Below are 121,645 nucleotides of genomic sequence, written 5' to 3'. Positions count from 1 at the left end.
TTCTTTGGCATTCGTGGATTGAGGAGTCTGGAAGTCACCACAGCTACCCGTGATTCAGTTCTCTGAGTCCTGCTCCAGGTTCGCTGCGGCCTGCGTGCCCACACCGCACTGTGCTCCACTTCCAGCCCAGCACGAAACACCTTTCTGATCGATCATCCAGGTTGTCTTGGGCTGGAAATTTGTTTCACTCTGTCTTTTTGTGGGTTCTGCTGCCTTAGAATGTGTTATCCTCATCTCACCCATCCAGTCACCCCATTCAACACTACCATAACTATCATTCAAGTCCCTACTACCTCTTTCCTGGATTGTTGTAAAGGAATCCTGTGTTCTCCCTTTCCTTCCATCATCTCTTTTCTTCCTCACAGCTGTTGAAGTAATTTTTCTGATGCATAGACAGTGGCTCCTTACCAACTCCAGGACAAAATAACAATAGCTGATATTTATAATAATGCTTTATGATTTTACAAACTACTTTACATACACATCTTGTCTGGTATAAATTCTTTACTCTATTAATTAAGGAATCGATTTCAAGCTGATCCTTCCAGTATTAGTTCATATTGTTCTTCAAAACCTCTATTCCTGCTAAGCTGGAATATTAGCTACTCTCCCATAACATCCTGATGTCTTTTTACTCCTCTGTGTATTTTATATTCTAAGGAGCTATTTCCATGGTTAAAACACATTCCCTCCACCTGTTAAAATCTTTTTCTTCCTCGAAAGGCCCATTGAAGTAACAACTTTCCCATGTTTATTTAGTTGTGTCTGACTCTTCATGATCCCATTTGGGATTTTCTTGGCAAAGATACTGGTGTGGTTTGCCATTTTCTTCTCCAGCTTATTTTACAGCTAAGGAAACTGAGGCACCTTTCCCAAGAAACTTTTTATAACATCCCAGATGAATGTTCTTATTCAAATTATCTTAGAGTACTTGAGTGGAAACTTCTTTGTCCTTGTCATATCTTAACATTGTATCATACTAATCTATTTATGTGCCTCATCCTACCTCATTCCCATTAGACTGTAAGCTCCTTGAGGGCAAGCACTTGGGTTTTTTTTTTAATCTTTATGTGTACTGGGTCCAGCACAGTGTTTTGTGTGTAGTAAGCACTTATTAAATATTTATTGAATCAAATGAATATATTATTCCATTTTATACTGCCATAAAACTCTTAGTATTTAAGTACTAAATAATAAATTATTTCACTGAACAATTGAACATAAATTAATTTATATTTACTATACATCTACTTCAGTTTGGCATGATCAAAGAAACAGTTATGAGATGTTCTACTTTTATTGAAGTGTAAGGGGGTCTTTTTGCAGCTTAATCTTATTTGCAACATCTGAATAGCATGGTAGATCTTGTGCTAGACCAGAGACAGGAATACTTGGATTCAGATCATGCTTCAGACATTTACTATCCATTTGTCATCATTATTCTTTCTCAACCTCAGTTTCTTTATCTGTAAAATAGTGCTATTTACCTAATTCACCAAGTGGTTATGGTTGTATCCTTCCTCAGTCCTTATTAATATTTGTGGTTCAAAGGACTGGCTTTTCCCCCCAAATATGAAGCTAACTCTGCAAGATATTTCTACTATCAAATCAGTTCTTCCTTTTATTTACTAACAAGGAATGATCTGTGTCAGTAGAACTTCTAACATTACTGTTGTGCAAAGACAAATTTAGATTTCAATGAGCCAAATCACCAGTTTTGCATGAATTGATTATAATGGAACTTTCACATAAAAGTTATTCCAATATTTAAAACTGGCATTTCTACATTGGAATCCAAAATCTTTTATACTAAAAACAAAGCAAATTTCTTTTCATGTCTATTGTAGTGGGGGAGGGGGAAGTTTGGAAGAGATCTGTTGATGTGTGGGGGAGAAAAAAAAGGTGAAATTGGTTTTAATATTCAAGAAAAGAAGTAGAAGAGAAAAAAGAAAAAGGAGCAAAGAACAGTGGGAGACTAGAGGATACTGAGTTCAGTTTAGAGATTTGTTGTTCGGATTGAGAACATATGTTGTGGCTTCCTTGTTAAATTTCACAGGGAAGAAATGTTTTCCTAAAATACCCTGTAATTCTCAGTCAGTTTAGTGTATCACATTCTAGCCTGAATAGTTTTAACGTGGTTGTATCCAGTCTTTCTACTTAGAAGCTGTAAAGCCTTTTTATCACACATTTTCTTTTTTCACTGTATCTGAATTTACTAAACACAGACTTGGGCTGTGGGCAGCCCAAGGCTGCCTTCTCCCTGCGAGGGAGGGCCAGGTGAGAGTGAATTTTCCTCAGGAGAGGAAGCAAAGAGAGAGAGACAGAAAGACGACAGGGCAGAGACACAGATACAGGGCTGGAGAGAGAGAAATAGAGGTAGAGACAGAGACACCTGTGGTCTGACTCATAGCAATTCCTTAGCTAGGTTCTTCCTCAGCTTTTCCTGGAGACAGAGACTGGTTACAGAGACAGAAAGATAAGCTCGATTTCTTCCACCTACGGACTCCTTTGCTAATGGTGTGGTGGTGTGGTGGCGGTGGTGGTGCGCGCGCGCATATGTGTTGTTGGAGGCAAGGATTAGAAATGAGACAACTGTACACACACAGAGCACAGTGTGCACAGAGTGTGAGCTTCCGAGGTCGAGGTCAATTAATTTCACTGCAGCCCGATACTCCAGACTAAATCGCCGTGAGCCAGTAGCAGTGGGGGCGCGGTACAGCAGGTGCATGTTGCGGTGACCGGTGGGGGTCTCCTCGCCCCCGCTCCGCCTCTGTCCAGTCTCCGTGTTGGTGCGCAGCCCAAACTCCTCTGCCTGCTGTGGAGGCGCAGCGCTGGCTCCCCGCCCCTTCTCTCTCTCCGCCGCTCCCTCCTCCCCCACCCTACCCCCCTTTCTGACCGCTGGAGATACTGGCAAGGGTAGCGAATGACTTGATCTGAACGTAGCCCAGAATCCGCTGAGTAGAAGGCATGGGTCTTGCACCGAGAGGGCGGCGACTGGAGGTAGAGGGCGGGTGAGAAATTTTCCTTCATCCCTCAGTCTGTGCTCCCAGGGTACGCGGAGGCAAGATCGTCTCAGTTGCTCAGCCCCAAGCGGGGATTTTTTCAGGCACGGTGGGCCAAGGAAGAACGGCCAGTGGAGGTGGCCACCTCCAAGGTGGCAGCAGCGCCCGGCGGCAGCAGCAGGTGGCTTCCCCTGGAACTCAGCGTTAGGAGTCCTTGGGGCCTCATGCACACAGGCTGCCCGGCTGCGGTGCGCTAAGACGCACAGCTGAGAGAGCGGCGAGCCTCCCTGCTGTCACACGGGCTGGACACTGATGGACCCCGGGGTCATCGGGCGGAGCCTCCGGGCGCCTCCGCCACCGGCACCGCCTCCGCTGCTGCTGCTGCCCGCTGCCGCTGCTTCTATTGCTGCTGCTGCAGGTGGCCGGCCCAGCCTCTGCCTTCTCGGAAAACCTGCTCACCGCCCCGGGGGTGATGGGGACCAGTGCGGTCCCCGCCGGCCCCGGGAGCGTGGTGGCTCCGGGAACGACCCCCTTCGAGGAGAGCCGGCTACCAGTGTTTACCCTGGATTATCCCCATGTGCAGATTCCCTTCGAGATTACCCTCTGGATACTGCTGGCTTCCTTGGCCAAGATCGGTGAGTGACTTGGTCCCCCTGGTGGGGATCGTTGGAGAAAGGCTGGATAGCCAGGTTGGGGAATGGAGGGGGAATGCGGAAGAGGACACTAATCGAGTGGCTGGGAGTCAGGGGTGCTGCGCGAAGGTGTGTGGGTGGAAGAGGCTGCTCCTATCTCCCCTTAAAGTAACTGTAACAGATATGGGAGCCTCATTGTGTGAGAAAGGAACATAAAGCCAGAGCAGTTTTTTTTTTAAACTTTGGTATTACGTGCAAGAGTGGAGGCAGATAAAGACAAAATCGTATAAAATATAGGTCATTAGTTAATTCTGTCTTGAAAACAAACAAACAAAAAACAAAAAAGATCTGAAAGTAAAGCTGACTCAAAAACATGTAGCTGTTTCTTTGAAGGTCGAATAAGTGGGCTGCATTTTATCAGTGTTACTTGAAGGAAAAGCACTTGAGTTAAATTTTTTAAACCTGATGGCCTGAGAAGAGGTAACATGGTACCTGCTGTGGGCGATTAATGAAATGCATGGAAAGGTACCAGTGACACAGAAACTGTGCAAATGAAAATGAACTCTTACTCCCTCTTCTCTGAAGCCAACACTTCATTAGGGCGCTTTCAGAGAGGTGATCCGAGGAAGCTGCACTTATTTTAGCTTTTACTAACCTGGGCAATAAACCTTTAAGTCTCCTTAGGAAGGAGTGACTACAGAATTTTGTCACCATCATTTAAAAAAATGTCTAATAATTTGTTGAATACATAATCATTTTACTTTCAATTATGCCTTTTAATTTTGCTTTAACTGATATAAGATAAATTGGCAAATATTATTTCCAGTATAGTGAAGTGGAAAGAATACTGATTTGAGAGCAGAACTTAAAAGCCCCAGTTCTGACAGGTAGCCAGTATGACCCTGGGTAAGTAATTTAACCTCAGTCATCAGTAATATGGGGGGAAATTATAACACCTGTGCTTCCTACTTTATAGGATTATTATGAGGGCAGTGGATAAGGCACGGAAATTGGATTCAGGAAGACCTCTCTTCAAATCCCATGTCAGATGGTTATCAGTTCTGTAAACTTCTACAGGTCAATTAACCTCCTGGGGCCTCAGTTTCCTCATCAGAAAAATGAGAGGGGTTTGATTCAGTCTCTTAACAACTCTGATTTTAAGATAAGTAAATCTTCCAGTACTATACAAATGAGGTCTTATTATAGTGTTATATCCAGAACTTTGGGCTGAAACCTTGATTCTGACCTTGGTTACCTGTGTGACTTTAGACAGTTAGGTGAGTTAACTTCTCTTGACCTTCTCTTCCTCATTTGTGAAGTGAAAAGGTTGGACTAGGAGAAGGCCTGTGAGTATCTTTTCTAGATACATAAATCTATCATTGTTTTCTGTTGGGATAAGAGGAAACTGAAAGAGTTTCAGAAGAGAGGCCATTAGTGGAGAGATATATCACTGTGGTAAGTTATTGGTTGTGTGGTAGTATTGTTACTAGTTGACTGCTTTTTAATTCTTTGGAAAATACTACATGATAGACTAAATACTTCCCCCACTTGCCAAATATATACATTATTAGAAATTATGTGAATGTGTGTAGGCTTAAGGAGCACCAGTCTCTATACACCTGCCATTTCTTATTTGTCCCTCTGCCTTTTCTGGCTTGGGTTCTCCTTATTCCAGTGTTTCCATTACTTCTTGTTTATATTTCCATCTTGAACCTTTCCCTATATTTTCTGAGGTTTTTCTTAGTTCTCTATTTATCCCAACCTTCTTCAAGCCTTTTTGCTCTGTGACCTAGCTCCTTGGGCTTGCCTGATATTTTTTTCCCTCTTGGATTTTACTTTCTTGGTATTTTCTCTTTTGTTATGTATCTTGTTTATTAAAATAGGCAATAGTAACAGTGTTGATTTCATCTGAGAAAAAATGTCCCAGTGTGGAGACTTCCTTCACTTATACAAATCAGCAACTCATCGTTAATATTCAATCTTAGAGATTTCCCTGAAGCAATGAGAGATTAAGTAACATGCCTAGGGTCATCAAGGTAGTTATGTCAGAAGTAGGGGTCATCCTGATTTCTGTGAGCCCAACTACATGGAGATGCTTCTTGTTTTTTTTAAGTACTTTGCTAATATTTGTATTAGTGCACGTCACTATATCTTTCATTTTTTTTCTTTCCCAAGTTATATATTTGTTGTACCACCAGTTTCCCATATCTGACTTGCCTTAAATTTGTAACTCATTTCGTTCCTCCTCTCTACCCCTGAATCTTAAAAGAAAATTGGCCACAGGGGATATTCAGTCCTCTCAAAGGAGTTCTTGGCAGCTGAGTTGGGACTTGTCAGGGAGTTGAGTGAGGGGCCTTGAGCTCCAGGAACAGAGGGTAATTCTGAAGGCAGAGAGGCAGAATCTCTCAGGTATCTCTCCCTGTCCTGCCTAACAATAGCCAAGTCCACTTCTGCTACAGCTCTGCCCAGAGCTGAGCCCCTGACGTCATGGAGATGCCCTCAGTGGAATACAGAACATTTCTGAACTTTCTGAATGGTTTTAAGCAGGACCACCCTAGCACTGTGGGATGTCTCTGCTACCCACTCAAATCATTCACCCAGTCATTTAGAGTCTATGTTTAGGTTCTCATGATGACTGGACAAGCTGTTATTTCTAGAGTTGAACCAGATACAGCCTAATTCTCCCATATTTTGAAGGTTTTGTAAGTTCAACTATTGAGGGTGGCTTGGTGCTAGGAGGGTAGCTTGACTCTTTAGATTCATACAGTTCACTACTCACTCTCCTGATGTCATTGGTCTTCTTGTAGAACCAAGGATGAACAGCAACTATAAATCACTAGTACATGCTTAATCTCTTTTTTATGTTAAAGTGATTTAGGGGCAAAATACCAGGTTCAAATGCCAATTCTATCTCCTACTAGAGTGAAATGTTGGACAAGTCAATTAACTTCTCTTAGTCACAGTTTCCTTAGCTGTAAATAGGGGCAAAAGTACTTGAATTGACTTGAAGTAACTAGATGGCACAGCAGCTAGAGTGCTGGCCCCATAATTAGGAAGACCTGAGTTCAAATCCAGACTCAGAAATTTACAAGCTGTGTGACTTCATTTAAGCTCTGATTGCCCCAGTTTCCCTAAGTACAAAATGGGGATAATAACAGCATCTCCATCTGAGGGTTGTTGTGAAATTGAATGAGATAATATTTGTAAAGCACTTAGATCAGTTGTATCAGTCCAACTCTTTATGATCCCATTTGGGGATTTCTTGGCAAAGATACTGTAGTGATCTGCTGTTTCCTTCTCCAGCTCAGTTTACAGATGAGGAAACTGAGGCAAACAGAGTTAAGTAATTTACGCAGGATCAACACAACTAGTAAGTGTCCAAGGCCAGATATGAATTCAGGAAGATGGGTCTTCTTGATTCCAGTCTGGGTGCTCTATCCACTGCGCCACCTATCTGCAATATCTCAGAGTTGTAAAATTGTAAAGAGAGTGTTTTGGATACCTTTGTCATATGTGATGTGATGTGCTGGAACTTAAATGTCCTTTGAAAACATGAGAGAACTGAAGTATTAATAGGTGACGTGTTGAAAACTGTGTCTGTTATGGAGCTCATTTGTCCAAAGAAAGGCAGTATGATACTGCAGAAAGAATATTAGCTCTAGAGTTGAACACCTGAGTTCAAATGTACCTCTGATGTTTATTATCTATCTGACCTTGGACAAGGCATTGAACCTTCTTAGACCATGTTTTCCTCATTTCTAAAATGAGGGGCGTATTGGAGTGGGGTGGGAATTCCCTTCTCGTTATAGTTCAGTGATCCTGTGGTAAGAGAATGACTTCAAAGCCCAAACGTGTTTTTTTGTTAAGTTTGAATAATGCCTTCTGTCAGTATTCTGAAGTTCAACTCAGCATACTATTTGAAAGATCACTATTCATGCCTTCCTAAGACAGTGGAGTATATTTCTGGGGGGGAAATGGAATGGTACATCTTTATTTTGAGTTGTTTTGTCTTCTGGCAAAATATATTTCCTATTTAAGAATACATTGAATAGTCGATAGAGTACTGGACTTGGAGTCCTGAGGACTAGATTCAAATGCTGCCTCAGACATGTGTGATCTCTGGCAGGTCATTAATATATTTGGACCTCAATTTCCTCCTTTGCAAAATAAAAGACTTCTAAGGCTCCTTTCAGCTTTAAATCTGTGATCCTGTGTGGATTGAAAAAGCTTGAATATAAGCATCATCTGTAGTTTTCATATAAAAATGACACCAATTTTCCTTGTAAACACTATGCAGAATTAAACTTTGCACTTACAAGGTCAGTGATAATGGATTTAGAAATCTCTGAAAATTTTAAAAAATCTTTGCCAGGAAAGAAATCTCATTTTGTTAATTTAATCTATTAACTCATCTTCCCTTCTAAATATTTTTTAATGTGGTGGTGCTACTGCTTCGATGATTCACTAGATCTGAGATTTTATTGGTATAGGTAATTCCTGTTAAGAAAATTCTCCCTTCTGTTAGATCAGCATCTACTCTCTAACTTTCACCTCGGAGGGTACTTAGATGTTGAATGCCTTTTCCAAGCTCACACATCCAAGATATATTAATACAAACACTTGAACTCGTATCTTCTTGACTCTAAGGGCAGCCTGCTATCCACTCTGAAGCAGGCTGCCTTTTTACTTCTCATTTTAGTTTACATCACTCTTAATTATTAGAGTTAAAATTGTTTAAGCATACAGTTTTCTTTGGAGACGTTATGCAAGAGTTTTCTGTATTATAACTGCTTTGAGTTAGATAATTTGAACTTTTGTTTGTAAAGTGTAGGCTGATTTCTCTCCTAGAAGAGGGATACTTTATTCAAACTGGATTAAAATTGAACACTTCATTTAAAAGAAAACAGTATCAATACAGTGTGTGTGGAAGGGGGTGGAGGTGGGGTAATATTGTGTATGAAAGAGATATACTTGCATGAGGTAATCCAAGAACTAGGATGGGGAAAAGTGGTGGAGAATATTTGGCTAAAGATCAATGGAGGCAACAATTATAATGATATTGTCAATGGAATATATATTATAGACCACCTTGACAGAAAGAAGAAACAGATGATGACAAATCATGAACAAATCACAAGCCTGGTGCAAAGTTATACAATAGCAGTGATGGGAGACTTCAATTATCCAGACATCTGCTAGGGTTCTCTTCTTTAAAGCACAGCAGCTAATAGTTCTTTGATTTGCTCTCATGTTAATTACCCCTTTGAAAGATGGGAGAATCAAAATGGGGAATTCTATTGATACTCACCAATAAGGAAATGATGGAAAACTTGAGGGAAAGGGACTACTTTATGTTAGAATTTATGATGGAGAATAGTGCCCCAAATAGTAAAGCTCAAGTTGAATTGGTGAGAAAAGCTAAGGACAACAGAAATATGGAGGATGTTGATTACGTAGAGGGAAAAAAGGGAGAACCAAAGAGGAGGTACAATTGCTCTTGATCAGGTGGGGTCTGCAAAGATCATTGGTAGGAGTCAGAAAGCTCTGAGTTCTGAGCCTGAGCCTAACACTAACCACCTATGTAAGCTTGGACATGTCTTATAAGCTCTCTGAATTTTAAAACGTCTGCATTTTAAATACATATTTATAAAATTAGTAGGTTGTACTAGATGATGTGTAAGACAGAGTTTTTCTAGATCTGTCATTTTATGCTTTTAATTAAAATGCAAATTTAAATGATGAATAAGAATGAGATGTGGTCATAGAACTGCTTGATGTAGCTCTTTTTTGTGGGCAGTGATAATTATGAAAATTTATGTGGTATCTTCCTAATATCTTTTTCTTTAAAATATATTAATATTCATAGGGTATCAGGTAAGATCCTTCATAACTAATGATAAAAGTAAATCCAAGCGGTCTGGTTCTGCTATGTATATGACACAATAATTCTTAAAGAGCCACTTCTTTAATCTTGTGAGCAGAGGTGGAGATGATTCTCCCTGTTTTATTCGGCCATATTCTTGCAATTGGAGAAATAACAAGGTACCTTACTAATCTTTAGAGTGAATGGTCAAGCTTTGGGGGGAAAAAATCACTGGATCCGAAGGGAAGCCTCAGTTTCTAATTTCAACTGGATCATTAATTTATTTATTTTACCTTGGCTAAATTCATTAACCTCTCTGCACCTCACTTTCTTTAGTTGTAAAAATAGGCATGTACCTGTCCAACTTATCTTCTGTGTTTTGAAGATTATATATATATATATATATATATATATATATATATATGTATGTAAACATAGATATGCACACACATACATATATACATGTGTATACATAGTTTATGTGTGTACATAATGTATGTGTATATATGAGCATAAATATATGTGCCTATATATATATACACATATGTGTATGTCTATATCTATATCTATATAGATACACACACACATACATATAAACATATGTGTATGTATGAAAATAATTGGGGAAAGCTAAAGGAGCTATCCAAATAAGAGGCTTCATTCATATAACCATAACTCACAGTTATATAACCTTTCATATACATTATCTAATATTTGATATTTAGAACCCTCTGAATGAAGCAGAGTAGGTATGATGATTTCCATTTTATTCATAAGGAAACTGAATCACAGAGAATTGTTACTGTCTCACAGCTAAAAATGGCAGAGCTGGGTCTGAGAAACAGATTTTGTGATTCTAAGTCTACTGCTATTTCTAGTGTACCACACTGCCTTTGTTATTTTCACCATCATTGTCACTGTCATCATTGTTATCAACATCTTTACCGCCTTTACTTGTCTTCTCCCATAAGCCTTTGAACTATTCTATGGCAATAACCATGTCCTCCGTCCTCTCTGCAAATCTTCAGCCCTCAATAAATGTTATTAACTGATTGATAGACAACCTGGATAATAAAAATATCATCGCTGCTGTTAATGATGTAAATAATAACAACATTCTATTTCAGAAGGGGGGGAAACTGTGATTTCTTTGATAGAGGGAATCTCAATGAGGGAACTCCTCCTATGTAGATCATTATAGGCTGTGCAACTTTCAGTCTTAAGAAAGTTGCTTGGGGTAAAGTTGTATGATTTGCACAAGGCCCCACAGTTAGAGGGAGGACTTGAATCAAAGTTATCCTGATTCCAAGGCCAGCTCTCTATCTGATAGGCCACCCTGCCTCAATATTCTATTAGTGGGGTAAATTTCCTTGTGTGCCTAGGTGTATTCTGGAGTTCGATTCTGGGCCATCTCTTCTTTTCTGTCTATAGTCTCTTGATATTCCCTTTACTTCCCCTCTCACCTCTGTACATAAGACTCTCAAATCTGTCTATGAAATCACGCTCTTTCTCCGAGTTTCAAACACTCATAACAACTGTTTATCATAAATCTTCCACTTTATGTACCTTATAAGTATCTCAAACTCAGCATGTCTAAAACAGAACTCATTTTCTTTTCTCCTCAAACCTTACCCTCTTCATTACTTATTTATTTCTGTTGAAGGTGCCACCATCTTTCCAGTTGTGTGGGTTTCCAGCCTCAGAGTCCTCCAATACCCTTCCATCTCTTTTATGCTTTACATCTTATCACTTCCCAAGTCTTATTGTTTCTGCTTCCACAAAATACGTTTAATTAGTCTCCTTCCCTCCATTCACACAACCGCCACCTTAGTTCAGGTTTTCATCTCACCTTTCCTGGACTTTTCTAACAATCTCCTAATTAGTTTTTCTGCTTCCACGCTCTCCCTCTCCGATTTCTTGTTTATATAGCTGTCACGTTAATATTCCTAAAGCACAGCTGTGATCATGGCACACCTATGCTTAAGAAGCTCCATTACTTTATATTGCTACAAATTCCTTTGGTTTTTAAAGCTCTCCATTATCTGTCTCCAGTCTACCTTTCCAGACACATCACATATTGCATTCTTTAATGTACTCCCCTCCACCCACTTCCCAGCTAAACTTTCCTGCTTGCTATATTCTATACATAGCATTCCATGTCCCATCTCCATCCGTTTTCACAGGTCTCAAATGTCTAGAATGAGCAACCACTTCATTTCCAACTCATAGAATCCCTAGCTCTCTTCAAAGCTCATTTTAAAATTGAATAAGACAAAATTATTGCCCTCAAGGAGCTTGTATTTCGGTAGGAGAGTTAAAACATTCCTATTGATAACTGTATTACAAGGTATAATTTTGAACAAAAGTTATACTGAGAGTTCACAGAGGGAGAATAGGATCAGTCAACAAAAATTTATTAAAGGTGGCCAAGTGCTGGATTTGGAATCAGAAAGACCTGAGTTCAAATATGGCCCTAGACACTTGCTAGCAATGTGACCTTGGGCAAGTCATTTAACCTCGTCTGTCTCAGTTTCCTCACCTCTAAGAAAGAGGGTAATAATAGTACCTACCTCCTGTGGTTGTTGTGAGGATAAAATGAGATCCATTTGTAAAGTGCTTTGTAAACTTTTACCATCCATATGAAAATTAGCTGTTATTAAGCACTTATTACATTGCTAGCACCAAACTAAATACTAGGGACACACAGAAAAGAAAAAAAAATTCTGCGTTCAAGGAGCTCTCATTTTAGTGGGAAAGTCTGCATTAAAACAAGATATCTATCTATCTATCTATCTATCTATCTATCTATCTATCTATCTATCTATCTATCGATATAGATATAGATATAGATATATACACACACACACATATATATGTATATATGTATATATATATATATATATATATATATATATATATATATATATATATAATAAATTGGAGGTAATCTCAGAGGTAAGGCACACTCATGAAGGGGGAGTGGGAAAGGCTTTTTGCAGAAGGTAATATTATCTGAAACTTGAAGGAAGCCACAGAAGCCAAGGAAGGGTGATGAGGATGAAGAACATTCTTGGATTGGGGGGAAGCCAGTGAAAATGAACAGTTTGGAGATGTATTATCTTGTGCAAGGAATAGCTGGGAGACCAGTGTCACTAGATCACAGAGTATGAAGATAGGGTTGAAATGTATGAAGTTGGATAGGAAGGGGGCAGGTTATAAAGGGCTTTAAAAGCCAAAGAGAATTTTTATATTTGATCCTGGAGGCAATAAGGAGCCACTGGAGTTTATTTATGGGGGGAATTGAGGGAAAGTGACATGGTCAGACCTGTAGAAAATCTCTTTGTTGGCTAAGTGGAAATGGACTGAATTGAGGAGAATCTTGAGGCAGGGAGACCAACCAGAAGGCCAATCCAAGTGTGAGAATATAAAGGCCTGCATCAAATCAAGTCAAGTCAAGAAGCTTTTATTAAGGATGTATTATGTTCAAGGGACTGTACTAAGTACCAGGGTGGTGGCAGTATCAGAGAAGAGGAGATAGATAAAAGAGATACTGTGAAGATAGAATCGACTGGACTTGGCAGCAGGTTGGATATGAGGGATTAGAGAGAGTGAGAGGCTGAGGATGACACCGAGGTTGCAAAAGGAGAAATCAGGGAAGTTTTGTGGATGGCACATTGGGACCTTGAAGGATGGATAGGATTTCAGATAGGTATAGAGAGAAGTATTGGGCAGGGGGATTTTATACCGAGTAGTGGGAACATTATAAGTAAAAGGAAGCAGCAAAATGTGGAGCTGTTTTAAAAAATGGCAAGTCTCTAGTTTTAGTGGATCAAAGAGTAGATGAAGAGAAGTAATGGGAAATAAGGCCAGAAAGACAGAAAGAGTCCTCATTCTGTTACTACATGACTGACCTTAGTTTTCTTTTGTTGAAAGCTCAAAGGTAAAATTTTGACCTAGCCTGGCTAATTCCTCTTATCAAGGATTAGTACTTATTCCCTTTTAATTAGCACTGGAAAGTACCTGTTGGCATTCTGTCAAAATAATTTCATTTTACATAGAACTTTGTTGTTGTTCAGTCATTTCGGTGGTGTCTGACTCTTTGTGACCCCATTTGGGGTTTTCTTGGCAAAGATGCTTGAGTAGTTTGCCATTTCCTTTTCTAGCTCATTTTACAGATGAGGAACTGAGGCAAACAGTGTTAAGTAACTTGCCTAGAGTTAGCCAGCTAGTGTCAGAGAACAGATTTGAACTCAGGAAGATGAGTCGTTCCTGACTCCAGGCCCAGCACTCTATCCACTGTGCTACCTTGTTGCTCCCTACATAAAATTTTAAGATTTGCAAAATGTTAAATTACTTACCCCTGATCACACAGCTAGTAAATGTCTAAGGAGTGATTCATAGAGTCATTGGACAAGGACCATAAATCTAGAACGAGAAGGGACCTCCCAAATCATCTGGTCCAACTTCTCCATTTTACAGAGAGCCAACACAGCTTAGGTGACAGAGCTCTGGACTTGAAATAAGGAAGACCTGAGCTTAAATTCTTCTTCTGAACTTAATAGCTGTGTGACCCAGGGCAAGGACTTCTTTGATCCGTGGTTTCTTCATCTGTAAAATGGTAATAATGACAAATAACACTTACTTTATAGGGTATCAGACACTCACCAGCTGTGTGACCTGGGCAAGTCACTTAACCCTGTTTGCCTTGGTTTCCTTATCCGTAAAATGAGCTGGAGAAGGAAATGGCAAAACATTATAGTATCTCTGCTAAGAAAATGCCAAATGGGATCATGGAGAGTCGGACATGACTGAAACAACTGAACAACAACAGTCCTGGAGGGTTGTTGTGGGGGCCAAATGAAATCATATACACATGTAAAACTATATGATAGGATCCTAGGTTTATAAATGAAAGGAATTTAATATTTAATGCAGTCCTTTCATTGTACATCTATGAAAACTGACACACAAAGAAGTTAAGTGATACAGGGTCATACATCTAGTAAGTGTCTGAGGCAGAATTTGAACCCATATCCACCTGATTCCAAGTTTGGTATTTTATTTACTCTGCCACATTGCCTTTCATATATAAATGTTAGTTATATTCATTACTCTTCCTCTTGCTCCTCCTCTTCCTACTACTACTACAAGAAAGAAAATGGAAGTCCATGGAGATTGAATGGCTTACCCAGCATCACACAGATAGTGAGCATTAGAGGCAAAAGTTCAACCCAGTTCATCTGGCTCCAAAGCCAATGCTCTTTCCACCAAGGAAAGAGCCTTCAGGTCCAACAGAGTTTCCCATGTACTGTACTCTGTTGTGGTTGCAGCCTTAAAGGATGATACTTTGGTTATTCTCAGTGGAAGATATTGAATGAATTCTATAAAACAAGTGTACCCAGCCTTTATACCAGCCAGTCCGTCATTAACACTACTTTACCACTGCTGTTGTTGAGACTTAAAAGGAATATAGTCTGCACCACATAAGAGCTCACATACTTGTAGCAAAGGAAATGCCAATTGAAATAATCCTGTTAATTCAACAAATAACCAACAAGAATCTGACACAACTGAATGACTGAACGATGAACGACGCTTATAGGAATGTCTCCAGTGCTTTGAGTAGATGTTTAATGAAAAACCTATGGGAGGGCATGGGGTAATAATATAGGATGGGAAGGTATAGATAAGTTGAGATTTGCACATGTGAAAGAAGTACTCATCAATGAGATCATAGATCCACTGAAGTATGGAAGTTTGTAAGCACTTCAAAAGGAAAATAGTGATCACTATGAGCCTATTTATAAATATATTTGTACACTCCAGGATTAATAGACCTGTGATCTCTTAGAGGTATTTCCTCCAACAATGTACATCTTCACAACTTCTCCATGCCTTCCTAGCCCATGGGAGGCTTCTCCCTCATATCCTGTTTTAAATATATCATACATGCTCTGACCAGTGTGTTTGGGAAGCCTTCCTCTAGTTTTCTTGATATTACTGATATCTGCCTGATAGGCACTGATGGAGCACATTGTCTGTCACTTTTCTCTTGCTCTTGCTAAGGTGACTCATGAAGCATTTTTGTAGGCCATAGCAAATTTAGGAGCAATCAAAGGGCTATCGTGAGTTCTATGAGATGATGGATGTAAAAGCACTTGGAAAAGTATAAAGCACTATGATTATGTAAGGTATGATTAAAAAATTGTGCTCAGTTGCAGCTGAACAGAGAGAGACAGACATGGTTGCTAACAGGTTTTCTGGAGTAACAGGGAATATTGAACAAGATGAGATTAGTGAAGGAAATTTTTTTTGTTTGTTTTTGTTTTGACATTGATTCTTCCTGTCTTTCTCAGTGCATTATCCACTTGGGTGTTTGATCCTACTGCTGATTAGCATAAAAATTTTGACTTCCTTAGGCAACCCAATCCTCTCCCACCTCTACTTCTGGGAGGCTTACCATATTGGTGTGAGACTTATTGTCAACGCTGATAAGCCTTAGTCTTAAATATAATTTTTTTCCCCCCTCCAACTACCCTAACACTGATGAAGGTCTTATGAGTTACAGATGTCATCTTTCCATGTAGGAATGTAAACAGATCAACTTAATAAGTCTCTTATGATTTCTCTTTCCTGTTTAGCTTTACATGCTTCTCTTGAGTCTTATATTTAAAAGTCAAATTTTCTATTCAGCTCTAGTCTTTTCATCAAGAATGCTTGGAAGTCTTCTATTTCACTGAATATCCATTTTTTCCCTTGAAGGATTTTTACATTCAGTTTTGCTAGGTAAGTGATTCTTGGTTGTAATCCTATCTCCTCTGACCTCTGGAATATTCTATTCCAAGCCCTCTGGTTCCTTAATGTAGAAGCTGCTAAATCCTGTGTTATCCTGACTGTGTTTCCACAATACTTGAACTGTTTCTTTTTGGCTGCTTACAATATTTTCTCCTTGACCTGGGAACTCTGGAATTTGGTTACATTATTCCTAGGAGTTTTCCTTTGGGGATCTCTTTCGGGAGGTGATTGGTGGATTCTTTCCATTTCTATTTTACCTTCTGGTTCTAAAATATCAGGGCAGTTTTCCTTGACAATTTCTTGAAAGATGATGTCTAGGCTCTTTTTTTGATCATGGCTTTCAGATAGTCTAATAATTTTAGAATTATCTCTCCTGGATCTATTTTCCAAGTCAGTTGTTTTTCCAATGAGATATTTCACATTCTCTTCTATTTTTTCATTCTTTTGGTTTTGTTTTATATTTTCTTGATTTCTCTTAAAGTCACTAGCTTCCATTTGCTCCATTCTAATTTTTAAGGAAGCATTTTCTTCAGTGAGCTTTTGGACTTCCTTTTCCATTTGGCCAATTCTGCTTTTTAAGGCATTCTTCTCATTGGCTTTTTGGAGTTCTTTTGCCCTTTGGATTAGGCTAATTTTTAAGGTGTTATTTTCTTCAGTATTTTTTTGGGTCTCCTTTAGACTTGTTTTTCGTGATTTCCTTGTATCACTCTCATTTCTCTTCCCAGTTTTTCCTCTACTTCTCTTACTTGCTTCTCATAATCCTTTTTGAGCTCTTCCATGGCCTGGGACCAATTCATATTTTTCTTGGAGGCTTTGGATGTAGGAGCTTTGACTTTGTTGTCTTCTTCTGGTTGTATGTTTTGATCTTCTTTGTCACCAAAGTAAGGTTCTATGGTCTGACTTCTTTTGCTCTGTTTGCTCATGTTCCCAGCCAATTACTGAAGTTTTAAATTCTTTGTTAAGGTAGGGGTCTGCTTCTAGTGTGGAGAATATACTGTCCCAAGCTTTAGGGGTTTTGTGCAGCTGTTTTCAGAGATACTTTTCGGGACTTGTAAATTTTCAGTTCTTCCAATGTGGTATGATTAAGGGCGAGGTGTTTCCCCTTTTCCTGCCTGGGCTCTGGTCTGTGAGTGATCACAAGCACTCTTTTCTGCCTTGGAACTGTGAGGAGGATTCCATCTTCACCAGCACTACAAGCTCCACCACGCCAGCACTCCTCTTCACCCCAGGACTGCCACCTAGAACTGTGACCCAGATCCAAGCACGGGCAAAGCAAGAGAATCCTGCCTCAGCACCAGCAAAGAAATTCCTACAATCCCCTTCTGACTAGCTACTTGATTCCACCACAGTCTATGGGCTGAGAGCTCCAGAAGCAGCTGCCACCCCAGGACTGTGCCAGGACTGGGGCTGGACTGAGCTCCTCTCTGACTGCAGTTGAACAGACCTTTCCTGCTGATCTTCTAAATTGTCTTTGGCATTTGTGGGTTGAGAAGTCTGGAAACTGCCACAGCTTCCCATGGTTGAGTCTGCTAAGGCCTGCTCCAGGGTCACTGAGGCCTGGTCTTTGCCTGCGAGGCCCATGCTGAACTGCTGTGCTCCTCTCCCAGCCTGGCACAATAGACCTTTCCAATCAACCATCCAGATTGTCTTGGGCTGGAAATTTGTTTCCCTCTGTCTTTTTTGTTTTGTTTTTGGCTAGGCAGTGAGGTTAAGTGACTTGCCCAGGGTCACACAGCTTGTAAGTGTTATGTGTCTGAGGCCAGATTTGAACCCAGGTCCTCTCAAATCCAGGGCTGGTGCTCTATCCACTGAGCTACCTAGCTGCCCCTCACTCTGTCTTTTTTTGGGTTCTGCTGCTCTAGAATTTGTTTAGAGCCATTTTTTACAGGTATTTGGAGGGTTTGGGGGAAGAGCTCAAGCAAGTCACTGGTTTTACTCCCGATAAGCCTTAGTTTTATAGCAGTTCAGAACTCCTAAGCTCAAGCAATCTAACACCCTCATCCTCTCTAGTAACCAGTATACACCATTATGCCAGGGGGAAATTTTCTTAAAAGAGGTGAATCATAAGCCATATTTCAAAGAAGGAAAGTGATATGAATGGTAATTATATGAAACAGGGCATTATACATGTACGTAAAGAAGAGCATGAGTTCGAACTCAGGTTTGGCTAAGTTATGGGTTTTGATAATAAGCAGGTTTGCCTGACAGGATCAGAGAAGTGTGACCTGAGCTGGACTGAGAGATTCATGCATTTAAGTGCTGCTGGGAAGGATAATTGGTGGGAACCGTAGAATGCTGTGAATGGGAGGTTCAATTTGATTTAGCCATTATGTATTTGTAAGAAAAGGGAACTGATCACTTCTGAATGATTCAGTTCAGTCCAAAAAACACTTATTAAGTGCCTACTATAATCAAGGAACTGCTGAGGGGAATTAATACTGGAAGGAAGAAAGAAAGATAGTTCTATTTGTGGATAGTTGATATTATAATAGAAGAGATGGTGGCTAGGTCCCAGTTTGTTCCTCGTAGTGAATAAAATCCCTTGTGGTCTGATGGGATGTTGTAGAGAGAATTTATGCTCAAGTAGGGGTTGAACCACATGATTTCCTGAAGTCTCATTCATTTCAGTTTCTGCAATTCTAAATGTTTAATTAGAAAGGCATCTAATTCACTACTGTCTTCCACTGCCTTCCCTCTCCAATGTCAGACTTTTTTTTCCATGAAAATCCTTAGAAATTCAGTTCTTGACAGCTGTGAAACAAGAGCTTATTCCTTTACAATAATTAATTAGTTGATTCTCACTATGTAAATCAGTTACCAACTTACTAGTCTATTATTATTATTAATAATAGCTATCATTTTTTTATAGCACTTTAATATTTGCAAAGGGATTTACAAATATCATCTCATTTTATCCTCATAAACAACTCTGGAAGGTAGGTGCTATTATTATTTCTGTTCTTACAGATGAGGAAACTGAGGCACACAGTGGTTAAGTGATTAGTCCGAAGACACATCCATAGTGTCTTTAAGACACCTCTGATCAAAGTTTAGTGATTTTTCCTAATTCTTAGAGGATGACAGCAACTTAAACTGGAAATCAAAGGAACTTAACTCTTCCGCTTTCAAGTTCAACTAGGTGGCCAAGTGAGGAAGGTGCTGAACTTCAAATCAGGAAGACCTGAGTTCACATCCTGCCAAGGCAGCTTGCTAGCCTTGTGACCCTGAGCAAGTCACTTAAATTTTCTGAGCCTTGGGGTTTTTTTTTTCATCTGTAAGGGAATAATAATAACACCTACTTCACAGGCTTGTTGCAGGGATTAAGTAAGATAACACGAGTAAAGTGCTTTGCAAATCATCAAATGCTATATAACTGGTAGCATTATTAAGTAACAGGACCCTAATTAGGCCATAATATTTCTCTGATACGAAATAAGTCTCGTGATGATTTTGATGACCTAACTTATTGAGACAGTAGGAATGGATGCAGACCTTTTTTTGGAGCAGTTGTCTCTGTTCACTGAAACTTCCTTGATCATGATGACTGTTTTAGACAAATACAGCAAAAGTGGACGTCTTTAACTCTAGTAGTTTCTCATGTGGCAGAGGAAGAGCATTGCACTTGGAATCAAGAGAGACATGGGTTTCAAATTCTGTGGTGGGCAATAGAGAAGAATTTCTGGTTCCTTTCAAATCAAGTTTATAGTGCTCTGCTTGAGGAGTGTAATGGTGGACAGCTATGGATGCCAGATAACCTCCCTCTTTGATCCTCAGTTTCCTCATCTATAAAATGGGGATAATAATATCTGTATAGAACTTAGTACAATGTGGTGTAGTAGATAGCATGTTAGTCTTGGAATCAAGAAAACCTAGCTTCAAATCCTGCCCTGATAGTTCTAAACTGTGGGATTCTGAGCAGGTTTATTATCTCTTCACAGGATTCACTCACAGATAGGTTGCATTGGTGGAGAGCGTTCTCACACCAGGAGTTCCCATGCTGCCCAAATCACGTATTTCCCCAGGAATTCTATGGGACTACCAACCTTATGGAGTTGTTACTTTGCAAACCTTAAGAGTGCTATGTGAATGTCAGTTCACATAGTTCATTGATTCTCATTGTTATTATATAATTAAAGACAATTAGTATTAATTATTATTTTGTTATTGAGGAACCAGAACTCTATTCTGGGGGTTGGGTACAGACCTTATGATTTCATTGGTACAGTGGCCTCCTAGATTAAGAAAACTACCTTCACAAATGCAGATTAGGACATTAAGAAATAATTGCAGAGGGTCACACAGCCAAATAAAAGTCAGAGTCAGGACTTGAACCCATGTTTTTTTATTTCCAAGGCCAGCTCTGTACCTGCTATGCCACACAACCTCTGTTCTATCCTTAAATATTAGCATGTTACCTTTTGGGAATAACCAGGTGACTGTTGTTCAATCATTTCAGTCATGTCCCACTGTTTGTGACCCCTTTTGGTGTTTTCTCAGCAAAGGTACTGGAGTGGTTTGCCATTTCCTTCTCCAGCTCATTTTACAGGTGAAGAAAATGAGGCAGACAGGGTTAAGTGACTTGCCCAAGTCAAACAGCTAGTAAGTGTCTGAAGTCAGATTTGAATTTAGATCTTCCTGACTCCAGGCCAGGCATTCTGTCCACAGTGCCAACTAGCTGCCATAATCGGATTACTGTAAAATAATACACTGATATCCATTCCATTGAAAAAAATAAATTAGGTGAGAGTTATGGATGTTATTAACATGCTTTGTTCCATTTAAGTGAATAGTAAATTCTATTTATAAATAGAGATTGTCATGCCCAATTAGTACATAACACTGACTCATTCAAGAATCTGTATAATTGGGGGCAGCTAGGTGGCGCAGTGGATAGAGTACTGGCCCTGAAGTCAGGACGAACGGAGTTCAAATCTGGCCTCAGACCAAACACTTCACGCTTACTAGCTGTGTGACCCTGGGCAAGTCACTTAACCGCAATTGCCCAAAAAATAAAAAAATAAAAAAATAAAATAATCTGTATAATTTAAGGACAACTTTGCCAGAAAAGAGTAAATCCTTCACTAACTTGAAAATAAATGTTGTGGCTCCAGGCATTAAAATCCAGTTTAGGAGAGTTGCCTGGAAGTTGCTTTCAATTATTGACTTATGTGAAATTAGTGTTTAATCTAGGTCGTTGTAAAGCAGAAACCTTATCAAATGTCATTCAGGATAATTGTCAACCCTGACTCAGCATAAGTATAGATTCATCAAAAGTGAAGTACCTTCATTGGTCTGCCATCTCAGCCTTGTTGGCAGTAAGTGGGCAGAGGGAAGAAACAAACTGATTGTCATAGTCATACCACCATGGAGATTGATTCCTTTCAGGTCAAATATAAGTGTTTCTTCATTAGCCATTGGTACAGCATGCTCCAAGAATTAGAAATCAGTGCTGTTATATGATGGACATTTAAATGAACTCAGATCAGTAACAATGACTTTTCTTTTGGTGGGGGACAGGGAGTATAGTGCCATGTCATAAAGCTCAAGATGAATTGTAAGCTCTATAAAATTCCATGGGTATTGTTAAGCTTGCTTTTATAGGTGTGAGATTTGGACCTGCTGACAACAGCTTACTCAGAATGAGTTTCATTAGTGACAGCTGTGCTATACTTAACATGAAGGAGGAGAAAGACTCCAATAATAGAGTTGTAAAGAAAGAACAGTCAGTCCAGACTGAATAGTATTCAGGGGTGACTTTTCAGTGTTTGAAAAATAAGACACCTAAAGTTCTCCAGAGATAGCCTTGGATTGGAGGTGACGTGATTACAGAAGGAGAGTTTGAGGAATGGAACCTGAGTTTGAATCTTGACTTTGCCACATCTGTGCAACCTGTGTGACCTTAGGCAAGGACCTTTAACTTCTCTAGGTCTCAGTTTCCTCAAATGTAAAAGAGGGCATTGGGTTAGATTTCTTAGGGCTCTTCCATCTATAGATTTATGGTCCTATGATTTTAAAAATGAGGGCTCATTGAAGACAGAGGAAAATTATTTTACACTTTGTATGACTGTTATGGCCATATAAAGTAAGGAACACAATGCCCATGTGCTATCTAAATGGGGCTTGAGATCCAAAAGAAACTTCACCTGGGGCTGAATAGAGAAACATTTGGCAGGCATAGATGAAAATCATTATAAACCTGATAGCTAATGTTGCAAAATTCAGTTGACCCAAACTTGGTGAATCTCTTCCATTGGCTGACACAGATTCTGAAAATATAGCTGGAGAGAACTGAAAAGAGGAGGTGGAGGGGAGCTCTTCTACCTTTTACACATGTTTCTTGTTCCCTTCAAATGAAATTTACATATCATAGTAGCTTAGGATGGAAGAAGCCACAATTTAGATAACTGCATTGGGGATGCTTTGGAGGGAAATAGCTAGGATTCCTAAGCTAGTTATGAGAACAGGCAGTGGGGCAAACAGGAAGCACTTCATTAATTAGGGACCTTTACTTTTTTTTTTAACAGTACAAGAGTGATAGAATAGCTTATAGAAAATTAAAACTGTGAATAATTCTAAATAAAAAGGTGGGAAACAGAATGAACAGATAGTGCTGCAGTTTCCTCTGACTATTTTTTTTTTCCACAGGCTATCCTCAACTCCCAAGTATCACTTCAATGCTATATTTTGGCAAGGAAAACCATCATGCCAGTTCCAATTAACTCCATATCTTCATTTCACTTTTTCATCAGCTCTTTGGGAAGAAGTAAGCCTATGAAATGATCAGATTTGCCAATTAGCAATGACCTCACTGAATTCAGATGTTTTAATGGAGATTTTAGAGACCTAATAAATACCTGTAAGTCACAATGGAATGATTAAGACAGCAATCAGGACCTAAAACAAAAACAATGCTTGTAACAATCATTTATTTTCTAATTCGACATGGTGATTGGGGAGTAGCATCAGCCATGTTAGGGTGTGGAAATAACTCATTACTAGAGTTGCCTGTTGTTATTGAATATATAATTGTTCACTCAATATTCAGGGGTCTCCCAACTGTACCTGACCAAAACCTATTCAGAAGATTTCTTTTGCCCCCCTCAGACTATTGAATACCTAACCTGGTCAGACAGTCCCGCCTCCTAATTGTGGTACACATGTATGGGATATGGATGGAACTGAGCTGCCTTGGATAGCCTGTCCCATCTCGGGATGTTACACTTGGGTCACAAGGTTCTTTTAAGTATTAGGTTCTCCATGTCATCCAGGTTGATGATAGGAATGAGGAAACCAAGTCAATCAGGACTTTTGCAAATAAGAAAGCAGACCTGGGGCAGTAAACTTTTGGGAAGGGGGTTATCTTTGCCCTCAGGGTAGATTGATCTGAGACTAAGCTGTGGGAAGTTTTTGAGACTTTGGCAGGGAACTCCTGGGACCATGGGAACCATTTTTTTTTTTACTGATTTTTTTTGCCTTTTTGTCTATGGCTTTAATTCATTTTTATTCTCTGGTCTCCTTTTAAACCACCTGCAAAATTACCTCTATCAGAAAAGATTGAATTTGTTATGATTTTCTATGATTTTAGTAAAAAGGACCATTTGCTTAAAGTTTAAGGAAAAGTTTAAGAGGGTTTCAAAACCTCTGTTTCCATTGTACAGTGATTCATTTTATCAGGTGCAGGATAACAACTGACTCAGACCTTGTCAATAATTCCTACCTTAATCCTGGTACTCTGACTACTCATTTAGTATGACAAGCAAACATTAAATCAGTGTTGGATACACAGTCTTACCCATGAAGACAAAAAAAAATGAATATCATCAAATTTTGAAAATATACACAGAAAAAAGTGCAAAAGGGGATACAAATAGAGCAATTTGTTATTAATTTGTTAAAATTAGTGTTACATATTTTAAAGGATTATATAGCAGCACACACTATATATAGAATATATAGTACTACACACATACACACACATATGTATATGTACATATGTTTCTTAAAAACCGAACTATATGTATCAAATTCACAGTTCCCTTTTCAATGATCTTTCTTATTTCACTTGAATTATTTGAACTGGATGCCTAGATTATTCCAAATTTACTAAAAAATTGCATATCCTTTAACTTAACTTCTTAATTTGTGCCTGGCTCTATGCTCAATATTAATGACGACATACTGTTTGGCAGTCAGGTCAACAGTAATTAGGAGTGCAGCAGCTTTTTAGCACCATTCACAGAAAGTGAAAATAAATTCCTGTGTTAGAATTTTATGGTCCACCACAACATAGCCCCAATCTACCTTTCCAACTTATTTATGCATTACTTAGCTCCCTGTACTCTAAAGCCCCCAAAAGATGAGTTTCTTGCTGTTCCCTACACATGACACACCATCCATCCATCACTTCTGATCCTTTGCATAGCTTTTCTTCCTTGGAATGTACCTCCACCTCTTAGAATCTCTTGGCTCCTTCAAATCTGTTCCATCTCTACCTTCTACAAGTAGTCTTTTTTGTCTCCCCAGCTGCTAAAGCCCCACCCCCCAATTTATCATATTTTTATTTTTAGCAATATTTTTTACATTTTTTCTTAATATATTATTAGATAACATATATTATTATATTACATAATATAGAAAATATATGCTATATTCTACATTATGTAACGTAATATATAAGATGATATACAATGCATCATATTCTAGATTATATATATTCCATATGATATTAATATACTATTATGATTCATAATATGCTAACATGATATGATATATGAATATAGCTTATAATATATTATATGTCACATTACACATGACAACATGACATGATATATTGTAGGTTATATTGTAATATAATGTCATTATATATGACACATATGATGACAGGTTGTATGTTGTGCTATATGCAATATATTGATATATGATGTATCACTGTAATATATTAATATATCATAACATATAATATATACTAATGTATTTTTATACGTACATGTCTCCTTCATAGAATGCCAAATCCTTGAGGGCAAGGACTGGTTGTCTTCTGTCCCTGTATTCCCCACACCTGGCATGGGTTCTGATAGGTAGCAGACTCTCAGTCACTGCTTGTTGGTTGATTGATGGATTCAGATAAAAGCAGGAAAAAGAAATGGGGATACATTCTTTAGGGATTAATGAGATTGAAAGCTCTGTGTTTTTAGTATTCTGAAAATTGAGTCCACAGCCAACATCTACCATAGAAGACTTAGCTCAAGTGCTGTCTTCTGAAGAAAACTGGTAATGCCTTTCTCCAGAAATTGCATTGTTTCTACTTTATATATGTTCTATATATACCTCTATATGAGCATATTGTCTTCCCATTAAAATGTAAGCTCCTTGAGGACAGGGACTGTTTCCCTTTATTTTGGGTATCTCCAGTGCCAGCACTCTTAATGAGTGCCTTTGAATACATTGAAATAATGGAACTCTGGGCAATTCTTGTAACTACGTTGCTGTGAAATGATGTCTTCACCCTCTGCCTCAATGTTATATAGGAAATTAGGGAGCTACAAAAGCACTTTGAATTTCTTTAGAAGAAAAGCAAATGAACACAAACGTCTGATTTTAATAATTATAGGCATCCAGCACATGCCTGGTGCATAACAGGTGCTTAATAGATGATTGCTAAATGACCAGTAAGCTGAAAGAAAATAAAATTTCCACTGATGATACCCAACATCTGGAAATATTGTGGAAAGCATTATGGAGGCAGTGTAAGGTAGCTAGAAAACTCCTGGATTTGGAGTTAAAGAAACAGGGTGTGAATTCCTCCTGTCTGTGAAACCTTGGGCAAGTCACTTACTCTTTCTTGGTATCAGTTCCCTCATTTGTAAAATGAGAGAGTTGAACTCAATGACTTATAAGGGCCCTTCTAGGTCTAAATCTGTCCTATGATCCTTTGGGGCAGCTAAGTGGCACAAAAGGTAGAGCATCAGGCCTGGAGTCAGGAAGACCTGAGTTCAAATCCTGCCTCAAACTAGCTGAGCAAGTCACTTGACCCTGTTTGCCTCAGTTTCCTCAGTTGGAGCAGGAAATAGCAAACCACTCCAGTATCTTTGCCAAGAAATCCCCAAAATGGGACAATGAATAGTCTGAAAGGGTTGAACTACAACAAATAATCCTTTATCTCCAGGCTCAGAAAGTCCACTACAGCCTGAGATATGAGACAGGAAGGTAACAATAAAATTAAAACCAAGTGCTCAAACATCAGGCTCAAATGATTTTCAATAAGCATGTTCTAAAAATCTGATGAATGCTGTGTTACCATAAACACTTACAACTTACGGACAAGAAATTTTAACATGATTCAGTTACAAGAGAGGATAGTTCCTCCTCTGAGTAGGTAAAAAGACACATAGTCCTGTCTCTTTTCCAGCTTAATGAGTTTCTGCTGCAAAGAAAGTAGGACAGTAAATCATTTGTAAAGCACTCATATTCACAGAGTTTTATGTCCCCATAATAAAAATTGAATGAAACAGGGCTCAGTGCCCAGGATACTCTAACTAGAAGTGAGCCAGAAATGTAAAGTAATGAGCACCTGAACAAAGAAAATATACTGCGTTGTAAATGATATAAAAAGGTTAGTAATGTCACCTTGGGCAAGTCTTTCAACCTCTGTGCACCTCAGTTTCTTTATCTGTTAGTGAAAGGTTAGACTAGAACCAGATAATCTCTAAGGTCCCTCTTAATTCTAAATCCCATTATTCTCTGGTACTTGAGGACAAATACTAGCCAAGACTTAGAGAGGATATGGCTTGAAAAGAATTCCTATAAATAACTTCAAAAACTATTGCAATCAGTGCTCTACTTTGAATCTGGACAAAAAAAAAGTTATCAGGAAGAATAGTGGTATTCCATGCAAACTTAGTTTCCCTTTGCTCATATAAACCTTTTTTTTGGGGGGGGGTCCAATTCATTTCTTCTATTAGGTAAGCCAATGAAATTTAAATACATTATGAATTTTTGTTTTGTTGTGTTTTGAGCCACCAAATCTCAAAAAAATTGTGCTTGCCTGTGCTACCCATGAATGAGTCAAAGTTATTTAATCCTTTATTAACTGTGGAGCATCATGGCCAATGCATTCATTCATTTTAGTATTTCATTTTTTAAAAATTCAGTTATTAGAGCCTTAAACTGAATGATCAAAGCATTTGTAAATGATGAAAGAAGAACCCACTTAAAAAAATGGATAGGAATAATTGCCAGAGAACTGCTGTGACTTTATACCATTAAATAAATATTTACCCGCTTTCAATAGTCTTTCTTTTTCTTGTTCATGCTATTACCAATTTTATTCCTGTAATACCTAATCATCATCTTTTCTGACTATGCTTGCTAGATTCCCTTTATCTGAACCAATTAATCACACAGTCTACTTCCAGTTTCTTGTACTCCCTGTTCTGTATTTCTGGGATTTTTCTCTTTGGTTAATTTCTCTTCTCAAGACAATGTGACCAGTACCAACTTTATGAACATCTAGAGATGGTAGGCCATTTGGTCTGTATAGTGTGATATAAAAGAGACTATACTTACCTTCATATAGATGTCGTAGTTTCTGGATTTCTGTTGTTAGAGATTTGCTTTTCACAATACTTTTTCTCTTTATGGTGACCCTTAAAAATATATATTCATTGTGGGAAGAGGTTACTGCATTAAAACTACTAATGCCTTAGTGTGAATTACTTTATTAAGGTTTTTCTGCCCTAGAAGGAGAGGCACTTTAGAAACAATAGGTCTCTAGATTTGGGGTGCACTAAAAAGGGAGGAAAAAGACACAGAAAGTAGAAGTGAAGGTGAAATATATGGTTTTGCCTAGATAGATAGATGGATAGATAGATAAATTGATGGATATGATAGATGGATGGATAGATAGATGGATGGATGAATTTGTTGGCTGTTGTCCTTTGTTATTGAAGAGGACCAAAATGATATCATTATATTGGGGTCAAGGTAAACTGTGTCCGACTGTGGCTGATCACACCAATACAAGCCCAGAATGTTCTACCACAGGTCATGTGGGCACACCATATGATATGCCAGGCACTGTGATAAATACTAAGAATATAAATAAAAGCAAACAAAGTATTCCTTTCCTTTAGGGAGTTTACATTCTAGGCAGAAGACAAGACATAAAGAGGTACTAGAAAGGGGCTGGAAGGTATACATTGGAGAAGTCAGGGAAGTGAAATGAAATCTTGGATTCTACTTGGATTTTCTCCCCCATTTTCATCCCCATTAGAGCCCAAGTTGGTTCCAGAAGCAGAGAAGGTAGAGATGAAGGCCACAGTAGAAGAGCCATGATCTGGATATAGCCAGGCAATGTGCTTGCTACTATAGGTTTCTTTTCTTTGTTGCCTTCCCATTTGCCTCTGTGTCTTAGAGGGATGGTGTCTCAGCCGATCTCAGCAGTTAAATAGGCCTTCAGCTTAGACAATGGGAAACCCTGGAGTTGCATTTTTGAGCCTTGCTCCATATTACACTCCAGCAAAGGTGGTTTTCTTATTTTATCCTTGACAGCAGCCCTGGGGAGAATTGAGGTCTGCTATTATCCTCTTCATCTCAATTACATAATGATAGCTGTGGGTAAATGGCATCACTTAGTTCAATATCCTGAAAGCCCATTGAGGCCTGGTTGTTAATGGATTTATTTTCCTTCTCTGTTGGTCAGTGAAGTCATTAGACAGAAGGCCATAAGCACTGAGCAGCTGGAGCAATTGATGATCTTTATATACTACCTATTATAACTTCATACAGAGCTTTTTGTTTTTTTTTAAGAGAATAAATGCTGGTCTCAAAAGTCTTATTTAAAAATGCTAATTTCCTTTTCAGTTCTTCAGACTGTTTCAACCACACATAATATCATCAGTTATTATAGTTCACAATATATTAAGGGCAGAGCTTCAGAACATAAGAAAAATAAAATCACATATCTGAGATTTCTGAGATCATAATATAAGCTCTTCCAAATCCTTGATTCTTACATTGTAATAGATCATATTTGAGTTTCTGTGTTTTATGTGACAGATTCTGAATAATAATAAAGGACATTCATATACTATTTTAAGGTTAATCTCTTAACAACTCTATGAGGTAGGTATAACAGGTATTATTGTCTTCATTTCATAGATGAGAAAAATAAGCCTCAGAAAAGATAAGTGACTTGTTCATGTTCAAGCAGTTAGGCAGATTTTGAACTTACTCCTGACTTCAAGTACCACATTCTGCCCACTCTTACAAGTTTTCTCTATAGCGAATAGACTTTGCTTTTTGGAGTGTGTCTCATTAAAAATATGCTGAACATTATTTCATTTTAAGATTATTAAATGAAAAAAATCAAGTATGTATAAAACTAGGATGAATATCAGAATTTTATCCAGTTCTCCCAGTCCAATATTTATACAGTTCTTAATGAGAATTGTGTGCTAAAGAACAAAACCCAAACTATGTAATGATTTAACTATAAAATTCTACCTTCTAATTTTAACTCAGCATGAATGTACTCAATAAGGAGAGGGGGAGTGGAATTCTGCTTAATATCATGCATTGAAAAAGCTTTGAATATACTATTTTGCTGATTTTGAAAACTTTTTTTTTAAAAAGACAAGTTAGGGCTCTTCATGAGAATAATGTTTAGATAACCACAAATAATTTTTTGTTATTATTTTTTCTCGCAGGCTTTCACCTCTATCACAAGTTGCCTACCATAGTGCCTGAAAGCTGCCTTCTTATCATGGTTGGACTTCTATTAGGTGGGATTATATTTGGAGTAGATGAAAAGTCTCCACCTGCGATGAAGACAGATGTATTTTTCTTATATCTCCTTCCACCCATAGTTCTTGATGCAGGATATTTTATGCCAACCCGTCCTTCTTTGAGAACATCGGCACCATATTCTGGTATGCTGTGGTAGGGACCCTTTGGAATTCTATTGGCATTGGGATCTCTCTGTTTGGCATCTGCCAGATTGAAGCATTTGGCTTGACTGACATCACTTTGCTACAAAGCCTGCTTTTTGGCAGCTTGATTTCAGCTGTGGATCCCGTGGCGGTGCTTGCAGTCTTTGAGAACATTCATGTCAATGAACAACTTTACATCCTGGTATTTGGAGAGTCACTGTTGAATGATGCTGTGACAGTGGTAAGTTATTTTTTTCTAAATTGCATTCTCGCTATCAAGTGATCACAAGCCCTGCTTCCCTCTTCTTTTGCATCCAGATTCCTATCTGGAAATGCTAAGAAGATGCCTCCAGCACAGTTGTGCTACATTCGAAGCCTGAACCATATAAGCTGATTTTTAATGTCAGAGGAGACTTCCAAGTGATGCTAATGTATGAATCTTTAATGATTTACCATGCTGAGTTATTTCCAAAATAATACTCTTTGATCATAATTCAAGGGATTTATCAGGTACCCAAATTATTGATCAGAGCTTGTGCTATGTACATATGATACAATGACATTATACAACTCAGAAAATGGGTAAATAATGCCTAATAATAAATAAGCCTTTTTGGAAGTGTCATTTCGAACTGCTAATGGAGAATTAATGGAGAATTTTGTTAATGAGGATTCATTTTTATTTTATTAATGATTTTAATGTAGATTTATTATTTCAACCTGGCTTTCTTCTGTGATTCAGTAGATATGTATCTTTTTTAAAATCAGCGGATGTGTTGTCTAGAATGAAAATTAATTTATGGGATAGAACTTGCTTTGGGGGCAATGGAGTTCATCCACCATCAGCACTGAAAGTTTGGAGCCCCAGCCTGAAACCCTAGGAGGGCAGTAGGGAGAGAGAGGACAAAGGAGTTTCTTGCTCACCCCCCCCCCAACTACATCCTGCTGCCACATTCAGGCACTGTTGCAAAGAAGCTTATTAGACTCCCCACCAGCTAAAGAGCTTTAAAGCTGTCATTAATTAGGCAGATCATTTGTTGCAAAAAAAAAAAAAAAAAGAAAAAAAAAAGAAAACGTTCCCTCTAGGACTCAGGGTGGGAACCTGTGGCCCCAAGGCCACATGTGGTCCTCTAGGTCCTCAAGTGTGGCCCTTTGACTGAGTCCAAATTTTGAAGGCTGCAGGTTCCCCACCCCTCCCGGGTTAAACTAAGTATCCACATCTTTTGGATTATTTATGATTATTTATTATTCATTATTTCCCATCATTAGTTCAGATACTCCAAAGTTGACTCTATACTTTCATCTATAAAGAACTGTTTCCATTTCTTTATTAATCTACTCAGTTTCTTTTTTTTGAAAGTTACATGTTGAATTTATTACATATTTAAAAAGAAAACAAGCCTGATGAAACAGAGATTCATGATTTCATGTACAATCCTTTTACTTTTCTATTTTGCATATGGAATTGCTGATTTTATCTGATGTTTGTTAAGTTCAGAATAAAAAATTCAAATAAAAAATAAAATTAATTTTTCTATGGGTTTATAAGAGTAATAATTAATCTTTACATAGCACTCAGAGGTTGGCAAAGTGTTAGTTGCTGTATATTGTCTCTTTCAAGTCTTCCACAACCCTGTGAAATTGATATTTCAGTTATTTTTATTTACATTTCCCAAGCAAGGAAACTAATGTTGTAGCATGGGGGGAAAAAACACAGTTTTTCTGGCCCAGCAACTGGTTGTGTCTCCACCTTAGTACATCCCCTTCTTCTGCTAGGGTGTCCTCTCCTTTCTTTGGAATCTGCAGGGAACCTTGCGTGCTAGAAACTTTCATTTTCCAAATGATCTTGCCAGTTAGAGTGTCCTTGCTTATGTCCTTAGTTTTGAAAAATTAATCTGTGGTATCTGAGCGAGTCCCAGTTCCCTCCCTATAAAGTGATTGGTCTTCTTCAGCATTTCTGAGCCACTCTTCTACATGCCTAGACCAAGGCGAGACTCAGGAGGTCCATCCATTAAAATATGGAGATATTTCACATTGTCTTCTATTTTTTCATACTTTTGGTTTTGTTTCACAATTTCTTGATTTCTCATAAAGTCATTAACTTCCCTTTGCTCCATTCTAATTTTTAAGGGAGTATTTTCTTCAGTGAGCTTTTAGACTTCCTTTTCCATTTGGCCAATTCTGCTTTTTAAGGCATTCTCCTCATTGGCTTTTTGGACCTCTTTTGCCATTTGGATTAGTCCATTATTTTCTTCAGTATTTTTTTGGGTCTCCTTTAGCAAGCTGTTGACTTCTTTTTCATGATTTTCTTGCATCACTTTCATTTCTCTTCCCAGTTTTTCTTCTACTTCTTTTACTTGCTTCTCAAAATTCTTTTTGAGCTCTTCCATGGCCTGAGACTTTTGGAGGCTTTGGATGTAGGAGCTTTGACTTTGTTGTCTTCTTCTGGTTGTATGTTTTGATCTTCTTTGTCACCAAAGTAAGATTCTGTGGTCTGACTTCTTTTGCTCTGTTTGCTCATGTTGCCAGCCAATTACTTGAGTTTTAAACTCTTTGTTAAGGTAGGGGTCTGGAGAATGTACTGTCCTAAGCTTTGGGGATTTTGGGCAGCTGTTTTCAGAGATACTTCTAGGGAACTAACAAGCTCCACCATTCCAGCACTCCTCCTCACCCCAGGACCGCCACGTAGAACTTTGACCCAGACCCAAGAACAGGCAAAGTAAGAGAATCCTGCCTTAGTGTCAGCAAAGAGATCCTTGCAATCCCCTTCTGATCAGCCACTTGATCCCCCCCTCAGTCTGTGGGCTGAGAGCTCTGGAAGCAGCTGCTGCCCTGGGGCTGCACTGGTACTGGGGCCGAACCAAGCTCCTCTCTCACCACAGTCTGAAAGGCCTTTCCTATTGAACTTCTAAGTTGTGGGTTGAGAAGTCTGGAAACCATCATAGCTGCCCATGATTCAGTCTCCTGAGGCCTGCTCCAGGTTTTCTGAGGCCCAGGTGTGTGGCCCATGCTGAACTGCACTGCTCTCCCAGCCCTGTGCAAGAGAAGTTTTCTGTGAATCTTCCAGGTTGTCTTGGGCTGGAAATTTGTTTCACTCTGTCTTTTTGTGGGTTCTGCTGCTCTAGAATTTGTTTAGAGCCATTTTTTTACAGGTATTTGGAAGGGTTTGGGGAAGAGCTCAAGCAAGTCACTGCTTTTACTCCACCATCCTGGCCCTGTCCCTAATCTACTCAATTTCATTCTATTGAAATGGAAGAAGGTATAATAAAAGGAGGTAAAATATTAAAGAAGAAAGAACTGAGGTGATGGAAATAACCTAACCCATATTAGCATGTTTATAACTCAGTCTAGTGGCAGCCCTCTGGAATGTGTATCACCTGGGTTCAAATCTTACCTCTGATTCTTCACAACTTTTGTGACCTTGGATAAATCATTGTGACCCTGGGGCTCAGTTTCCTCATCTGTTAAATGAGGAGATTGGACTAGATGACATCTAAGTTGCTTTAAAATCAAATATTTTCTTTAATCATGTCACTTAATCCAATTAGTAAATATTTTATTGACAAAGAAAATCTATTCTCTGTAGTTGGAAACTTTATTACAAATAAATTACTCCATAAGCCATAAATCCTAGTTCTTTAATAAACTATTTGTTAACATTGATTTGTTAATAACTTAACGGGATTGTATTTTAACTGGAAATGTTTTACACTCCATTCAGATTCCCAGAAGAATCAAGTTCCTTCATGCTGACTTGCATATGAATTTGTGCACATTTTTTCCTTGACAAAGCACTTTGTTGTTATTGTTATTCAGTTGTGTCCAATTCTTGGTTACCCTGTTTGAGGTTTTCTTTGCAAAGAGACTAAAGTGGTTTGCCATTTCCTTCTCTAGCTCATTTTACAGATAAGGAAACTGAGGCAAACAGGGTTAAAGGTCTTGCCTAGGGTCACACAGCTTGTAATTGTCTGAGGCTGGATTTGAAGTCATGTCTTCCTAACTCTAGGCCCCAGAACTTTATTCCCTGTGCCACCTAGCTGCCCTTGACAAAGCACAGAAGAATATATAAATTCACCCAAAAGTCATCATGAAGGAATAGAATGGCATATGAATCTTCATGGGTCTCATATTGTAAGGCTAGGATTCCTAGAAGAGTACTACTGAATACTGAAAAAGGAGATAAATTAAAGAGAAGTAATAGCTGTCTACTCTGTACCTGATGTTACTGTGTAGGGAAGTTTATAGGTGTTGGGAAGTCAGGTTAAACCATTAATGTCAAATTTAGAATTAGATGTCATGCCTCCATACTACTCTGCCCCTCCCTTTTAAATTAATTCTGTGGTTCAGTAATTTATTCCCGGGCTTCTTAAACTTTTTCTACCCATGACTCCTTCAGTGCTTCTTAAACTGTGGGGTCATGACTCCATATGGGGGACCTACAGTTTAAAAATATTCATTTTTAAAGAATTGGGATTTAGAGGAACTGAATCAGTTGGAGAAAATCATAGTTAACAGGAAGACAGAAATGCTTATGCCTCCCCACTGTGGACCCACACCATGTTAGTCCTACAGATACATAAAAGAACCTTTGGTAAAATTATATTTCATGTGTGGAGAGGTTGGGGAGGCTCATTACAGACCTATACTTTGGTAATAAGATCCAGAGGCACATGCAGGGCAGTGAGGTGTGTTTCGGCATAGAACCATCAGGGAAAAAAATGATTGTGGAAAAAGAGAGAGTGCTGACACAGGCTGGGGCAGTGGGCCAAGCCAAGGAACTGCCATTCCAAGTCTGAAAGGAGGAACAAGGACAGAAAAAGAAGGAAGAACTATCCAGCCCAAACAAAAAGGAGGGTAGTTATTCTTTAGATGTGGATGCACTTGTCACATGGCCAGTGGGTATAGGTCAGAAGTATGGTGCAGTAGCTGCAAATGAAAGAGACATGCATTCTGTGAGGGAAAGGATACACCAAGAAATCCTTTGGTTCTGGCTATACAATGCCAAAATATCAGTCAATTCAGTTGAAAATTCACTTCAGCAAATGAATATTGTGTCTGCCTAACACCAAATAATTGGCTTGACTGACTTATTTTTCACTGAATTGTCTAAATTTTTTTTGACTGACTTGTCCAGATATTTGGAATCATGGAAATACAGCCTGAGAGATCTCTTGTTGACTAGATAGGGGCTATCAAGCAGTATTAATGGATATATTTTATGAAATATTTTTGGATTAATTATTCCATTCTTGTTATGGGGCATATTTAAGGCTTTCTGTAAATGAGCCTTATTAAAGAAATTGCAAGTCATTTGGATATAACAGAGTTAGAGTTGAAATTTTTTTTTAAGAGAAGAATTATTTGCTTATACATAAATCTCTTGATGATAATGAGAAAATGAGAAAATGTAGAGATCAGTAGTTTATCCACTATTGACTCAAAAGGAATATGTTGAGGCACATGCTATTCTAGGTATGTAAAATTCAATAGCCAGTCAGTCAGTAAACATTTAAGTACCAATTCTGTGCAAGACGCTGTGCAGAGTAGTGGGGATAAAAAGAAAGGCAAAGAGAGTTCCTAGTCTCAAGGAGCTCACAGTTTATGTGCAAGACACAGTGTGTAAGTAACTATGTAAAAGGAATTAATTAATTGAGGGAAGACACTAGAATTAACAGAAATTTGGAAAGGCTTCCTATTGAAGGTGGGATCTTTGCTGGGACTTGAAGGAAGTTAGGGTACTCAGGAGGCAGAGGTGATGATGGAAAGAACTCTATACATGGGGTTAGCATGTGAAAAGGTCAGGAATTGGGAAATGGGAGATGGAATGTCTGATTTGAAGAACAGTAAGGAAACTATTGTCAATGGATCAAGGAGAATGTGATGGGATATGAGATGTGAGAAGACTAGAAAGATGGGGGGGACAGGTATGACAAACATAGGATTTTATATTTTATCCTGGAGGTGATATGAAGCCACTGGACTTTCCTGAGTAGGCAGATGACATGATTAGACCTGTGCTTTGGGAAAATCATTTTGGTGCCTGAATGAAGGATGGACTAAAATGGGAAGAGACTTCAGTCAGGCAGACCAATCAGCCCTTTATTATATAGTCCAGATATGAAATGATGAAGTCCTGAACCAGGGTGGTTGATAGAAATATCAGAACAGAGAAGGAAGCCTGAATGAGAGATGCTATGAAGGTAAAAATTGACAGGCCTTGGCAACAGATTGGATATGGGAGGTGAGAGAGAATAAATAGTTGAGCATGATATCTAGGTTGCAATCTAGGGGACAGAGGAAATGGTGATGTCCCCAACAGTAATAGAGAAGTTGGATGGGGATAGGGTTTGGAGGGGAAGATATTGTGACATGTTGAGTTTGAGATGTTTACAGGACATCCAGTTCAAAGTGTCCAATAGGCAGTTGGAGATGTGAGATTGAAGGTCACCAGAGAGGTTGGGGCTGAATAAGTAGACTTGAGAATCATTATCAAAGAAATGATAGCTGAATCTATGGGAAATGATGAGATTACTAAATGAAATAGTAGAGAGGGAGAAGAAAAGAATAGAGGAGACACGACCTAGATGATGATCCAGCAAAGGAGACTGAGAAAAAGTGTTCAGATAGGTAGGAGGAGATGAGATGAGATGTGAGAGACAGAAAGAGAGAGAGAGAGAGAGAGAGAGAGAGAGAGAGAGAGAGAGAGAGAGAGAGAGAGAGAGAAACAGTGTCACAAAAACCTAGAGAGAAGCAAAGTATGGTTATATTATTATATAGGGTGTTGTATGTTATCTACACTTAACTATCTCATATTTAGATTTCCAAAGAATTCAGAGAATTTATATTTTTCATGAACATTCACATTCTCTATTATGTTTTTCTATTCCCCATTTTTCCATTTCTTTTGGCTCCCCTATCCACTAGGCCATTTTTCCAAGCATGCTTACTTTCTCTACCAATAAATAAAATTCAGGTTTTTAATTTATACCATGTAATGGCATTTGATATATTATTTGACTTCCAGATGTAAAAAGAAATAACTTATTAACTGCCATTTAGTAAATGGGGGCAAATTCAACTTCCTTAGGTGAGATTTTACTCCCAGAGGGTAGTTTACGGGTATAATTTTGCTTCACTTGACTGGGTGATGACATCATCATTCTTGAAAAAGTTAATCCAGGCCATTTGTTCACTAGGAAAGTACAATAGGAAGCAGGGGAAAGGTCAGAGAAAAGGAATTTCCTGTGTTGAGTTACTAACTCTAGAATGAATAAATAAATCAGGTGAAAAATTCTTATACTCACTCATGTCTTCATTGGTATGCAGCACATGAAAGTTGGAAGAGGCATCTTGCCAGTGCTGGAGAGATATAAAAGACCAGGCAGAAAATAGCTAAAGACTTAATTATAACTCCATTGACTTACAGCTTTATTGGATTTTAGAGGAATGGTTTGGGAAAAAAATGTTTCCTATTTAACTAAAAGAGAAAAGCCCTTTGATAACATCTGACATTAGGTAAAACATAGGTATAGTCTTATCTATATACCTTTTTGTCTGTCTTTTGGTATTATCTCTTAATTGAATCTTATTTTTCCTGTCCTTATGAAAGAGAAGGATCTTTGTCCAAGACAATTCCAAAGGACTTGTGATGAAAAATGCTATCCACCTTCAGAGAAAGAACTGATGAAGTCTGAATGCAGATCTAAGCATACTATTTTTTTTAAACTTTTTTGTGTTTTTTGTGAGAGGCGAGTCTATGTTTTCTTTCTCCACATGACTAATATGGAACTATGTTTTCTGTGCACATGTATAACCTATATCAAATTGCTTGGTGCCTCAGGGAGGGGAGAGAGGAAGGAGAGAAAGAAGGAGACAATTTAGAATTCAAAATGAAAAAGAAAAGAATGTTTAAAATTGTTTTTAAATGTAATTGGAAAAACAATAAAATATTATTAAAGACAGCAAAAAAAAAAAGAAAGAAAGAAAGCAAAGGGTCTTTGGAGTAAGGAACTGGGACTAAGGGAACACAACTACAGCCCAATAGATTATTCCCTAGAGGGACATAAAGGCCAAGTTGATGCCTAGAATGACTAGACCGTTCAAGAACCAGGGTCTGAGCCCTTGACTCCAGGTGTTCAGAGTACATGTAAACATCTCTTTCTTCCATGGTATTTTAGGGGAAAAATATTTTTTGTGGCCTAGGAAATTGTTTGATGAAAATTCTCTCTACCTTTTTTTTTTTAACTTTTCAATCACAGGAAAAAGTTTTCTGTTTTTTTCTTAGTAGGAAAATATTTCTTAGTTCCTCAGTTATCAGCGTACAGGCATTTATTGATCACTTACTATGTGCCAGGCACTATGCTAAGTGCTAAAGATACAAAGAAGGGTAAAAACCAAAACAAAAAACCAATCTCTGCTTTCAAGGAGTTTGCAGTTTCTGAGAAATACTATGGTTTTACGGTATTCTAGACTCAAAACACTTATATGAAATCAATCATTTACATGAACCCCTCTGGCACATGTTTCTGTCTCATGACAAAGCTGGTTTTTTGTGTGGTCACTTTAATGTTTTATCCTCTTTTTCAGTCAGACCTCACATTCTCTTGCTCTTCTAACTTGGATTCATTGAGGAAAGGTTGCCAGTTGAGAGGAGTCTGATAAAGTATCCTTAGACTCCAGTCATTCCCAGTGGCCCTATAATGAAATGTAATCTTATGAAATTGGGAAGTAATTAGTAACACTTCCAAATTATTTTTCTTCCTTAAATCTTCAGTGTGAACCTTAAATTGTTCTACTAAAAATGAAATAAAATGATCTAAACTTGTATTAGTTCCTGTTAAGAAAATTAGCCATATTTTGTTATTAGATAACTCCGAACTCCTAAATTCACCCAGAACTTAGAATATAGATACATCTCATAGCTTTTAATCTTGCTAAAATATCATTATCAAATTTAGGTTACTCATGCATGACCTGAGAGAAATCTGTCACCCAGCTTTCCCTTTGATATACAGTAATGCAATATATAAGTAATTGCAACCACAAGACACCATTTTAAGCATAGAATTTGAGATAAGGTCAAAGAGTCTTTGGTAACCAACTCTGGGATTTTGGCCAGTTGAAACTGAAATAATTTTATCTTGTGCTGATCATTAGGGAGAGTTTCAAGGTAAATCAGATGAGATGTTATGGAAAACTTCCTTGTTGATGAGGAAACATTTCATGGTCACAAGAGTAATTTGTCTAGCTAAGATGTTCATTTCCAACTTTGCAGTGGTATCCACACCAACAGTGAGAATGATCAAAATGTATCCTGTGATCCATTGGCCCAAAATAAAACCTCTATGACTCAGTGTTACCATTTTGAAAATGAAAAGGGACCATATTGAAAATTAAGCACACCTTTAAATAATTAGATGATATAAAGTGCTAGAAAAAACTGGAAAAGGGATACAGACTTACTTTGATCAATTCCATGCTGCTAGTCGCTTCTTAAAACTTTATACCACTATCCCATTCCCATTGTATTTGGACTCTGTGGGGTTAAAGGAGAAATATAGCATGATTTTACCCTTGGGGAGTTTGAACTTTAATTGAAGACTTAAAGGTATGAAATAACAAGGAACAATACAAGAGAGAGTTTCTCATTGGAAGGCCAAGGTAAGGTTCTCTCCTGAACTTAGAGAAATAATGGAGAAATTAGAAAGGACCATTGGTAATAACTGATGCAATTTCTGTCTTCCACAGGTGCTGTACAATTTGTTTAAGTCTTTTTGCCAGATGAAAACAATTGAGACCATTGATGTGTTTGCTGGAATCGCTAACTTCTTTGTGGTTGGAATCGGGGGGATAGTGATTGGAATCTTGCTGGGCTTTATAGCAGCATTTACCACCCGTTTCACGCACAATATCCGAGTGATTGAGCCACTCTTTGTCTTCCTATACAGCTACTTATCATACATCACAGCAGAAATGTTTCACCTCTCAGGCATCATGGCGTAAGTACTGGGGGGAAAAAGACCCTGATAATTGGGGGAATGAAACAATACAGACTAAATTTCATACAATTGATATATTTTAAGTGAAATTTAAAAAAAGGTCACGCAATTGAAATAAATTTGTTTTTAGGACAACTTTTGTTTTGGAGGTGGGGGGGAGACAAGGCAATTGAGGTTAAGTGACTTGCCCAGGGTCACACAGCTAGTAAGTGTCAAGTGTCTGGTGTGAGAATGGTTTTGACCTTAGGTCCTCCTGACTCCAGCACCTTTGGGTGCTCTATCCATTGTGCCACCTACCTGCACCTTTAGAACAACTTTTAAGAGCATTTAACAATTTCAGTAGCTTCTCTGATCTTCCCTTTTTGTGACAAATAAGTAAAAAAACTTACATGCTTAGCTAAACTAAAATATAAAATTCCAAAGTTCCATAGTGAAAAACAGCATAAAGGTAATTTCCTTGGGTATACATGAAGTGGGACTATAGGACAATATTATAATTTTTAGATAAATAAACCAGAACATCTATACTAAAATAAGTCATCTCTTCAAGGAGTAGCCATGAAAAGCACTACTTTTATTCTAATGATGCTCCCATTATTTAAATAACTTTGGAACTTCTAGAATTTCCATTAAAGGCTGTGGCACAATTTCTAAATATTTTTAATAGGTCAAATCTTCATTTGTAGATGGGGGATAGATGGGGATGGGGTGGGTGTTGGAAGGAACAGAAAAACAATAGTCATTTGGATCCAAGTCTGTTAAATGAGGTGGGTGATCATGCTGAGGGATTTTTTTGTTTGTTTGTTAAATAAGTAACTTTTTGTGTGAGTATAAAATAACAAGACTGATTTTCTTTTCTCGCTCATAAATTGCTCCTGAAAACATTTTTTTTTCTTTAAAAGGAATTGCTAAAATGTTGTGGAACACATCAATACCTTTAGAATAAGTGTCAAGACTCCAAGGTGACTACTTTGGAGCACTATACTCTCATAGATATATAGGTTCTGGTGGTTATAATGCCGGTTCAATACTTTATAATCACAAATTGTGTATCTCAAATGATGACTAATCTCTCATGAAAAGCAAGAAAGACTTGGCCAGTGTAGATATAACTTTGATTGTTTGGTTAAGTTTCCTGCCAACATTTGTTATAAGGACTCCTTTTCTGTCATATTTTGCCTAAAGAAATTTTTTTTACTGCTATTCTTTCCTCTTGCCACTTCTGTACTATCAGTATTGGAATGTGACTTAATTGTTACATTTTGATACTGTGGTTAAAAAGCTCAAATGCACCACACAAATGAGAGTGAGACCCATTATAATGAGCTCAAAGTTTTGTGTGGTTTTTTGTTTCAGAGATGAATCTAAAAAAAGCAACATATTAATCCAGTTTGACCCAGTAATGAAATGTTCCATCTCTTCCTCCTCGCTGCTATTCATGTAATTTGTATAGCTTCCAGCTTCTTCCTTGTTCTTTGACCTATGTCATTGAAAGCATGTGATCAGGTGGCTACAGTGTCTCTAAAGAGAGGACAGCCCAGCTTTTGAATTTTCTAAGGATTTTTTGTGAGAACATTGAATTGCCGAAGGTGTATTCACTGTACTCCAGCCTGGGCAGTACTGGTGTGAAGATTTAGAGCAGCCAAACAGAAACTTCAATGCCCTTGTCAGCATGACTTGTCTTCCAGTTTTCCCAGCCAGTGGAAGGAACTGGGGCCAGAGATTATCCAGCTGAAATGTAGGGGAGGAGATTGGTGGGTTGGATTGAGGCCTATTCACTGCCCAGAAATTCTGTGACATCTGGGGACACCGAGTGAGGAAGATATTTACTACCTTGTATCACATGCTCCCTGGGAGTAGATCTTCCTGGTTTATGAGGTCTAGAGGAATTTAGAAATTAGGCTGAGATAACGACAAGTTTTTCTTCTTCTGTTTTCTTAAATTGTTGTCATATACTCTTTTTTTAAAAAAAATATTTTAGACTCAATCACCAGAACACAAATACAGAATAAAGAAAAGGAAAAGAAAACATATCATAAACTTAAATGTTGGAATTTAATTACAAAGTAAAAAAAAAAAGAAAAAAGCATATTATGTGCATATGTTGTCATATATTCTTAAGGTATCTTTTGGAATTTGTAACTATGTGAAAGAATGTATTGTAAAAAAAAAAGGCTACTATTTTCAAATGAATAAAATTGCTGTCCAAGGTACTTTAAAATAAATTGGCCCCTAAATCTAAATTTTCCCTAAGTTTGAAGGATTTTTGTGTGTGCATTTATTATGAATGCCCATGATAATGCTTTAACAAACTAAATGTTTAAAAGACTTATTTGCATCTAAATGCATGCCCTTAACTGAATGGCATTTTTATGGACTGTTGTAGAGTCTAGGTATTTTTCCAGGCCTGGGTATATATGATACTGTCTTGTGATATAAGTCAGAGAGGTTTACTTTCTTTCAGCCATACCCACACATATAATTAATGTTTGAAACTAGAAATTGGGAACTTGGTTTAGTGATAAAAAGTAAAATTATAAATGCATGTATACAAACTTCACATAAGATGTAATAACATTTTCTAAGTTTAAATTTTACTTAGTTTCAAGATTTTTGTATTTGTTTTTAGAGAAGGGGACAAGATGTCATTGGCATTAAGAATTCCTAGTGAAGTGACTCTATCCACGCAGCTTGAAGCCTGCTCTGAACTTTTAGTTCTGTATAGCTGCCTGAGGGATTGGGAAGTTAATCACTTGCCCAGAGTGGACAAGGAGGAAGGGAGAAGTGTGCTGGTAAATGTTTAACAAATGTATTTCTGGGAGGGGGGAGGGGAAGTCCCCCCAGATATGACATTCTTTTAACTTTACTCTGCATTATTAACATTTCCCCATCATTTCTTAATTCTAAACATTCAAGAAAACAAATAAAACTCTGACTTTTAGTACTTGCCAATTTCTGAAGTATAAATATTCACACTGAAAATTTAACAATCAGGTCTTGCTAGTACAAAATGGCTCAAGTACATTCCTGGCTCCCACAGTGTCAGAAGCAAGACTTAGATTCAAGTCATCTTGACTTTGAGGGCAGTTCTCTATTTATCATGCAATGTCATATACATAACTATAATTGTATTATACTTTTTGATGTTTAAAAACGAATGTTAAGATTAGTGGAAGTGAAGTTAGAGATATATAGAATGTGTCTAATGTGTTTACTGATGTTTCTTCTGTAAGGTAGGCAGGGAGCAAGTGTAAGAAGAGTCTATAAAAAACCTGAACAGGAATTTTCAAATCAATGAAAATAGAAAATATATTTATTCTTCTTTCATTTCATTCTCTTTCACTCCCCTCATTCCCTCTGTCCTTTCTCTGTCTCCCTCCTTTCCTCTATTCCTATTTACTTCCTTCCTTCCTCCCTCCTTTCCTCTCTTCCTTGCACTTCTTCTATTCCTTCTTTCTCTCCCTCCCTCCCTTCCTTCCTTCTCTTCTTCCTTTCTTCTTTCCATTATTCTTTCCTTCCATCTTTTCTCCTTTTTTGCAAGCTTTTCTGGGCACATAATCTTTGGTTTGGATTCACTCAATTATGGTATACAGTATACAGCATATACTATTTTAGTTCACTCAGTAACAATGCAATTCAGAAAGAAATCATTACAGTGAAATCTTGGTTGAAAAGCAGAAAACTTGGGTTTAAGTTAAATCAGTGTCTCAGGTAGGAAACCACTGGGCATGATTCCATTGCATGGATTTTTTTTGCATGGACGCCAAAAGCAGTACACACCTTGTATTTACAAAGCTTACTGTTTTGCCTTAGCCACTTGTTTTTCCCTTATGAAACTGGTGTCTATTGATTATAAGTTGAGTTATATTTGTTCCTCCAGGTGGTGTCTTATATCTGAGGCCTGTTTTCAACAGAAAACAAGATTAGTTATTTTCAAAATGATTCTTGGTGATCTTGTTCATTCCTTTAAAAAAAACAGTTCAAATGTTGTAAAATAATTTAAACTTAATCTCTTGTCTAGGCTTAGGAAAGCTTTCATTATAGCCTTTAGGCCACATAAGGGAGATGAATGGCTGAATGAAAAAGTATTCACTAAGTTCTTACTCTGTGCCAAGCGTGGTGCTAAGTGCTGAAGACAGACAGTCCCTGCTCTGAAGGAGCTCACATTCTAATAGGGTAAGGCAACACATATAGGAGGAAAAGCTGAATGCACAGGGCAAGGCCCAGGATAAACTAACTTCCTTTTCTTTTTTGCACTATACTTCCCTTCTCCATTAAGACTATCCCAGGATAGGTTGTTGCATCATAGAAGTTTGTGTATGTGTGTATATACATGCGTGCTGAGTATCCTAAAAGTCACACACACCGAGGTGGGTGTGTATATATGATTTTTACATATGCATCTCTGTATATGTATAGGTATAGATATAGATCTGTAGATATAGACATGTCTCTGTGTATGCATGTGTGTATATATATATATATGTGTGTGTGTATATATATATGTGTGTGTGTGTGTGTGTGTGTGTGTGTGTGTGTGTGTATGTTTGTGTACATGTAGTAGGTACATAACACATAGACTTGACGTGACTTTCTAAAGAATAATGCTGGGTAGAGTTAGGGAAGAATTGTCTTAACTACATTTAAACAAACTCTCCTAGCAGTTAGCTACATCAATTAAGTTTCCCCCAAGGAATGATCACCATACTGAGCAAGGTAGGAAGATTTCTCTCTTTGAAGAGATTATACCATCACCCATGCCCTCTAGGTTTTATGGGTTGAGACAAAAAATAGTGATTCTTCATAGATCACAAATGTAACTTATTAACATTCCTAAGAGTATCAATGTAGAAAGTTATTCCCATTCTCTCTTCTTTGCATAATAAGCATTTCTATAAGCATGAAGCAGAATCAGATTATTTGACACCCTCATCCATTATAAATATTCTTCAGCTGAGTAACATAATTAATACATACTGCCCAAAGGAGACCAATACATAGTATTGTAGTGAAAAGATATTTTTCATTTTGAAGTGTACCAGTATCTATGTCTATGATAGTTTCTTGCAGCAATCTACCCCTCACTCATCCCGTATGTTACAGGAGAAATGAGGATCATGTAATTCTTTTTTGTGATATGTTACATATATATGCATAAATTAAAATATGCTCATATATATATATATATATCCATACGTATAAAGACATGTATGGATGTGTGTGTGTGTGTGTGTGTGTGTGTTTGTGTGTGTGAATTTTTTGAGACTGTATTTCTCTATGTTGCCTAGGCTGGCCTAGTAGCCGGTCAAGACCCTGGTCCTCCTGTAAATTGTCATGGAAGCTTTGACCTGCCCTGTTTCTGACTTGGGTTAGTTTGCCCCTCCTTAGGCAGCCTAGCAGCCCTGCCCTTTCAGGGCCTCACCATATTGGTGGTGGACTTTGTATAAACACATAATCAGCTTTAGCTCTACAACTCAGAACTCTAGAACTCAAGTGGTCCACCAGTCTAAGCCTCATCAGTAGCAGAGACTATACATGTCCCACTATGTCTGATGTGATATATTATTATTAATAATTCCTTAAAATTACTACTTTTGCTCAAAGTTTTTAAAACATTTACATATTTTACCCAACACTCTCAATGCTGAGAAGAAAATACTACTAGGGAAATAAATCCTTTACCTGATGTCCAAACTTCCATTGAAGAACCTCTTTCTCCATACTTTCTCCAGACTAAAAACAGAATCACAGGATCACAGGTTGGAAGAGAACTTAGTGGCTATCTTTCTAAATGTTACCTGTATTACTGGGAACCCCCTCATAACATGTCTGACTAGTGACTCTCTAGCCTTTGCTTGGAGACTTCTGGTGGAAAGGGGAAGCCCCTGTCTTCCAAGACAATTTATTGCTGGGCTTGTACTTGAAGACTTTCCAGCGTGGTTAGGATTTATTAATCGTTAACACTTGTCATTGGTTTGGATAAAGCTATCTATGGTATGCTTATCAGATTTTCAGGTAATAGAGTGGGCACAGTCTTCAGAAACTGAGAATCACTTCTGTGCCCTGGTAAGAAAGTGTAGGAGGAATTTAATAAAAGATAAAATATGCAGAAATAAAAATAGCATTAATGTTTAAGTTTATATTAAATTTATACTCTTTTCTTGGCAAATAGGTGGTGCAGTGGATAGAGTACTGGGCCTGATGTCAGGAAGACTTATCTTTGTGAGTTCAAATCTGGCTTCAGACACTTAATAGCTGTGTGACCCTGGGCACTCACTTAACCCTATTTGCCTCAGCTTCCTTATCTGTAAAATGAGCTGGAGAAGGAAATGACAAACCACTCCAGTATCTTTGCTAAGAAAACCCCATAAGGGGTCACAAAGAGTCAGACACAATTGACCTGAATAAAAAACAAAAATATATATCCTTATGAAAGGAGAGATATTTTATATTTCCACCTGAATTAATGCAATACAATCAGTATAATATGTGATTAAATATTAACTGAGAAACAGCGTTCGTGGGCTACAATCTGTTTGAAAGATGTGCACATCTTTGATTGAATCAAGAAGGGAATAAGTTGTTGGCCGACTAAACAAGCTAATCACATCTTTAGGGACTTTTAATGGTTGGAGAAATTTCAGCAGAAGTTATCCTAGCAGGGCCAGTAGAGAGGTAGAAAATCCTGTGATGACGGATTCCTGAGAAGAAATTGCCCTTAGAGAGGAAAGAGCAGGTTGTTTTCCTTCCCAGCCCCACTGACAAATGATGACCTTGTAAACTCCCCAAAGTCAGAAGATTTTGAAGCAATGTAACCAGAGCTTCAGCAGCTGATGGCAACATTTACATTACAAGCTGAAAGACTAAGTACAAAGTAGACATGCTGAGCAAGGGCAGCTTTAGGACGCTGTAAGGGCACTGACCCTAAAACCCCAACCAAGAACTACAATTAAGAGAAATTTCATGAAGACTCTATGAAGGGAGAAAATGATTTACGGAAGCTGTGTGTTCCTTTTGGCTACATATGCTCTTAAAATTTAAGGCCACTTCTTAGAGATGTTGTGTGTGCAAGTGGAGAATATGCTCCCAGTTTGGGAAGATATTTCTATAACAAATGACTTTGTTACATTGCTAGCAAATATTCTTTCCAAAAGCTAACTGAGCGTCAAGAATAAGAGTACTTAGAAACCCCAGTTACTCCTAGAACTCTTATGGGTATGAATTAGGAAAGTAAGCCCAAGAAAGGTGCTTTACTTATATAAATATATGCATATATATTTGGAAGTTGGACTCCATTTTTATTTTTTGAAACACTGCTAAGTCCATTGTTACAAAGACAATACTAAGAAGTTGCTTAGCTGAAAGATTTGAAAAGAAAGCCCTTTATATTCTAAGTCATACGTATGAATGATTTTAAATGATAGTCCCAAGTGATTAATCGACTTCTCATCAAATTGAAGCAAGATCTTCCAAATTGCCTTTACCCTTTACCTATAAGAAGTGTTCTGTTGTTCAGATCGGCATTATCCATTTCCAAGATGCTATTTGAAATTTTCTGAAAATAACTTGTTGGAATTGCATGTGTTTGATCTTCTTTGTAGTCTGAAGATTTTGAAGGAGGTGGTCATGGCAATGTTGAATTTTAGGAGCAGTCTCAGAGAAATTCAGGGTCTCCCAACTACTTTGTGACCTTTGTGATTGGCAGCCTCTCTGAGCCGCAGAATCACATGATTTCAGAATAAGAATTCTCTATACAATGTACGTGAAAAATGGTCATCCAGTTTTTGCCTGAAGACATCAAGTGATGTCTACTTCTTGAAGCAATCCATTTCACTAATTGTTAGGAAATTTTACCTTACATGAACCCTATTAACATTCATACAACTTTCAGCAATTTCAGTCCTATTTGTCTGGTTCACTTTAGAGCCAAGCAAAACAAATCTAGTCCTTATTCCACATGATAGACTTATAAATATTTAAAGACAACTATCATATCTCAATTCACTAAGTTTTTGCTTTTCTTGGTTAAACATTTCTCATTCCTTCAACTGATCCATAAAGGGCATGAATTCAAGGCCCTTCTGATTATCCTGCTCTGGACAATCTGTAGCTCATCATTTCCTTTTCTAAAGCATGACACCCACAACTGAAGAGAAGGCCCAAGGTCTGACCAGGGTGGAATATAGAAACACCATGCCTCTTTTAATTCAGATGGACATTTCTTCTCTGCCATATCACATTGTTGACTCATGAAATGTACAGTACCCTAAAACTACTACATCTTTTTTCAGAAAAAATGGTATCTAGCCAAGCTTCTCTCATGTTGCATTTGTGAAGTTGACTTTTTGAATCCAAATTAATACTCTGTTAATCCTGATTAAATTTCATTAAATTTTAGCTTCAGCCCAACATTACAACCTTTCAAGATTATTTTGGATCCTGACTGCTATCTTCTGTTATTTGCAAATAGGATAAGCATTCTATAGATACATAGACAAATGATGTCAAATAGCATGAGGACAAATAAAGACAGCCCTCCCCTCCTTTTCTCAGGGAATTATATTAGAAAGTTCCTTTCAAGTTGAGATCAGATCATTGGATTCAGTCCGTTGAAATGTACTGACATCTAGCCCATATCTTTACATCTTTTTCGCATAGATAGATATTTAGCACGTGTTTTGCTGAAATGTAAGAAAACTACATGCACAGCATTCCCTTGAGTTTAGTAATCTCGGCAAAAAAAAAAATTAGATTAACTTAGCCTGACCTGTTCTTCATGAATCCGTGCTGATCTTTGTAACTACTTCTTTCTTTTACTAGATGTTCATTAATCATATCCTTTTAATAATACATTTCATAGTTTTGCAGGAATCAAAGTCAAGTTCATTCATCTGCTCATTTGTACAGGCTCTCTACACCAGGGGTGAGGAACCTGTGGCCTCCAAGTCACATGGGGCCTTCTAGGTTCTCAAGTGCAGCCCTTTGACTAAATCCAGACTTCACAGATCAAATCTCTTTGTTTTGTGAAGTTTGGATTCAGTCAAAGGGTACACTTGAGGACCTAGAGGGTCACAAGTGGCCTGATGGCTGCAGATTCCCCACCCCTGACTCCTCCAGGTTTTGAAAAATAAGACATTTGCCCTTGTCATATCCTGTGGTAACTCTCTCATTATAGAATGTCTTTCAGAAGTTACTGAGAGGTGCTAAACTGTTGCATCTGATTATTTTTTCATTATTCAAAGATATAGTTCATTGGGGCTAGGTGATCTCAATTAATCAAAGATGGCTAGGTGCTTTCTTGCTCCTTCCTTATCATGGTTATCAATTTTCTATTGACCATATTTGCTCTTTTCTTTCTAGTCCAAAGACCATTCCTCTTGCCCGAGAAAATGGAAGGAAAATTAGAACTGATTGTCAGTCTGTCTGTCTTCAGTTAGTATTGTTACACTCATTCCAAACAGTAGTCCTATCCCTTCTTTGATCATCCTCTTTTCAATATAGCCACAAAAAAACCCCCTTTTCTTGGGGCAACCAGGTGGCACAGTGGATAGAGCACTGGCCCTGAGTTAAAATCTGGACTCAGACACATAACACTTACTAGCTGTGTGACCCTGGACAAGTGACTTAACCCCATTGCCTAGCCCCCCTGCAAAAAAAAAAATCGCTTTTCTTTTTATGCTTCAGTTCCCTCTGATCATTAGCACTCCTGACACTAATTTTATAGGATTTTTCTAACCTTTTTTTAATCTTCTATCTACCTTTATATCTGTGTTCTATACGTGTCCTTAAAATTTTTTTGAGATAGTTGATGGACATCCAGATGCTTCTCTTTAGACAACTCCCCTTTTTTCTTCTGATTAGAATGTTTTTTAACATCTTTAAATTTCATTATTGACAGATTCCACCATTTCCTGGTCCGATTTCTCCTGTGGAATTTTATTGCCTGAAATCACATCTCTGCTTTTTCCCAGTCTGTAGAAATCTACTCTTCCAAAGTCTACAGTCTATGTCAAAGCTCACCTCTCCTGCTCCATTACAAATTCTACCACAGAGTATACATTTCTAGGTGGCGCAGGGGATAGATTGGTGGGCCTAAGAGTCAGGAAGACTCAAACTCCTGAGTTAAAATTTGGCCTCAGGCACTTACTAGCTGTGTCACCCTGGGCAAATCACTTCACCCTGTTTGCCTCAGCTTCCTCATCTATAAAATGAGCTAGAGAAGGAAATGACAAACCACTCCAGTATCTTTGCCAAGAAAACCCCAAAAGGGGTCATGAAGAGTCAGATACAACTGAAAAACAGACTAAACAACAAAATTCACTTCATTCTGCAGTTCTTACCATCTTTTTATTTAAAAACAAATAAAAAGTTTGATGCTTTTTTAATATCACTGTCATTCACCAGTCTACTTCCCCTTGCCATTGAAGTCTCCTTTTGTGACAAAGAAAAATGTTTACTAAAACCAGTCAACAAAATAACTTCCTTTCACAGCACATGCACCGTTCTGCCCCTGTTGTCTCACCATTACTCTATTGAGTGAAAGAAAGTGTGTTTCAGCATCTGACCTCTGGGACCAAAATTGTTCATTGCAATTGATCTGAAATCAGGTGCTTTTTAGTGTGGTTTTTGTATATGTTATTATGACATTATTCATATTGTTACCCTGGTTCTGCTTTGTTCCTCTCTATACCTAGTCATTGAAGTTTTCTCATATTTTTCTACTGCGTCTTAGTAATTGTTCCTCTCAGTACAATGATGTTGCATAGGTGGCACCGATGAGTTATTCCATAAAGCCTTCAAGAACCCAAGATCATTCTGCAAACATAATGAAGCATCAGAGTAATACTTTTGTGGGGAAAGACTTTTTGTATATCCTCAATAAATAATTACTGAATTGTTGTTCTTCTCAATGTGTGATCTTTGTATAATGACTAGGATCATACATTTAGATCCAGAAGGAACCTTAGAGGTCATCTAGTTTTCTCCTTTCATTTTACAGATGAAACTGAGGCACAGAGAGTTAAAGTGACTTGCCCGAGGTCACTTATGTAGTAAATGTTGGCGTTGAACAGAATCCAAATTCAGTACTCTTTGCATTGTATCAGCCACACACCTCAGTGAGTAGATCCAATACTGCCTCTCTAGTGGGTAGATATGCTATTTCCCAATGTGTAGATGTAGAACCATTTGTGAGTGAATATGTTATTGAAGGAAGTGAATCACAAGTGAAATTCTTGGCATAAGTGAAACCCAAAGGCATTTAAAAAAAAGAAAAAACTTCAGTTAAATAGAAAGATGGTTCTCAGGTTCCCCTTGGAGGGGTAAATAAAGGAGTCAGAGGAGTTGGTTTGATTGTACACCCAAAGGAAACAAGAAACATCATTTCATGGAACACTTGATCGTCTTGCCTTGCAGTGCTCATGAAAAACATAAACCAACAGAAACTGCAGTTTCTGCCAATTTCTGCTACAGAGGATAAAGAAGTGAAGAAATTCTATGAAGTACACATAACTTGATACTTAGTGACTTTAATGTGAAGATATACGGAGAGGTCAATGAAAACTGGGTTGGAAAATAAAATTTGGTACTCAGAAATTAAGTTAATCAAAATATTTGTAAACTGACTTGTAAACTGCACAGAAGCTTCATACCACCTGCTTAACCCTAAATATTTTTGTCAAAAAGAGAGTCAGGAGGCACCATATATAGTAAACACATAATAGCAGAAAACTAATATTACTTTAACAAATGGGAAAACTTCTGATGTTCATTTCAGAAGCAGACTAGAGGATGGTGCCTTTAGTATAGTCCTCACAGTGTCAGGACTATGGGAAAGAGATGAAATCAGTAATAGTTGATGGTACCATTATTCTAAAAAGTATTAAAGGAAGCCAGATTAGGAGAAGATGTCTGTATCTGTGCCTTAGGCTTGCTTGTTGCTAATAGCTAATTGAGCAAGAGTGAGTAGAATGTGATCTAGGGAGAGAGAAATTGAGTCTGGGAGTTATGGTGTATCTCTGGTACATGTTGTTTTTCATATCTTTCAATTTATGTCTCTCTTGTGGTATGTTACAATGTCACTGGTGTCTCTAATCTAACAAAAAGTGACTTTAACTTGACAGACCCATGTTATGTTAAAACCCAAAGGATTGGTATTGATTTTTTTTTAAATATATGAAGCAAATAACTGAAATAATTTCCATAGCAATGCCATTTGCATTTTTTGCTAATTAACCTGAAAAGAATTCAGAAGTGAAATTCCATCACAATTATGAGCTTAATTTCATCTTTTATTTAAGATAATGGAAAGAAAATAGTTTCACAAAATGGTGGCTGTTCTTATAGTAATGCTGCTTCACATTTGTATCATTTTCTAATCCACTTTTAGTCAATTGGCAAAGCATCTTAGGAGTGCAGTAAATGTGAAAAACTCTTATTTTTCATGAAGAAAAGTGAAACAGAGAAGCTAAGTTGTTGCCCAAGGTCATACAACAAATTAAAGCAAAGTTAGAAAAAGAAACCACTGTATTACAGAATCCTAACTCTGTGGCTAGACCACTGTATCTCATTTTAAAATGATTTTCACCTAATTGCTCTAACAACACTACAACTGTCTAGAAAGCCAAAAGGGACATAGAGAAATGAAAGATTTATCCAGATGATTAAATTAAAGCATCCCATTTACTCCCAATTCTCTGGATACTATATGCAAAATAATTTCACCTTTGAGATATTTGTTATTATTTTGTTTCTATTATTCAGATCATTACCTTATTTCTCCTTGGTTCAAATCCCATTTCTGACACTTTACCTATGTGACCTTGGACAAGTCACTTAACCTCAGGTTCCTCATGTATAAAATGAGGCAGTTGGACTAAATGGCTTCTAAAATCTCTTCCAGCTCTAGATCCATCATTCTATGTTATATTCTCTGCTTTGTTTCCTACTGCTTGCCCTTAGGTTTGCCATGCTGCATTGTGTTGAGGGGAAAATAATTTATCTACATCTAATTCTACTTTAAATTTAATGATTCATGAAAGCAGTTGCAAATGGTTACTGTGAGATTGTTTTCTCCTCAGGCAAATGTTGGGTCCAAGCTCTTTGATCAAACACTTTTAATGTGAGCATGTGCTTGATTCATCACAATTAATGACTTGAGGGCTGGGGTGATGATACTTGAGTTAAACTACAAGACACCTCATTTTATTCTAGTTATCTTTCACTATTCATTTATACCCTGGATATTAAGAAAAACCTCCTGAAAAGTAATTTCCTTCCTCTTGTTTACTACTGCAAAATGAACTGTGGTTTCACCTGTATCTGACTTCCTTTATTTATGTAAAACAAAACTATTCCATATCCTAGATTAATGAATCAGTTTTTTGGGGAAAAGATAGTCTTAATTTTTGGCCAATAGTTTGGTGATGAATCTCTCTGAATTTGGCTAGACTAGTTCTTCAGTAACAATCCATCCCCTGAACCTATGCTTGAAGCTTTTTTCTATCTTTTTAAGACCTACCAGAGATTGCACTCTGCTGGAATGGCCTTTGAGAACAAAGAGTGACCTCTGTTATATGACGAGGCATCAGGGGAGAAAAGTAGTGAAAGGGTTTTTCTGACCTTGTGACAAATTAAAAGAAATATTTGAATGCCAAAACTGATATGAAGTGGATAAAAGGGGGAGGGGAAAGAAAGTCTCTTTTTTTGAAAAAAAATCACTTCTTGTACAAAGGAATTAGCATTGCATTTGGAACTGAAGATCTTTTTTTTTTTTAAATCCTGGACCTGACACTGCCTCTTTGATCTTGGGCAAATCACTCAAACTCTCCTGGCCTCAGTTTCTTTACTGGTGAAATGAGGGGATTGGACTAGGCCACCTCTGTAGTTTCTTCCATTTCTCAATCTGTTGTTGGTATAGTAGATAAAGTGGAAGACTTGGCTTCAAGTTTTGCCTCAGAGACTTTCAATCCTGGGCAAGTCACTTAACCTCTCTCAGCCTCAGTTTCTTCATTTTCATTGACTTTACTGAGCAGTTGTGAAGCAAAGCACAAAATGTTACTATCCTCTGCTCTATCTACTCACATATTTAAGATCTGGGGAAGATTTTTTTAAAAAGATGATAAGCAACAGAAAAAAGCGGAGTATAGAAAGGTGGCGTCAGGTTGGTTTATGCCAATTTGAAAGAATGGGAGTGGGATTAAAGCTGACAAAGAGAAACAGGAAAACCACTGTCTTATATTCTCCCTGTCAAGGGCCCTTTGACATGTGTTCTTACAAAACTTTGCTGAGGACTGGAAATCTGCCCAAGGATGCCTTTGAATCCCAAAGGTCTACAGATTAGCAAAGTTTTCAGATGTAAAGCTGTTGAGTTTATAAGTGTAATCTTTTTTCTGAGTTGAGATTTGCAAAGAACTACTGAATACAAATGAAGTATTTCTTAAAAATTTTGTATCACTTTTTTACAGGGGAAAAACACCATAATATATTTTTTCTCTCTCTTACTCTTCTGTTTTATAGATATTTATTTCAAAAGTTTCACATTCTAGTGAACAGTAGATACTATATAATCCTGTCCTTATAGACAGACTGATTTAGAAATGCACATAAGTTTTGGATTACAAAAATTACTAATGTTTCAAATTTACTGTGTATAATTAGATATTTTGGGGGTATACTAAATGTGTTGAACCTTAGAAAGATTGTTTTTAAAACAAAAATTACTATTATAATAAATGCTACCACAATCTGGTTTCATTTCATGGAATATACTTTTAAAGAAGCTTTATAACAGTCAACAGTAAAGTTGTTATTATTATGCTTCCTGCCTCAATCATTGTGGTTGCTTCTTAGGTGTGTCATTCCCAAAGAACTTTATGCTAGGGGCTACCAGCAAGTGCTCAAGTTTACATACATACGGGTACATATGTAGATATGTACACACATATATATGTATATATACTTATATATGTATATACCTTTAACATAAACTTAATGTAACTACATAGCAATATAATTGCCACTCACTTATCTGAATATAGCTTAACTACTTTTTAGATTATCTAGAATAATTTTTAAAAGAAATCAAACTTGCCCATACCTAGCATGTTTCTGTGTAATCTTCCCTGCTCTTTAGCTCCATAAGCTGGGCTCTGCTAAAGGAATGCCAATGCACTTTAATTTTAGCACAAGAAAAACATAATTAGGAAAATAAGTTTCTTGGAAGGAAAATTACAGGGAACACCAAAGATCCAGCTAAATGATGTGGCATTTAGTTGGTTCATAAAGATCTATCAGTTTAAGGTTGGGAATGAAATTTTAGCTGAATTAGTATGAATATCAATTTTGGTTTGTCTGTTGTATACGATTATCCATAACACTGTTTCTCTCACTATGGATATTTTAGGACTGGCTTTAAAAAAAAAAAACAACCAAACCATCTTTCTGCAATTCCTTTGACAAGGAAATACACTTGACAAACTTGCATTTACACTTTTTTTAAACATTCAGTTTTTTTAAATTTTCTTTAATTTTCATTAATTTTGTGTTACGTTTTAAGTTTCAAACTGTCTTCGTCCCTCCATCCCTATCCTGCACTGGAGAAGGCAGCCATTTGGTAGATAGATAGAGCAATTGATCTATATGGATCTACGTAAAACCACAGAATACATACTTCTGTTTATCAATTCTTTCTCTGGAGGTCCTTTGCAGTTGATTTTAGTATTTATAATATTCAGAATAACTTAGTTGTTCAGTTATTCTTCAAATAATATTACTGTTACAGTATATAATGTTCTTTTGGCTCTGTTCATTGCACTCATCCTTATTTCATGCAAGTGTTTACATGTTTTTCTAAAATTAACCTGCTCAGCTTTTCTTACGACATAGTAGTACTCTATTGTATTTACTCTTCAAATTTCAATGTATGAACCTTTTAAAATTTAACATTAAATTTAATATTGGTTCTTAGTAGTTAATGAAAGATTAAGAATGTATTAGAACAAGAAAATCCTAATTCTGCCCTTAGTCTGCTTTAGAGCTTAGCAAGTATCTTAATTTCACTGTGCCTGAGTGACCTGATGACTAGAAGAAGGACTGGAATTTAATAATACCTTGAAAGACCAAGCTATGTCAATTGATACAGTGTATGTTTTGTTCAATAGGACAAAGAAAAATAAAGGTAGGAGGAGGAAACATTTTTAAAGCAAAATTATAATATTATGAATTAGTTGATGTTCTTAGAGTGATGGTAGATCATTTGGGTCATGTGACTAACAAATCTTTGCCTAAACATTTTCCTTAGTCCCCATTAACTCTCAAAAAAACCCCCAACAACTTCACTAAAAGGAGAATTTTGTGCCAATTAGAACAATTTCAAAGGAATCCAAAGGACAAAAAATTGAGGGTCTCAACTAGGTAAAATCAATTAATTATGAATTAATGGTGGAAGTACAGATAGAGAGTGAGCTGGGCTCAGAGTTTTAAAAAGCGTGGAGAAGATGTTGGGAAAATTACAAAGCACCTTCAGATCTAGAATTTCTCATAACAGCAAAGGCCCATCTTTTCAGTATTTTACTGGTGTTGCTCTATGTTAGAAAGACCTGGAATACCATTGCCTGGGAAGAATGAAAAATGCTGCACGCAGAGGACAATGGAGCAGGAGGGTATGGGGAGCCTACAACAAATAACCACTGAAGTACTTTCAAAAGAACAAGACTAAACAATGTCATCAACGAATTGCACGGAAGAAAGAGAAGATGAGCTGAACCCACCCTGACAGTGAGAAATAACAGCCGAGGAGTTACAGTATTCTGCTGGCACCCTTCTGATGTTGGGAGAAAGTGAGGAAGACTTATGGCATGTCATATAACTTCCCTGTGGTAAAGGTTTGGGATCCTATGGATGAGAACCATGTAGAATGGGCAGATCTAAGTAGGTTGGAACTTGTATTATTGGAGGGAACTGCTGAATTGATGAGATTAGAGATCCATTATGGGCATTTGAGAGTGTTTTGCTACTTGACCCAGAAAGGGGAAATTTTTTCATATTTATACTATTTATATAATGCTGAATTTCAAAAATTTTATCATTTTAGTGAAGATTCACGAATAGTATTTTTATTTGCCATACTGATATAGGCATGTAATATGCCTTTAAATTATCTGTGGGAATGAGAAACAGTAGATTCCTGATGTCTACATGATTTTTACAAATTCTTTTTTTTAGCTATTAGCTTTCATTCCTGCTAACAAAATGGATGTTTGAGTTTAACCTTCAACGCTTACCTATCCTCCATTGAATGAACTAAGGAGCCTCAATATTATCAAAAGGCTAGATTGGATGAGGGGGAAGGTAAGAATGAAGGAGAAGCAAAATAGGAGAATAATTCACAAATTGAATAGCCTATGAATAATCTCTAGATGTTTTTTTCCTTCTTAAATGTGTTCTGTCTTGGTTCTTGCTTTTTCACCCTTTTTAAAAAAGTATTTTCTATGTCTTATTTATATTTTTCCTATGTGTCATAGGGAAGCTTAATATGAAGAAGGACTTTTAAATAATTGGAGCTGTTTGGTAATGGCATGTACTATTTTTGAGGTAATAAATTTCCTGTCCCTGGCAATGGTGCTTAAGCTGGATAATTACCTATAAGTCAGTCAGTAAACATTTATTAAGTGCTTAATATGCACCAGGCATAAAAAAATAAACAAACAAATAAACAACTGTGTTCCCTGCCTTCAAGTGGTTCACATTTTAATGGGGGAGATTACTGCCAAAAAATGTATATACAAGATATTTTGTTGTTCAGTCATTTCGGTTATATCAGACTCTTAGTGATCTCATTTGGGGTTTTCTTGGCAAAGATACTGGAGTGGTGCCATTTCCTTCCCCAGCTCATTTTACAGATGAAGAGACTAAGGCAAACAGGGTGAAGTGACTTGCCCAGGGTCATACAGTTAATAAGTGTGTGAGGCCAGATTTGAACTCAGGAAAATGAGTTTTCCTAACTCAGGCCTAGCTGCTCCATATGCAGGATATATGTGTAAATGGAAGGTAATATCAGAAGGATGGCATTAGTGTTAGAGTTGTAGGGGAGGATGAGAAAGACCACTGCAGAAGGTGGAATTGGAGGTAAATCTTGGGGGAAGCCAGAGAGTAGAGGTGGAGAGGAGGGAACATTGCAAGGATAGGGGACAGCCAGAGAAAATGTTGTTATGAATTGGAATGTGGTTCAGGAGGAACAGCAAATGGGTCAGTGTTGCTGGATTGTAGATGGACTTTAAAAGCCAAGCAGATGATCATATTTGTTCCTAGAGGTAACAGGGAGCCATTGGCATTTATTAAATAGAGAGATGATGTGGTGTGATCTGCACTTTAGGAAAATGACTTTGGAAGCTGAGTGGAGGATGGATTGGAGTGGGAAGGTACTTGAGACTAAGCAGGAGACCATCTTGTGAGGACCTATATGAGGTTGGCAGCCTGTTTGTGTGGGCAAAAGAGATACTGTAAAAGTAGAAATGAAAAGATTTGATAACAAATTAGATGTTTGAGATGAGTGCTAGAGAGAGGGAGGGGTCAAAGATGACACTGGGGTTTTGAGCCCTGGGTGACTAGGATGGTGTTTCCTTTGGCCATAATAGGAAAATTCTGAAGAGGGGGAGGATTTGGGAGGAAAGATCATTTTGTTGAATATATTGAATACATTTGAATATGTCAATGAGACATCTAGTTTGAGATATCCAGTAGGAAACTGGAGATGCCAAACTTGCAGTTGGTTGAGATTAGGGTTGCATATATAGATTTGAAGAGATAATAGTTGAACCTATGGAAGCTGATGAGATCACCAAGTGAGATAATATGGGGGGAGAAGAGATGAGGGCTCCAAGCAGACCCTTGAAGGAAACCCATGGTTAGTGGGGCATTACCTGAAAGAAGATCTAGCAGAGGAGACTGAGAAGGAAGAGTCCAATAGGTAGGGGGAAAGCCAGGACAGAGCAATGTTGTGACATCCAAGAGAGGAGAGATTATCTAGGGCAAGAACATGGTTAGAGATATTGCAGAGGGAACTGCAAATGGAGGCATTTAGTGGGAGGTTGGACAACATGGTCAACTCACCATGTTGTATACTAGTGCCTTGGAATAAATTGAGTCACCTCATGTGAATGAAATTCTACAGAATATTCACAGTTATATGCTAAATCACCAGCTTGGTTTATAATGAATAGAGATAAAACAGATAATTATTCACTGTTAATGTTAATATGTGGCACCCCTTTGCTCAGCAGTGAATTATGTTTATATATTTTGCCAGACTATTTGTGGAGGATTTTCAGCTATTATTGTTGCTGGATTGTTGTGTTTCCCCTACAAGTTAACACACACCTTTTCCAGACTACACAGACTCAAAATGGGGGCATATGTTGTTGTTGCTGTTATTTCTTAAAGAACATTCTTTACTTATTCCATTCCCTATTCTGTGCAGTTCATGTTACAGAAAACTTTCCTGGTGTGGGTGTAGAAACTTGAGATTAAGCTATTTTTTTAGACTTCTAAATAGTGAATGTAAGTCAGAAGGTGGATTAACTGCCACATAGCCCCATAACTACAGGCACATAACTGTGGAAAGTATATCTGCTTGAGAGTCACAGCCAGAAATCTTTGTCTTGTGACATATAATCCCCCTTTGTCTTGTGTTAATGTCCACCTGTATGAAGGTTCCCGTAACATTTTTCACATTGATTGGCTTTCCATTCCGGCATAGATCTCAGAAGACCAGGCATTTAAATAAGAAGCTGTTCTCCTGTATAAAGTTGTTAAAGAACTTGATGTTTGTTAGACTGAAGTTTTTCAACTATTTTTAGTAAAGCAGTATATGAGATAGAATATTGAATTTGGAAATCTGAAAACCTGACTTGGAATCACACCTTGCACATGGTGGATAGAATATTGGGCTTAGTGTTAGAGAAACCTGAATTCAAATCCTGCCTCAGGCACATACTAGTTGTGTAACCTTGGGCAAGTCACTTAACCTCTGTTTTGTTTCAGTTTCTTCAAATATAAAATAAGGATAATGATAATACTTAACTTCTGGGTTGTTTTGAGGGTCAAATGAGATATTTGTAAAGTACTTAGTACAGTGCCTGGCACATGGTAGGTGGTGTATAAATCCCCATCCCCTCTTAATTACAGTGCCTTCCCTCTATTAATTATGTCCTATTTATTCTATTTATTATCTATAGCTTGCCTTGTATATTTTTTTCTTGCATGTTGTCTCCCCATTAGAGTGTAAGCTCCTTAAGGGCAGGGACTATCTTTGGCCTCCTTTTGTATCCCCAGTGCTAAGCACATTGCTTGTCACTTAGGAGACATTTAATTAATATTGATTGATTGATTACTATTATTATATTATTGTTTTACTCTGGAGAAATCACTTACTCTATATGGCTTACTTGTTCCTTATGCAAAATAAGTTAATAATAGCACCTAACTCACAGGGTTGGTGTGAGCATTAAGTAAAATTATGTTTGCTTTTCAAAACTTGAAGTGTTATACAAATTTCCATGTTGTTGTAGAGTTGATAGTAATGGCAAACTATTCCATAGATAGATAAAGGAAATCATTTTTTTCAATGGAGGTTGAAAGTACTAACAATTACGGGAACTATGCCTTAGTTTCTGCATCTGTATATTGAGAACATCAACATTGATTCTCATCAATCTTATCTGTTTTCTTAAATCCAATCTACATGGGGCAAGAGCTTGATAGAGGAAGTATGGAATGCAATGTGGAGAGCAATAAGCTGTGGTTGGCCTGGTGGAGGTTCGGGAAGGAGCCACCCAATCAGTGATGGGAGAGGGGTAAAATCTTTGCTTGAGTTGAAGACTTTGAATGAAGAAGCTCTTCATTGGCCTGGTTTTGATGAAGAGGTGGAAAGAGGATTTTTTTTCTTTTCTTTTACCATTCCTTTTTTGTCCATGGATAGATATCAGGGATTTCCTAATCTGATCTGTTGAAGCAATCTCTCTTACCTTCATTAAGTTTTTTGTGAACTTAACCAGAATTTGCATTTCTGGCTAAGTTGACAATATTATTGTTGGACTATCTCAGCTCTTTTTATAATCCTAGGCTCATCTCTTTATCATTTTGAGTTACACTTTTCTTTTCTTATAAAGTGGGGAAAGTAACACCAGGAGCAGCTACCTTTACATTGTAAACCTTACCAGCCATATAAGGGTAAGCTACTATTATTACTATACCCCAGTTGGCCAAAAAAATTTCTGTCATATTTGTTGGTGCTACTTTGAACATTGTTAATGACATTTGTTCTACATTGCACTATTGACATGTGTCCAAGTTTTTAAATACATTCCCTTATCGTTCCACATAGATTGAAATTTTCTTTTATGGTCTTTGATTGTTTTCTTCTATCTCTTTTTAAGTTTTAATTGATATCTTGTGTTTTTCATCATCCACATTTCCCAATACAACCTTCCTTTTTTCTTTCCCTTTCACAGTGTGCCATGTCTTAAAGAATGAAAAAAAGGAGAGGGGGAAAGTTTTTCGGCAAAACTAACCAACAGTTTGAAAAAGCCTAGCATTATATTCATTGTTACACACCCACAGTCTTCCATCATTAAAAAGAAGTGAGGGTAGTGCCTTCTATGTTGTTTCTTCCTTAGGACTAAGCTTAGTCATTTTAATTTCACAGCATTTCAATATGATTGTATAGTAGTTGTTGTTTCCATTGACACTGTTTTATTTTGTCTACTTCTTGTCTATCTTCTGTTTCACCATTGCATTCTCTTCAACATCCAGGACAGTGCTTTTACCCATTGATGGAAACTTAATAGTGTTAAAAATATGGAACATTAGAGTTGAAAAAAGACCATCCAGACTGGCTTCTCTTATAGATGAGGTAACCAAGGCTCAGTGAGGTGAGGGAGGTGAAATTATCTGCCCAAGGTCATAGAACTTGAGCCTGAGCATTTCCTCCTTAAAATCCCAATCCTTCTTCTTGATACACCGAATTACTCTTTATTGAATTTAGTCAACTTGTGATATCAAGAAAAACACATGAACTTTGTATTCATTACTGCAGTTCTTTCTGGATAGGAGTAATTGCTCATTGTGGATGAGTGGGTTGATGACTATTTGTAAGACTAAATGCCTTTATATGGAGAATAAAAACAATATGTATACATTTACTACATTAAAAAAAAAACTTTCTGGGCAGAATTTTAAAAAGCCTGTAAGAATTTGTGGCTTTAACGTAATGGGTCCCTAGTTGAAAGGTTATAAAATATTTTATGCATTTAGTATACAAATGTTTTCTTATGCCCAGGATGAGCATTCCTGGAATCCAAGGGGAAAAAATGCTTAGTACAAATTACTTCACCTGGATGTCACTCAAAGATTAGGTAAGGAAGTCAGCGGAGAATATGGAAAGAATGTGGGCTATCTTAGCCTTGAAAATAAGCAGGAACACATTATCATTTACAGAATTTCTTTATTGTTACTTTGCTTACCTATGAATCATACACTTTTGTGTGGTTAATAGAATGAGTAAAATACATTGGAACCCCACTGTAATACCTTATAATGAAATTAATAATGGGTTATTATCATAACTAAGTCAGTAACTTATAATCTCTTTTGAATGTGATCTAAGATAGATTGTCTTATATTAAATTATGCTCTTTTGGAAGACTCTAGTGTGGTCATCTTATTCTACAAATTCATAGGCTGACTTAGGATGAAAGCATGTTCAGATCAGGGACTGTTGCCTTTTTTTTTGTCTTTGTATCACTAATTCTTAACTCAATGTTGGCACATAAGTTTTTAATAAATGCGTTCTTGGTTACTTGCTTGCCTGATGAGGTGAGCTCATTTTTAACATACTGCTCTTGGAGTTTTAAAATCAAAGTACTACACAGGAAGGGGTGATAATTCTTATGAAATATATAAACATGCTACTTAGATGCGAGGAAATTTGAATATGTGATTAGGGAATTCTGTTCGCTACATTCAGAATATGAATCCAGAATAAATATTTTTCATAGGCTAGCCCAGAAAATCTTATTGTGAAGAAAGCCAATCTAAAATTTATTTTGTTATATCATTAAGAAAGCCTGTTAGGCATTGACGGTAGAAAGGTAGAACTGGATATCCTTTTAATAAATGCTTGAATGATTCATTTCTTGATATTTTGAATGTGGACATGCTAATCAGAAATAAATGGCTGGTTGACTTCATGACTCCTATTATTATCATTACTATTATTGGTTTCAAACTTAAGATTCATTTCTTCTTTCAGGATCACAGCTTGTGCTATGACCATGAATAAATATGTGGAAGAAAATGTATCTCAAAAATCCTATACAACCATCAAGTACTTCATGAAGATGCTGAGCAGTGTCAGTGAGACCTTGATATTTATCTTCATGGGAGTGTCAACAGTTGGAAAAAACCATGAGTGGAACTGGGCCTTTGTCTGCTTCACCCTGATCTTCTGCCTGATCTGGCGTGCCCTAGGTAATGAGTTCTTCATAGCCTAGATGATGCTACTGAATCATACACCACGAAAAATTTTTTTAAAACATTTTCATTGTAAAAAAGGAAGTTTGAAAAATATTTAGTGACTAAAAGAAGTGAGAGTAGGAAAGTGATATGTTCATGAACCCTAGCTTAAAAGAAATTGAAATGGGGCAGCTAGGTGGCGCAGTGGATAGAGCACCAGCCCTGGATTCAGGAGGACCTGCGTTCAAATCTGGCCTCAGACACATAACACTTACTAGCTGTGTGACCCTGGCAAGTCACTTAACCCCATTGCCTAGGGCCCCCCCGAAAAAAAAAGAAATTGAAATGTCCTATTAATTTACTGGGGCAGCTAGGTGGCACAGTGGATAGAGTACTGTGCCTGGAGTCAGAAAGACTCATATTCCTGAGTTCAAATTCAGCCTCAGACACTTCCTAGCTGTGTGACCCTGTTTACCTCAGTTTCCTTGATTGTAAAATGAGCTGGCAAAGGAAATGGTGAACCACTCTAGTATCTTTACCAAGAAAACCCCCAAATTGTAGTCAGGAAGAATTGGATGCCACTGAAAATGACTGAACAACAACAACAAAGTAATTTATTAATGAACTCTTAAAGCCTCTGCCAAATTCTTAAATCCAGTATCTCATCATGGAGTGGAGGAGCTGCTGGCTTCTTAAAGAATATTCCAGTAGAATTAAAGTTTGGCAAAGATTCATCAAGCTGTAGAGCAACTGAGTGTGATCTCAGGGAGAACTGATATGTCTGTTATTTTAGGGGTTTCATCCTGCAAAGAGGCTGTAATCGCTAATTGACAGATTTATTTTGACTTCAGCAATTAATGGTAGCTGCTAACTAAGGTTTAGAGGCTTATAGATCTACAGCTGGAAGGCATCTCAAAGGTCATCTAGTCCAAGTCCCCCTCATTGTACAGAGAAGGAAACTGAAGCCCAGAAAGGTTATGACTTGCCCAAAGTCACACAGACAAGGAAGCATTAGAAGTAGGATTTGAATTCAGACCCTCTGACTCGTAACACCTTATGCTCTCCACTCCACTCCTTCTCAAATCATTTCCCGTCCAGGAATCGCTTAACTTAATTGGTATAGGAAGCACCACAACAATGAAATCAAAGATCTTTGAAGTACTGAAGAATTAAACTCTATAAATTTAGGTCCTTGATCTTCACAAAGTATGGTTAATGTGATGGGGATGCACTGTCTTTGTTGATTGATCCAGAGATTAGTGCTCTAATATCATTTAACCAATTAATATTGATTAGCTTTTGCAAAGAACTATTTACTGAAATAATATTTATTACAGAGCAGCTAGGTGGCACAGTAGATAGAATGCTTCAAGTCAGGAACATTAATTTTCCTGAGCTTAAATATGGCATCAAACACTTACTAGCTGTGTGACCCCGGGCAAGTCACTTTACACTGTTTGCCTCAGTTTCCTCATCTGTAAAATGAGCTGGAGAAGGAAATGGCAAACCACCCCATCTTTGCCAAGAAAACCATAGATGAGATCACAAAGAGTTGGACACGAGTGAAACAACTGAACCACAGAGATTTACTGAAAAGATCCAGCAAGACTTGAAGTACAAAACACACATCTCCTGTCCAAAATGAATTTGGGGAGGGTATAGTTTGCCCTGAGAGAATGGGTTAAAATTGAAAGCATTTGCCACAAAGCATTCATCCCTAACACATTCATTGTCTAATGCAGCATAGAAAGTGTATAACTTGGCCTGTGACCACAGCAGGCCATATAACTCTGGGTCAGCCTACTCCTGGGCTGACTCAAGCAGATCAGTCCTCAGGGCTATGTGGAGCTTCACGCAGCTTAGCTGCTGGTGAACTTTGTTGTGGACCCTAGTTTCTGATCCTTTCGAGATCACATAATGTTGTTCTGTTTTTGATTTTCCTTTATCTTTGTTGTTCATTGTTCAGTCACAGTCTGACTCTTCTTGACCCCATAGACCATACAGTCCATGGGGTTTTCTTGGCATAATGAATGTAAAGACATATGGAAAGATCTTTAAGAAATAATGCAAAACAATAGAAACATAACACAGAAAAGGGAATTTACATTCCTGCCATATAAGAAGAAAAGTGAATGGGAATGAATGGATGGGGGGAATTGTTAATAGGGAATATAATACTAAGGAGGTAATAATCACGAGCAAAACAAGCTTCTTGATCCTAAAGAGAGAATTAAGTGATTTGCCATTTCCTTTTCTAGTCTATTAATGCAAGTAGAAGTTAATGGACTTACCCAAAGTCACACAGCTAGTAAGTGTGTACAGGCAAGAATAGTCATAACAAGCATAGGGAGAGTAGGTCATTGGTTCTGGTACCACCTTTGTCAGCAGTAAGAGGGCTATGTTCTTTTGGTTTCACTAGAATTGGAGCTCCTTGAGAGCGTGGACTGTCTTATTTTTCTATTTGCATCTATAGTGGTTAGCATAGTGCTTTGTACTTAGTAATGTAAAATGCTCTTTTTATTTTATTAATTCATTTATTCATTCATATCCTTTAAGCCACCTATATATTGAGGAATGGTTTTTGCTCTTACACATCACTATTAGTTGCCTGTAAATTGTGAACAGGAGACCCTTATCAGAGATATTAGATGCAAAGATTTTTTTTTTAGTATACCACCTCTTCTTATCCTCCTTGCATTAATTTTATTCATCAAAATCAATTTAATATAACTGAAATCCTTTATTTTGTTACTTTTAATCATTCTTATCATTTGTTTCATTAACAGTTCAGTCCCTACTTATAACTATAAAGAGTATATGATGTGTCATGCTTCTAATTTTTTATGGTATGATCTTTAATATTTGGGTAACCTATCCATTTTGAATTTATTCTATTAAATAGTATCTGATGTTGGTCTAAACTTAGTTTCTGTCAGAATGCTTTCCAGATTTCCTATTTATTATTGTCAAATAGGGTGTGCTTTCCCAAGTAATTTTTGCTTTTGAGTTTATTGAAAACTGGGTTATTGGTTTCAGTTATTTCTCATTTTTTTATGTATAATCTGTTCTAGTGAACTACTTTCATATTTTTAACTAGTATAAATTATTTTGATGATTCTTGCTTTATAATATAGTGTAAGGCCTTTTTCATCATTTTCCATAATATTCTATGTTATTTTGTTCCACCAATGAATTTTGTTATTATTTTGTTTAGCTCCATAAAGTATCCCTTTGGTAGTTTGTTTGATATAGCTTTTAGCCAGTAACTTAATGTCCATAATATTATACTTGCTTAATATTCTTATGTTTTTAGTGTTTGGGATGTTTGCAAGTTGAATATTCTGCTTATGCCTAGGGCTTGGGGTCTGTTTCTGTCTGTTCATTGATCAGAATTCTGAAGTCTTTTGAAATTGCTTTTTATTATAATATTGTTGTCTTTGTATACATTGTTTTCCTGGTTTTGTTCATTATACTATGCATTAGTTCATATGCCCAGGATTCTCTACAGCCATCTTTGATCATTTTTTACACAGTAATAATATTTTATTGCATTGATATGCCACCATTTATTCAATCATTCTACAATTGTCTAAGAGGCAATATAAGGCACCCCCTAAATCCTAGTTCTTTGCTTTTATTTTTTCCACTTTTAATTCTCTCTTTAGGATCAAGAAGCTTGTCTTGCTCGTGATTATTACCTCCTTAGTATTATATTCCCTATTAACAATTCCCCCCATCCATTCATTCCCATTCACTTTTCTTCTTATATGGCAGGAGGGTAAATTCCCTTTTCTGTGTTATGTTTCTATTGTTTTGCATTATTTCTTAAAGATCTTTCCATATATCTTTACATTCATCATACTTCAAACATAGTAGTCCAGTACATTTGTAGTATAATGTATTTAATTTATTGTTGGATTGCCATTTAAACACCTTCCTTTTTTTTAATACAAATAATGTTGTTATGAAAATGTTGGAACAAATATACCTTCATGTTCGTTTTCTAATACTCAGGAGATTATCACAAAAATGGAATTATTGGGGTGAAAGTGTGATTATTCATGTAGCTTTTAGTGTACATTGAAAAAAAATCATCTCAGAAAATATTCTGCAAGTTTGTGATTCCATCATCAGTGAATAATAAGTTTCTTTTACCACAATGCCACTAAAATTGTTTTATTTTTTAAGACATATTTTGTCAATTTTATGGGTATAAGGTTATTACATTTTGTTTGAAATTATCCACTATCCCATACTGTTTTAATTTCTCTCTTACTATTTTTTGAGATTGAGTGTATTTTCATTTTGAGATTGAGATTTAGCATATTTTAGAGTGAATATCAATAATTTGTGTTACCTTTCTTGAAAACTGATTTTCATGTACTTTGGCTATTTATCCATCATGCACTTGGAATCATCTTTATAAAATTTCAATGAGCCATATTTATATTCCCAAAATTCATCTTTAATATTAATTAGTTTTTTGTTGTAGAGAATTTTTTTTTTAAATTTAAATGCATCTTTTCTGTTTCTAATAGTTCAGTTACCTCCCCTCCCCAATTTAAAGTATTCCATTTTCTTCTCTATTTTTATATTTCGCTTAGGTTTAATTTAATTTAACAAACACTTATTGAATAACTGCCTTGTGCCAACACTGGTTCTGAGTGCTAGGGAATTGAAAGACAAAACAAAATTGTCCTTACTGCAGAGGAGTTTAAGTTTTTAGTAGAGGTGCCAGAGAAACATACAGTAGAAATTCACTGAGGTAGATGATATGAGAACTGAAGCTAAATACATTTTCTGCTAAATTGACAACTAGTTTCCCAAGATTATTTTTTAAATAATTTGTCCTTTCCCCACTTTTTTTTCCTATAAGTTTATTAAACATACTAGTGTATCTTTTAAATTCCATTGACTTGTTTCTTTGTCCTTTGCTCACCACCAGATAGGTTTGGTGTTTTTTCTAAAATGTTTTAAAGTCTGAGAGAGCAAGGCTACCTTCAACAATTATTTCGTTGTTTAGTTCACCCTTTGATATTTTTGCCTGTTTGTTTTCTCATCTGTAAAAATTAGGTTTTAAATCTATGATCTTATGACTAATACAAATTTTATTATGTTTTTATTCATTTCTATAAAGAAATTTCTAAGTATTTTGATTGGATTTCCAACAATTATATAAATCAGTATAGAAAATTTGCCATTTTCACCATATTAATTTGACTTACCATGATCTTGAGCAGCTAGGTGGCACATTGAATCGAGAGCCAGGCTGGAGTCAGGAAAATTTGAATTCAAATCTGAACCTGAACAAGTCACTTCACCTTGTTTGCTTCAGTTTCCTCATCTGTAAAATGAGCTGGAGAAGGAAATGGCAAACCACTCCAGTATCTTTGCCAAGGAAACCAAATAGAGTCAGTGAGAAAGAGTTGGACGTGACTGAAACAATTGAACAAGAGCAACATCCATGATCAGAAATGTTCTTCCAATTATTCATGTCTTCCTTTCTTTCAGTGATTATTAGTCATTCTTATTTCCTGTGTATTTCTAGGTAGGTTAATTTCTAAATATTTTATGTGTTTGTACACAACTAGATTATTGACCTTCTACATTCTGGATCTTCTCCTCTAAATAGCATAGGAATTTGTGTTTTATATTACTCCATTTGAAAGGAAACCTAAGAGGAGAGATTGCTACAATTGTATTTTGATTGATTTTGTGATTATCCTTACTAAAATGAAAATGTGTCTTCTCTATGAGGTAAAAATTTTTAACTAAGAAATCTGTTAAAGGAAATCTCGTGGCTTTATTCCCATTGTTATTTTTGTTGGTAGTTCACTGCCTGTGTTGCAGGAATGGCATTTGGAGGACTTGTGCCAGTAGATGGTTCTGACCAGGTACCATAGAACACTACCAGTTAGCTGGGTCAATATAGTTGTAGATGTAACATTATACATAACTATTAAGAGTTTTCCTTCACTGGCAGTTATTATCTCAAGAGAACTGACCCTTTGGCTTGCTCTACCATACATTGACTTACTCTCGAAAATACTAACTATATGGTGTGTAGGCAGCCCTGGCAGTTCTCTTCTCCTTAATTGGCCCTTCCTTCCTAGAAGGGTTGATGTCTAGCCTCTCTCTTCCTTTGTCTTCTCTCTAGAGGTAGAGCTATGGGGTACTGGATCCAGTTGGGGTTGTTCTGTTAGTGATATCTGGGACCACATAGCTAGAGAGTTTCTGAGAAGGATTTGAATTCAGAGTCTTCCTGACTCCAAGCCTAGCACTCTGTCCACTGTGACAATTGTTTATCATTCCTTTCAGTTGTGAACAACTCTTCAACACTCCATTTGGCATTTTTCTTGGCAAAGATGCTGGAGTGGTTTGTCATTTCCTTCTTCAGCTCATTTTGCAGATGAGGAAATTGAGGCAAACAGGGTTAAGTGACTTGCCCAGGGTCATATCTGTCTGAGGACAGATTTGAACTCAAGAAGATGAGTTTTCTTGCCTCCAGGCTCAGCACTTTATTCACTGAACCACCTAGCTGCCACTGTGACAATAGGGAATGTCTAAACCATTAAAGGGTTAAAGAAAGTAAATTTCTAGGGGAGCACTGAATAGTTTTTTTTTTAAAGGAGGCAGTAGGCCAAATAAGTTTAGGAACCTCTGTGCTAAACAAAAAAGTGGTATGGAATAATATTGTGTCAAAAGAAAAGATGAAACGGACAGTGTCAGAGGAAACTAGGGAGAACTCCATGAACTAACTGATGGTAGAGTGAAGTGAGCAAAACTAGGAAAATAATTTATAAAATGATAACACTATAGAGAAAAATTTAGAACTCAAGACAAAGATAAACCACAAGTCAAGGATTAAGATGAAATATACCACTCACCTCCTGACAGAGAGGTAATTAATTGAAAAACAAAACAAAACAGAAAGAGAAATACATTTTTTGCCAGCCTATGCATCTATGTATCAAGGCCTGTGATTTTCATGTTTCTTTGTTGTTGTTATTGTTTCAAACTTGTTCACTGCTGGGTTGTTGGAGGAGGATCGTGGGAGGGAGAGATTAATTTGAAAAATGCTTGTAAGTTGAAAAAATGAAACTAAAAATAATCTATTTTCATGAATTAAGAGTACTGGACTTTGAGTCAGAAGGACATGGGTACAAATCCCATCTCTAGACACTATGTGACATAGGGCAGGTGACTTAGTCTTACTAAATCCCAGTTTCCTCAACTGTCAAATGGAGATAATAATAGCACTTCCTTCACAGTGTTGTGAGAATTGGGTGAGATAATTTATGCAAAACACTGTGCAACCTTTAAAGATCCACAAAAATTCTAGCTGTTATTGTTTGAGAAGAGCATGAATAGTGATTAGAATGCTAGATTTGGAGTCAGGAGGACCTTCATCAAAGCCCAATCCTCTAATACTTACTAGCTGTGTAACATCAGGCAACTCACTTAACTACCCTCAGCCTCTGATTCCTGATTTGTAAAATGGGCGCAATCATAGGCATATCACTTACCTCACAATGTCCTTTGAGGATCATATAAAACAATATTTGTAAAGCACTTTGGAAACAATAAAGCACTATGTAAATGTCAAAATTTTATTATTTTTTTTATTATTATTACTTTTCACTTCTGCAGGTGTTACCAGTGTTTGACTTAAAGAAATCCTAGAGAGTTGCCTGAGGCATTTAGAAGTTAAATGATTTGCCCAGGTTCACATGGGTAGTAAATGTCAGAAGCCAAATTTGAGTTTGGGTCTCCCTGATTCCAACCCAGTACTCTAGCCACTGCATGACATCATCACTTTAGCAGATATATGTGCTAATTCTTCCTGGTTACATGTCAGGACTTCATTTTAATTTTATCTTCTTCCTCAGGTGTCTTTGTTTTGACTCAGATCATTAACTGGTTCCGGACAATACCTCTGACTTTTAAAGATCAGTTCATCATTGCCTACGGAGGATTACGAGGAGCCATCTGTTTTGCTTTGGTCTTCCTGCTTCCTGCCGCAGTATTTCCCAGAAAGAAACTGTTCATTACAGCTGCCATTGTGGTCATATTCTTCACAGTTTTCATTCAGGTGAGCACAGTCCTTACACCTCAAAGATTTTGTTTCTCCTACTCCATTTTGAAGAAACAAGATCTTTTGGCCCATCCAAGTAAAACCCTTTCATGGAAGGTCAAAAGGACTTGTATTCTCAGCACACTATGCCTTTAATATGACAGAAAGTGTTGAATCCTTGTGAAGTACTTAAAGGTACAAGGGAAAGTAATAGTTCTCATTTCCATTTCCATCTTTGAGTTAATCATTGGTTTAGAGGGGCCAAATTTGTGTACTTGATAAAGTAATCACTTCAGTGATGGTAGGAACAGAGTAGAACCTTGCAACCTATGACTGTTCTTGCTGTTGATACTTCTTCTTTGGTTCTATAGCTTATTAGGTTTTCATTGAATATTATGCCCTTTAGAAAGTTATTTGACCTAAGCTAGCTGCTTAGCAATCCCTCATCTAGAAAATAGGGATGACTGAATACATTTTTAACACCAGACTTCAAACACTTTAAGCTGAATTCAATTATTTAAACATTCTTCCTTCTTTTCACCCTCCTGCACATGATGGGCATAGTAGGCTATTCTAAAATTGTACCCTGGACGCTCCACTGTGACTTTGCGTAGGTAGGCCCTGTACCTTTAATGACTGCATTATTTCCTAGTTACTTGCAGTTACTCAAACAAGGTAATTTGCTTCCTGTGTCTGTGCCTTAGTACTAGCTATCCTCTGTGTCTGAAATGCTCTGCCTTCTCATTTCAGCCTCTTAGTTACCTTTGCCTCCTTCAAAACTTGGCTCAAATTCCATTTTCTCCAGGAGGCCCTTCTCAGTTCTCATAAATGTGAATGCCTTCCCTTTTAGATTACTTTCAATCTGCTGTGTATAGACCTTTTATGTATCCAGGAATTTACAAAAATGTGAGCTCCATAAGGGCAAGGACTGTTTTTTGACTTTCTTTGTGTCCTGGTACTTAGCACAGTGCCTGGCATTTAGTCAACTCTTAAGAAAGGCTTTCACTGACTGACTAATGTCATTAGCTTTCCTATATGGTTTTGATTTTCCTTTGGTACTCAGGAATGTTCTTGTCTATGTACTTTTTTGGATATAGAGGGAAAACAACTCTCCTCCAAGCTCACTGTTATTCTGAGAATACCATAATGGGAAAGACCAGTCTGAATGACTACTACCAGTAGATTATTCAATTCAGAAAACATTTATTGAATGCCAATGATATGCTAGGCACAGTGCTAGACACTAGGGATAGAAAGACAAAAATGGAGGCCATCCCTGCCCTCACAGAGCTTATATTCTACTGGAGGGAAACAATATATTCACAAGTATGTAAATATGAAATAAATGATGTTGGGGAGGAGGATTAACAATTGAGGAATCAGGAAAGATGTTTTATTGGTGATGGGACTTGAGCTGAGGCATGAAGGGAGTAAGGGATTCAAAAAGGTAGAGATGATGATAGAGAGCATTCTAGACATTGGGTTAGGACAGCCTTCACAAAGATATGGAAACAGGAGAGTGAATCTTATATACAAGGAATAGAAAATAGGCCAGTGTGGACATGTGAGGAGGAATAATGGTTAATCAACCTGGAAAGATTGACTAGAGCCAAAATACGCAGTCTTTAAAAACCAGAGAAGTTGGTATTTCATCATGATTGGTTGTTGTCCACTGTTCTTGAAGAGGACCAAAATGACATCACTGTGTTGGAGTCAAGTTAGAGTGTGGCTGACTGTGGTTGATCAGACCATATGAGCTGGGAAGGCTCTACCACAGATTGAGTGCAAATAGTCCCTGTGAACACTTGGGGTGGAGTCTCTAAATTCATGATCTCCAGTTTCTTGTGAGCTACTTCACTTCTGCTTTACTCACAGAGCACAGCACCTTCATTGATGAGCGCACGCCATGCTGGGTGGTCCTGTGCCAGTATCTCCCATGTCATGCAATCAAATCCAAAGTTCTTCAGAGAGCCCTTGAGAGTTTGCAACAGTAGAGCAGAAAAGGAGTGGGGAAAGAGTCCTTGGCCATTTTTTTAACCAATTATTCTTGTTAACCAGATGCTAAGCTGACTTGTTTCTAATTGTTCATTTAGAAAAAAAAAGACTTGGCAGCATTTTTATTTCTAGTATCTATACTCCTAGCTTTACTCTTATAGGTCTTCTGGACTAAACAACAAAAACAATTATGAAAATATACATAAAATTTTTATATATGTATGTGTGTGTATATATGTGTGTGTATATATGTGTGTATGTATATATACATATGTGTGTATACACACATGTTGTGTGTGTGTGTGTGTGTGTGTGTTGTGTAATGTTTTTTCCAGTACAGACAGTATGCTGTCATGAATAGAATGTTGGGTTTGTAGTCAGGAATGCCTGGGTTCTGACTTAACCCTTCTAGGCCTTGGTTTCCTCATCTCTCAAATGAGAGAGATGGTCTAAATAAGCTCTGAAGTCCTTGTTAGTTCTAAATTTATGACACTATTAGTGCTGCCAAGAGCCTCTGAATTGCAGCAATGTGAGAAAAAGCCTTGCTTGCCCCACACTGGTGATAGCTCTATAAGAAGACAGTTACCTACCTAAAATAAATCCAGCCATTCAGCTACACCTGCCTTGATGCAAGGGTGTAGATTAAGTTCTTTGCAGAGCAGTATTGCCTTAAGTCCATGAGAGATGACTGCTCTGACTACTGACTTCCCTGGCTTCCTTTCAGTGCCAACGAAAATCCCACTTTCTACAGGAAGCCTTCCTAATCTCTCTTAATTCCAATGCTTTTCCTTTTTTCCTATTTGTCTTGTATATAGCTTTCTTTGTATGTATTTGTTTGTATGTTGTCTCCGCCACTAGATTTTAAGTTCCTTGGGGTCAGCGATTGTCTCTTGCCTCTTTTTTGTATCCCCAGCACTTAGCACAGGGCCTGGTACATAGGAGGTGCTTAATAAATGTTTACGGGGGGGGCAGCTAGGTGGTGCAGAGGATAGAGCACCGGCCCTGAAGTCAAGAGGACCTGAGTTCAAATCTGGCCTCAGACCAAACACTTGACGCTTACTAGCTGTGTGACCCTGGGCAAGTCACTTAACCCCAACTGCCTAAAAAAAAACACAGAAAAAAAATGTTAATGATTGATTGTTCTCTTTCTTCCCCAAGACACAGCACCTTTTTCACTACAGTAATAGAGATGCTTTTTAACTATATTGCTTACTAGAGCAGTTCTTACCACCTCCTTCTGCTCTTTCACCTTCCTCTTCTGCCTCTTCCCAATACTTGGTGGTGGTGGTGGTGGTGGTGGTGGTGGAAATCTGTGCACCTTATATGTATATTCTTTGGGAGACATCTCTTCCTGTTAGTATAAATAAATAATTGAGGCACAAAGAGAGGGCAGCCTGCCAGAATGTACTTAATGGGTTACAAATATACCAGAAATTATAAATTATACATCTGTGCATAAAATTCTGTCCTCTGTGCAGTAATGCTACCTATTTGTATTTGAGTGGCTCCTTTTTCCTGATGAAACTTTCATCAACACTTTTTTTCCTCTTTCCCTTTGCTTCATTCCAGTGTTTTGAGTGGAACAAATTGCTTCATCCCAAATACTGAGTTAGCAATGTTTTCTGAAAAGAACCCCATGTGAAACATGTGTTTATCCCTGATACCAGAAGTTCTAATGAGGAATTTAATATCGGATTGTGTTGAAGATGAGAGAAGGCAGTCTTTTCTTGATAGGATATAAGCCCCATTATGTCAAAAATAGAATGATCATTATACAATATTTGATGACTAATCAACCCAGATTCCCTCTGACTTGTACATTTCCTTTCCTTTAAATAGTGCTGACTGGGAATGTAACTTAGTGTCTTAAACATTACATTTCTTACTGCATAAAATAGTCTTGACTGCATGTTTTTATTTCATTTAAAGTTGTAACTAGTATTGGTTAAAGTCCAATATTAAATAAAAATGTTACAGAAAAGAAAACGCCAAATGGGTAATCTTCAGATATGGTCTTCCAGTTGTTTAGGGGGTAGGGGGAAAGTAGTTTTCATTCGTTCATTAGTCATTATTTGTAGTGAGAAAAACATAGCTAAGGAAGATACAAAAATAAGAGTAGAAAATAAGGACTAAGAGGGCAAGAAGATAAATTTCATAGAAACGTATTATAAGATGGACCATAGAGGTCATTCAGGCCACCCTTCAAACCAATGAAGAAATCCCTTTAGTAATGTCCCTGAGATAATCATACAACCTCTTTTTGGGCATTTACAGTGACAAGGAACTCACTATTTTTCAAAGAATCCTATTCTTTTTAGAAGCAATTCTGAATGTTAGAAACTTATTCCTTATTTTGAGCCGAAATGTGTTTTAGGTACTACTTTTCCATTGGTCCTAATTTGATCCATAGAATAAGCTTTCACTCTTTTCCCATGGCAAATATTGGAAAATGTTAATTATGCCTTTTCTTTTCCTACTATCTATGCAGATATTTTCTTCTTGAAGTTTTATAGCTCAAGTTTCCTCAACCATTCTTCACATGACTCTGCATCCTATTTGTCCTCTTCCAGAAACACTTCAGAGGATCAGTCAACATCCCTAAAATGTGGTGCCTAGAACTGAATGCAACACTGAAAAAGGGGAAGTCCATTTGTACTCAACAGGGTTCAAATCTTGGCTGAGCCATGAAAAAGCTATGCAAATATGGCTAAGCTGTTTAACTTCTTTGGGCCTCAGCTTGCTCATCTGAGAAGGACTGGATGACCTCTGAGGTCCCTCCTGCCTCTAAATCTGTGATCCTAATATGGTCTAATGAGCAATGTGTGACCAGCACTGACCTTGAGCTGGGCATTCTACAGTATTTCTTTTAATGTGGTCTAAAAGTTTATTAGCTTTTAAAAGTCATACCCACATTATTGGCTTATGTTGAGTTTGTGAGTAACAGTCAATCTTGTCAATAAATCAAAAAACATTTATTAAGACTCAGTTGTGAGCCAGACACTGTGCCAAGTGCTGAGAATACAAAATGGGGCAAAGGACAACCCCTGCCCTCAAGGAGCTTACACTCTAATTATAATCTAACATGCCTGAATCTTGTTTTTCACGTGATATTTTGATACTCAGTGCAGAAACTTCATCAATTCACTTGCATTAAATAATTATGATTTCATTCTGTTATTAACACAAAAGATTTTTTAATTTTATTTTAATGACTGTTTTGCTGTTGCTGGTGTTAACAAATATGATTGTTTTTATTTTACTTTTATTTCAACCACTCAATATTTTAAGTAACCTGGTTTTAAATGTACAAATCCATTTTTGTCTTTGTTGTTGTTCATTTGTTTCAGTTGTGTCTGACTCTTTGTGATCCCTTATGGGGTTTTCTTGACAAAGATAATGGAATGTTTTGCCATTTTCTTATCCAGCTCATTTTACAGATGAGGAAATGAGGCAAACAGGGTTAAGTGACTTGCCAAGGGTCACACACCTAGTAAGTATCTGAGGCCAGATTTGAACTGAGGAAGATGAGTCTTTCTGACTTTCAGGCCTGGCGTTATATTAACAGTGCCGCTTAGCTGCGTGAGTGTGAGTGTGTGTGTGTGTGTGTGTGTGTGTGTGTGTGTATGGGTGGATGCACGTGCATGTATATACATATGCACATACATATATACACATATACATATTATATATATTCATATTCTCTCTATGATCAAGTGTATGATATATGGAACTTTTTGGAAAACTTATAAATGTTAATCACGCCCATTTCTTTTCATAGATGACCACATGTTTTCAGGTTCATCTGGTGCAGTTGGCATCAATTTGGCAGTTTTTTCTTTCTTTCCTTCCAAGTTAGAAGCTAAAACTTTTTAAAAGTGTTAACAAAAAGAAATTAAAAACATCTTCATTTTAGTATTGTGGTTTTCTCTTTTCATTTACATTATTGGGTGGGGCGGGCCATGGGAACTTAATCCAACTGCAATTGAAACCTCTCCTTCCTATTTCCTTAATTCTATGCAGTGGGGATTACCATTAGGAGTTCCATTCATGCTGCCAGTATACAATAATAGGTGGGAATTTAACTCATTCTTTGTAGGATGGTATTTTAGAACATGTGAGTAAACGCCAGAGAGTTTCTCAATCAAGTTACAAGGATTATCAACCTTACTTTTTAAAGTCTTCATCTATAGCTATCTAAAAAGAAAAGAAAAAGTTAAGGTAAAATCATATGGTTCTAAGCAACATTCCATCTTAGGTTTCCCCAGATTTTGTCCCTGAGCTCCTGAGCCTCTACATCAGTCTCAGGGAAACTTAACTGCCACAAAATATAGGAAGACCAAAAGCTGGCTTTAGAAATTAATAGCCAAAAATATTTTAGAGAATTGTAGAAGGAGAATTTCTTTTTTAAAAAAATCATTAAATAACTAATTTAAAGAATGATACAGATAATTCAAAGGATGAAAAATTTAGGGTAAACAATTATTTTTAGTAAATAGAATTTTTAAATGGGCATGTATAAACAATTTAATAATAATAGCTAAATTTTATGTAGAATTTTAAAGATTATAAAGTATTTTATGTCATTTGAATCACCTAGCAACCCTTTTAAATATTTATTAATCTCCTATAAATGTGGATACTGAGCCTCAGTGAGGTTAAGTGACTTATTCATGGTCACACAGTTATGGGGACAGATTCAAATTCATGTCTTTTCTAACTCCAACCCAGCCTTCTTCTCACTCTTTTACAGTGCTTCTTCAGAACATTAGTGAGATTTATTATCAATAATCCTGATTTCTTACATTGCATTAATATCTATAAATGCACCAATAAACTAAAATTGTGTAGAACATGGATATGGACCAATTGTTGTTATTCAGTAGCTTCTGACTAGTCATGACACCATGGACCATATGGTCTGTGGGATTTTCTTGGCAAAGATAGTGGAGTGGTTTGTCATTTCCTTCTCCCGTGCATTAAGGCAAACAGAGGTTCAGTGACTTTCCCAGGGTCACACAGCTAATAGGTGTCTTCGGCCAGATTTGTATTCAAGTCTTCCTGACTCCAGACACAGAACTCTGTCCACCGAGCCATCTATTGCCTCTAAAATCTTCTTTCTTGACAAAAGATGGAATCGAACCAGGAACCTTTAGATCTTTAGTCTAACACTCTTCCGACTGAGCTCTCTCAGCAATATGGACCAGATATTACACTATATTGGCTTAGCCCCCAAATATCATTGACAGCCTTCTCACTGCGTGAGGTGGATTTTAATGGAAACAAACAGTTGATAAAGGTTCCAATGGGCATACATGTTCTTATTTTTAACATGTAATTAGACTTGATATATGAAAGTTATGGAAAAATGTAATGTAAACATCTGACAGTTCTTCACAGAATGAAAAGTAATATTAGTTTAATGAAAACATAATTAATGAAGGTGATATGATTCCACAATCAAACACATTCATGTCTATGTATATATAAATGTATAATTTGAAATACCTGCATTAATAGAAGAAATTATTTAACATCCTGACCTCATGCAACAGTGAGGAGGTTGTCAATGATATTTGGAGGCTAAGCCAATAGAACAGAACAGAAATTCTGGGGTCAGTGAAAAACTACCTAACATATGAAGGCCAGCTTAAGTACATTCGCCCAGAATTAGCACTAGAAGACTGGTCATTAAACAGTGGAATTTTTCTTGCAAAAGCATTAAGAAACAACAGGGGGATGAAATTACAAATATTTTGAAATATTAAAGTGTCAGACTTGAATAAAGATTGAATAGAAGGTGCCTCTCATATCAGACTTGATCAGAATCGGTTAGCTCCTTTGAAAGATCTTCTGGAACAGACTGGCAAATGCCAAAAGCCAAGTAGTTGAGTTGAAAGAGAGATGTTTATTTTAGCTGATTACTTTGCATCCCCCGGGATGCATGCCTCATGAGACACTATTGGTGAAGGAGAGAGAGATAGCTCAGAAGTGTGCTGGGAAGTAGGGATAAACCAGCCTGGCTTGAAAAATTTGTCATGGATAACATACCAAGTGGAAAACCATGTATGCTTGATTATCCATTGTTGGTGTTTCCCAGTTCCCCTGTGATGTATCTTCCCCAGCCCAAAGTTAATATGTATTTGTTGTGTATACATATGAGACTGGTAATATTCAGCAACATGGGCATCAGAAGAAGGCCACTCAAAGTGAATTCATTGTATAAAGGGATAAATATTTCATAATGGAAAAAAGGTATGTTTGAGACTTGGAAAAAATAAAATTAAAATGATCAAAATAGGTTTACTTTATCCTATTTTTTAAAAATCTGTTTTAATTACATCCATATGTTGATTCTTAGAAAGGATGATGAAATGAATCAAATGTTAACTTTTTGGAGGTTAATTTTTAAACAAAATTATATGGTAGTGCAACATAAAATCTTTCCCTTTAGATTTGACTTTTATATCATGATCATAAAGAGGATCTTTGTTACAAAAGTATTTTCTTAATCCATGGATATTAAAATCATTTTATTTTGAAGCAGCTACCAAAGGGATACTTGCTGACAAAGAGGAAAAGATAGTGAAACACTCTAAAGTCCTTGGTATGTGATGTTTAGAGATGGGTGTAGATGTTAGTGTTAAGCATGCAGAAATGCTTGAGTGAGGACTAGTTTTATGGATAGTTAATTCATTATTGAATTTTTTTTTTGTGTTGTGATGATTTGCACATCTGCACACAACTTTACAGAGAAGCAGAATGACAGAATGGACAGTCAGCCTTGAAGTCAGGAAGGCATGGATTAAGTCCTGCTTCTGATGAGTCACTTAACCTCATAGTTGTTGTTGTCGTTGTTGAGTCATTTCAGTTGTGTTTGACTTTGTGACCCTATTTGGGGTTTTCTTGGCAAAGATACTGGAGTGGAACTTCAATAAACTTCAGTCACCTCCAGGGTAAAATATGAATTCTGTTAGACATTTTTTGCAAATATCTATGTTTTATTTTTATTTTCCCATATCCTCTTTGGAGAAAAAAAATACAAAAATACAGAACCCTTTTAACAAACCAGCAGAGTCAAGCAAAATAAATGCCTTACATTGACCATGCCCAGAAATATGTCTCATTCTGTATATTAGTTCATCCATCACCTCTTTATCTTTTTCATGAGACAATTAATCAATTGCTTCCTGTGCAGGGAATAACTATTCGGCCGCTGGTGGAGTTCCTTGATGTGAAGAGGTCAAATAAAAAGCAGCCAGCTGTCAGTGAAGAAATTCATTGCCGGGTATGTTTTTACTTTAGAGTGAAAATTTAAATGAGAAATGAAAAAAATATGTAATTCCATAGCCTAAGACTGGGCACCAATGTATCTGCCGTACATCTTTGTCCTTTACTGATGAAAAATGAAATAAATGGCTGTGGGATGAAAGGAGTCAGCAGTGGATTTAGCGATAGGCCGAGGGGCAGAGTAATGGGAAAAGCTACAATGTCACTACCCTAGCTCAGCCCGATAAGCTCCAAAAATGAAAATAGAGCAACCAGAAATTACATCATGTTTCTAGCATTTGTTACCATGACCAGCAAAAGCATTTCTTTATTGAGATGCTCATTAATATATTTAATATTTTCCATAGCACTTTATATACTGATATCGAACACAACAGTCTGATGACAATTTGTAAAACACTTAGTAGTAAAATCTCATGAATACTAATATTAATTATGGTCATTTAAATGTTTTTATAAAATAAATTGTCAGAAAATTATATAAGGTTAAGAACTTGACATTATGAATTAAATGACTAAAGATATCTGGAGTTTAGTGATATATATTATCGGTGTGCTTTTTTTTCTTTTAGTTTTTTGATCATGTGAAGACTGGGATTGAAGATGTATGTGGACATTGGGGTCACAATTTTTGGAGAGATAGGTGAGACTGCTTTTATGAAACTGTCTTATTTAATTAGAACTAAATAACTCAGAAAACAACTTTGAACATTTTCATTGGATGACCTTTAAAGGCACAGAACATCAGCAGGGTTAAAGGATGGAAATGTCCTAATTTTGAGAATAGATAGATGTGGATATATATAGATATAGATAGCCATATAAATACAAAAAAGTAAATAACCAATGTGTCTAACTTTATATCCACATACACACGTATAAAGATAGAGCTACAGATAAGAAATATCTAGATAGATTATATAGAATCTAGATTTATATCTGTAGCTCTGGCTAAATATCTATATATCTACATAGCTATATATCCATATCTGTATATATTTAATGTGAATGCTATCTTCAGATCTGTAGATTACCTGTACTTCTGTGTTAACATGCATTTGCACATGTTTCTGTATGTATGTATTTATGGATATAGAGTTAGACATGTTATTTGTTCATTTATTTATCTATCTATTTATTTATTTATTTATTCATTCATTCATTCATTCATTCATTCATTCATTCATTCATTCATTCATTCATTCATTCATTCATTTATTTATTTATTTATTTATTTATTTATTTATTTATTTATTTATTTTAACTTCTAATGACTTGCTGTAGATTTGTGGACTGGTAACCCCTTAATAGTTCACCAGCCTGCCAGTTAAATAATTAATCCTTGGATATTTACTTTGTACCAGCATTGTGTTAGATAGTATGGAAAATACACATGCAATGTAAGTCATACTCTTTCCTGGCTTTCATGCAGATTATTATCCAATTGGGAAGGTTGAATTGGGAAGGTTTGAATACATCAAAAATGTAGAGATAGTAAAGAGACAAAAGAGGGAGCAACTGATGTTTTAAAATAGGGAAGACATGGCTAGAATGATTCCTATTCCTAGAATAGTTCCTTCAAAACTCAGCTCAAATGCCACTCTATTTATTTGTTAGTCCCTCTCTCTCTATCTCTCTCTCTGTCTCTCTGTGTTACATTTTAAGTTCTGAACTGTCTCCTTCCCTTCCTCCCCTCCTTGTACTATAGAATGTCACTATTTCACCCACACACATGTGCATGCACACATGCAAGCACACACACAATACCTATATATAATGTATATACACATATACATTTACATATATATACATTTTAAGCCATACAATGCATACATCTATTTATCAGTTCTTTCTCTGGAGGTGGATGACATTTTCTTTCATAGAGCCTTTGTAGTTGATTTGAGTATTTATAATTCTCAGAATAACTTAGTCATTCACAGTTATTCTTTGAATAATATTGCTGTTACTGAATACAATATTCTCCTGGTTCTGTTCCTTTTACTCTTCATTATTTCATTTGGCTTCTGTTTATTTTTTTCTACTATTGAAAACAATCAGAATATTGAAAATAATAAAACAGAAGTGGTTGATAGGGAATTAGAGCCCAAGTTAAGTAAGGAAGAAGTGAGAGCAACATGCCTTCATCAGTGCTGCCAAGGCACCAAGTAAGAAGAACTCAGGGCTCTGCAGGAACCGCTGCAAGAAAACGCTAAGCTGCCATCTGTGTTTTCTGAAAAAATCTTTGAGAAACATAACAGAGCAATAGCACTGGAGAAAAGTACAGTGGAAGTTATAGAATCTTGACCTTTGAAAATAGGATAAAAACAGGATAGGAAAATAGGATAAAACCTCAGTTTCCTTTTCTGAAAAAATGAACGAATTACAAAAGGTAATCTCTAATGTCTCTTGTCAGTTGCTGCATTACATGATTCTATGAGTTATTTTCTCTTCCTCACTCTTCTTGCACATCACCTTAAGTAGAATTCATCTGTAAGAACAAAAGGTCAGTAGATAGGGGGCAAAGCCAAGATGGCAGATAAAAGACAACAGCTTAACTGTCAGCATTCCCCTCCAAACAACTGTAACTCTTCAAGCAAAATTTTGGAGTGGCAGAGACAACAAAAGGTCAGAGTGAGACATTGTTCTGGCCTAAGAAAACTTAGGAGATTGGCAAGAAATGTTTGTGACAGTGGGGTTGGGGGCCTGTCTGGAGTCCACACAGGCAGTCACAGTAACACCAGCCTCAGCAGCAGCAGCAGTTTCAGGGACTCTCAGTCAGTCAGTCAGATAACTGGTCAGAAAGAGATTACAGGGGACCCTTTGCTGACACTGAGTACAACAGGAACTGATTGGCAACTCTGTGGCTCATATGCAGTTCTGAGTTGCAGTTTCATGGTGAAGAGAAGTGCTGGAGGGCAGTCACAAGGGAGCAGGGGCCCTGGTCACAATTTCAAGGCAAAGAGAGAACTAGTGCTTGTGGCTACTGATGACCATGGGCCTTTCCTCAGTGAAGACCAGAGTGCAGACCAGGAGAGTGATGCTCATGCCTCTCCCAGGATCACACCATCTTGGAAGCACCAAAAACTTGCAGACCCCCAGAACTAGCTCTGAAAACAGCAGCATGAAAAAGCCTGAAGCTTGAGACAGTGCTGCCTCACCCCCAGGGTGAGCAGAGTCCAACTTTAACATAAAGTTCAAAGTCAAGAAATAGGTTTTTAAAATGAACAAACAGCAAGGAAAAAATTGACTATAAAAACCTACTACTGTGGCAGGGAAGGCCAACATATAAACTCAGAAGAAGACTAAAATAAAAGCTACAAACAAAGCCTCAAAGAAAAATACTGATTGAGCCCTAAACCAACAAGAATTCCTGGAAGAGCTAAAGAAAGAGATTAGACTGGTAGATGGAAAATTGGAAGAGAAATGAGTGATATAAGAAAATTATGAAAAGAGAATTTTCAGCTTGGTAAAAGAGGCACAAAAAATACTAAAGAGAATAACACCTTAAAAAGCAGAATTGGCTTAATGGCAAAAGTGGCAAAAAAAGTTCACTGAATAAAAGAACTTCTTTGTCGCGGACGCCTGTGTCCATGACTGTGTTTAATTGCTGGTGAGGTATGAGAAAGAAAAAGAGATCACGCAGACCAGGGGGTAGCAAGTTAAGAACAAGCTCCGTTTATTGATCTGAGACTTAGGGTTATTATACCCCATTCATGGGAACAGAACCCAAAGTGGAAAAAGCCAAGTATCAACTATAATTTTTCTTATGGTAACGGTAACTGGGGGGAGTCCCCCCACAGTCATCTCCTCACTTCCCAGTTATCTTTCAAGGCTTGTGGAAAGTCCTTCTGTTCTCAAGGGAAAGACAGCGCCTAGGAGAGGTCAGAGAGCCTACGTTCTGACCTAGGTGGCTCTTAGATAATGGACAGGCAGCAAGAAAAACCCGGCTTAGCCTAAATCCTCAAACCCATCAGTGCAAGCCCTCAACACTCCTTAAAAAAGAAGAATAGGCCAAATGGAAAAGAAGGTATATAAACTCACTGAAGAAAAGAATTCCTTGGGGCAGCTAGGTGGCGCAGTGGATAGAGCATCAGCCCTAAAGTCAGGAGGACCTGAGTTCAAATCCGACCTCAGACCAAACACTTGATACTTACTAGCTGTGTGACCCTGGGCAAGTCACTTAACCCCAATTGCCTTAAAAAAAAAGAAAAGAAAAGAATTCCTTTGAAAACAGAATTGGCCAAATGAAAAAAGAGGAACAAAAATCTCACTGAAGAAAATAATTACTTAAAATTAGAATTGGGCAAGTAGAATCTAATGACTCCATGAGATGTCAAGAAACAACAAAATAAAGTCAAAAGAATAAAAAGAAGAAAAAATGTGAAATATCTAATCACAAAAATAATAAATATGAAGAAAAGATCAAGCTTGAAAGCCATGATCAAAGAAAGAGCTTAGACATCATATTTCAAGAAATTATCAAGGGAAACTATATATGATATCTTAGATTTAGAGGGCAAAATAGAAATGATAATCTACCAATCACCTCACGAAAGAGATCCCCAAATGAAAACTCTGAAGAATATTATATCCAAATTCCACAGCTCCCAGTTCAAGGAGAAAATACTTCAAGCAGCCAGAAAGAAACAATTCATATATTATGGAGCCACAATCAGGATAACGCAAGATTGTTCCACATTGACTTCCACATTAAAGGAGAGGAGGCTTTGAAATATGATATTCTGGAAGGCAAAGGAACTAGGACTACAACCAAGAATCACTTACCCAGCAAAATTAAGCATAATTTTTTAGGGGAAAAACAGATATTTAATGAAAGAGAGGACTTTCAAGCATTTCTTTTTTGTAGTATTTTGTTTTTCCCAATTACATGTAAAGACAATTTTTAACATTCATTTAAAAAAAATTTGAGCTCTGAATTTTCTCCTCTCCTTCACCTCCTCCTTCCTAAAATGGTAAGCAATTTGATATAGGTTATATGTGTGCAATCATGTAAAACATATTTCCATATTAGTCATGTTGTGAAAGAAGAAACAGAACAAAAGAAAAAAAAACACAAAAAAGTGAAAATAGTATGCTCTTATCTTCATGAAGATTCCATTACTTCTTTCTCTGGATGTGGAAAGCATTTTTCATCATGAGTTCTTTGGCACTGTCTTCGATCATTGTGTTGCTGAGCATAACTAATTCATTCACAGTTGATGAACATACAATATTGCTGTTACTGTATACAATGTTCTTCTGGTTCTGTTCGCTTCACCTTGCATCAGTTTGTGTAAGTCTTTCAAGGTTTTTCTGAAATCAGCCTGCTCATTATTTCTTATAGCACAATAGTATTCCATCACAATCACGTACCACAACTTCTTCAGCCCTTCCCCAGTTGATGAGGAGTTGCCTTAATTTCCAATTCTTTGCCATCACAAAAAGACTTGCTATAAAATTTTTGTACGAAAAGGTCCTTCCCCCCTCCCTTTTTTATCTCTTTGGGACAATTTCAAGCATTCCTGGTGAAAAGACCAGAGCTGAATAGGAAATATGATATTCAAACAAGACTTAAGAGAAGCATAAAAAGGTAATTATGAAAGAGTAATCATCGGGGTCTCAATAAAACTAAACTGCTTACATTTCTATATGGGAAAATGATATATGTAACTCCTAAGAACATTATCATTATTAGAGTAGTTAAAAGGACTTTAAATAGACAGAGGGCATGGGTTTGAGTAGATTTTGTTGGAGTGAGCTCCAAAAAAATGAAGAGGCGAGAAAGAGAAATGCACTAGGAGAAGAAAGGGAGAGATAAAGTGGGGAAATTTTGTCACATAAAAGAGGTGCAAAAGGAAGTGATTTTACAGTGGAGGGGAAAACAGGGATATGGCAGCCAGTGCTTAAACCCTACTTTCATTGGAATTCATGCAAAGTGGAAAGAATATACATAATACATATATACATACACACACACACACACACACACACACTCAGTTTTGTATAGAAATGTACCTTACCCAATAGGGAAATAGCAGAGTAGGAGGGTTAAGAGAAAAGGGGAAGGATGATAAAAGGAAGGGTGGATTAAAGGAGGTTAGAAGTAAAATAGACTTGAGGAAGGACAGGATAAAAAAGGAAGAAACAGAAGATAATGGGATGGAGTGAAATACACAGTAATCATGACTGTGAATGTGAATGGGATAAGCTCACTCATAAAATGAAAGCAGAGAGCAGAATGGATTAGAAACTAGAATCTAATAATATGTTGTTTACAAGAGGCACACTTGAAACAGAAAGATGCATACAGAATTAAAATAACAGACTAAAGGCAGGGGCAACAATTATGAACTCAGACAAAGCAAAAGCAAAAACAGACCTAATTTAAAAGAGATAATCAGCAAAATTACATTTTGCTAAAAGTTATCACAAATAATGAAGCAATATCAAAAAATTTTACAGTAACAACTGAGTCATATTTATAAAAATAAGATCCATTCCCTGACTGATAAATGGTTAAGGGACATAAACCGGCAGTTTTCATAAAAAGAAATCAAAACTATCTTCAGTCACATGAAAACATGCTGTAAGTCACTATTATTTAAAGAAAGGCAAATTCAAACAACTCTGAGGTACTACCTCAAACCTATCATAAATGACATATGCTGGATGGGATGAGGGAAAATAGTTACACTAGTGAACTGTTGGCAGACTTGTGAACTAGTCTAACCATTCTGGAAAATGGTTGACTCAGTAATACTACTACTAGGTCTGTAACCTAAAGAGGTCAAAGAAAAATTAAAAAAAAACCTTATATATACAAAAATATTTATAGCAGCTCTTTTTGTGGTGGCAAAATATTTGAAAGTGAGAGGATGTTCATCAGTTGGGAAATGGCTGAACAAGTTGCAGCATATGATTGTGATGGAGTACTACTGTGTTACAAGAAATGATAATGAGGGGAGTTTCAGATAAAAACATAGCAAGACCTATGTGAACTGATGCAAAGCAAAAAGAGCAAAACCAGGAGATCATTGTGGATGGAAATAGCAATGTTGTACTGATGATCAGCTGTGAAAGATTTGGCTACTCTGATCAGTACAATGATCTGATACAGTTCCAAAGGACTCATGATAAAGAAATGCTATCCATCTCCAGAGAGAGAACTGATGAACTCTGAGTACAAATTGAAGTATAATTTTCTCACTTTATTTTGCTTGTTTCTTTTTCTTTTCAAATGTGGTTAATATGGACATATGTTTTGCATGATTTCACATGTTTAATTGATGTATTGCTTGCCTTCTCAGTGGATAGGGAACGGGGAGGGAGAATTTGAAATTCAAAATTTAAAAAGAAAATATTGCTTAAAATAAGTAGATGATAGAAAATATTTTTTTTTAAAAAAGAATCACTATAAAAATAAAAAAGAACAAAAGGACAGAAATCTCAAGGGAAATAAGAAAAAGTAGGAAGGGTGGGTATCAGTGGATAGAGCACCAGGCCTGGAGTCAGGAAAAACTACATTTTAATCAAGTATCAGACACTTACTAATTGTGTGATCTTAGACAAGTCACTTCATCCTGTTTGCTTCAGTTTCCTCACATGTAAAATGAGCTGAGGAAGGAAATGGCAAGCCACTCCAGTATCTTTGCCAAGAAAACCCCAAATGGGGCCACGAAGAGTCAGACGTGACTGACGTGGCTCAACAGCAAAGGAAAAGTGGGGCACTATCATTATTGGATCCCAGACTATGCTACAAGGCAGTCATAATCAAAAGTATTTGGTATGGGTTAGAAAACAGAAAAGTTAATAAGTAAAAAATCTAAGTAAACAAAACCAAAAAGCAATTGGACATAGCACTACCCCAATGGACTTGAAATGCTGTGATAAAGACTTTATTCAACTAGAAATTGCTTGGAAAACCAGAAAGCAGCTTGGAAGAAAGTGGGTTTACATCAGCATCTTACACTATATAATCTAGTAAGTTCTAAATTGATTGACTAAGCAGGACTGGAATGAGTTTTTCATTCTCCCATGTTTGTTTGCTTTTCTCAGCTATATGATCTAGATATAAGCAGTCCTATCATAGAAACAAATTAGAGGAGAATGGAATGAGGTTATCTTTCACAGTTACGGTTAGGGGAAGAATCCTTAACTAGGCGTACTATAGAGTGATCATAGAAGACAAAATGGACATTTTCAATTATATAAAATCGAAATGCTTTTGAATGTATAAAACCAACATAGCTAGAATTAGAAGAGAAGCATTTAATTGGGAACAAGACTTTGCAGCAAATATCTATTCAAATCAAAGTCTGATATTCAAGACCTATTGAGAATTAAACAGATATGTAATAATAAGAGCCATTTGTAAATGGATAAGTGGTCAGTGGATATGAACAAGGAGTTTTCAGAAGAATTGCAAGCTATCAATGATGCTATAAAAGTTGAATATTTCAAATCACTAAAAATAAGAGAAATGAACATTAAAATAATAGGTTTTACAACTTCTCCATCAGATAAATGTCAAAGCATGAAAATCACAAATATTGTACAAGTTTAGAGTTTGGGAGGACAGGCACACTAATACACTTTAGGATGAACTGCATTTTTCCATCAATTTTAGAAAACTATTTTGAATTATAACTCCAAAGTTACTAAACTTTATGTAGCCATTGACCTAGTTTTACCACTACCAGACATATTCCTATATTCATGAGATATTAAAGGGAGGGAAAGGATGGACATTTATAGTGGTGCTTTCTTAGACAGCAGAGTTGGGAAATGGCTAAGCAAATTGTGGCATACGAATGTTATAGAATGTTATTGTATCACAAAAAAATAATGGACAAACATGAACTTCCCAAAGAAACTTGGAAAGACATCTGTAAACTAGTATAGATTGAAATAAACAGAGCCAGGAGGACAATTTACACAAAAAAACACATTTAGGGGAAGCAACTTTAAAAGACTTCAAAATTCAGGTCAGTACAGTGATTGCTATCGATTTCATCGAACAGAATGTTTCCTATTTCTCAGTGGAGATGTGATGGACTAGTAGGATTGGAATGAGTTTTTTGTTTTCCCGTATTTGTTTGCTTTGCTCAGCTATATTTACTTGCTATAATAAAGGGTTCTGTTGGGAGGGAAGAGGAAGTTATTGGGAAGTGGAAGAAATGCAGATTTTTTTTTTTTTGGTGAGGCAATTGGGGTTAAGTGACTTGGCAAGTGACCTGGCAAGTCACACGGCTAGTGAATGTTATGTGTCTGAGGCCGGATTTGAACTCCTGACTCCAGGGCTGGTGCTCTATCCACTGCACCACCTAGCTGCCCCCTGGAAGAAATACAGAGAAAAAGAGAGAGACAGAGAGAGACAGAGAACAGCAACATGCAAAAACATGCAAGAAAAAGAGTCATTCACAGAAACTGGACAATTTTGTTAGTAACTTGCTCCACTTAATATGGACTTTTAAAAGTAAGCTATATGTAACTTAAATTCATATTTCAATCATGGATCAGATCATAAATTTGGAGCTTGAGGGGACCTTAGAATCTGTTAAACCCAATATCCTTATTTTACAGATGAGGAAACTCAGGCACAAAGAGTCACTTCCCCAGAGTCACAAATCTATTAAATATCTGAGGTGGGATTTGAACCCATGTCTTTCTGACTTTTAAGGCTAGCATTCCATCCATTACCCCTCAATGCTTCCTCTTTTTTGTTTTTCTTTGTATTTTTGAATATAGTTGTTAATTATTGATAAAGAAAATATTTAATATTTTTAAGTGATTCAATAGAGCAAATTGCTGTCTTTAAGCCTCTTTTAATAAAATGTTTCCAAACCATACAACAAAATTATTTAAGAGTCTTTGAAATATGTGACGATAGTGATAACTTTGTTCAGTAACCCTGTGATAGTAAACATCAGGTAAGGCATAAAAGGGTAATATTTATATTTGCCAGAGGTGTTTACTAAAGGTGTGATGGGGGAGAACTGGTACAGAGTCCAAGTTCAGTGGGGATTACCTAAGGTTGGTGAAGGCTTCCAGGTTCTCCTGTTTGCAGATAACATCATCTCAGTTGCATCAAGCCCAAGGATATTGCAGAGCCTCCTGGAAGAAATTCACGACCACTAAAAAGATTTTGACCTGACCCCTCGCACAGGAAAGACCAAATGGATGAAAAACATTGCCTAAATCCAGGTTCTTAACCATTTTTTGTCATGGACTCCTTTGACAGTCTGGTGAAACCTAATACTACTATTGTTTGAAGGAAATGCTGAAGTTCGTTTAGAGGTTAGTGAAAATAAAAATATGTTTTTTTCTCATCCAAGTTCAAGTACCATCTGAAATCTATCCACTGATCCATTGTGGGTTTATGTACCTCAGGTTAAAAACCTCTGGCCTAGATTATGACAAGCATTTGGTAGACAATTAGGGAGTTTATACATCAGTTTAATTTTCTGGAACAGATAATATGAATAGATAATGAGTTGAAACTGAAATTAAACAGAAGGAAGAGCAAAAACTATAGTTATTCCTTCCATATCGTAGGGGTTAGGAGTATGGCGCCCCTATGATCTGGAAAATCTGCATAAACTTTTTTTTGGCCCTTCTTTCATACCAGAGAATAAGTCTGAATGTTTTTCTTTTTTTCTTTTATGGGGTGGTTACAGTACCTTATTATAAAATTTGGGTTGATATTATATAATACTGTACATATATTTTATGCATTTCTGAGTTTCTAAACTTTTTTTGTGTTGTCTGCTGGCCTTTGCATGTTGTCTGCAGCTTTTGCAAAACTTCCCCAACTTTCCATTTAATTTCTCATGTTGACCTGTGATATATTGAAGCTGCAATGAGGAAAGTCGTGATGTTGAAGAGATGACTGTATTGCCTTCAGGACATTGCGAAGCTCCTTTTAACGACCCCAAGGTTCTCCCAGAAAAAAAAAATCCTATATTTTTGATAAAATTATTGTGTTGGTGTTATTTTGGTGTTATTATAAGGCTTTGATATATAGAGCACAATAGTCTGAGAAGAGCTGAAAATTAGTATCACGCAGAGGGCAGAGTGGAAAGGTGAACAGTGGGTGTAAGCAGGATGCTATATGTAACTAATAAGGAACCTTGGAAAACTAATAAATAATGTGATCAGGAAAAAAAAATTATCACTGAAAAAATAAGATGCACTAGTCACCTAGTGAGTATGGCAGATGAAGAGAGAATAAATGTTGCACTGGTCTCCTTGCAATATCTGGGGCAAGTAAGGAAGATTTTCAGGATGTTAGGTAAACAAGTGGGAGGACATAGACAGGAGATATACAGGTATGAATCATGTGTGATATGTCTCTATCTAAATTGATGAAGTAACAAATAAATTTGAGCACTGAGATTTTAAAACAATCATGTAGACTGGAACTTGGGGTATAAGTCCATAAAGCAAAAAAAAAAACAAAACACAAACCAGCAAAACCAGGCATATGGATTCATCAAGAACAGGTCATGCCAAAATGACTTCATATCCTTTTTAGAGAGCGTTACTAGGGTTACCAGGTAGAACAAGAAAATGTCATAGATATAATTTTCTGAATTTCAACAATGCATTCATTTGGTGAAGTGCTTCCCAGTATCCTCAGGGACAAGACTGAAATGTGGGCCATATGATATTGCAATAAAGTAGATGCAAAACAGGTTGAATTACAAGACTCAAAGTATAGTAATTGCCTAGAATATAAATTCATTGAGAATAAGGATTGTTTTATTCTTTGTGTTTGTATCCCCAGCAGTCAGCACAGTAGGACGTAGTAGATGCTTAACAAATGCTTGTTGGCTGATTGATTGATAAATGGATGGTGTCAATGAATGGTATCATCCTGGATCGTGTTCTGTAATGGAGGATTTAAGGATCTGTTATTGGGTCTATACTATTCAACAACTTTATCAATGACCTGGTTATGGTAATAGATAGAATGCTTATTAAACTTGAAGATGACAAAAAGCTGGGAAGAATAGTTGATGCATTGGATGGTAGCAGCCAAAATGTAGTGAACCAAGTCTAATAAAATTAAAGTTAAGGGATTTTTTTTAGTAAGAAGTAAGAAAAGGCCTTGAACAAAAGTCTAAAAGAGTTTATTTGCCTTATTCTTTTTAAATTTTTTTCAGTGAACAAAAATCTATTTTTTCCTCCCTCTCATCTCTTCTCCTCCCCCATTGTAGCAAACAGACAAAAAACAACACAAAAACTTTTTTTTAACAAATATGCATATTTTTCAGTCAAAACAAATTCCCACATTTCCATGTCAATAACACATACTTATATATTACATACATGCATATGCACATTCATATATAAATAGTTCATACTACATCTTGAATCCATCACTTCTTTGTCAGGAGGTGGGTAGTGTATTTCATTGGTCCTCTGGAATTGTGGCTGGTCAATGTATTGATGTTGTTCAGTATTCTTAAGTCTTTCATAGTTGTTTGTTTTTATAATATTGTGTTTATTGTATCATTTTTTCCGTCTTGTTCTACTCACTTCACTCTGCCATAATTCGTAAAATCTTTCTGGGTTTCTGTCTTCCTTTTTATCATTTCTTACAACACAATAATATTATACCATATTCTTATGCCATAGTTTGATCTACTATTCTCCACTGAGGGGCACTGACAGGTATAAACATAAAGTCCCACTCAGGTAAAAAAAAAAATCCGTTGTACAATATTGTATTGGGTACAGAGGCATGGCTAAGAAGCAGTTCTTGTGAAAAAGACCTGAAAGTTTGAGTGAACTATAAACTTACTATAAGCCTATAACATGACATGGCAATAAAAAAAAAATCTGATGCAACTTTAGATTTCATTGATAGAAAGTGTCCAGAACAAAAGAGGTTATAGTTCCATTGTGTTTATCATAGTTCCATATAGTTCCATAGTTCTGACATTGTCGGGTCAAACTGGAATATTTTATCCCATTATTGGCACCACCCCTTAGGAAGGGCACTGACAAATTGGAGCAGAACCAACCAGGATAGTGAAAGGATCACAAACCAAAGAATACAAGGATTAGCTAAATAAATGAAGAATTGTTTAGCCTGGAAAAGAGAAGACTCGGGATGAGACTGGGGGGTGTTTCAGCAATGATAGATATCTTCGAGTGTTTGAATGGCTATTTAATCAGAGGGAGGATAGATTTCATTTTCTTTGCCCTTGTGGCTAGACTAGCTCAATATAATGAAAAACTTTCTAACAATGAGCTATCCAAAAAGGCAGTAGACTACTTTGGAAGATAATGGTCGCACTATCACTGGAGATTTTCAAAAGGTTAGACAACTACTTGTAATGGATGCTTAGGAGGGGATTCCTATGTTGGACTAAATGGCTTCGGAAGTGTCTTCCAGATCTGAGATTCTGTCATGCTATGTATAGATACTTAGTGCAGACATCTGCCGTTCAGCCATACCACCCTGATCAGTTGTCTGATACATACTGGGCCCTCCCGTAAAATCTTTTTTGCTTTTAGAAGCTGAAATGGGAGAAAAACAGTTGCTTTAGGTGTGGTAGGGCTCTATTCACGTTAGCTGAAGCTTTTAATATTGTTTTTCTGGTATGCCACACCTTGCTAATATGACGTAGTCTCTAGAGGATGATGTGAAAGGGAATATGGCAGGCATGTCATAGCTTTTTAGAGTAGTTAAAGATTCTGATGCTGAGAATAAGAAACAAGTGTCTATGTGGTTTGGCAAATAGATGGAAGGTGTGGCAAAAAAAGCAAATAAACAAAACCCAAGAGCCCATATTAAGCAGATCAGATGTCATTATTTTATTGATCTCAATATGGGTTTATCCTTTTGCTTATCTTTAGTAAAAAAGGCAAGTTAAAATGGATGATATGTTATTGCCAAGAACCCTGACTCAGTGAATTAAAATACAAGTCAGAACAATTGCAAAAAAAAAAAGAAAAAATTACATGAATTCTTTTCTTTAGTGACCAAACCCAGTTGTACATCTGCTGTGCAGTTGTATCATCAACAATATCTCCCTTGAGAAATGGTTCTTTTTCCCTGATTATTCTCAGTGCTTGCTGTAAGGAAGGACAGAACTAGAGAGCATTATCAGCTTCATTCTATAAATAGCTTAGTATATATACACAGATACACATGTGCATATATGTGTGTATGTGTATATATCTGTGTATATATTATATATAATTTAGACTTGACTGATAAGATCTGGAAATTGGGAATTGCTTGTGATTTCCATTTTACTGCTCTCGTTATTTTTTCCCAGCCAGTGACGATGACTGACTAGAGGGTTGGTTTTTTACTTCTAGGTTCAAAAAATTTGATGATAAATACCTGAGGAAGCTTCTAATTAGGGAAAACCAACCCAAGTCAAGCATCGTTTCATTATATAAGAAGCTGGAAATAAAGCATGCCATAGAGATGGCAGAGACTGGGATGATAAGCACAGTGCCATCTATTGCTTCACTAAAGTAAGTATAATTTGGTAGAGGTAAATTCATCAATATTGGATGTGTGTTTCTGTAACAATCTTTAAAGCCCAGGAAGGATAAGTGACCCCAGGGGAGCTAATCTGGGAAAACATGGCAATGAGAACTCATTGCTGAGGGTAAGCTCCTGGTTTAAATATTAATGTACTGATTTTTAGAGGTTAATTTGGGGAGGAGAAATGGGTAGTCTGATAATACCCATTTGTCCGTTAGAGTATTTGCTTTTAGAAATTCAGTGCTTGAAAGTAAATTAAAATCTCCTTATCTCATGCTTTGTAATTGAATATTTTGAAAGTGTGTTGTATTTGCTAGTATAAGCTAACACATAATTATGTAGCTGTTTTACCACAGATTATTGACATAGGGGACCTCATTACTTTCTGGGGTCATGCTCTTGATATCTCATCTTAAGGCCAATGCAAAGAATTCTAAATTCATGGGCTGTTGGATTAATCACAGACCATAAGAGCTTTTCCTTTGTGTATGATTCACTTTGAATGTTTCTTCTTGCTAAAAAGGAGTGTATTTGAAATAAAGCACCTAGATACATACATGGGTAGAGAGAGATACCTACTGATTTTATATAGAAATTAGGAGTAATTTGGTCACCAAAATATTGTGAGTTCTTTGTTCCAGGGTGACACACAACATGGTGTAGTGGATGGAAAGCAAGCTTCTTATCTAGGAAAACCTCATGTCCCTTGTTTTATACATATTGGTTCTGTGACCCTAAGCAAATCACTTAATCTTGTAGTGCTCTTGTAAAGAAGGTACTAACTGGCATTGATATATAATTTCTTATTTATAAGTTCCTATACTAAAAAAGAGTCACAGTTTCTATCCCCATTCCTTAATATTTCCAGAGCAGACTACACTAACTACATTTAGACAGTCAGCATTTATAGACTCTAGAATTAGAAGGAATTTCAGTGATCATGTAATCCAATCGCTTTATCATAAAGATGGGGAAACTGGGGCCCAAGTACCTTCAATGGCTTTCTGAAGATCACACAGATAAAAAGCAACAGATATAAGATTCGAACCAAAATCCTCTGCCTTGAGAGGGGTAGCTAGGTGAAGCAGTGGATAAAGTGTCTGGCCTAGAGTCAGGTAGACCGGAGTTCAAATCTGGCCTCAGACACTAACTGTGTGACCCTGGGCAAGTCACTTAACCCTGTTTGCCTCAGTTTCCTCATCTATAAAATGAAGGAAGGAAATCTAAAAATATAAAACGAGGGAAGGAAATAGCAAACCACTCCAGTATCTTTGCCAAGAAAATCCCAAAAGGAGTCAAAAGAGTCAGACATGACTAAAAAATGATTAAACACCACTAACAACACCTTCTGATCAACAACAACCACTGAACTATACTGCCTCCAGTTATAGCTCCTGTGTGACAAATTGAGATGATCCATTCCCCCCAGTTCTTGCACTTTGGGGAACCTTTTATTTTGAGAAGAAACAGCTTGAACTATGCCAACTCAAGGGTCAGGTGGAAAGGAACTATGTTAATACGATTAAAGTGCAAGGTCAGCATGTGGGGGCTGGGGTTCCTTCTCATCCCTCACTCTGCCTTCTAGGCCACCAAGCCAGTTCCCCTTGCCTTGCACCCCTCTTCCACAGAGAGCCACAGTCTTCTGCTATTTTCCCCACTAATCCTTGCCCTAACATCTACTTTAATCATAACTTACTTATATAAAATGTTAGTAAAAGGAGAGAAAGTATCCCAGAGGTATCCATGGATATATGTTCTAAAGTATCATGTCTTGCAAGATAGAGAATAAAAGGGCAATTAATAATCAGGCAGATCATCAAAAGCTTTTTTTTTTTTTAGTTTTATCTGTTTTATGTATTTATTATTATTTATTTTAATATTATTTAGTTTTATTATTTATTTATTATTGTTGCATGTATATAATATATTAAAGTTTACAAAATACTTTTCTTTTGACAGCTTCCTAATGGGTACGTTGTGCAAGCTTTATTATCCCCATTTTATTGACAGGGTAAACGAAGCTTAGAGAAGTTAAGCAAATTGACCAGGATTTTATAGCTAGTAAATGCAGGAGCTGGGATTTGTACCCATGCATGTACTCTGACTCTAATCAGCACTCAACAGAGTGACTTTATCGCTTTCTGACATCGGCCACCCTCTCCTTTGGTATTTTTTTTCTCTCCTGGATTTAGAGACACCACACATTCCTGGTTCTCTTTTAACAAACCGTTATTAGCCTGTTGGTAAAGTTTTCCTTCAAAAAAGTATAAATTTACCAAATTTTATTTTTTATTTGCAAAAAAATTACATACAAAACAAAACACTTACTATTCACATAATGTAACCAGATCATTAAAATAATACTACAGCTACTTAAAGGCTTTGGTTTTTTTGAGTTCTTGTGCCTATTATGGCTTTTTTGAATGAAGTTAATATTATCACTTTCTTTAAAGTATCATAATAATTTCTAAAGGGAAATGATGTTGGAGGTTTCTGCAACAGGATTGTAGTTTTTACTTCTCTTTTTGTCTTCCTTTCTCCACCTCCCCCCCCCCCATCTCACTCCATGGCTTCAGTTCTATGTAAGTGACTCTCAAATATCTATCTATAGCCCTAATGCTTCTCTGAAGTCTATATAACTGGATCTCAAAGCCCTACCAGCACCTCATACTCCATGTTTTCAAAGTGAAACCTGGTATCTTTCTTTCCAAATTGGTCTTTCCTCTGAGTTGAGTATTTCTGTCAGTGGCATCATCATTCACCTAGTCTCCCTTGTTCAAATCTTTGATAATCTTGCTTTTCATCGACTCTCATATGTTACTAGCCACCGATGCCTTTTCTTTCTATCTTTGGGGATCTATTTGCTCCTCTCCAGTGCCATTGTCATCCCCCACCCCCAATGGCTTTCATTACCATAGGCTTGGTCCTACAATAGCCTCCTCCTTGGCCTTCTTTACCATTTCACTTCTTCAGTACATCCTTAACACTATTGCCAGACTTACATTCCTTTTGTATAGATTTGATTATGTCACTTCTCTGCTCCAAAACTTTAGTGGTTTCCTGTTTTTTACTGGAGAAAGTTCAAACTCCTTTACAAGCATCCAAGGCCCTTTACAATTTGGCAGTACTCTATATTTATTCCTTTCCCTTCTGTTCCCTTTGTTTTCTTCTTTTAGAGAAAGAGTGAAACACTTGTCTTTTCTCCCTGTTTGCCTCCCCAGACTACATTTGTATAGTTTGGATTCACCTACATCAGTTTTTCTAGGAGGGAAAAGATAAAAATTACACTGGCTTATGCAATTTTTGGGAAGGGAAAATATAGGAGAAATCAGTTTTCAGGCTAAGTGAGTTTTCCTTTCATCATCAACAGCGTCTTTGGATTCTTTCTTCCTTCACACTCTTGAAATGTGCTTGCATTTCTCTGACAAGCACTTGGGCCCAGCAGCCATTTGTGTGTTTGGGGTCTCTTTGTTCTTTTCTATTTTGTAGGTCATTGTTTTTCTTCTGCTGTTTTACTGACTACTGTTTTCTGTGATTGCTTTCCCAAGTACTTCTTTCTCATTTTCTCACTTCTCAGCTAATTGTTTTAAGACCTGAGTTTTCTGAGACTTACATCTTTGTTCTGAAGCTTCAGAATGACTGTATCATTCTATGAGTAATGTCATCTTCAGTGTCCTCTGAATTTCTTCCAAGGAAAGATCTTTGTTCTTTTAAGGGGAGAGGAGAACTCTGGGACTGCTTCTCTTGCCCAGAGGCGCACTTGTCTGGAGCTTTTTTTTACCTGGATATCAGAAGGCAAAATGCTGGATATGCAATCTAGTCAGTTGACATGATTTACTTAGACTGAGCAATAATCTGTAGCACCCTATCTTTCTAAGTTTATCTCATATTACTCATTTCCACTTACTTTATATTTCAACTAAACTGAATCCTATTTATCCTTAAACATACCCTGTGCCTTCTCACTGCCATGCCTTTGCCCAACCTGTGCCTACTCTCCTTAACCCCTTTTCCATTTGGCCTGTTGAATTCCTATTGATATTATAAAGCCCAATTTAAATGCCACTACGAAGTCTTCATTAGTCAATCACGTAATGTCCTAGGCACTACATTTTTCAATATGTAAAATGAGGATGTTGGGTTACATGACCTTTATGGCTTCTCCTAGAGCTATAATTAAAATGCAAAACAAGATAAAACAAACAAACAAAAAAAACAAAGAGATAATGTATCAAAATAGGAAGAACACTTGATCAGGAGCCTAGCATGGAGTCCTGGCTCTGACATTTTGCTCTCTGTGTGACATTGGATAATTTATATAATTTCTCTGAACCTCAGTTTCCTTATCTGTAAAATAAGGATAGTAATGTTATAGCACCCTCCACACAGACCTATTTTGATGAAGATACATTATAAAACTTTAATTTTTATGCAAATTTGTTATTATTACCTACCCAGTCATTAATGACTTTTCTTTCCTTGGACCTCATGTAAGTTTTATTTGTACCTCAATTATGTACTTTCTGTTTGTTATTTTATATTATATTATTTGCATTTGCACTAGATTGTAAGCTCTACAAGGGCAGAAATGATCTTTCTAAGCTTTGTATTTCATCATGTACTAAGCACACCTTGGCACACACAAAAGATGCTTAGTAAATGTTTGCTGAATTACAGACACCTTCTTCCTTGGATAATATTCCATGAACACTGATTAACTCTCAAGGTTTCCTTGTTCTGAGCTATGCAAAGCACTCATCACCCTTCTGTAATATCAGTATTACCTTAAACATGTTAAAATACAATTGAATATGTTACTCTTTTGTAAATATTAGTTTTTTTAAAAGACAATGACTCCTTGATGAGTTTTTGAGATACACTGCAATCTTTTGGGACAATATTACAGCCTACTTGATTGGATCAGGAAGAGACTCAAGTTTCATCAATCTTGCTTTTATAGGTTTTCTCATAGAGTGTATAACCCACTCTTCTGAATCTGACCCATTCCACTCATTTTGTACTGAGTTGTGTCCCTTTTTCAGGAGGTCATACCTGTGGGCTTTGTCAAAGTCTATAGGTATAACTAATTTGATTAGAAAAACTACAGGGTGGTTTAGAATATCTAGTCCACTTTCTTCATTTTACCAGCGATGAGGCCAAGGTATAGAGAGAGTTGTCCAAATTCACATGGTAAGTATGCAGCAAGAAGGGATTTAAACCCAACTCTTTTGACTCCAAATCTAGTACTTTTTCTACACCCTTATATGATTTTTGAATTTTTAATTAAATAGTTCTTTAAGTACTCTCTTTTCATAAGTTTTTTTTTTGCAGAAGGTCACCATCACTTTGAAAATGAGAATCTATCATTCCAATATTTATCAAATGTTAAAAATGTTCTTTTTTCCCCAAACCTTTACAGTGATTATCGTGAGGAAAAAATAAGAAAGCTGACCCCTGGTGAAATGGATGAGATACGACAAATATTGTCAAGGAATCTGTATCAAATACGACAGCGTGTAAGAATTTTTATATATTTACCAAAATATTTCATATCTTTGAATAAAAAAAATCAAAGTAGTTGGGATCTAACTGGATATCTGCCATCACCTCAAATGCAGCATATCCTATGCTCAGTTCATCAGTATTTCCCTCAGCCACACTTCCCCTGAAACTTCTTTTTTTTCTGTTATTGGTACCACAATTTTCTCATGCCTCCAGTCTCAGAACTTTGAAGTCCTATTTTACTTCTTTTCCTGTATATCTTATATTTATTCAGTCTTAAAGTTCCATCAGTTCTTCCTTCAAAATAGTTCCCACATCCAGTCCTTTTTCTGTGACTCCTATCCTGCCCTATCCTGCCCTGGTTTTGTTGGCAATTATGCTTTAGGCACTTTGATAGCTTCCTATCAGTCTCTCCATTTACCAGGATCGCTTCTTAGCTATAATCCCTTGTGGAAGTAATTCACTCACTCTAAGCCTCAGTTTCCTTCTTTGTAAAAATACATTTAATTATACTTGCAATACCTGCCATCACTGGATTGTTGTGAGGATCAATACATGTGTATGTGTATGTATATGTAAATGTGTGTGTGTGTGTATGTGTGTGTATATATATATAATATATATATATATAATATATATATATACACACACATACACATATATAGAAGGTACATATATATGTATATATGTATATATATGTACATGTATGTATGTATGTATGTTATGTATGTATGTATGTCACATTTTAAACCCTAAAATCAATTAAAAAGTATTTATTAAGTATATTATTAAGTATATTCTATAATGAGGAAGGGGCTAGGCTGCCCTTTCTTTTCTGCCCAGAGTATACTCCCAAACACCACTGAACTGGTGCCCTGGCAACTTCCAAGTAATATGGCTCAACTCTTCAGAAACTTGGTGCTTTTGTATGATATAGTAAACCTTATTTGGGCTCATGATCATTTCCCTACCTTTTTCCACAACATGACATTGGGCAAACCAAAGCACAACAGCAACCTGTTGTTTACCACCACCACTACTTCCTCCCCCTCCCCCCAGCCCCACACTATTACTCTGTCCTAGACATCACTCTAGGACAAAATATAGTATGAAAGTGAGGCAGTCTGATGCATGAAGAATAATATAAATATCAGCTATACTTATTATTGCTGTTTTTACTTTTATTATTATCACCTCTAATGAGGCTATCAGATAAATATTTCTAAACTCCCACTTTCTTCTTGTCAACTGTTGTTAAAAATCTACGACGGTTGTCTATATGTACTCTATAATTCCACTGCCTGACTTTTGAGGCCCCTCTGCAATCTCTTCTAACATTATCAATGAATTCTATTTAACTCAAGTGACATTTATTTTTTCATTGGTTCTTACAATGTGAAAAATATCATGCTAGGCATTAGGGATGCAAGTATAAAAAATAGCATAGTTTTTGATGTAAAACAGCTTACAAATCGGAAGAAAAGGAGAAGATATATACATAGAAAATCAATCAATAAACGTTTATTAAGCGCTTACTATGTGTCAGACACTATGCTAAATGTTGGGGATAAAAAAAGAGGCAAAAGAGAGTGCTTGCTTAATAAGTGCATAGGAGTAGAGTGGTGTGAGCTTACCAAACGTGTCATGTTCATTTATGCTTTGAGGCATCCTCATACTCTTTCCCGTGGCATAGTAGAAAGAATATTGGATTTGGAGTCAGAGAACCCGAGGTCAAATCCTGAGTCTTCGACCTGTGTGACTTAGGACAAATCAGTTAGGTTAGCCTCTCCTGGCTTCCTCAGCTGTAAAATAGGGAACTAGATGCTCTCAAAGATCCCTTCCAACTCTAAATCAGTGATCCTGTTAAATCCTTTATATCTGAAGAAACGAAAATCATCAGTAATTTTAATTCATTTTAGGAAACTCCTATCTTTATGTAATTCTGACAGCTTTTAGCTATGGGCATTATACATACGTTGAAAAATTGTTTTAAAGTCCCATTTTAGGACCCTTTTGATTTTTTGATTCTGATTGGAGGTGGATATGATAGGAATTTATTTTACAGAAGTTGACAATGGGCCCTGAAATGGCTGAGTAGAGAATTTAATCAAAAGGCCATGGCACCCCCCTGTGGCTAAAGTGGTAGAGGGTTTACTGTCTATCATATATATTCAAAAATGCATTTGACTTCCTAGAAATAAAACTATTTTTCCTGCCTCAGCCCATATAACATATTTTCTCCATTGTTTCTTGAATAGAACGTGTTAACCCAAGATAGGCAGACTGGTTTTTACTCAATCAGTTTCTCCTTTCCTTTGCAAAAGTAATTGGTTCATCAAAAAGAAGACCCATGTTATAGAAAAATTAACAGTATAAATATATATGGATATCATAAATATTCTTTGTTTCATTGGGACCTCAAATACCCAATTGGCTTTAAAAGCCAAAGATATATATGATATAATTTTAACTTTTTTTCAGGCCTGATCAATCAGTGTTTTTGTTAACAATCCCCAATTTGTTTCCCTTTCAGACTCTGTCCTATAACAGACACAACCTGACCACAGATACAAGTGAAAGGCAAGCCAAAGAGATTCTGATCCGACGGCGACATAGCTTGAGAGAAAGCATAAGGAAAGACAACAGCTTGAACTGGGATAGACGGGTAACTTCACTTGTATCTTTCGAGTTAATCCTGAAACCATCTGAGCCCAGAACTTCAAAGAAAGCTTGTCTGGCAGTGAATGAGAAACAAACTCCCATTGTAGATCATCAACTTTGCTAATTCATGAGCATAAAAAGACGGGCAACTTTCACCTTTAGTTTTTCAGTGTATTTCTGACAAGGAAAGCCTCTTTAAAATTAAGGGAATTATTTAGTTATCATTTTATCTAATTGTTTGTAATGTCCTTTGTGAAGCTAGACAGTAGAGTGGTTGTGAACATAATCTATTTTTTTTTAATGAGAAAAAATTTCTTTCCTAACATGACTAACATGGAAATATGTTTTACATGATTGCACACACACATATATCAAATTGTTTACCCTCTTAGAGAGGGGTGAGGTGAGGGAGGGAGGGAGAAAATTTGGAACTCAACTTTTTTTGAAATGAATGTTAAAATTTATCTTTACATGTAATTGGAAAAAATAAAATACTATTTAAAAAATTAAATAGAATGGAAGCAACATATGCAAATAGGAGCCAGTAAAATATATATTCAAGGTTTAATGACAGGAAAGAAATATATAAAAAAATAAAAATGAAAAAAATGTAGCTGTATTCATATTAGATACATATAAGAAACTCATTTGAAGTTAAAAGTATAGTCCAATGGATCTAGTCAAAATAAATACATGCTGGAATTCTGGAACAGCTAGTAAACAATTAAAAGACACTAATAGTTCTGGTATTTGCAATATGAATTGTTTTACTATAGTAACGCTCTGAGGGTAGGCAACTCTCTGAGGCTTGTAATTTGCAGAAGAGTTCTTGATCAGCATTAGTAGAGGGAATTTCCTCACTGGGAAATACTAACAATAATGAAATCATAGGTCCAAAACAGAACAAAACAACAGTAACAAAAATATTATTCCATCACTCTCATGAAACCATCAAAACTGAGCTTTTATAGAACTAACACATGATTTCTTTTTTTTTTAAACTTTCCTTCCAGTTGTACACACTTTTCATAAACATTCATTTTTAAATTTTGAGTTCTAATTTCTCTCCTTCCATTCTGTTTCTCCACTACCTGCTGAGAAGGCAAGCAATATGATACCTATTATACATTTTATATACATTCTTAAAAAATAATACAAAACTGTATTTGTGATTTATGTGAACCAAATTCTTCAACTGCTTTGCTTTAGGAAAATGCAGAGTGTTCATTCTTTATACAAACATGCTCACAGATACATACAGGTACAGACACAATTTTTTTTTCTGATTGTCTTATGATTTCACAACTTTGTTTTAGTGCTAATTTCCATTCTATCTTGGGCAATGGTCAAATATTTCAAATACAACAGTTATTCTTGGAATATTAAAGAAACATATGATTTTAGGTTTAAGAATTATAATTTGCATTTTGAACACTGATTCAACTTTTGGAATGGAATTATAAATTGTTAATCTCTGAAAAACGCAATTATATACGAAATAAGGTGAGGTTTTAATGTTTTTTTTTAATATATATACAGGCATCTACTTCAACATCCCGGTATTTGTCACTACCTAAGAACACTAAACTTCCAGAGATGTTAAAAAGAAGACATAATGTGTCTAATGCAGGTAATGAATATGTATAGAAATTAATTCAATTACTATTGCCATTAAGAGAGAAACAGCCAAAATTGTCATTTTTCATTAAGATTCACAGGATCATGAAATTCTTGAACTGGGAGGGACATCAGTGGCCATTTAATTTATCCCATATCTGAAAAAAAAAGTTCTATCCTCTTTAGTTTGATTCAGTAGAAATTTATTAAGTTCCTACTTTGTGTGAGGCATTGTAGATGCTAGAGATATAGAAAAAACATTAAATAATCTCTGCCCTCAAGGTCTTACATTCTACTGGGAGAGATACATCTGTACTCAGATAAAGAAATCCAAATATATATACAAGTATATGTAAAGTAAATGCATGGGTCAGGCAGACCTCATACCCAGGAACATCAAGAAAAGGTCTCATTACCTAACATCTCCCAACTCCTTGTCTTTCCACAGTTTGCCTTTATACTTGCAATATTCTCAGTCCCTAGTTGTCTTTAAGGCTTGGGGTTCTACAAAATAGCTAATTGGTCATCCAAACTTTGAAGGCTTCCCCAAAAAAAGGAACCCCACTATCTCCAGAGGCATTCATTTCCACTTTTAGATAGCTCTAATTGTTAGAAAGTTTGTTTGTTTTTTCCTTCTTACATCAAGTCTAAATTAACCTACCTATTGGTTCATAAGTCAAACATTTCATAAATCCACAATCACTGCCATTTATTAATAATGTGATTATCACAATATAGTCTACAAATTATTAACTAAGTTAATCTCCACAAAGATCTCATTAATAAGATGGTAGAAAATACTATTATCTTTTAGTTAATGAAAAGATAATGAATGTGGAAAATTTGCAAAAGTGTAAATATTTATCATCTTAGCAGTTATTCTGAAAAACCAATATAGTTTTACGGAAGCCAGCGGTGTATCTTACAACCTGGGGCATTTGTTTAATCTGAACCAATAGGTTTCTCTCACTTTGTAGATTGATGATATTCCAAGTAGATGCAGCTCACCCAAAGACACCCCTTCCCACACCAAAGAGAAGTGGGACAGGATTCCCATGCTGTTGAAAAGTGGAGAGGGATAGTAAACTACTTCCTTTGTTTATCTGAAGACTGGAAAGACTAAGAAAGATGTTCAAGGAAAGAAATCCAGATTACAAGAATCAGGAAAATAATAATAGTCAACATTTATATAGTATTTTGAGGTTATGCATATATTGTCTTATTTGATCCTTACAACAACCCTGTGAGGTAGGGGATATCCTCATTTTAAAGATGTCTTCCCTCTCTTGATTATTTCCAGTTTATCTTGCATATATCTTGTTTATACCTAGCTGTTTGCATGTTTTCTTTCTCATTAGACTGTGAGCTCCTTGAGAGAAGGGATTTTTTTAGGGGGGTGTTTTTAAAAATTCTCAGCCCTTAATACAGTGGTGCATATTGGCATAATTTGAATGATGAGGAAACTGAATTGCCTGAGGTCATACAGCTAACAAGCACCAGAGGCAGGAAAACTCAGGTCTACCAGATTCCAAATATAGTAAATTATCCTCTATGCCATCATCCAGGAAAATGGACAAATCAACACTGTGAAAGTTTGTGACCAGACACTGGGATGTAGAGGCCACCATCTAGTGGTTGTTTGGAACTTCACAGCCTGTCTTTGTATTCCCCAAAGAATTCTCCCATACCTTCAGATTAAGAAAAATTGATCACATCTTCCTATTAATTTTGCAAATGAAAATATTATGAGATATGTTATTCCCTGCAGAAATCTTGACTCACAGCTATAGATGGTGACTTGCTATCCCTAGAGCAATTGTATTTATAATTCAATTTTGACCACATTTTTTCACCATTGTTATTGGCACTTGGTATTCCTTCTCCGAGATGCCCCAAAATCAAATTCTGAGATCCATTTTATTGCTGGTTAGTTTGTGTGTGTACACAAATACAAATATGCATGTGTGTGTATATACATATATGTGTATATATATATGTATATGCACACATATACACATGTATATTTTTTCTATACACACCCAAACTACCCAGCATTAAAGTTGATATCAGAATTTGGGTTTAGGCCTTCTTGGGAGACAGAACACAAATACATTCGTACATACATATACATGCACATACACATATACATGCGTGCCTGTATATGTGTATAATGCATATGTGCATGTGCATACATGTACCCAAACAGCTATGTGTATACATATGTATATATAGTGATGTACATGCATGTATACATATGTGCACATACACAGACACATATGTTTGCACATAGGCACCTATGCGTGTACACACATGTGTATATATACACACATGGATACGTGTGTGTGTGTGTGTGTGTGTGTGTGTGTGTGTGTGTGGTGTGTCTTGAGAGTTGGAATCCCTATTTGGCATGTAAAGGAGAGCAGACAAAACCACATGAACTTAAAAATGTCAAGTAAGCTAGGTGGTGCAGCAGACTGAAACAGGAAAATCTGAATTCAAATACTGCTCCAAACTCTGGCTAACTGTGTGACCCTGGACAAGTCATGTAAACTCTCTTAGCCTCAATTTCCTCATATGCAAAATATGGATAATAATAGAACCTGCCTCACAGGGTTCTTCTGAGGATGAAATAAGATCATATATATCACTTTGCAAGATCACTTTGCAAACCTTAAAGTGCTATGTAAATACTAGCTATTGTGAATGTCCAGGTTTCAGTAAGAATCTTGTCCTGTGGTATGCTAATCAAGTTTGCAGTGTGTCTTCCATCCAAGTCTGACTTTCCTTCCTTTGCTCTCTTGATAGATGGCAATAGCAGTGATTCTGATCCAGATACTGGGACCACAGTGCTAAATCTGCAACCAAGGGCAAGGCGTTTTTTGATGGACCAGCATCAGAAAGCCCAGCAGCAATACCGCATGGAATGGAGAAATGAAGTGCATGGAGATGCCAGCAGAGGGCAGCCCTCCATCACCTCAGCTCTCCACAGCTCAGCAGTCCAAGCACAGACACCAGGTGTGCTCCGGGAGCCTTTGCTCTCCAAAGCCAAATTTGGCACTGTGAGAGAAGAAGGTTTGACTGAAGGCAAAAGACCAGTGCCTCCCCCCAGGCTAGTCAGGCGGGCCTCAGAGCCTGGAAACCAGAAACACAGATATGGAAGTGATAACCCTTAGTGGAAACAGCCAAAACAGGACTGTGGTAACTGGCCTAACACATCTGTAGCTTATTACCCTGAAATCTGACAGAACAATTGAATCCATTTTAAACTCACTATGGATCTAAATATTTTCTGTGGGAGGCAGGGCCAAGCCATCGATTTAATGGGATGAAATGAAAAGCCCAGCAGGAGGAAAACAAACAAAACAAAGGAAAAATAAAACATAAAGCATCTTTTATGATTAGCTTCTAGCAATTGCATTCTTTCCAGGCTTGAAAAAAAAAAGTGTGCCTTTAATGGTTCTGGAATTGAATAACAGAACTAAAATATTTTTAGCAAACACCATTGATGGTGAAAACACATATATCTATGCTTCATTCGAGCTTTTATTTATTAAATTTTCTTTTCATCTAAAACCCATGTCTAAATGAATAGTACCCCCAATTTAAAAAATACATAGAACATTTTTCTTGAAAAAGAAAGCAGAACAATATGGGGCTATTTTTGAAAGATGACAAGTCTGTCAGCAGAGGTTGGGGGAGTTTCCCATACTGCAATGTGGCAACAAAGAGTATTTTTCAAAACAGAGTGTTCAACTACAGCATTCAAGTCTCTATCAGGAAAACCATCAGATAAGCTGTATGGACAAAGTGACCCGACTGTCGTCAAGTGGCCTAAGGGCCGTGTGACCCCGCCTCCACATATTAATGAAGAGCAGCAATCTTTCAGTCTGTCTCTATCTTGTGTTTGGCTGTGATGTGAAAAGTGAATCTCCACTTCTTGTTTACCTGGTGCAAACGGACTGACTAGGCAGTGTAGGCGAGAATTGCCACGTGGTGGGTTGCAGACTTAGCTGACTATGAAGTTCCATCCACACTATTTGTAAGCAGTGTGGGGGCAATAGGGCATCTCAGAGTTCCATGTGTTTACATTGTATCAGTTGATAACTTATACTGTGCAATATTAGGGAGGATGCAGGCAGTCCTGGATCCATGCCCACCCAGTACCACCTCTTCAGGTAGAATCTCCCGTTTTGGGGACTTTAGGACAATGAATCCAGGTCATTAGCTTCAAGTTGAGGAAAACAGGTGGTATGCTATGCTCCAGAATTTTACAACAATGAGAGAATTCTCATTGTTATTTGTAGATTTTTACCCAGAAGACATTTTCATGTGAGAATTTAAAATAATCTGCTATACCTACTTAAAAAAAAAACCTACTAGCTTAGAGATGGCTACATATAAAACAAATGCAATTATAACTCAACGTTTTTCCATCTAAATTGAACCCTAGATATATGAGTAATCTAAGGTATAGCATAAATTTAAGTATCTGTGAAATTTAAGTATATCAAATTGCTATTTGATTCATTATTCCCTGTAACATAACTTTTTATGTCTTGACCTTCTTTTTTTTTGCTAAATTATACTCTTTTAAAACTTGATTGGTACCAAGATTTAGACTAATTATGTCCCCATATAAGATTGAAATTTGACAGAGGCTCCCCAAATTTTATATAGGTAAAAACTTGAAAGGGCTACAAAGACCTGACTTGTATTAATTAAGATGTAAAAATGGGTATGGTTTAATCGAGTAATTAGAAGGTTCAAGTAGAGATTTTCATCTTTAATTTGATCATGAAGCCTTCCTCATTGTTTCTCATGCCCTAGACCCTGAACCCCTGGAACATGGTTTGGTATAGGACTGGAAGCAGTGTGACCAACCCAGAACAAACATGTCTGTCAGACATGTTTTCAGAACCTCTAGAGATGCCTAACAGATACTCAGGTTATGTGAGGAAAAAAAACCAAAAACAACAACAACAGTTTTTAAACCACTTTGACTTTGGGCTTAGTACCAAAAACCAAAATGAAAAAAAAAACAAAGCCCTACCAAAAACCAACATGAAAAAAAAATCCCACCAAAACTTTAAACATAGAATAGGTATTTATAGATTTTTTGGTAAAGAGAAAAAATAGAGGCGGTTTATAGATTTTTGATGAAGGTATATAATTGAGTTTAAAAGATTTGTGATATATTTTTAACAAAGCAAGAGTAAGTTATGGTTTTCAGATTAGTCTAGATGTTTAAAATGTATAGAAAATGAAGGAGAAAGAGAAACTGACCCTTAATACTGTCCCAAGTTTTTTGACTTTACAATTTTCATGCAAGATTACAAGGAGGGAACAGGGAAATCTTTTTATAACTCATTTGTTACTTCTTAAGGAAGTAGACAAAATTCAATTTTCACTTAAGATTATTTACATTATAAACTTGCATGTCATTTATAAATTTATTTTTTACAAAGAAAGGACAAGTGTCAGGTGTTTTAATGTGTAATTTGAAAAAACATCAGTGCCTTGCACATAGTAAATGTCTGTTTAATTGAATTGAATTAATATACATGCATACTTTTCCCCCCTTTGAAACAAAGCAAGTTAAGAGATAGCTATCTAAGCTTGCCTCTATTTTTTTCCCTGTCATCAGATATTATGATAGCAATTGTCTTTGGTGATCATATGGAAATTCTAGGTAATGTCTAAGGCAAAGAGTATACAAGTCTTACAACAACACCTACCTTTAAACAACTATTATTATAACAGAATATCTGCATAACAAAAAGATTGCCAAACCTCAGCTAATGGCTCACTTATTTCAAGCATTATTTGACAACAAAATTTTAGTACAACAACAACGACGACGATGACAATTTGACTGTTCTTTGGAGGTTATTGTAACAAAAGTTAACTTGTATACAGGCCTTTCTTCTCAAATCATTCTGAGGGCTCATTCTGAGGCATTTTTTTTAAAACTGAAAACAGGTATAAATTAGGTTTTTGTTCTTTTGGAATGATTCATTCAAAAATGCCACATTGAGATGGCTTTCTTTAGATCTTGCAGATTTGTGTATTTTGTTTTGGGCAGCCTTTGGTAATTGCAGGATTCTACCCAGCTGTCTGGCATGTGACTTTTTTTTAGCTTAGATTATGCTTTGTGGTGAGATTGGACAACAGTACTTGGGTGAGGGTGGGGGATTGTTAATTTATATTTTAAAAATCTTGAATTAAAATGTATAGAATCACATTAATTTATTAAACACTTAAGCACATTTTGCATTTGTTGCACTACCCAAGTTATGTTTATATTGAAATTAGCATCTCAGTATCAAATGTAAAAATCGCAATGTTTTTGTTGATTGGAAGATTAAGTTTGTCTATATTCTGTAAGGAATGATTAAAGAGTTTGCTTTATTCAGTAAGTGGAAATGCAAGTTGACATTGTCAGCCAAGGTTTGGATGAAACTAGCATGACCTCCATCACTGTAGGCAAGAATGAATCACAGATCACAGCAGATTTCCCATTCTGTTGGATCTTGTTTGTTTTATTGCTATAACATATTGGTTTTTTTTTTCTTTTTCTCTCCCAATTCTTTTTTTCCCTTATTACTCTTCATTTCATTACTAAGGAAACCTGGATATTCACTGTGATGTTAAATAGTTCACTTTGCTTAGTATTGAACCTTAGTTTCTAAATTATTTTAGACTTTGCAATAGATCTAGGCAATTTATTCATTTAAACTGATTATTTAACATTATGGAACCAAACATCCACAAGGTTTATGGAATTTGTTAATTAGTTGTTTGATATCATTCATTTTTCTTCTTTCACTCCTAGTTTTTTTTTTAAATCACAAGAATTCTGTTTTACATAATTATATACATACAGCAAGTTACAGGTCAGCATTCTTATTTTGATGGTGAGTGAATGGGATGTTCAGGTTACCAGACTGTTACCATACCTATCTGAAAGGAAGCACAGCATAGTGGATGGAGAGTGTAACCCAGCCTTAGGCTAGGTTCAAGTCCTTGCCTCTGACATATACTAGTGATAAGACGATTTAACCTCCTTGGCCCAGGAAACTCTCTAAGACGATAAATTGAAGTTGCTAATGTGCATTTTTGGACAGCTAGGTGACTCAGTGGATAGAGTGTTGGGCCTGAAGTCAGAAACAGTCGACTATCTTTGTGAGCTCAAATCTGGCCTCAGATACTAGGTGTGTAACCCTGGGCAAGTCATTTAACCCTGTTTGCCTTGGTTCCTCATTATAAAATGAGCTGGAGAAGGAAATGGCAAACCAATCCACAATCTTTGCCAAGAAAACCTCAAATGGGATCACGAAGAGTTGGATACAACTGAAACAAATGAACAACGACAAAAAATATGCATTATATATAGGGAGTTTCCATACCTGGAGTTCCTTGCACTAATGAAATCACAGGTCTTGGCCAAAATAACAAAAAAAAAAAGACTATATCCACTTCACAAACATGCTCAATTTTCAAACAAGTAGATCACAATAAAATATATTTTGCATAAAAACTATACTGACTGTAATTTCATCTTTTCTTGATGATTCAGAAGATGCGTCAGGATCTTATCCAGCTTGTGTCCTTGTTATGAATATAAGTTATCATTATTCTGTAGATATATGGACATTCTGAATAATAGATTTTTTGTAATTGATAGAAATTTCATTAGACTAGCTCATTTCATTGATTTTTTTTGTTCATGGATTTTTTCATTTCTGCAGCAAAATATTTTAAATGCTCAATTTAATTGTACCAAATTCTGGGCACAATGAAGTGATGACTGTAATTGTTACTGATTTCTCATTTTGACAAGACATTTACATATAATAAACCCACACTACAGGATCAAGCTCCTAACTCCTTAACTCCTGGGTGCCCTATCCTATCCCTACAGCTTACCATTCCCATGCTCACCCAGAGCCTTTATCTCCATCCATCAAGCTCCCTCTTGGCCACAAAACCACAGAATAACAGAAATTGAGTTCTAAGAGACCTCAGAAGCCAACTAGTCCAACCTAGTCCCAAAGGAAATCTCTGCTATAATCCCAAATGATAACTTCTTCTGAAAAACCTCCAAAGGGAAACAAATCACTAGAGACTGCTCATTCTTCCTTGAGATGGCTCTAATTGTAAGGGAGGGAGTTCTTCCTAAGAACAGGCATATATTGGCTTCTTTGCCAACTACTACCCTGGCTCTGCCTTCTTGGGCAAAACAACAAATCTAATCCCTCTTCCAGGGCAGTACTTCAAATACGTGAAAACAGCTATTAATGTGCCTCCCAACTCTTTTCTTGTGGCTAAATATGTCCATTTCCTTCAACTAATCCTCTTATAACATGAATTCAAGGTCCTTCCTCATCCTGATTGCCCTTCTCTGGATACTGTCCAGCTTGTCAGTGTCCTTTCGAAACTGTGGCAGTCCAAACTGATGGCAGTACTCTAGATGAGGTCTGAGTAAGGTAGAGTACAGGTCCTGGAACCTAGTTGCCTTAGGAATGAAAACTTCTGCCTCAAATTGTAGAACCTGTATCTATAGCTTGGAGCTGGTGGAATCCTTTTCTTGCTCCTTGGCCAGAAGGGAGAGTAAGGAAGAAGGGTCTGAACTTCCACTGTAACAGTCAGGGGAGATATATTCCAATTTAGAATTCTTAATTCAGTTGTGGAAACATTATCACACATGGTAGCTGTGGTTTAATGGAAAGAATGCCCTAAACTATGAAGCTGGAAACCTGCGTTCTAGCTCTGTCTGCCATTGACTTGGCAGGTAACCCTGGGCACTCAACTTCTTTTTTTCTGGGCCTCAGTTTCCTTATCTCTAAAATGGGAATGAATTAGATAACTATTCTAAAGTCTCATCTAGCTGTAAATGGCTATCCGTTAGTATATTTGGTCCCTTCTCAGTCTAAGTGCAATGATCATATATAACACCAACCCTATGATCTGATACATCTTGAGTTCCCTGTGGATCAGATGGGCTTTTGTGAGCTACACTAGGAATCTAACCACCATATATACCATTGTTTCTGTGGGAGCATGCCATCTGCATTATAACAAATCAACTTTTGGACACAAATTCAGTAGAGCTTGAGGACTTCCTTTGTTTTCATAATAAATCCACTAGCTTCATTTAATATTAGACATCTAATTGAAGTCTTTCACTTTGCTCAGAAAATTAAATCTTAAAATATAGTGAACAAATTATGTATAATTATATATAAACCTCTCATGTTCACGTCATTCTTTAATATTGCTAAAATGGATACTCATCCCAAAGAAACAGGAAAATGATATTGCCTTAGTTTTCATGATAAATAGATCAAAAACTTAGATTTGCTTAAGGTGCCACAACAAGATACTGTTAGAGGTCATATGAAGAACAAAAATGATAGAATCCAAGACCTGTGCAATATCTATGTGCTGTAGAAAGCTTAAAATTACATAAATCATGTGTGCATGCATGCACACAAACACCCACATAGTCCAAGATCCCAAGTGAAGAACAGATGAATTTGTTGCACTAGTCATTAAGGTTTGTCTTACAATTTGTATCTCACTAAGCAAATTCAGAATTGTCCTAACATAGGCTATCATGCCAACAAACGGGCATGAATTCCAAAGTTCATGACTTTAAACCTTCATGAGACCTATTCATTAAGAAGAGAGTTGAGATTTTTTGAGAAAGATGTGGTCTGAAAAAGATCACTTCCCATCTAGCCAGGTTTTCTTTAATTGTAATTGTTAGTTAGCATTCTGAATAACCTTTCTCTATAGCATAGATTGCATTGGAAGAGGCATTTCTGTTAATCAACAGAGCATATATGTATCAATCAGTTCAAGACTGATTAAAATAAAATTCTTTTTGTTGTAACAAGTGTCCCCCTATTCATTTTGTTGTGCATCGGACTATATATCTAGCATTAATAAATAACAACACTCTCTACCTACTGTTTATAAGTGCTGTTTTTCCCTGTGAGGGCAACATAGGATATCTTAAAATTCTTCCTTCTAAAGGACGAATCAATAATCAATATTCAAGAAATATTATACTTCAGTACTTTTATGGATCCACGATGTCATCAGTATCGGTATTTCCTCCAACATGGCAGATCACAACTTATCTATGCTTTCTCATTCTCCTGTGACTCTTGCCCAAGTCTTCCCATATATTCTCTATATACCAGGCTCTGGGCCTTTCTCTAGATCTCTTGAAATTAGGAGGATACCAGTGAGGAAAGTTAGCCATATGTTGTTCTTGATAAATCACCGACCAACCTGTTCTTCTGGTCATACACTGCCTTAATGCCACTTCTCTTGCATAATTCTCCATTGCCAATGTGTTGCAGCCTACTCATACCTATCACATGAATGAAAAAATGAAAAAAAAATACTAAGAGTTTACTATGCGCAAAGTACTATATATTATGTGTTAGACATACAAATAGAAAAGTAAGGCAATTTCGGCCCTCAAGGAGCTCACATTTTAAAGGGGGATAGAACACATAAATGAGGTTTCAGTTGCAAATCTAAAAGACCCCATGGTGCTTAGGATACAGCAGATAATGAGATAGTAATTCATCTTCTTTATTATTTCCACTAATGAGACCACATTAGTTTCTGATGTTGAACCAGTTGTTAGTACCAAGGACTTTGGTTGTGAGAACCTTCTTTTCTGGGTCTTCAGTAGCCAAGGCTGCAGAAATTGCCAGGTCTCATTTCTTCAGGTGTTGATACCCAGGATGATGACTATGTGGCATGGGTTGTAAGGGGTGCCAGTGGTCTCAGGGACATTGATATTCCTAGGGCTCTTGAACTCATAATCCTGGGCTGTTTCCATCTGGGTCTGAGAGGATATGGTGGTCAAGGTGGTGGTAATGATTTGACTTGTCTGGCATACGTATGCTACTTTGTGTGGCTTCATCTAGGCTTGTTTGCCTGCCCTGTTGGTCACAATTGGTTAACAACTGCTGGAGTTGGCTGGCCCCTTCTTCATAGGGGTTTCTCCCCTGAATCAAGGCCAGGGGTGTTGGGTTGGAATCAGGATTAGTGGCATGAGGAGTGTTGCTATTTCCAAGGCTTTTGGGCTCAGTATCCTGGACTGTTTCCATTGGTTCTTGAGGGGAAGCAGTGGTGGCAGTGATTTGACTCACTTGACTCGTGCTTCTTCTTGTCTGTTCCTCGGGGCTCCTTGCTGCTTTGGCAATAGGCTTTGCTATTATATTACCCTTTGGCCTACCCTTAAATTTAATTCTTCAGAAATGGCAGTATTCAAGAACATGATGCTATACAGTATTGATGAAAAAAATACAGACATCAAAAAAATGGATGTTTGTTTCTGGGAATAGTATATTGTCATTGGAAAAAGTGCCCAATTTCCCAAAAGCAGCCCAGTCTGCCTTCCACTGGTTCAGTTGTGGACCCAGCTCATTGTCCAACTGCAGTGTCTGTCCAGGATAGATGTACTAATTGACCAGGTCTGTGGGTTCTAAGTCATGCTCTGGACCTGGGGTGGAGAACCTGTTGCCTCAATTTGTGGCCCTCTAGGTGCTCAAGTGTGGCCCTTTTGAATCCAAACTTCACAGAACAAATCCCCTTAATAAAAGGATTTGTTCTGTAAAACTTAGACTCATTTAAAAGGCTGCATCAAAGGACCTCGAAGTCTATCTGTGGCCTCGAGGCTGCAAGTTCCCCGCCCCTGGTCTGGTATTTTACTGAGTAGATAGTTGAGCCAAATATTTTTGAGTGCCCGTGGCTCTTATTTAAGAGGCTCTGAAATATGGTGAAGTTTGATGCAAGCAGGACAATGTTGTCTGCAAACAGGAACATCTGCGGCATCAAACCATCAACTTGTTGTTTGGTCATTTCAGTCACATCTGACTGTTCCTGCCAGCTGTAGACAGGCTTGCAGGGCATAAAAGCAAACGAGGTTAGTACATTAATTGTGTGAATTCCTCTGTATGTTTCTTCTCCATAACCCTCAGCAGCCATTTTCACTCACTAAACCTGTAGCACTGGCTCACCTCCCTGTGGATTCAATACGGGAACTCTGAATAATTTGTTGGTCTCTCCAGAGGGCAGCATGGTCTTACTCCCTGGTGTGTGCCTTTCATTTTCTCTTTCTTTTTTTCTACTAGGTAAGTTTCATGGGGCAGGATACAGCATGAAATACTTGGATATCACAGTCCTGTCCAGGTAGCAAGAGAGGATAAAAGCAGGGCTCCATTAGGTGGGCGCCATTTTCTCTAAAATCCTTTTCACCTTCATAACTCCCTTCTATCTCTCCTCTGACATCACTTCTCTTCTCTGTTGTCACTCCAAGTATAATATATCCTGCTATGCAAACCAGGTGAATGAAGCTAGGACAGAATGTCAATGTACTAGCAGGAGCTAAACAGCTCCATTTATTTCCTGTTGTCCTTAGGTCAGGGCTTACTAAACTCTTTTCCATCAAGGACCCTTTTGGCAGGCTGATGAAGCTAATAGCCTCATTCTTAGAATAATATTTTTTAAAAATTCATTTTGAAGGAAATACATGATTCCAATTAGATGTTTGTGAAAATTAAGATACAATATATTTTCTCCTCATTTAATTTCACACATCCTCTTCCCAAATTTATCCATAGACTTCTTAACACTCCATGGACCGCAGTTTAAGAACTCCTGCTCTAGATGCACAATAAAATGTACCGCCAACTCCTTCATCTCTCAAAAGGGAGGCTATGAGTCATCTTTAAATTTTGCTGCCACTTTTTCAGTATCTTTTTTTGTCTTCTGGTTTCATGGGTACCAAGATTGTCAAAATCAGCAATTCCATTCCTCTTAGTACATCCATTTATTTGCTGCTGGACAAGTTTCTCCCATATGAATTACCACCAGAAGCTAAATTGATGCATAGAGACCATCTAAAAACTTCCTGATGCTTAACACCCTCTGTCTCCTTTCCTATCACTGAAGAAGCAAAAGGAGACCACACTTAACTGTGTTTTTGACTCATCAGTGATCATGGCTAAAGAATTCATTACCAAATGGCCTCTCCATTCAGGTTGACAATCACAAAGTAGAGTTAGTGGGGTGCTGAGACCATGAATGATAAAATTTGTTAGCTCTTGGTCTCCATGAACAAAGGCGACGGTGACCTCCGTGCCATGATGAGGCACTAAAGTAGGACTCCGTTGCCATACACACTGAGTATCACTTAGAGTCAAGAAACATTTTTTTAAAATTCCATTTAGCAAAATTTGCTTCTTTCCTTTATGTAGCTGATTTATGTAGCTAACCTTCTAAAAATAAAGTTAAAAATAACAAAAGCAAATCTGGGGAAATAGGAATATATATCTCCCTAAAGATTATTGTAAAGAAATGAAAAATAATAGAAACATCTCAATGAAGAAAATCTATTAAAGAAGAGCATCCTTCCTTTACTGGAAGTTAAGATGACCCCTGCCTAATTTCTTCAGTGCTGAGGCAATGCCTGTTGCATTCAAACAGCCAGTTTGCCCTTTTGGAATTTTTTTCAAAAAACAAATGTTACATATTTTTTAAACATTTAAGAAAAAAATCTCCCCAAATAAAATATATTCGTGTAAATCATTTATGTTCAAGGACAAAATAAGAAATCATGAGGTGATTCTGTTTTCTGTTAAAGACATCTTTTCCCAGCTTATCATTTGACTTTATTTTATCTTTGTTCCCACTTCTTAGCTGCCACAACATTGAGCAGATCGATGGTCAGGACAATAGCAAACATCTGTTTTTTATGGGGACTGCTACTGGTGTGGCAGTTGGTTACCTGGTGATTCCCTAGCACAAAATTTTTAGTCTCAGATGTAGGAGAGGTTCCTCAACGGAAAAAAGAAGGGATAATTTTCACAATCTGTCCATGAAACACCAGTGGATACTTTTGCAAGTATCTCTTTGAGTATCTTCCTTTTATATTGAGGTCAGTGTAGAGCAGGGGTGGGGAACCTGCAGCCTTGAGGCCACGTGTGGTCCTGTAGGTCCTCAAGTATGACCCTTTGACTGAATTCAAAATTCACAGAACGAATCCCTTTAATAAAAGGATTCGTTCTGTACAACTTGGATTCAGTCAAAAGGCTGCACCCAAGGACCTAGAAGGCCACATGTGGCCTCAAGGCCACAAGTCCCCCCCCCCGAGACTGATGGCTTCATTTTTATGCCTCTGATTAAAAATTAAACCATCCAAAGTATGTGATGATGGCCTCTAAAACAACTTACTGTCTATAATTACAATAGAGTGTTTTCAGTATATATTTTTTTGAAGTGGGTTTTGGGTTTTAAATCTAAAGTTTTAGCTTGTTTTAAAAATACCTTCTTAATGAGTTATATTAGTACCTTGCTCCCTTCCCTGCTTCAGGAAAAAAAAATATCATATACCATTCTAGATAATTAGACCTCTACTATAGTCTCAAAGTGTCTTAGAAGGATATGCCAGGTCTTAGGAAATCAGATTTATGCACTTACATATGTTTCAAATGAAAATTCTGAGGAATCTGATGAACACCCAGATTTCAGATTTGTTTAAATGATTGACATTTCCTGTAATCACATCTGAAGGAATTTTTTTTAAAAATTGAGAACTGGTATATATATATATGTATGTATATGTAATTATCCACAGGAGAGAATTCCAAGACATCATTCAGTGGCATGAAACAGACCAATTTCCCATGGTAAAGCCTGTCATAAACTTCAGGTGAAGTGTTAACATAGGGTGGTTGTAAGGATGAATAATATGTCACATGCTTCCTCCTTGAACCTGTCTTCCTCCACATATCCCTATCTCCATTAATCTGCCTCCCCTCCATTGTCCATACATTTCTTAACTTCCACCTGTATCAGTTCAACCCCAGGAAAAATTCTAAGTTAAATGAAGTTTGGCAGCTAGGTCTAGATTGGACCTAGAATCAAGAAGACCCAAGTTCAAATCTAGCCACAGACACCAGTTGTACAATCCTGGCAAGTCACTTAACCTTTCTGAGACTCAGTTTCCTCATTTGTAAAATTGGGGTAACAATAGCACTTATCTTATAGGGTTATTATGAGAACAAAATGATTAGTATATGTAAAGTACTTTATAAACATTACAGTATTATATAAATACTAATTTTTTATTGTTGTTGTTGTTGCCATCTTTGGGTTTCCCAACTTCCAATTCTTCCCCTTTCTCCCTCTTTTTTGGTGCCCTTCATCCTACTCCCCTCAGGCAGTCATTGTTTTCATATCTTTTCTTTGTTAAATTTTATATTCAGAAAATGATGGAATTTTATTCTCACTAAAATATGCAATGAGTAAAGATTTAGGGTCATTTGTGTTGGGACAGGGTAAAAACTTAAAGCAAGTTCAGACGGGGAGGTTTTGGCCATCAGTGAGCAAATGAGGGAGACATCTTTGAAGCACAGAGATTGACCCGAGGCCCCTAGAATCTTACAATAATAGTCATCCATAAGCCCTGAGTGATGATGCCTATGGATCTGCTTTCTAAAACACACACACACACACACACTCTTGCCTTCTTTTAGGCTACTGCCTACAACTTGGTAATCCTCTGCTTATACTTTCTTTTTTCTTTCATTATTTCATTCATTCCTTTGACTAAAATAAATCTGATGGCATCTTCCATTGCTTATAAAATCCAAACCATGTCCATGACCTATTTTCTCCAATTTTATTATCCATTGGTCCTCTATGAAAACGTCCACTCATGTTATATGGACTGATTAGCTAGGTTGGCTACCCGCTGCCCTGTCCACTCAGCCCCTAAACAGTCCTCTGTCTTCTTTTGATAATGCCTTCCCCTACATCTTTCCAATAGTCTGAAGTTTTCCTATACTTCAAGGCCAGGTTCAAATCCCACCTTCTCAGTAAAGCCTTCTTTTACCACCTCCATGCCAAGGTTCTCTCTTGAGCCTCTAAAGATGTTATTTATATGACTACTTTGGAACTTGTTCTTTTTATTTGTATATATTGTTCACCTATATAAAAATTCATTCTTAGTATAGTGGATACAACACTGGACATACAGTCATTAAGACCTAATGCCTCAGATTCTAACTAGGTAAGCCACTTAAACTCTTTCACAGCCTCATCTGAAAATTACTTCACAGGGGTATTGTGGTGATCTCATGAGATTATGAAGTGTTTCACACACCTCATAGCATAATGCAAATGTTAGTTAGCATCAGGGCACCAGAGTGTCAGGCATGGAGTCAGGAAGACTTGAGTTCAAA

The 121,645-nt window shown here is 36.8% G+C and overlaps 1 protein-coding gene across 1 annotated transcript; it reads left to right on the top strand.

Moving 5' to 3' along the window:
* The first annotated feature begins 2,923 nt into the window (after positions 1-2,923).
* SLC9A2 (solute carrier family 9 member A2) lies at positions 2,924-111,343 on the top strand. The gene is given in 14 exon segments (XM_020987895.2): positions 2,924-3,385; positions 3,387-3,637; positions 29,999-30,190; positions 30,193-30,461; positions 39,968-40,218; positions 63,527-63,744; positions 71,619-71,821; positions 80,994-81,083; positions 81,658-81,728; positions 95,420-95,581; positions 101,014-101,110; positions 103,630-103,761; positions 105,297-105,387; positions 108,180-111,343. Coding segments are annotated over 14 exon segments (2,466 nt in total). The 5' UTR covers positions 2,924-3,314; the 3' UTR covers positions 108,548-111,343.
* Positions 111,344-121,645: the final 10,302 nt, after the last annotated feature.

This window comes from Phascolarctos cinereus, unplaced genomic scaffold (assembly GCF_003287225.1).
Source record: "Phascolarctos cinereus isolate Bilbo 61053 unplaced genomic scaffold, phaCin_HiC Scaffold_7;HRSCAF=346, whole genome shotgun sequence".
NCBI lineage: Eukaryota > Metazoa > Chordata > Mammalia > Diprotodontia > Phascolarctidae > Phascolarctos > Phascolarctos cinereus.
The sequence above is the reverse complement of the archived record's forward strand: the minus strand, read 5'-3'. Positions and strand labels throughout refer to the sequence as shown.